This window comes from Empidonax traillii, unplaced genomic scaffold (genome assembly GCF_003031625.1).
Source record: "Empidonax traillii isolate 1590-97213 ecotype Southwest subspecies unplaced genomic scaffold, ASM303162v1 scaffold38:size1800464, whole genome shotgun sequence".
In the NCBI taxonomy this organism is placed as follows: Eukaryota; Metazoa; Chordata; class Aves; order Passeriformes; family Tyrannidae; genus Empidonax; species Empidonax traillii.
This window is the reverse complement of record NW_020955231.1, coordinates 1412637-1556815: the sequence shown is the minus strand read 5'-3', so window position 1 is coordinate 1556815 and position 144179 is coordinate 1412637. Positions and strand designations below refer to the sequence as shown.

General features: G+C 39.2%; 4 protein-coding genes across 4 annotated transcripts; 3 read left to right on the top strand and 1 right to left on the bottom strand.

The window, feature by feature from the left end:
* Window positions 1-70561: 70561 nt before the first annotated feature.
* GDF10 (growth differentiation factor 10) lies at window positions 70562-83286 on the top strand. The gene is made up of 3 exons (XM_027878129.1): window positions 70562-70940; window positions 76407-77314; window positions 82271-83286. Exons 1-3 carry the CDS (start codon window positions 70643-70645, stop codon window positions 82460-82462), a joined length of 1398 nt encoding a protein of 465 aa, XP_027733930.1. The 5' UTR covers window positions 70562-70642; the 3' UTR covers window positions 82463-83286.
* Window positions 83287-87136: 3850 nt separating this feature from the next.
* GDF2 (growth differentiation factor 2) lies at window positions 87137-90753 on the top strand. Its single transcript, XM_027878128.1, has 2 exons — window positions 87137-87852; window positions 89488-90753. The coding sequence occupies exons 1-2, from the start codon at window positions 87507-87509 to the stop codon at window positions 90426-90428; spliced, it is 1287 nt and encodes a 428-aa protein (XP_027733929.1). The 5' UTR covers window positions 87137-87506; the 3' UTR covers window positions 90429-90753.
* A 9389-nt stretch (window positions 90754-100142) lies between these two features.
* On the top strand, window positions 100143-116844 carry RBP3 (retinol binding protein 3). Its single transcript, XM_027878148.1, has 4 exons — window positions 100143-103187; window positions 110942-111132; window positions 113922-114064; window positions 115903-116844. Exons 1-4 carry the CDS (start codon window positions 100143-100145, stop codon window positions 116229-116231), a joined length of 3708 nt encoding a protein of 1235 aa, XP_027733949.1. The 3' UTR covers window positions 116232-116844.
* Window positions 116845-122346: 5502 nt separating this feature from the next.
* ZNF488 (zinc finger protein 488) lies at window positions 122347-142291 on the bottom strand. The gene is made up of 4 exons (XM_027878147.1): window positions 142183-142291; window positions 129742-129964; window positions 125935-126163; window positions 122347-123975 (listed from the first exon to the last, which is right to left on the bottom strand). Exons 2-4 carry the CDS (start codon window positions 129955-129957, stop codon window positions 122804-122806), a joined length of 1617 nt encoding a protein of 538 aa, XP_027733948.1. The 5' UTR covers window positions 129958-129964; window positions 142183-142291; the 3' UTR covers window positions 122347-122803.
* Window positions 142292-144179: the final 1888 nt, after the last annotated feature.

Below are 144179 nucleotides of genomic sequence, written 5' to 3'. Positions count from 1 at the left end.
GTCTCCAGCACATTTCTGTTGTTCAGACTCCCCTATGCTGGGGCTGAGTCTTCTCGCTGTTGCTACATCCTCTGCAGTGGAGACCATAGAAATGAGCTTCAGGAGTGTTTGCACTGGGCCTATGCGTGATAAGGACTCCCCATACAATTTGAAAACAGTAAGAAGGTCTTTTTTCCTGCTGTATTGCATAACCAGAATATAAAGAGGAAAGAATTATATGGATGCTAATCTGGTTTTGAAATTAATTTAAGCCCTTCTTTATTCCATCCTTTATTCCTTTATTCAAGCTCTTGTGTTTTCACATGATGTCAGAAGAATAAAAACACAAAAAACCCTTTGCTAATAGATAATGAAATGGAAGTTATGCTCAGTTCAAACCAAAGGCATCTTTTGGACTTAATAAAAAAGCAAGGTACCCCCACATGAGTTTTACCAACATCTAGCTATCGACTTGTCTGTTAACATGATGGCATATGCCTGTGGAGCTGAAAGCCAGATGTGCTGTGCTGCTGCAGCACATGATTTCTGAATTCTTCTTCATCAAGGTACTGTGTTACAGAATGGGGCAAACCCGATATTATTATACTAAGGGTTACTATCGGTGTGACAGAGTTAGCAGCTTTATTGAAAGCACCTCTTCTGGTTGCACATTTAAGCATTAATTTACACGCACACACTCTGGTATCTGTACATGGAAGGCCTCATGCAAATCATCAGGGCTCTAAAGAGTTAATCTGGCCTTCACTAGGATGAGGTATGTTTTACTGAGTTTTACAGTGCAGTCCAAAACTTTCAGGTTTTGAAAATGTCTGTGAGACAGACCAAGAGACACTCTCTCTGATTGACTTGACCTGGAACTCTGATACAAATGAATTTGATTGTGCACATAGAAAGCTATGAATGTCTGCATTAAAATATAAATATTAAATGACTATATATATATTATTAACCTTAAGTTTAAAGTACTTTTACTCACAGTGAAGCCAATAAAGAAGGGAAAAATATTTTTTTATATTTTTAGATGGCTAAAGTTTTTTAATTAGTATAAAGAGCCTTTTCATGAAAAAGTTACTCCTGATAAAAAATATGTTGCTTTTCTGTATCAAAAGCTATACAATTACTTCTGTGTGTCATACTTTGTGGGAGAGATATATCAGGGAAAATAAAAAAACCTACTCATCCCTTTTTCTCCAAGCAGACATGGTGTGTTGCTCCTTGCCATATGAATGAAAAGAAGTTGTATCAGTGTGCAGCCCACTCACTTCATCATGAATACAGCTGCAGCTGGCCAGGGATTGCACAATACTTCATAAGAGAGTGATAATTCCTAGCTGGAATTCTATGGTTGCTTTATGCAGGAAGCTGGGCAAGATAAATATAATGATGGCTTCTAAATTAGAAAAAAATTAAAAACACCACCCTGGGATTTAGTATTTCTCAGCTTCTAAATTAGAGATGGCAGCACAAAGAAGGAAAGTGATTGCTTAGAATCATGCAACAGGTCTGCAGAAGATGGCTAAGTGCAGATGAGTGAAATCTCATTGTCGTGATTCCTGTCTGCTAAATCTTGCTCCTTGTTTCTTACAAAGCAAAACATGGTAAAATGAATACTTTTCCATATAGGAAACAACTGCCTTTACAACAGCTCATGCTAAGTCCCATGCTTGACTTCATTCGTCTAGCAAGTCTCAAAGGCTGCCATCATCACTGCTGATTCAGCATACTTCTGTATTATTCCAGTCCAAATTTTTATATTAGTTACAAACAGAAAGATTGTATCTTCATAGGAATTAACTGTAATTAAAAAGGTGCAATGTCTTTGACTGTAACCTCCGCCTTTGGTCTCATTGTGGCAACTCCTCTATCATTATACAGTCAAAAGGACAATTAACTATGCTGGCTTTCCATAGGAATTGCATGCAAAGATCTATATCCATTTTAGAGAAAGACAAATTCTGTTAGGAATACTGTTATGGAATACAGTGATGCTCAGTTAAGTGACAGAATCATGACTTTAGCTGAGTTCCTCCATACATTACATGGAGCATGGTCTTGATCTAAAACCCACTGAATATAGTTCCTGTGTTTGAAATAATTTAGGTAGATGAAAAGGACTCAGGGCCAGCAGAAATCTTGTGCATCATTTGGGTCCCACGGGATCTCTGATAAACCTTTTAGTATTGTTCTGCAAATGGTTCAATATCACTCTGAATCTCAGTTTAGAGTTAATAAAGTAATTTATCTCTTGCAAGGGGGATATTAGGGGAGGAGAGGACAAGGTGCCTGGTAGAGGCTGACTCCTAGCCTAAGCACCGGCAGAAAAAAAATTGCCCTAATGTTTTTGACAGTCTCTTGTTGAACCAAACATCTTGCAAAGCATAAGATGCTTTGCATCTACATGTAGACAATACTTATGTGATCTCAGCTGAAAAGTAGATTATTAAATAATATGTAGTACCCTTACCCAGCCAGAGATAACATCATTTTTCTTACCATAAATGCCACTAGAGCTGAAAAACAATTTGAGTCTCCACAGCACATTCTAGCATTGCCGCTTTTTCATAAAGAACTTTCTTCTTCTGCTACAACTTCAGCTTGGTACCTATATAACATAGGCATTGTGCCCTGAAAATATAAAACAAAACAAACTTTGAAGTTCCTTTAGACTAACATAACTATTTCATCCTTCTAGCACATGCCTGTGCATAGATTCCCATTCTACAACTGATATTTATTGATCTAGATGCATATGATCCAAGAAAAGCTTGACTGCATTGCCTTGTGGTAAAATTATAAGGGGAAAAATTGGAATGTGGGGGAGAAGGAAGGAGGAAAGCCAAGCTTTTATAACTCTTTGTAAACCTGGTTTATGTGAGCCTAGCCAACCCAGGGTCTAAATGATCTGTTACACTTAAGAACTGGATGTGAAAGGCAGCACTGTTGCTGAGCTGCTGGTGCCCCACAGAATGAAAATATTTCTGCTGAGCTACAATTTAAACAGTCATACTCCAAATATGGGAAGCAGCCCCTGTGAGGAAGTATGTTTTCCTTCTCAAAGCACTTTACCTTCAGTGAGTAAACATTCCTAAGTGTAATAATAAAAGCACTAAAGTTTAGATGTGTTTTTATTTTGTGCTAATAGAGCAATTAAAGGAATACATTGTCTCAACTTCACATTTTTATTCTAAAGAGATTTCAGTGTTTTCCTGTAGATTCTGGTCTGATCTGCACATCTCTATCTGCCAGGAGAATACAGACCTCTCCTACCTTTTTGCTTTCATTAGCATTATAATTATTATGGTTTCTCAGTCACAACCAGTTTCTGCTTAAATTATCAGATTGCAATTGCCTGATACTATGCGTTGCTCTGGCACAAAACTCCAAGGAACCATCTAACAGCTGAACACCTTCTACCTGTCACTTGTTCCTCTGCCTGCCTATAACATAGAGGCTGTATTTTTACTTAGCCTCACAGACTGCAAAATCAATCTGAGTAAAATAAGATTCTCCAAAACGTGAAACCATATTTAGATTCAGATTTCCCATCTTCTTCCTTCTCCACCCCCACATAATAAGAGCATCTGTGAATTTGGCAGATAATAAAACCACCCTGATAGAAAACTGTAGACTTTCTGACAGTGGTGAATAGACCCCAGGAGAGTAAAGAGACTTGTGCCAGCACTCAGGTAAAGTGTCCAAAGAAATGCACATGAAAATCGTGAGAAACCATGGTGGTGGGTGAAAAGGGGAAACATTTACTCCTTTCCAGTGAGTCGGTACAAATAGTTGCCAAGCATCACATGAATCAGAACAGAGCTGGAGTACCCAAAAGATAGATCTACACAAAGTGAGAAGATTTTTCAAGCTCTTCAGCTCCTATTTATCAACCTTTATGCACACCCAGATTCTTGAAATCTTACTGATTTTACATATATACCTACAGAGTTGCCTCACCCTTGAAAATCTGGCATCTTTTCTGGATTTATAAGTCTTAAAATTCTGAGAGGAGTTCTTTCAGTAATGTACTCAAGGGCTGAAAATGAATTTGAAATGGCATATGGCTCTCACACAGCTTCTCTGCAAAGAATTTATCCATTATGGGAAAGAAAACGGAAAGAACATCTGGAGGTCTGTTGAAAAAATGTTAGCAAGAATTAATTCAAGCGCTTTTTTTCCCCAAAAAACTTCATGTAGGTTAGACTCTGAAACAATCTCAGCTGAGGCTCAAAACTGAGGTGATCCTCTCTCGAATGTATCTTCAACTGTGTTCAAACAAGTAACGTAGGATACCGTAGGGGAAGAAGCCAAGACACACTGCGAGGATGATTAACAACTGGAGTAAACCTCTGAGACGACTGATTAATTTTTCATGTCTCAAAGTCTTCACCTGAAGACTTGCAGACATGCAGACTGGAAGATATGCTTTAGTCAAACAAAAAGGTTCTTGGACTAATTGCTTAAGCAACCAGCTGAGGTTCTCTGGCCTTTTATATCAATAGGCAGGCTAGATGACCTAATGGTCCCGCCTGGCCTTAAATCTGTGAATCTAGAATTACACACCGCTATAAAACCTATGTAAGGGATGGCAGAGTAGGGGCCAAAGAATTACAAAGAGTATTTATAAGCCTGCTACAATCATCACTAATGTACATATAATTGGGAAAGCATTTACATCAGAGGCCAGTTGTAACACATACGTTTGAAGGCTTGCACATTTCATTATAACTGAATTACTGAACATATCTAAGCCATTTATAGGAAACTATGGCAAACTCTAAAATAAAGTAAACACATGTGCAAGGATTATTGATGTGGTATGGCTGTTCTGATGTTTAAAGGCATTATAAACGATTTGCAAGGCATTTAATAAAAGTGACCTACATTTGTATAGCGTCTTTTATCCTGAGGTATCCCAAAAATTCAGTACAAACTGCAACTGGATTACTCCAGGTTGACACCAGTGTGGTTCTTCTGAGGCCAGTTGCATTGCAGAGCCAACTACTGGAGTTAGAATGCAGCTAGTCTAATCTTGCTTATAGAAATGGTGAAGTGGAGGGGAAGCAGCAGTTGTTTCACAGGTTTCACTGGACCTCAGTCCTTATGAAGCCATTTCATCATCTAATCTGGCATTTCATATTACTTAGGGCATCTCTGACAAACAGGCAGAGGAAATGGCATTTTCCTTACATGCCCGAGCATTGCAATCTCAAATCTCACATCTAAAATTGACTCCAAATAATATCTTTCTTACATATTCCTCTCGGAAATAGGGGCACTGATCTCATCAATTCCATGTACAGAAGCAAAATGACTTGTCCTTGTCTATTCGATATTTCCTTTTCATGGACTTTCTACTCACAAGATCACATTGTCCCTCAGCAGTGCACTAAGAGCGCTTGCAGGGATAGTTATTTATAATGTCTCACTCCTCTACAATACCAAGACAGGGTCTCACAGCATGTGGGAATACCTTGCCTTCTTAGTCAGTAGTCTTAAAACTCCATTTCTTGGAAGTCAACAAGCCCAGCTGATTCCAGTCACTCCATGACAGAATCTTGCCTTCTCTGTTATTTACTATTTCATTAATCTTTATTACAAAACTGTCATTCAAAACTCTATTTTATTATTTACTTTGTTAAAGAAAATATTAAATGGTATTGGAGAAAAAGCAGTGTCTGGGGACCCCTCCTAGCATATCTTAACAAATAAATGAGATTTGTTGGTGATACAACTTCTAATACAGCCTTTTAATTCAAACAATACTGATCTGTACAAAAGGACCCTTCAGCACTGGTCTTCATCTGTGTCTTGTGGAAGAAAAGATAAATGAACAGAGAGGGAACATCCATGCACTCCACTAGGTGCTCTGATTTGATTATCAAAGGATTAGGACTGGATTGGGTCAGGTGATAGGGGGGAAACACCTGCCTTGGAATACAGCCAAAGCCTATCAGTACCAAGTCAAAAGCTTTGGAGAAAGCGAAGTATGCTGTATGAGAACACTCCTTATATCAAATAAATCAACAATCCCATCAGAAAGAGATAATAGGTTGACTTTTGGAGATGGGAAAAGGAATTATTCTTTTGAGCAAAGCTACAGTGTGGTAAGCCACCACGAAACTGAAAGCAAAATCCCAGCACTAACATTCCTGAAAATTACATTATGACATCTTTAATTGACAACAAATGGTCAGGATGTAATTCTAGTTCTTCTCCAAAAATGTTACCTGTAGCAGCCCAAAGCCTGTAAAGCTCTGACCTCTAGCACATCAATGTTTTTCCTGGCACAGGAAGGATCTTTCTAACAGGATCTCACTCAAGTGCTTTTACACTTACTTTGTGAGACTGTTGTGTAATAGTGTAGCATAATGGCTGTTATACAGAGACTTGATAATGAAAATGGAATGCCGAACTTGTCCATTTTTTCAACTCTCTGAAACTAATAAAAGACATTACTTCTCCCTGCAAACTATGCCTACTGTATTTTTGTGCCTTCATCACTACATACACATTAATAATGTAGTATGAATTCTGCTGTAGTATTCAAATTGCATACTGAATTTTGCCGATAATTAATGGATGTACTTACTATAACCTGCAATTTAAAAAAAGTCAGCATTGTGGGCAAAATTATGTGCTTGACCTATTCACCCTCATCTAAAGGTAGCTGTTTAGAATACTCCTTAATTCACTGTAAGGATCTCAAAACTGGTTTTACAGGGTGAAATACCTGTGGGCAAAGCATATGAGAGTGAAGGACCTTCTACTTGCATATTGTGATGGTCCTGTATTAAGTAACATTCATGAAGTATTTTCCCCTCTTATTCTCTCAAGGGAAAAATGTAGCAAAGCCAACATAGCTGGAGTGATATGAGGTTCTTTTATCCCATTTTTGCGGAGAAAGATTGTAGATTTTCCATTTTTTGCTCTTTTTCTACAAGTTATTTCTTATATTTTTTTAGATCACAGTTACACAATTTTACTGGTATGACCAAAGGGCTGTGATGTCTAGCAGGTGGCAAAAATAAGCAGCTGACGGATGTAGGCAGCCTTGGCAGGGACAGGAACAGAAACCCCTTACACTCAGCTGTGAAAGGATTTGTAAAATGGAACTGCAACCTCAGGAACTTGAACTTGCTAAACGCTAATGACAAATCAATGAGAGACTCAGGATATTCTTAGATAAACGCTCTCTCTGGTGCCAAAGCTGACCTAAGAAGTTCCTGCTCTCCCCTGCACCTGCTAACTCTTTTTCTCTCCCTCCAGCATCGCCAAATGCATCACAGAAATGTGTCAGATGAAAATGAAAACTTTTAACCCTATTTTAGATCTGGTCTACAGAGTGGCTCCACAAATTGTTCTGATGTAGGTGAAGAGTGGGGAAGTGCGGGTACCTGGACAACGTAATTATAACAATGGCAAATACACATCTGAATTTTGATATATTGTTTGATACCACACTTCATCTGATTAAACATTTCCTGGGAGTTCATGGATAAATTCTCTCTGAGTTCAATGCCCTTTGAATGAGACACCAAAAGCAGGTACAATGTGATAACAGTTTTATCCCCTTCTGGCTAAAGATTCTGTTAAAGAAAAAACACTATTTAGAAAACATTCAAACACCCCAGGATGCAGATCTGTCTAATCATTGCTATTTTCATCATTCCATATCATTCTATTGCTTCCTTCAAATTTCAATTTTTATCTTTGTATTGCTGTTACCATTTTATACTGCTATTCTATCTATTACATAGATTTGTGTGGTTTTACTGCCTCACACAGTCTATGAAATCTCAAACACACTTGTTTAGACTACGAGCTTGTTTATCCTGGACTACCATAACTGAATACACTCTCTGAAGCTAATGTGATTAGCTTGGCCAAGCTGATTAGTAAAGAAGAATGTCAGGAATTCCTCTTCCAGATGTAGCCTGCATTGCTCAGAACTTTCTCCAACAGAAGCACATTTCCCAAGCTCCAGCACTTCACACAGATGGAGAAAATCCCAAGATATAAAATTAAGGAGGCAGAAGGAGGGGTGAGAGAAAGCAACGATTGCCTTAGACGTGTTAACACTTAATGGAATTAATGTTTGCTGATACAATAGAACCTAAAAAGGCAGGCACATCGTTTAATGTGTTAGACTTGCAGACCTTTGACTCTTTTATGGTTAATTAGCCTTTAACTTAAGAAAGCCCCCAGGTCATAGAACTTCCATCAGCTCTGAATTCAAGGCTTTGCCCTCTCTCACCCTGGCAGTTTACAGTGTAATGATGATTGATAGCCAGATGAAAGCTTTAGCTGGGGCCTGTCTTTTTGTATTGTGCTGGAAGAGAAGTGTAATGATATATAGCTGCAATGGTTTCAGGAACCATTTTGGTTGATTGTGACCTTAATTACCCACTTAAGCAGGTTTTGGCCAAATTGATTTTATACTGCTTTATTCTACAGCAGGTTAAAAATTAGCCCTGCAATCTTAGATGCATTTTACAAAGTTTCAATTCCCTTGTTACCTAAGAAGCCCCTAGTGAATATGACTTCAAGCTGCTATTCATGAACTCAAGTAAAAATAAGGAATGATCCATTTTGATATTGACAGATTTATACTCTGAGAAGATAACACTCAACTGCTATCAACGTTATATTCTAATGACCAAAAACCTTTTTATATTTGGTTAGTGAGCAGTACGTGAGACAAACTCCCACCTAAACTAAACCTTTTTTGTTTAGACTCAGGAATCACAGACAGCTTTAAAATGCTGTTGCAGTGGGAAAATGCACATATATAGGATCAAAGTGGCTGACTTTATTGGCCCAAGTAGCATAGACATGAGTATCTGGAGCAGGAAGCACCATACTGCCCCTCAGGAAGTCTAGCTTTCTCTACATCACATAAGGAACATTTTGTATGAAATCTTTCTAGACAGACAAAAAGGGAAAAAGGATCATAAAGACACACTATCCTTTCCGACCTAAAGTGAACCCTTCAAAACAAGTCAAGGCACAGGGAAGAGAAAGACTGGACATTCTCACTCCATGCTCTTTGTGGATACAGGATAACACCCAGGATATTGTTAAGGTGGTTACAGCAGGACACGGGCTTTAGTCAAGTCCAAACCTTTCTCACATCCTCAGTGAGAACAAAAGGTTCCTGACTGAGAGAACTGGGGTTTATACTGCCTCACCGTGCAAGCTCCCATGTGCAGTGGGGAGGAGGCATGGTAAGCCCCTTCTAGATCTATCCTTCTTGTTCAGACCATGTGAGCAGATAGTGTGTCACAGTACTCTTCCTCAAGGTCTTAAAACTATCTTTCACAAAAGATGAATGTCTACACACAGTCTTGCCTCCCACTGGAACACTGGCAAATCCACACAGCTATAGGCACTCCACATGTAGCTGCTGTGGACTGGTGAGACTGTTGAGATCTGACCTGTACCACAGTCTGGCTGATTGAAATGTACTGTAGACACAACTTTGGTTCTATGCAGCAGATAACCAAAATCTTATATATCATATAAATCCACAGTATTTCTAATTTCTTCACTTTAACATAATCCCTGCTTCTTAAACTTTAGCAATAAACCAATTCAAAACCTTCTCTTTTATGCTGACAACATTTTCTAATTGGCATAGATGGCTCCCCTGGGTTACAGGCTAGGGAGCATACAGCATGTTTACTCTTAGTTGTAGCAATCTCACACAAAACTATCTGAAGGCCCCAAGCAGAAAGAATCATATACATATTCAGCTTACTCATACACAAATAGTGTAAGACTTTGCCCAGAAATTTGTTAGCACACCAGGGAGTGTGGGAGCAAAACAGTAAGGATGGAAAAAAGAAACAATTTTGTAGGTACAGCTTGCAAAATAGCTGTTGCTCACTGCCAGAGACACAGCAGGGCTGCTAACCATGCAAACTAACTACACAGCAAGGACATACTCCAGTTGGTGTAAACATCTGTACATGCATTTTCAACACAGCCTTGGTAAGCTGAAATATCTGTTCCATACAACAAAATAGTCTCTTGGCTTGTGCGTGGCAAGGTCTAAATGATGCTTTTGCCACCTGTGTTCTAGAGAAAGCCCTTTCTGTTCTGCTTTATTCTACCTGACACTTATCTCCACGTAGTCCTGTTCTTTGAGAGAGAGAACAGTTGTTAGATGTCAGGAAGAGGCCTACCTTACTTGGGTGCAGCTGCATGCCAGCACTTGCAGCTGATACTAATTTTAACTCTCATAATAACATTCCAACTATTAATTTTATTCCCAAAGTATTCTACTGTATTTTCTGCTTTTATCTTAGCATTAGGAATCTTCCTATTTAAGGTCCTGGAACAAAAGTTGTGATTTTGCCTCTCAACAGAAAACTATTCTAGCTATATCCTTTGCAATCCTGATGACAAGTTTTGAGAAGATAGACACGTCTAAGGCTGCTCTTAACTGGGGATTCTTAATTCTTCAGTGTGCAGTTCCTTTAAAGACTAATGTTTTTGTTGATCTAGCTTTTAATACTTAAATTTGCTAAAATTTTTATCAGTTGTGTGTAGTTCCTTTCGGCCAAGTATTACCAAAAATTAACAGGTAGTCTGAGGTGCTTGCACCTTAAAGATACAATATTCTGCATCATGGCTGTCATAAGCAATGACAGATATTTGTAAAGCTCATCTAAACAATCCACCCAAAGCAAGAAAGCTTTTGTTAAAACCACTGAGATAGACGCAGGACTTATTTTGCTGTTGTTCCCTTGGGCTGTCAGTCTCCTCAATAAAGTGGTCCATTCTGAAAAACAACCAGATTCCACTAAAAGTTCCTTGCATCCTGTTGGCAGAACCCCATTAAAATGATGCAAATTTTTGGCTCTCTCCAGTGATCAGTCCACATGGAACAGCTCTTGAATGTCATTTTTTCAAAGGAATAGAAGTAGCCCTCACCTAAAGGAACAGATGTACACATACTTGGATACTCAAGTCCTCACTTATTTTTCTTGAAAGAAGCATGGACTTCATTTTGAATCTGCCAGAAGACACTGATACCATCTTGCTCTTCTGTTTCTACGTTAAAAATGACCCACTTAGCACATTTATTTCCTGGAGTCAGTAAGAGACCGCACAGCAGACACATACAGATTAAACTGCCTTTATATTGGAAATGTTTCTATTTAAAATGCAGTTTTTGGTTAGAGTGTTCTCACATGTGCCGTTGCTTCCTCCACATAAAAGAGGGAGCTTTGATATTCTCGTTCGTGAAACACATCACCATGCATTTTAATAACCCCAGCACAAAACTGCTAAAGTTAAACCAGCCTCCTGGTCTCTATATTGTTTGATTATTGACACATGCAGTGATTCTGAAATCTGCTTGTGACTTTATCTGGATGGGATGAAGAACAGATTTGCTTAAATTCTTGGTGATAGAATATAAGGAGGATAAGGATATTTTCCATCGCAACTGTTACTTGCTTAAAAAAAAACCTTCCCCAAAGCAAAGTTATAATGTGATATCTTGAAAGAACACTACTCCACTCTTTGTTCAAACACGCTTTAACTCAACATAGGCAAGATAGAATCACATTAGCTAGCTAAGGATTGCAAAGAAACCGATCACCTTGTTTGAAATTTCACTGAGGCTAGAGCTGGGAAAGATTAAGATGCACTTCCCTGCAAGAAAAGCAGAATAACTTTGCTGCCAGGGCAGATGAAAAAGCTACCTATAATGTCGATAATGACTTACTGATTCCAACAGCTACTTCGACGAAGCCACTTTTTTTATTCCTGCAATCCTTCTGCTGTGGGCTGGAAAAGGTAATGCCAAAGGAACACAGTTGGAAAAATATTCCATGAACATAGGAACGTTCAGCAGAGACAGAGAAGTGAGTGATTGGAACCAGATGAAGCCAGCTCTTGATCACAGCTTCCACTGCTGAATAACTAAGTCCATGTAAAACTGCCAGGCATTCCCTTTGCCACGTGAGAAACCCCAGGGAAAGCCAAGCCTTTGTCTTCTTTTGACACATCAAGCAGCGAGCATATTATTGACTGATAGAAGATCCACAACATCCATCACTCCCTTTGGCTCTGGGGAATATTAGTATGTCTTGCCACTTCCAGATATGGGCCAATTATTAGGAAATCATTATACCACATGCCTGTTGATTGCAGATCAACAACTTCCCCAGTGCTAATTGTGTCTACCTATGGGGATTTTTCTGCTCATCAGATGGCACATAGGGAAAATACCCCTGTCAAAAGTTATAGTAGAAATCAAATGCAGTTGGGCTTATGTGTTTATCACTGAAGCATTTGGACCCTAGTAGAATTAGCAAACAGTATGTATGCAGCCTGCTATAGAGAAACTCAAAGGTTTGGGGTTTTTTCCTATACTCTAGGGCTTTAAAAAATCTTAGAGATGTCACTTCCATTCCTTATGCTTCAGCTACTGCATTAAGAGCTATAGAGATAATAAACTATCTAGCTGAAAGCCGACTTACCTGTATACATGCAAGTTGCAGTCACACTCTTGACTACAGACAGGCATACTCATAGGTTTTAAGCTCTTGGAGCTGAAATATTTTTGTTCTGTAGAGCACTGCACACTGGTTCATGATGAATCACTTTGCTATTACAGCACAAATGGTAATGATAACAGTGGTCATCTGTCAACAATAACTTAGAGAAAACCAAGAAGCTAATGCCCCTCATCAAGACACCTGTGGCCAATAACATGGTCTAGGGTCAGATTCAGACAATTTCAAAATTCTTCCTACAGTTGAATAGCTTGGTGGAAGCTGGAAAATGAGTCATCCAGCTGATCCAGAAGAATATAGGATCATACCCACAAAAATCAATAATAATAATAATAATAAACCCTATTCAAAAATGGCATGAATATCTGGGAGAGAAGAAGGAGGTTCTCCCCACACTGCCTCTTAAAATGGCTTTAAAAAGAACTTGAAAAGGAAGAGACAAAATGTGATACTTGTCAGAGATGTCCAGAAGATCATACTTATGACATTATGAACAGAACTCCAGAAAGATTTTTTGCACTTTGAAAAAGAAAAGTAATAATGTCTGGAAAGTTCCTCTGTATGTTCTCCTGTAGGAAAGTCAGCCAAGACATTTCCAAACCTTGTTGACTTCCCACTGCAGCTTTAAGGGAGATGAGAGGGTATCCTCACGATTGTCATGCTGATAATTTGGTGATTAACTTGTGAGTAGTTCAGATTCTAAATGGAATTGGACTAATCACTAAAAAAGAAACATTTTACCTCAGTTTTAACCTCAAATGATAGAGTTGTGGAAATTATATCATTTTGTTTTGCAATGGTGATTAAGAGGTGTCACGTAACCCAACCCACAAGTTACGAGTAATCAAGACAGCAATTCACCTGTGAAACACGGAGACATCCTTCATTCCTGCTGCTTCTGCTCAGCAAGTTTTCAGCTAAAGACAACTTCAACATTCAATATTTCAAAGTCAAACTGCTGGTTTAGCTTGTATCAAGGTGCTTCAAAATACCAGCTAAATTACATTCAGAGAAGCCAATCAGCCTGAGTGAATAAATGCAATGCATAATGAAGACCACTCGAGGGAGTGCATGAGTGGCAGATGAAAAGGTCAAGATGATTACATATTTGTGACCTACAAATAACAATTTCCTTAATAAAATAAAATAATAGTACAATTACCAAAGTGCTATACTCTGAGAAGGTCAGACAGGACATCAGGTTTTATAAAATGATCTCACAAGAGTTGATTCTAATAATTAAATACTGTTTGAAAAATAGTTTTGCAGGTAGAGGCGCTGGGCTGATGTCCAGCCTGAAATCATGATGCCCTCAGTTCAGTGACTGCCCACAAGGGGAATGTGCTATAAAGACTAGTTGAGACATTTGGCTTCAATGTTTTTACTGAAGGAACATTACTTCAATGAAATGTGTATGTTTTCTATAGAACTTCAGTTGTGGTCGTGATTCTTCATTTAATATTTTCTGATTTTCTCATATTTCTAGGAAAAAGAGAAATCATTTCCCTCTAACACATTTTTACTTAGTTGTTTGGTTTGTTTTTTTTTTTTTAAGAATAAAAATGTCAGCTATTTGAAAGTAAAACAGAAGCAATTTTTGCACCTTCAGGTTCTCACACAAAATAATCTTGCCTTTTTCAGCTTACTGCCAGCAACAGAAGTTACAATTGAGACATATCTTGAAAGCTGAAGACTTACGCTGCAGGTGCACCTGAAAATACCTGCAGCTGAGAAGGGCTTGAAAGATGAAGAAGGCAAGAGCAAGAGGAAAACAAGAGAGGTAAGGGGATATATCCTATTCCTTCATCTCCTATTCTAGGGCAAGGACAGTCCCTGGAACGGACTGAGCTTGGTGGCAATTTTACCTGTGCACACTTGGAGATTCTCATCCTTCTAAAGAAGGGGATTAAGTCCCTCTGTTCCTACATTCTGCTACAAGAGGGGAAAAAGTAGTGCTATTCAAGGAAGCAATATCTTACAGTCTCCTTTTGCCAACTGCCACCACCAACAGCATGTGCTCTTGCAGATGGTGGTCCCGCCAGGCCAGCTAATACAAAAGCATATGAAGAAAAGGAACAAGCTGAGGAAGTGTTCAGGGGAATGCTGCTGGAAATCACAAGACTGAAAACTCCTGGTCTTTCTGCACTCTGATGTTCTGGTTGTGGTTTTGTCCTTACTAACCGCTGTGGTGAACGATAGAAACTAGTCCTAAAACTCCACTAAAAATCCCCTCTTTCATCTCAAAAAAAAATCTGGTTTGAATGCTGCCAGATAATATTTATTTTTTTTTTTTTAATGGGCAGGATATTGAATCAGCACGAATGGGGAAAAAAAGATGCAACCAAGAACTTCAAGCTAAATCTCATGAGACAAAACCACAGAATTACTGCAATCAGGACAAAGTCCATACTGACTTAGCTTTTACCTCTTCAGTTTCCAACAGGAAGGACAGAGGATTGTAAACCAATGTTGGGAGGCATTAAAGAGAAATATATAGAGAAAATCAGGGGTTTTTTTGCAAACTGATACTGCAACTTTTGTATTGACAGTACTTTACCATTTTAAATTAGGCATAGGTATGTCACAAGAAAAATAGAAATACAAAGACAGTTTCTCTTTCTTAGTGATTCTTTCTGAAACCCAAGGATGTGACACAGAATTTGCCTTGGACTCAAAGAGGGACACCTTCAAGCACTGCTACAGAATTTTTGGGAACAAAAAAATAGAAACTGGAGATGGGAAAGCTTACTGAGTTATCTAACTTGGCTCCATACTAATACAGAACTACACAAACTTCTAATACAATCTCCAAGATGTGAACTTCCTTGGCTGGGATGTCTATGGTATTTCTCTATATTTTTTTATTACCATACAATAATCTGCCACAGTGTGAACAAAAGGTGATAAAATCCATGTTAAGAGTTCTGAGAACATTTTCTATTTGGGTTGGAAAGAATCTGCAATCTCCTAAACATCACCAAAAACAAGACACAGGAATCCCAATCTACTTGAAGACAAACCATCACATCAAAGACCTCTTCCAAAAGCTCCCATCTTAGTTTCTCTGAAGCAACCTGGATGAGTTGTTTGTCATGTTAACAAACTTTCAGCAGTACTGGCATATTTGGTATGTGAGCCCCATTCCCATGACTCAGGGCGCTGCCATTAGGTCAGATCAGGTCACAGGTGCCACCCCCTACATTCATTGTTCTCCTGTGACAACAAATATTTGCACCTGAGGTGCAGTGATGATGGATTCTGCCTTGTTCTATGTCATAGCTAAAACAGGAAAGAGGAAATCCCTGCCCCATCCTTTTTTTCCCCCTCTTACCTAATTTTCCTCTCTTTACCCTGTTTGGAAAACAGTCTAGCTTGAAAAGATCTACAAAAACAAACTCTTTCCTGCTGGCAACAAGCAATGGAATAATTTCTGCTAGTAGAACGAATGCAGCAAACAGATAGTGTGGACAACAAACTTACTCATTTGCAATCAGGTATCACTGACATTCATGGCAATACTCTCCTTGAATTTCTGTGGCAGTAGTGTGGATCTCAGTGGTGAAGATCAATATCTTCTTTACTTCACTCCATAGTAAGCTCCACAGGAAGGATAAGCAGCATCTTGCAGTAGTGGGAAGATTAGTGAAGAAGGTACAAGGAGAGATATTTCCAGAAGTGACAGATGTTCCAGCAAGAAAGTGATGGGTTTCAAGTCAACAGAAGTATTGTAGAGTAGAACTGACCAGAAGTACTCCGACAAAACATTTTTCCTCAGAACTTGGTGATTTAGTCAGATTAAAATATTCTGTATAAACAGTTTTATTCCTAATCTCTGAAAGTTTCCTGTTATTTTGGGACAATAGTTTCTGAGGACCTAAAAGTATCTACCAGAACTAAAATTAATTTTCAGAGCCAGCTTTATTGTTGTCAGATCAAACATGCTAAAATCATGAGTTAGGAACTTGTAGCCCTAAAACTGTATTCTGGGAGTATTAAAAACTGAGATTAAATGCAAAAACCATTCTTAATTAATTTGGTTTTGAGCTCTGAGCTATCAGAGTTCAATTGTGTCAAGCTGTGCTACACGTATTTTTCCACCGAGAAAAGCAGGATGTTATTTAAAATAACTAGAGATGAAATTTCATATGACTGTGGGACCTAAAGAAAGACACCTTGACAAACATGAAAAATATAATGAAGCTATTCAATTCCACAGAAATAAGATGCATCCAGAGAGCTGTGCAAAATCAGCCTGCATAAGCTTTGTTTTATACTAGTTAAACAAAAATGATATAAATACAAAAACAGTGCCTCAGAAAAATAGCAGGGCATCCTTTACTTTAAATAGGTGCACATCCACCATTTTTACTAGGGGATGTAAGAAGATTTGAGCCATCTGGATGCCTGTCCCTTAAAAATTGTGGTAGCTAAAATATGTAGCTATGCCAGCACATGGAAAGAGAATTTCATTCATGTAAGATTTGGCCTCATCCTGATTCATTAATGTTTTCCTGGAATGACTGCTTAGTCGAGATTATGAAATAACATTTAAAATATGGTCTTGTTATAGAGATGTGCCCTCCTTTAACACAGTGATTAATTTAGGTGACCTCAGACTTTTAAGTACACAGTTGCAATAAGCTGGTAAACCAGTACACACATCTGGAGTAATCCTACCAAATACAAGGCGGGTTTTAAAAAATACTGATGCTAGGCAGTGGCATGGGAACCATGTCCACTATGTGAAAAAGTTCATTCAGTTTGAACCAACAGATTCTCACACTTTATAGGGGTCAGGAAGGGGCACATCTTGGTGGCAGGCCTAGTAAAAGGGAAAAGCAGCTGCCTGGAACTGGTCATAACATGTAGGTGCTACATGGAACTCCTAATGTTGTAGTTTCAATTAAATGGGAGAGATTTTTAGGGAATTTTTTTCATACCATCACAAGGTTTGGAGTATGGGGGACCACCACCACTGCCTGCCCTGTCTGAGCTGAGCCAGGGAGGGACTGTTCCCAGCATCTCAGGGCCTGCTGGAAGGGGGGGGTCCCTGAGGTGAAACATCGCGAGAACTCAGGAGACGAGAAAAACCCTCAGCGCTTCCGGAACTCACTCTCTTGTTCCTGGGAGTGGCTGCAGAGGGCTGAAAAAGAGGGCTGGAGGAACCATAGGGGTCAAAGTATTCCCTGACTTGAAATAGCAGGATAACCATTGTGTTTGATTCCCTGCCCTGAGCTAGACTTTACAAATGATCACGGATTGCTGCTTAGGGCCCACAGCCATTCGGATCCAGAGACCTCGACTTCCCGCTGTGGGTCTGGGCCTAACCTGCCATATGCTGTGGTGGTGACCCTCACCCAAAGGACATCCCTGCTAGTGCCCAGGCCTCATAGCCAGCTGGCCAGTCTGGGCAGAGATTGTTGATCTGACACCTTCCTGCCACCGGTGTGGAATGTTCTCTGCAAGGCCAGAACTAGGATTATTTTGGAGACAGAGTTACCCTGGAAAGGACAGAACAAGTACTGTGCATTTCACAAACTATTGCCAAAATCTTCTTAAACTTATTCATCGAAAGCTGGTTAGGGTTTTGGTTTTGTTGTTTTTTTTTTTTTTTTTCAGCTGAAATCATCTGAACCTCCTTACCATGAGTAGGGAGTGAGTAAGTAAGAGGGAGGGAAAAGCCCTCATTACCTTGAATCTCAGCTCAAGCATAAACCACAAAAAATAATCAACCATTGGGCTTAAAGGCAGCCTATCCCAATGTAAATATTGATATTTTGCAGTACAAGTAGCTATTGAGAGATGAATAGCAAGGGGAACAAATTCAGAGGCCAAGCACCTTAGTAGACATGAAGGGGTCTGATTTAACCCTCCCTTATATTGTTACAAGCTCCCTTAATTTCATGGGACTAATTCTTAACAGACATAGCAGGATCAGAACAGTGCTCTAAGCCTGAACTAATATTCTAGATGTCTCAGTCTGTCTCCTCAGCAGGTATACACTAGTACAGCCCCACCAGAGTAATGGGTAGCATTCCCAGCTGTGCCAATCAGCATGGCAGCACTGACATCGCTGCTGATTTACACCAAAATGGAGGACCTGTATGTACATATTTCAATTGTTTGATGCTTTTCTTTTGCTAAAATGCAATCTGTTCAGTTACAGGATCATAGAGGACAGAGGTGGAGAAAAGCATTTTAAGCTGTACCTTTGGTTCTGATGCATTGTACAGAAGTGTCTCTACTTGTTTTATTCCTCTCTAAGGACTTCTCTTTTTTCTTTTTTTTTTCCAGAACAGCACACAAATGTTAGAAGGGATATGCAATTAAAATAAAACATTAAAATGTCACGTAGCAATTAAAAAATAAAGAGCCGCTGTGCTGTTTGACTATGCTTTTCCACATATGCAAGCCAGGCAATCGTTGGCATATCCAAGCTTGACCTTTGGAAAAACAGAATCCCCCTCATCTTCAGTGCTGCCCATAGCCCTGCTAAAAAAACCCACAAAAAACCCAAAACAAAATAAAACAAAGAACATGTGACCACCTGCGTACATAAGCAGAGATCATTCTGAATGCAAAGACATGCATCTTTTTGTGATGCATGTTGTGAAAGATTTTGACGTTAAGGAAGAAAAATATTTTATTAACTTAGTAATGAGGAATTTCCACAGCTAAGGTAATACATGATAATATGGACTGAACAGCAGTCCATTGTTTGAGAGCAGAATGGAGCCCTGTATGGGATCACTGCTGGATTCTGTACAGCACAGATGGAAGGGAGGAATTACACCCTGGATTTGGAGGGTGAAGGGGGATATGCATTTCTTTTACAGTTTTATTGGCCTTGCATACAGGTCAGTAAGTCACACAGTCAAACACACGCACACAAACATATGCTCATGCATACACACACTGCAGCACAGACAATCTGTCAGAGCTGGGAGGAAGCCTGTGTAAGTTGAAAGTTTAATGAGTGCCCGACACTAAGCTAACAAGTTTTTCAAACAGTGGCTAACAAAAAACAGGGATCTAGGAGACTGCATTTGGTGCCAAGATATTTGTTTTAATATTAACAAGGACTGAACTCAGGCAATAAAAGAGAAGGAGGAAAATAATATCTTCTGAAAGTGATGAAAGCCAAGTGGTTTAATATATTTGAAACAACATACGTGTTTAAACAAGAGAGATTTTTTTAGGATAAGAAAGAAAATCCATGAATATGAAGCAGAAGTAAGTGGTTAGCAACACAAAATTCTCAGCAAACACACACATAGCTAAATTTGTTTTCTATCCTACATCTTTAAAAGACATAAAACATAGTATCAGCTGTGGAGTCTTTTTTAGTACAACAAACCAGATCCCTCAAGAGAGTCACACTACATTCCCACAAAGGTCATGATAAGATATTCTAATAAGAATGCCCATTTTAATACTACTGGGGATCTGGATCTCTGATACTATTCCACTTCCTAGTTGAGTAAAAAAATGTTAAGTCCTTCACTACACTTCCTGGACTCTTTTTGAGGAATTTAGGATCCAGGTTAGAGCTTTGAGGTACACCAGTGTTGGATGACCTACTAAGGGATTACAGGAGAGTACACCAATGACAGGCACAGAGAAGATGACAAAGATGTTGAGAGGTTTCTCATCACTTCCACAGAAGAGAATAAATAGATTAGGACTCTTCAGGTTGGAAAAGTTATGACTGAGGAGAGATATTCTAGAAGTCTGTATAATTACAAATAATGTGGAGAAGTCAAACAGGGTATTAATATTCTTCTATAACATAAAAAATAGAGCCCTTTGAGGACTTGTCTATATCTAAGGACATACCTAGTACCTATAAGTATTACATAGCAAAGATTTCCATAGTGAAACACACATGTGGAGGTCAGGAGTACTACTATGCCCATGTTACTGGAAGACAGATCATATATCAGGCAATAAACACTTCAGCCTGAGTACACTCTTTCACTCAGGAGATCCTGAAACTCCTGATGACTGGAAACTGGGACAATTGAAAAAGGTCATGTTTATTTCATGCTTGCTTTGCTTTTTTTATATTCATGAAAGCAAAACTACTGCCCCTACACATCACTGGTGCAATGACTCGGAAGAGCAGAAGCAGCTATCCCTTCCTTTACACTCCTGACTTACCCCTATAAGAAAATCAGACACCACCATGCAACTCCAATGAGTTAATTTTGGTTAACATTAAAATAGGAAGAGCAATTTCAAGCTTTGCATTTTGCTTTCTCAAGCAGAAGGTAAATTCTCCAGAGTTCTATTTTTCAAAGCTGAAACCTTCAAGTATTTTTCATTTAAAGAATTATCAAGCAAAGCATAAAGAATGGCTCTCATCTCACCCACAAATGATATGAACTTTCAAAAGTACTGTCATCAAAATCCAGATGAAAATCCAAGAAATATTCAGACAGGCAAAGGCAGAAGCACAGAGTAAGCTTCTCATTCTGAGGCTTTTCTGTTATTGATGTGCATATTGTAATATCACAAACTATGGAAAACTGGCAAAAAACTTGAAAGTCACAAATTCAGTGCACAATTTTATATTTTAATTTAGCCAGCTTTTCCAACAGGCTTAAGAGCATTTCATACTGAAATTTGAACCAACATGACCTGTAACCCTGATGTCATCTGAAGTTTTGTATTCTGCGTACTCACCTAATTCCACTTCACTCTCTAATCTGCAATATACAGTTTCAGATTCACAAATCATTCAAATATTCATAGCAACATTACATACAGTAGTTAGAGATCTGTTCATCATATAATCAGAGCATTATCTTTATTACTTCATCCCTTTCCAGCTCCCCAGCTCAGAGGTGGATAAACAAATAAATGTACAGAGTCTTGGAAAAGCACTGCCAGTCTTCCTACTGTTTTAGTGCTTTGCAAAATGTTTTTCGGAAGATACAATCCCTCATCCCTTATAAGAATTCTTTTCAGGTTGCCTAGGTTTGCCCACTTAAAGACATAACTGATCAGTATCAGCCCCACAAATATTCTAAGAAAGAGAGATTGAGCACAAGCCACAGACCACTAATATAATACTCTCTCGTGAGCCCCCATCTGGAGCAAGGCATCTGACTCTGGGACCCTCAGCACAGAAAGGACATCAACCTGTTGCAACAAGTCCAGAGAAGGGTCTCCTGTGATGAAAGGCTGAGAAAATTAGGATTGTTCAGCCTGGAGAAGAGAAGGCTCCACCACGATCTTATTATGTCTTTCCAGTACCTGAAGGGAACCTACAAGAGAGATGGAGAGAGACCTATTGCACAGATACATTGTGACAGGACATGGGGTAATGGCCTCAAACTGAAAGAGAGCAGGTTTAGATTAGATATTAAGAAAAAATTCTTTACTGTGAGGGTGGTGAGACACTGGAACAGGTTGTCCAGAGAAGTTGTGAATGCCCCATATGACTGGAAGTGTTCAAGGGAAGCTTGGATGAGTCTTAGATGAGACACCTGGTCTAGTCAAAGGTCTCCCTGTCCACAGCAGGGGGTTTGGAACTAGATGATTTTTAAGGTCCCTTCCAATCCAAGTCATTCATGCCTCTATGATTCTGTGATAATACAATGACTGTAAAAGTTGGTGAAAAAAAGCTCCCTCATACATCTGGCCTGTTTGCTCAAAGATACGTAGAGTGTGCCCAAACCAAAGTACAGTTGTCTTACAGTCTTCTGAGAATCCTCTTTGGAGGAAAAGGGGTGTGTGTAGGTTCCTAGTAACTTTTTCTCTGAAGTTCAAACATAATAATGAACCTGTCACAAGTTAGTGTCTGCTCCCATTATAATCACTGGCAGGTTCAGCCTTGGAAAATGCTTGCAAAAGACTGTACCAGTGAAAAAGTATTCACATGTTGATCCTATGTTAGGACTTGCAATTATTATCAAAGTCTCACCTCTCCAAACTTATATTGAAAATGAGGCTATACCTAATTTCAGAAGCTAAATGGAATTGAGATTCTTTATAGTTGAAAAGGAGACCTCAAAGTGCACTTGGGATTCAAACCATGACTTTCCCCCTCTGATTCTACATAGTAGTATCACTCTATTTTTAAAAACATTGTACAGCAGAGGAAATAGGAAATTGTAAACTGTGGCCAGAAGTTACCAATACACTTCTTAGACAAGAGTCAAATTACTAATACAATGTTCAATTAAATTTTCAAACATTTTCATATACCTGACATGATTAGAAAACCATAAAAGTTTGCTCCAAGCCTAGACAATTTAATCAGCTAATGTGATTAAAATATATATGTTTTCATGTCCAATGGTGCATAAGCAATTATATAGCTGAGAGTACTGTTTCTTTGAATCATTAGCCTGATTGACCAGATAGCAGTTTGCAGTTGGGTCATCTGAGGATGTTTGTAAGAATCCCTACAAAAGCTACTGGCCTATTGGGTTACCAAGACCATAGTCTAAATTACTGAGCAATATTGTCTCATTGATTCCCTGTGATTCCCTACATTTCTGTACAATGCAGCAAGTCCTCATAATTTTTGGCAATTGCCTTTAACATCTTTTCTTCAGCTTTCCTTAAACCAATTAATGTGAGGAATACATACTAACTCTTGTGACTGTGTCAGGAATCAGGGATCTTTTCATAATTTTTGACAAATACCCTTTTGGAAATAGGTTGAGGTTTTTGTAGACACAGACATTTCAAATGATTCTTGGAGACAACACTGGGCTCTTTAGTGAGGGAAAGAGGGAATGCAGCAGAGAGAAAAAAAGAGATGAGAGTTAGAAACACTAGTAGTAACACACAAGTCACAAAATACCTCTAAAAAATTAAATTCAAATTTGCAAGGCAGCAACTTCATCCATACATTAAAAAAAACTTGATTATCCCAAATCTGTAATCCAATTACAACACTATGTAATTTCTACCTTTTTTAAACTATGTAATTTCTACCTTTTTGTATGGATCTTATAAGGATCTAACATCTGGAAATTACCAAAAGTACCAACATATGTCTAAATGCCTTTCAAAATAAATGTCCTAGGAAAGTACTAGGGATTAAATGGAATGAATTTAAATCAAATTCTTAGATCAGCCTGAGTTCAGCAACCTTTTATTTATAATGTTATTCTACAAAGAAAATGGAAATATCTAAGATGTCTTGTAAGTGAAGCCAGAGCATTTTCAACAGCTGTCATTCCATTAGGCAACTGAAAAAAAATATGTAAAAGGAGAAGACTGGAAGAATTATTCCACTGGACAAGTGGAGAAGAAGAAAACTTTTGTGATCTATTTGTGATCTACTAATGTGAGTAGCAAGACAGAGAAAAAGAAAATATTTGGGACTTTTTCACAACCATCTGATAACATAGTAAGAATCAAATATATATGAATGATCTATTTGTACTCAGGAAAAGGAATTCAACATGGAAATTTTTCTGCAGCAGCTAGTGAACTTCAAATTTACATCTTATTCAGTAATTATTTTTATTCATTATTATTTCAAAATTTAAACCATACATTTTAAGAAAGAGATAGTATCTTTTTTTTGTCATTTTACTGCTCTTTACACAAGGTCTATGACAAACACATATAGATACACATATAATCATTTTCATGCTACTCTTTTTTTCCTTTAGATTAAAAGAAAAAGTAAGATAAAAATCAGTCTCTAAGAAGACAATATGTCACCTTTGAAGATTACTGTGTTGGTTCTATGAACAAAGCATCAGTCTTATAAACTTAAATACGTAGTACCTAAGAAAAAAGTAGCAAGAGTTCTACAGCTTAATGGAAAAAGCTTTGTTAGAGCCTAGGGGCATCTTGCTTTATTATCAAATATTGCTTTATTATCAAATAACACAAAGAAGATGTTCTATATCTTCAGCAACACTGAGAATCAATAGTTGCACTCTTCTAAATATTAGTGGTTTGCCTTTTGAAAACAATTGCTTCCCGGCAGACTGATCCTCCCTTTTAATACCAGACACAAAGACAGTTCTTGACACTACAAGGCAGGAAATTTTAAAAGCAAGAAATGGAAAGATTTCTGAACTGCATAAAACTGACCTGGCAAAACTCACGGCCCCAGAAGGTCACAGAGTGAGAATAACTAGTGCTGGGTATTAATAAAAGGCTTGGATCATTTTATGGCCATTCACATCTTTAGCCATGTTAGGCAGAGATAATGATTGCACTAATCAGACTAAGCCTCAGGGCATAAACTGTCTGTCCGTGGGCTGTATCTGCCACAGATTACTCGCCAAAATAGGATTTTTTCTCTTTGTCCCTCTCCCACCTCACAAAGTTTTGAACAATTAGCCTTCTACATTAATTGTCAGCCAGTTCTTTCTCCAGTGGTGGGCAACAGCTGGTGCCAGAGAAAGTGGACCCAGTTTCTTCAGAATGTGTGGTTTCTGCAGTTGAGACTTTCGAGAGTAACACTAACCAAGAGAATGCACCAGCAGAACCTGTGGAGGTTGGGAAAGGGCTCAGTTCAGAACACACTTGAATCCTGAATGCTGTTTGCTGCAAATGTAACCTTTGAAGCAAATTTATCGCGTTCTTGTAAAAGGTTTCATTATATTTTCCAGTGTAATAGGTGCCAAAATTTTTGTCATTGTCAACTCTCATAATTTCTCTCTGCCCCACCCTTTTCATCAGAGTTTTCATTGGAAAGACAACAAAGGTGATGCAGTTAGAGAAACCAGCTACAGACCCATTTATCATGTTTTATGGACCACCACTGGTCCATAAACCACAGTTTAGGAATTGCTGGCCTAAAGCATCACAGAAAAGCTAGGAAATAGCAACTAAACTATCTGTGGATTTAAACTATGAGAATAATAGTTTTGGCAAATCTCTTTGGCAAGTCTTCTTTTTTTGACCATAAATGTTCTACCAACAAATTGTGACTTAGTTTATTTATTATTCACAATTGCTGGGCAAATAGAATCCACATGTCCCTAGACTTTGCTAGCACAAAAGATCTTGATCCCAATTTCTCTGCTAACATGAATTGGAACAGTCACTGTGTCATTTCAAGTAGGTAAAGACCGTATTTAAATCAGAGCTCTGGGCTGCTGGTCATTTTCTGACAGTTTTACAAGAAAATCCTTGTCAGTAGCTATTTCCTGTCTTTTATTATAGGGAAACAGGGCAAAATGGTTTGATTAGATGACTGTTTGCATACTACACTGATGAATAATTCGTCTATTAGGTGACTTGCCTACTGGAAATCAATGTCAGACTACTGTATATGAGAAACTCTCCTTTTTCAAGTCCATACTTGCACATCTAAGACAATTATTTCACAATTGCCCATTTTTAAAATTGACATTTACGGCCCTAGTTCATTGTTCTACTGGTAGCTAGCTAGATGTCACACCTGTTCAAAAGGATTGTTTTCTGTTTAAAATAATTGTTAAAATGAAGCTGAAACATTCTGTGATTATTTGGATGGTGCCAAATTACAAGCTGCCAATTTTTGCCTAATTTTGCTTTAGCAGTCACAATACTCTTTATATTATGCCTACTTTCATCACAGCTTCTCAGCATATTCTGGGAATATCTTTATTATTTGCCTGTATTTTCATAGTAATGAAAATATCAATCTTTCCATATGTCATACTTCTGCTCATCTCCATAGGAGTGTTATGGTGACACAATTATCACCTTGCATGTGTGCCATAATTCAGTGCCTTCTGTAGGGCTAGCACTTAATCCTAAGCAAGGAATTGGGAAAAGGAGAAAAAATATTCTAGAAAAAAGAAGATATATTTGTGACATAGGTCCTCATCCTGCTCCACTGTTTCTTTCTGTGTGTATAGTGGGATGCTGCAGTTTTGGTTTGTGTTGCTTTACATTTCAATAGTCCCTTCCTCTCCCAGTTCAGTTTGAGTAAACAGCCCAGCAAATGGAAAATAACAGACTACTTAGCCATAAAAGATATTTCAAACATCCCATAATATGTGACCACATAAAAACTGTTGACCATAGCAGATTATGGTCCTGTAAATTTTCCACAAATTTTCCACAGCTCTAGATAAAAGAAAAAAAAGAGAGAAAGTTTTGGTATCATTTTAGTGGTTTTTTTGTTGTTTGAGTTTTTTTGTTTGGTTGAGCATTTTTTGTTGTTGTTGTTCTTAATAGAATTGTGTGGTTTCCTTTCTGGCAAAGAGCTGGAATCTGTGAGCCCAGAAGGTTTTTGGTACTTTTTAAAATCTCATAATTATTATTATTATTTTAAGCTCTGGTGATATGTGATAGCAAAAAGGTTGTTTTGATACTTGAATTTTGATTAGAGGATAAACATTTTAATGAAATCTTGTAAGTTGTTCTTGGAGCTACATCATCACTCTTTGGTTAAATTTATTCTCTAATTTCTTAGCAGCAAGTTACTTCAACAAAAAAGAAGGGTATTGGTCCAAGAAGAGCCAATGTCAGGTTGAAATAAGAATGTGTTAGTTTATGGTAATGCCAAATTATATGGGAGCCCAGTAATACTAAGAATTGCACAGACAATAACAAGAATCCTTCTAAAGACATTTGCGTGAGGTCTGGGAATAGAAGTCTTATCTCCTGACATCCAGTCCAGTACCCTTCCCCAGAACTATCTCAAATTATGCCTTTCTCTCATCTTCAAATGTCTGTCTCTGTTTTTTTCAAGTGAGCACTGGCACTGACACACTGGAGCAGCTTGGGGTGAAATCAAACAGGCTCTGTTTGACAGTAGTCAATGCCACACGTTTCCAAGAGACATTTTGATCCTAAATACCTTATAATAAAGATCATTAAAATGTATGGACTAGACTGTTTTCTGCCAGGTTTCCTCATGTGCCTTTTTACTGCCCCATTATTGTTCTCTTCTTTCTCATTTCAGCTGCAAGGTAAGCTGCAGGAATGTGAGCTGCTCTGTTTGATGACTGACGCAAGAGGGCAAAGGAACACTAGAGTACAATATCCTCTCAACATTTCCTTATGGGTTCATCTCTACTTTCTACCTGCATGCAGTGGGTTCCTGCTACAGATGGTGGCTAGCACGCAGGCTGAGTGCTCCCAGTTGTGTGCCTGCTGCCATGCACAGAATCACAGAATTATTAAGGTTGGAAAAACCCTCCAAGATCATGAAGTCCAACATTTCACCAAACACCACCATGCTCACTAAACCATATTCCATACAAAGGGTCAGTTTTGTGAAGATTTTGTACAAATCCAAGTTTCTGCTTTCTGAGCTATTTCCCAGCTTCTTTTTGTACCCAAGAGGTTAGAAGAAGTGAGGACCGAAAAGGAAAAATCTTCCTGTGAGATTCATGATAATCACAAGAAATTGCAATTTGTTTCATTTTCCTCATTGCACTGAATCATATTTAAAAAAAGAAAAGACAGAAAAAATGGACAAAGATAAACAATCAGCTGACTATGCCATCTTTCAGGTAATTCTAACTTTGAATTGGATTGGTATTGTAACTTAGTTTAAATATAGGTTCACTTCAAATGAATGAAAATGGGCTGTAAGTTGATCTCTGCAGTCTCCCTGAGTCTTCCTGAGTTAGACAGTTGCTTGTTCACACAGCTTGTATTCATTGTGGTCATATAGCAAATCATTCTGCTTTAAATTTTCCCTCTCGCCTTGGTATAGGCATTCTGGTATCATTACACATGCATTTAAAAGTCATGAAGCATTCACGCCACTAGAAACAACAATGGGCAGTCAAGTGTTGGGAAATGCCTTGCTTTCCTGCATTCACATACATGCCTAAGTTTACTTTGTGCCTCAGCTTGCCTAGTAATGAAACTGAGATAATAGTACTGTTCTGTCCTTCAGAGCTGCTGGGGATGAAAACACAAGAGATTCTATATTGATCAGATAGTGCACCTACTAAAACCAGTTAGTTCAGAAGAATTTCTTGTTTTAAAAGGGTAACTGAGGCAAAATCATAAAGCCCTGTATTTGGGATTGGCGAGCAGTCTAAATCTCATCACAGTTCCAATGTTAGGGCTGAGCCTGCAGCAGCAGCTGGGACAGGACTCTGCATTCCAAGCCCACTACAGAGGTTATGCCTCTTTAGAGGTTTTGTTCTGGGTGCATCTCTACTTCACCCAAACCAATAATAGAAAGTGATGAAAGATACACAGTTGGCCACTGAAGCACAGACCCTGTGGCTGAAGGAACAGAAGATGAAACTCGACTGCTCCAGCTCAAAAATAAGAAAGTCTCCTTCAGTTTATACTGTCTAAAGGGCCTGGAATTGGTATATGGCTAATCTGTGCAAGGAGAAGAGTAATGAGATGCTCATGCAACCATCCATTCCCTGCTGTGCTATGTCTAGCAGTAGACTCCCAGTCAGGGCATGTATGTTTTCTCCTCTTACCCTGTCATTCTACTCCTGAACGATGCCACTCTTCTCCACCAGTACTACTCAATCAATACACAGTACAATGTGCACAATGGAGACTTCTCTGTGGTTTTACCTTCCACCCAGGAATTTTGCAAACCCATCCCTGGCTTGTCCGGATGCAACTAAAGCTCTTCCCTTTATAAACAAATAACAACACAAAAGCTGCAGTCACAGAACTTTGTTGATTCTTCCTGTGCCATGTTAGGCTGCACATGGTTCCTGGCAGCCTTTGAAAATCTGATGCATGGATTAGCTACATCAGCACACGAAGCCCTTCACACACACTGAAAAAAGGAATGATGTTTTTTTATTGTAAAAGACCTGCACTGTCACTGTCTAGACTCACCAGGCACCCATTCCATTTCAGTGCATCAAAACAAATTTAACTTAATGCATCTTAACAAATGAAAGCTCCCTAAACAATATACCATCAACAGAGCTTCATAATTTCAGGCTCACTGCTTCTGGGAGAATGTGATGTTCCTGTCAAGCTCATATCCCTAGGCATAGCACTGTGAGGGACCACCCATTGCAGTCAAATCAAAGGTAGAAGGACCATGCTCCAAGTTTTAATATATTTTGTTAGCTTAACAGAAAATCTCACTTCTTTTATTTTTTTCTTTGCCTTCTGGGAGTTTTTTTGGGGGAACAAATAATAAAAAAAAAAAAAAAGTGGTAGGACCCTCCCTCAAAATGTTTATTAAAAAAAATAACAAAAGGCTACAGATTCTAAATTAAATATAAACAGCAATATGAACTTCTTCCCATTTTTGGCGAAAATATGCACAATTGTTTATAGTTAAAATTTCCCAGATGGCATTTCAGAACTTGCTATTCTTCTGGCACTTATTGCCACAGAGGCAGGAAAAAGAAAATGGATTTTTACAGGCCTTCAAAAAGTAAATGGTATGACACAAATAGCACCCATGCATGCCTATATTTAATCACTTAATTCTCTGATATATAGCTAAGCAAAACCAAATCACTTCAGTAAAATGGACTCTGAAATCAGTGGAAATATTTATATTAATTAAGCACCCCGTTGTTGGTTAGAGTTACTTCACACATTTTATCACAGACTAGGACCTCTTTCACTGGCTATTTCACAAGCAAGAAGTTTTGAAATATTTTTCAAAAGGTAGGCACTAATTTCTTGTCTTGACTGAGGAATCAGCCTTTACTGTAAACAGAGATCATTTACCTGGGGACTTGTGAATGTATGACATGAGATATTTTTTCTAAGACCCACAGAAGCAGCCATATCATTAGGGACTCTATTGAGAGATTGTACTCAGCAAACCATGATTTTTAAAATTTGTATTTCACAATATATTTGGATTATAGAAACAGAAAGCCCAAATATAAAGGACCTCTTCTTGTACAGCTCAGGTTCAGTGATGACCTTTTACAATGCCCAAAAGTATGCTCAACTGGTACATGAAGTTGTACAGCAACTCTGTATAACTTCCACAGTATAAATTCTCCAATTCCATTAAACTTCATGTGGTCAGTTAAGGAATCTAGATTTTACATAATCCTATTCCAGGAGCTGGTAACACAAGTGTCTTTTCCACTTTTGATACTAACACCATGGTTTTGACAACTCTTTTCTGTTGGAATTTGAAGTCACCCATTATAGTAAGTTTATACCCAAATTTAAAGCCAAAGTTCTTGCTCCTGTGCACATGGGCTTGAAAAATAATGCTTTGCTGTTCTTTAGGACCTTCTAATCTGGGTGCAAAGGCATACTGTTAGAGTTTTGAGACTTCAAATGGGTAGGAATTATTATCCTGTACTACAAAACATCAAAAAGGGCAAGTTCAGTCTGGGATCCTGTGAAGCACACTTGTTGACTACTGCTGCAAATTCCATGTGACCTTGAGAAATCACTTAGGCCTACATTTCCACCAATCCTTCAGTTCTGTAAGAAAGTTATCTCGAAGCACTTAAAACACACTTTTCACAAGGCAACTAGAGTTGATCCTTAAGAAATCAGTCGCAGAACAAACATCTCTAATCAGAACTACCCAGGAAGGCAGTCAAAATCCCAGTTACTTAAGAAAAGTTATTTCTCTCTGTTTCTGCTTCCCAACAACATCTGTAAAATTAAGAAAGATCTAAATCATAGTATGTTTTATTGAAAACACATAAATCAGATGCAGGCAACTGGAGTCACGTAAGTATTTGAATAGACAACTAAGCCACAAGAACATTCAGTTCTACACCCAAGTTACGCAAAGCTGAGCAGAAATCCAAAGTGGCTATCTATGGTTTGTTTGAGCTCTAATTTTCAGTTTTCATTGTTGAGTTATGGTCCCTTTGCAACCTTATGGTAGAAAGAATTGTGTTTTCTCCTTTCCTTCCAGCTGTGTTGAGTGTTGAGTAGGGATGAGGGTGGTTTTGGCTTCCCTTTACTGAATTCTATGATAAAAACTGGTGCTAATTAATAATCATCAGCTATCTGCTCTAAAAGCACCATGAAAAAAACAAGAGCATTAGCTCCTTCAGAGAAAACTCTGACTTTCACGAACACCTTGTACTAAAACCAGAAGGGGCTTGCCAGCATTGTGTTTTCTACTTGGAAGAGCTAGTGCAATGTAAGAAGCACAGCTTTTTAATGCACTTACTAACACTGTAAAGTGTGAAGCAGTGAAATCCCTTTCAGTTTTGGGGCAACCTTGCAAAGATTTTTTCCCAAAACAAATAAGAAAAATATGAAATGAATTTGCGTTTCTTTGTGTCCCGTGATTTTAATTTGGCAATTCTATTTTTATTGTTATTCCAAGAAACATAAAATAATCACAGTTACATTGACTAACATACTGTGGCTACTAGTAGTATAATCTATAGAACTGACCACTATAAAGGGCACAGGCCTGTGGGTAGTAACACCTAGATCAAAAACCTAGCAAGGAAAGCCTTTGGGTTAAGAATCTAGACTGCCTTAACTGGAATTCAATTACTCTTCCCTACTCAGTGAATATATGGTGTACCCAGACAGTCATCCGTGTTTTTATGGGAGTCCCTTTGGCTGAATTATTCTGTCCTGCTAATCCTGAGATGGATCCTCATGGTATGTTGGAGTTCCTTATTCTACTTAAGACTGCAATTGTGGAATGCTTTAGCATTGTGGATATACCTGCCTATGAAAGCATTGGCCTTTCATGAATAGAGATGGGTTTTGGGGTAGCTGTACACTGTACCTCTGGCAACTGACAAGATTGAGATTAGGCTGAGGTAGCATGTTCCACATGATAACAGATTTTCTCTTGTGGCATAGTATTTCCCTATGGTTTCATTTTAAAATGACCTTATCTTTCACAGTTGGATATATACTCTGAAAAGATACCCTGAAATGAGGTGTCTATCTGAGAATTCATAAAAAAACCAGCTCAGACAGAAATGTGTGAAATTGCCCCCTTCATAGTGGAGAGTTAAGTATTCCAGAAAATTCTTCAGCTGCTTCACTGTTCAGTCATGATACACTGAATTCATAGAGTATCCCTCACTGACTTTAATGGAAACATAATTTTGCCTCTAATGGTTGGATAGAATGACAGACCAGCTTATTCTGAAACACATCCAAAATGACAGAGATGAAAACTACAGCATGTCTGCACCATTAGTGGTGTCTGGAAGTTCAAAGGAACAGCAGTCACAGCATCTAATATAGCACCTTTCCACAAATATTATGTACTATCTGTTCAAATCCATATTCTTAATTCCTTCAGCATGTTTCCTACATACTAGTACAGAAGTTCCTAACTATAACTAATTTTAGCACTAGCATCCAAATAATTCAGTTTCAGTAAAGCATGCTACTCGATCTGACCATCTTACTCTGAAAATGAGAATTGAAAAATAATAATAATACTCTCTTCTATACAACATTTGGGCACTTTCTTTTGCTATTGCAGTATCTAATTTCTCTCTCTCTTTTTCTCTTTTTGAATACTGGCAATTCTCTGTCTTGTGGTTACTTTAATTTCTGCTTTGAATGCTTTCCTCCAAGCTAAAGTGGCTGGCTTTTGACTTTGCTTTGTTTTGTTCTTGTTTAAATGGTGGATTGGAAACTTCCAGATGTCAATATCTAGTAAAATTTTGTCTTGGAACAGCCCTTCCAAACATTTACTTCAAAACCTCAGCATTCTTCCAATACTGATTTACACTGCAGTCCTCTGGCTGGCAAGTGTGCCACCACAATAGGACAGCCACACATCGGGCTGACAGCTTGCCCAGTGCCACTACTGCCACTTTCCTTTATAAACAGCATTTGGCTCCAGTGAGGGAGGTCACTGGGTCATGTGGCCCCACACTGCACATTCGGCTGTGGCCTGTGCCAAATGCTTCAGAAGAAGTCAGGAAAGTCTTGGTCACAGCCAGTTTTACAAGGCTGTATACAACTGGGAATGAGGGGAGTTAAAATCCATCTTCCTCTGAGCATCAGCATGATACTGTGAGAAGGAGATAAGATATTCCTTGAAACAATTTTGATTTGCCTCAGCTAATACCTTCAAATGTTACTGTCCAAATGAATATTGAACCTTTCTACCAAGTCTTGCTCAGGTCCAGAGAGCAATTGCTGTGCCAAAATGTTGTTCCCACTGAGCTGCAATTATGAGTCCTGATGAGCAGTGATGGGCTCTGAGTTTGTGCTTCAGAGCAGGAATAACAGGAGACAGTTTCTAGTCCTGTTTCTGATGTCCTGCTTTTCTCAGCTCTGTATCCTACCACCTATGGTCTTTTTTAGACAAGCAATGATTATTCATTGGCACAGATGCTAAATTTAGCAGGAATGGAGATTAAAGCTCTTAACAATGAGCTAAGAGTGTTTACAATGAGCTAAACCATTTTTAAAATAAACTTGTCACTAAACATCAAAGAGCTTATCACCATTGGTCTAAGATTGGGTTAGAACTAGACTTAGGATTTCAGACCATGGCAAGAAATAAACTTCTTTTGCTCAGATTGCTGAGGAAAAAAAATGTTGACATGCTGGCAGCTGTGAAGCAAATTATTTATTTTTATTCTTGAAGGGACTATAAGCTTTTGGGCTATTCTGAAAGACAGGATTAGGGATGAGGGGAAGTTAGGGTTAAGGCCAACAAGGGTTTAAGAACTAGTCAATGAATCTGAAAGGCTAAAAAGCTAAGATGAATACTACTGTTACCAGGGGGAATGGGGTTTTATATTTTAGGTATCAGGTTTCAGTCATTTGATAGTCTAGTTTGGATTAAAAATGAGGACTTGGATCAGCAGTAATAGACATGAATCAGCAGATGGATTATCCAGTGTCTAAATAGCTCAAAACAGAGCTCCAATGGTCAGAGGCTCCTAGTCTGTACCTACTTATGTTGCACTTTGGGCTACTGGTTTGTGATAATTAGGAATAGAGAAGCTTCCTTACCAGTGAGTCCCATGTGGAAAAGGACTAGTATTGGCAGAGATGAAAGACTCAAGACTAAGAAGAAAGAGCAAAACACAGAGTTTCTGGCATCTGATCTTTCCTTCTTGCTATCAGGCCTCCAAAAAGAATTCTTTCTCAGAGAAATACCCTCGCAGAAGTGAAGGTGGGCTGAAAAGGTACAAACTGTATATGTTGGGAGAATTTACTCACTGCCATGCTGTACAACTTCTGTGGACAAACAAAGCTGTCAAGTCTCTACAAAATTCACTTAAAGACAAAAAAAACAGACAGAAACATGAGTTTCTCTCTGTATGCAGTCCAAATTCGTGGGGTACTCCCACAGTATCACATATTCTACAGATTCCACACCGGAAGACCTTGGTCTGTGTTTAAGTACACCACAAGCTTGATTATGATCACAAAGCAGCTTCACATCAGTGAAAGAGAAAAAAAAAATCCATCAAGTCAGATGGTGAAAAACAGTATAACACTGTTTTCAGTGAATTTCCACAGATCAGGAATATATTTCACCGAGTTCATTATCAAGATCACTGATAAAGTCAGTGTATTCTGTCTACCACCCCTAATTAAAAGCCACACCAGATTGGACTCAGACCATGCTGCAAATCCTCTTAGGTGATAGTAGATAGATTACATATTCTGAAAGAGTGGTGGAGGAGCTCCACAGCATGGGAGAGAACATGCCAGCAAAAATGAGTTTCAGAATTTAAGAGGATGCTGGAGAGTTTGGAATACTGCTTTCAACAAAAGTCTAACCACAGTAAAGATGGTAAAAAATTATAATTTTTAAAAATAACATAATATTTTATAATATTAGAACTGAATCCAAGTTTAAAAATATGTTATAAAGGAATTCTGATAAAACTACTGAAATAATAAAGATGGAACTGACCACTGGGAAAATGACTACCAGCTGTTATCCCGAGCCACAACATAAATTATTTTGAAACATAATTACAAATAAAATAAGAAACCAGCTTTCAGTTTCAGGCAGAAATCACAAATTTGTAAGTAATCAATTATAGTGATGAGGAAAAAAATTAATGTAATGAACTCTGTAAAGGCCAGTGCCATGCACTAGATGACACGGAACATTCAGTCAATAAGATACATAAACATTCTGTGATTGCTTATGTAATAAAAGTAATATATTTGTCCATTCTCCAGAAAAAAATCCAACCAACTAAGAAATAATAAAAGAAAAATATGGAAAAAAAAAAAAGTAGGGTCTGAACTTGAAAATGTGGAAAAGAGAGACTGAATGTTTTTTAATTCATGCAAGTTTTATAGTTATTATTTGAGTTTGCTCCCAGTTTCCTGTTTTGTCACTTTGAAGAGTAACCTTTACTTTTTTGTTGTAATAATGCAGATAATATCTAATACCTGTTGTGATAGTGAGCCAGACCTGTGGAAAGGATGTACCAAACCCTCCAGAACAGTCCAAAATAAACAGTTAGCAGTAAACAGGGCCATGAAAACTTTTGCTCAGTAATCAGTTATTTGTGTTTTCCTCAAATATACAACTGATGACAAGGTCACTCTGTCTCATTATCTAGAAACCCTGCAAAAGTTGGAATTTCTTAGAGGGAAAAACTGTTCTTTGGGTTCCCCATTATGCAAAGCAGATTTGTAGCAGAGCAGCTTTACCTATATTAAAGACATGAGTCTATCTGTGTTTCTATGGTCCCAGTACCTCCATGCCGTGTGATCAGAAAGCTGTGTTAGCCAGAGCACTGTACAGATACCAAGAAGTTTCTGCTCCCATGGTGTTACTATCTATGTGGCAGTCAAAGGAGATCAAAGACAAATATACTCCAATTCAAACTGAACAGAAGTCATTCAATTACAATTGTGCACTAACTGTACCAAACCCCCAGGAATATAAATTTAATCAGCAGCCAGGCCCCAGCCATCCAGAGCAAGACTTAAACAACAAAGCCAGAGTGGTCTTTCAAGAACAGTGATGCAGACCTGGGAGGCTTTCTATATAAGGTCATATTGATCATCAGTATCCTAATTTTAGCCGTTTAAAATTTACGTTTTCACAGAAAGCCAAAGTTTTTTGATAAAGTATTGTCTGTATGCACCTGCTGCATATAAATCCAAAGGGACTGAGCACACAGTGGCATCAAGTTTCATTAACAGTACTGCAGCCAAACCTTCATTCCTAAGACATCCTGAAAGTGGAGCATTTTGAAGAGTGTATGTATGGTGGTCTGGTTCTGTGGTTTTTACTCCCACTGAACTTTTGAAATGCCAGCTATTCCACAGTATCTTACTCAGATTAGCTCTTATTGCCCTTCCCTTGCATCAGAAATGGACTGATTTTGTGCCTAAGAAGAGTGGATCTGAAAATACAAATTATTCTAGATTCTCTGTAATCTAATAGTTGACATTGTCAATGAAATAGTATTTTCTTCTCAAATATGAGATACCAGCAGGTTTTACAGAGTCATCATCCAAGACATGGCATTTCATTAGATCCCCATCCTGGAGAGTCAGACTATTGGGAAGTGATTTTTGTCTGCAAAGTTAATGCACATGCCTTTTTTCATTGCCTGCTTACTGAAAAGTATGTATTATATCCCTGGGTATATTTTTTTATTGCAGCCTTTTATTCAGTTTTTGCATAATTTAAAGGACTTGATGGAGGGAACAAATCATTGCCATGCAAATGACTGTGAGATGAAAACCTCATCATTGTGCTATGCCAACACAACTGAGCCTTCAAAAGTAGTCAGTTCCCATTGCAATCAAAGGAAGTTATGTGGTGAAAAGTCCTCTGCAATCCATTGAAATTGTGTCCCTTAATGTTTTACAAATGCCTGCAGCCGCAATGACTCTTTCTCAGTACTGTTTGTATCTTTATCCAGCAGCCAGCTCTTCCTTTTGCAACTCAAATCAGTGATTACAGAGGCAAAGGACGTTTGCCTCTGTCTCTGCAAACATTCACAGCAGCTAACATTGGTTAGCACTTTACAGGCTTCTCACTGGTAAAATTTAAAATGGTTTGAAAATATCATCAGCTCTGTCAGTAGAGAAGTGAAGTGACTTGTCCTTGGTTACCTTGTGAACTAAGCACAGAAATCAGTCTCTGGTTGGACTGGGAGCTTACCCCACTATTAGAATATAACTATATATTTGAATCATTGCATTCGTAAACATTCATTTTGCCATTTCTTGCAAATCAAAGTTAATATCTGAACACTAGCAAAATAGTACACTCTCCCAATGCCTTCTGCTGTGTTCCTGAAAAAGCTTTAAAATATTTATTATTTTAATCTATCACCTTCATGTACCTATCTAAGCCATTTGCTTCACATTTATAGCCAGCTAGACTACACACAGTTTTAGAGAGGAGTAAAAATGAAGACGGATGTTTTGGTCACCCTCACCATACTGTTAGAACACATGTAATTGATTAACACATGGACATAAAAGCTCTGTGCTAGTAAACTAATCACGGTTTAGTGCATAGGCTCAAGTATACGCTGGCATACAACCATTCTACTGTTGAACGCTTCCTGACATAATTTTGGCTCATCTCAGCTGACACTCTCTCAGGCAATGCCTGCGCATGATATGAAAATTCTTCAAGTTAGGGACAGTTTCCAGCTGACGCTTTAAAGAAGGACACTTTGCTTTGGATGGAAGACAGCAAAGCAGTATGAGCATGATCTGTGCCATGCCTTTTGATACAAGGCCCAGAGAATGGGCCTTTGCCATTTTGTTTACGGGAAACAGTCTGAGAGACCATCATTAGAAAAGGCAAAAGGGGAGACAGATTTTAGCAGTGTGGTCCCCATATTCTAAATGTGAGTGTACCTATATGGCTTTCTAGTGAGGCTTATTCCTGCTGCTACCTGCTCAGTGACTGTACGTGTGTGGTTTTTTTGCTGATGGTGTACATTTCAACTCTTATTACACATATTATCTTAAAGTTATTAATGATGTAATTTTCAACAGTGGTAATGACTGCTTTGACCTTTCACTGATTTCAGTGGGGCTGATGGTATTCAGCTCATCTGTAAAGATCTGCTTCAGTAAATAGTTGGCTTCGTATTCAGTGTCTGGCTGCAAAACTCAGTGCAATGCAGAGATGTTTCAGATGGATTTTAAACTAGCTATAACTCCTGGACAGCATGCTTTCTTGTACTAAGACCTGTAATTTGCAGTTGTTTTAGCTTTGCTCACATTTTGACAGGCACCATTTTAGCAAAAGCCACAAAACCATTATCACTTTAGCTAAGTATGGAGTCTCATGCTAGTGGGTTACAAAGGCTCCCAACACAATATTCTTCTTACCTAGAACAACAGTGCTCTTAGGAAGCAGTGAAAGATTGCTAAGTATTTAATAAACACCAGGTGAAAACAAAACAGATGATGTTAATTATTACCTTAGAGACAAACTGGATTGAATTATTAAAAATGAATAGAATTCACCACAGTAAACCTCCTCTTCAATGGAAGATATAAGGCCAGGTCATATTTTAATGGTAATTCATTTACATGGTAATGCAGATTTACTAAAGTTGCAAACAGGGTGATTAGAGTTATTAGATACAGATGTTATGTTTGTTGGCCAGATGCAGGGAAATAGATTAAATTCTGTCCTGAGTACACACCACATGCAGATCATTTCTATTTTCACTGTACCCTATTGTGGCTGAATGCATAGAATACTTGTGAGTATTCTCACTGTCTTCTGTCTAGTTTATTAAGGTGGATGTGTTAAGATGGACATATATACATAACTTCCATATATTAAGATACAGCCTATATTTTCCATTAACAGCAAGAATGCCTTGTTGGTGGGTATGGCCCCAGGCCTCTACCAGCTGACAGCTTACTAACTGAAACGTGTGGGCTGTTAATGGCCACCTCAGTTGGCTGTTTTTTAAGTTTTTGGAGGCAATTGTCTTGTATCTGTTTGACTGTAATAAGTAATTATTGGCAGCACCTATGCTCCCTTTGGAAATCTGTTTTGTTTCAGCAGCACCCCTGCTAGCCATTTATGATGGTTTTCTTTTCTTCAGTAAAAATTTGTTCATGAGGGTCTCATTTTCCCATTAGATTGTTGACTGTTGGCTGGAGGTTTGGGAGCCAACCTCTTTTGTTTACATCATGGATAATAAAACCTCCTCTATTCTCCATTCTGTACCAGTTTCACATCAAGAGAAGCGTAGCTTTTCTTTTTTTGATCTCTTAACTATAACAGATGATGAAGAGAAATCATAGTGTTTTTTTCAGATAGTGCGGATTTTAGAATTCAGCAGGTTTAGTACTCCTGTACTTTCTACCTAACATAAAAGTATTAATTACTGTGTCTATATTTTTTTATTTGATTTTTTTTTTAGAAGTCTAGGATTTTTACTCAGGGTAGTATAATTCCCAAAGCAGCTGCTTTATGGGAAAAAAAAATAAAATAGCACTTTTGTGGGAAGAAAAATCCCAAATAAAAATATTTAGGTCAAAATACCATTTATTTGTTTTGGACATGTAGGGCGATGCAGATACTTTGGTGTAGTTGCCTCATTTTGGAGAGCTGACTATTTTCTGCTCTAGTTCAAGTCCCTAAGTAAGTATTACCCATCATAACTACTTTGTCGCACCCTGAGGGGCTACCTTGATACACCCTGGAAGCTCTAACACAGCCTCTGAAAAGCACTCTACAGGGCAGTGCAAAAGAAGGGCAGCTATTATTCAGCTCTTCACCAAAAAAATGAATGCATGCCTCTCATGACCCCCAGATATGCTGACAAAGAGTGAGGAGCATTTGGAGTCAGAGCATTTGGTGGACTTAAAAATTCACAAAATTATGCAAGACAACCTGATGCTTACAAAGGATTTAAACTAATTGCAATTCTTTATCATGTTAGCTGAAACTGCTGAGTTTATACCACAACACTGTGGAATCTACAAAGAAAATAAAATGTCAGAAACACGCAGAGAAACATTCTAAAATAACTTCTTCAGAGTTAGTGACTTTGGGTATGCTTTGAGGGGAACTATTTGGAAGCAAGTTCCATAAGAGGTATTTCCATTCTCTCAGAAACAACTCTGGTAATTTTATAGAGATTAAATCACGTTTCTTATGCAAATATAATTAGGTTGGAAAATTTGCTAAGTTCCTTTCTAACTCACAAAGTTTCATTTCTCTGATCATATAAATCATGTTATTGTAACACCCAGAGAAAAGTAATGTATTTGATAACCATGTTAAATAAACATTGAAAGAGTCATACCCTACTTGTTAACTTTTGAGTATCTTGTTTAAACACTACATTTTTCAGAAGAGACTACCTATTCTGTACATCTGTACAGTGCCAATCACACAAAAATTGTACACTAGGTTCTTAGAAGCACACAGGATCACTTGTTTAACTCATCTGACCCTCTGCATAACACAGTCCATAGATTCATACCACTGACTGCTCCCTGATGACTGTCATTTCTGGATGAACCACACTGTACCTTTCAGAATGGCATCTAGTAGTCACTTACATTCTTCACCCTAGAAGACTGAAACTCTTCCAAAACTCAAATGAAGTATTTATATTTATGAACTATCTCCACATTTAAAAAATGTGGGCCTTAGCACTCTGTACCCTGCTTTGGTTTCCATTGTCTGCTAACTTACAAAGTCCACTACAATCATAAAAATCCTACTGTCCATGAGCACAGCATCTGGATTTGCTCTTTGCTAGGTAATTATTTAGGGTATTTTAGACTCTCATTGTAAGAAATAAAAGAATCATAGAACAGAGACTGTTTCTTTCTAAAATATGATGTTAAATGGGAAACTCAACTGCAGGCTAATTTTTTTTTTCCTAAGGATTGAGGAAAAGATAAAAATGACAGATGTTTGCCCACCTGGCCAAGTTGCAATCAAATTTATTCCCTTTAAATATATGATTGGACAAAGACAAGACATATATATAGATATATATATACACACCCATATATATAAATACATATGATATTCTCCTGGCAATGTACTGTCCATGGAACGTGAAGCCCCATACAGTCTGCATCAAGGCTTAACTAACTGAAAGAAACAGAAAAAAGACTAACAACAAGAGCATTAGATGCAACAGAAATAAATAAACAAATGAATGAGTCAGCAGAGACCTTGGGAGCTTACTGCTCAAACAAGACAAGAAAACTTATTTATTTAAGGTTACTTAGTGTGTCTTCAGCAGAACAAGTGAGAAAACCTTCCCGGGAGCCTTTGTTTGGCAACCTGGGCATTCTGTCACATTGCTCTATATTTACATAAGGGCTCTACTGTAAGTCATAACGAGGAAAGGGTTTTAAAGCTAAACTAGGAAACCAGAACCTGAATCATGCTCAGGTATGTGTGGTAATGCCACATATTGTTCAAATAAGTTATAACGGGATTTTATGACTTACTATTAAATCAGGATAGTCAGAAAATAAAAAGGTAATTTCTGTACCACAACCAATAAAACATACTATAAATCTTGAACTGTCATTTCAGCTGCAGATCGATTTGTACCAATACATTTTATAATTAGACCTAAGATCCACATAGCATGTTTCATGAAGCATGACTAATACAGCAGGCATGCTAATACATGGTAAACCTCTCAAAGCACCTATGCCTTAGGTAACCATATCTATCATTATCCTTACAGAAGTATGGCATGCAGGCAAGCTAGGAATGTGCTCCTTTGCACCTAGAACAGGTGCAAGGGATGTAACAATTTCAAATCACTTTCAAAAATGCTTTTCTAGCCTGAAGCACATCTAAAACTGCTAAATGACAGCATGGCTGGAAATTGTCCATATATGTCGCTGGTCTTAACTCTTAATTCCTCAGTCCCCATCTCTATTATTGCAGCTCTTCAATTGTGAAGTAAGGCCTTTAATTTATCACTCCTGCACCAACTTGTCCAATAAAGGCTCAGATTCTTTTAAATGCCCCCATGTTCACATGCTACTAATTTTAAGCAAAAGAAATATTCTGAGAACCCACATGTCTCTGACCATTAGGTATCACCACATATCAAGTGATTTTTAATCAGGATGAGTCTAAAACTCTATTCAGACCAGTAATTTATCTAAGTGCATACAAAAGAAATAAAAGGAAAAAAACTCAACAAAATCCATTTCACAAGAGAAAATCTGAATCTCTAGCTAATAATAATTTGTTAGGCTTTGTTCCTTTGACTAGTGGCAGTTGGATTCCTTTGCTCACAAAAGTATTTTTATTATTTGCCCTCACAGGCATTCATTTCAGAGAAAGAGAAAAATAATAAATTTCACTTCAGTTTCAAGCTATCTGTGACAAATACACTGTGACATTTGATTCTTCTTGTCTTTTTGATGCCACTTCTGAATAAATATTGGTGGCCTGTCATTGCATGGCTATAGCCAGAAATGTTTTCATCCAAAAATTCAGATTTTTAAACAAAATATGACAGGCAATCGAAAAGACATATTTTCCCAGTGGCTTTTAGTCTTCACAAATGCTTACATCTTTTGGTTGTACAATTGTTAGAGCTGAGACAAGCTGGAACTAAGGACAGAAAGGGGTCATGCTTTTATTTTCTATTAAAAAAGTAATTGGAAATTCTAGAGGAAAACATGTACAGAAGTTGACTGTGTTTTTACGCTTCAGTAGAAACAAGATTAGATCAGACCTTCTTACAGCCTGAACACATGCTCAAACTCTGGGGAAGTTCTAATCCCTCAACCAAGTCTAAACTTCATGGCTTTCTGTTAAAGCCTGAACCTTTCTAGTAGCCAAAGCTTGAATCCTGCTGATATAGTACAAACCAGCTGAACTAAATTCATTGGCCTCAAAATTTCTGATGCAATGAAAAGTCTTGAACTCTGTATTGATTCCAGAGAATAAAAATTTGAAAAAAAATATTGATTTAAATTTAAATCTTACATTTTGCGTCCACCTTTTGCAGCCTATGCTTGTTATTTTCCTCTCTTTAAAATGTAGAGTATGAACAGAAAAGAATCTTAGCTATGGAAGATAAGCAAATGTATAGAGAGAAACAGGAAACATTTATCAAGGGAAGTGGTGCATTTCAGTTGAGAATATTATGTGTTTTGGAGGATCATTTCTTCTACAGCAAATCTCAATAGTAAAACATTTTCATTTGTATTATTTTTCTGTAACAATTTGCACCCAGAGTGTATGTTACTGTAACTGATCCACAGACTGTTAAGACATTATCTGTCTAACAATTTATTATTAATTCCATATATATGATGCATTCGCTTTTGCCCAAAACATGATTTTGATTTTAACACACCAAATAACATGGCACCATCTGACTGATACATACGAAGCATATGATGGAAAAAGAACCCAACTTGACATTAGTAGGATCTTGTTGTATGAAAATTACCTGGGGGAAATTGTTTTTAATGCATGTCGACACCAAAGCAAGAGGTATATTTCATTCATATCTGCATAGTAAGTCTACCTAATGCAGCCTCATCAAGCCTTGTAGAGCTAAATTGGGGTTGATGAAGCAACCATTCCTATAGCTAATACTTTTCTCCAGCCCTAGTATTAAAAATATTGATAATGTTATCAACGTGGACCTTTGCAGTTTTTCACTGCAATGTAAACCATTTACAATTCAATGGAGAGGAGGGATCTCTCATAGAATATTTATCACTCACAAGTCAAAACACTCTTTAGTGAGGAAGTACCTAGGTATGAAGTTTTCTCTAATTTCTCTAACTTAGTCTAAGTGTTCAACCTCTGTTCAACTCTGAATAGAAACTGCATGTTCTGCTGTTAAAGGGTTTAAATGCAAGCTGAAATACCAATCTCTAGACATTTTGAGATTGTTATTTTGAGTGAATTTACATTCCCCCTGGAGTTCAGTCTTATGAAGATCCAAACGTAGAAACTTCAGCCTAAGGGAAGATGTTCCTGATAGGTCTCTAGAGAGATGTGTTCAAAATACCTCTGATCAAAAAGCCTTTTTCTTCTCTTACATTCTGGAATGACAGTGATGTTTAAGTTCAGCAGGATGTGATAACATAGCCATCAGAGGTTCACTGTTTATTTATCCATGGTCACTTGCTCAGTGCATAAAGTCCATTACAGGTACCTAGGCTGGATCAATCTCCAGAGAAGAAGGCTGAGCAAAGATGAGAAACTCTTCACTGGTACAGGTGAACAGACACACAAGCTTAACACAGAACAAGAAATAACATCTTCCAGAAATACAAATCTAAAGAAATGCTAGCTTGAAAAATGCTATTCCTAATGTTCACCAACCACTTAAACTGTGGTGAAACGAGCAAATTAAGTTGATTTAAATGTGGGCTACCACTGAGAGGGATGCTTGTGTGGTTGCACAGTAATTTGGGTCAACTGAAAAATCAACCTGCTCCTTCTGGAAAAGGAAGTTTTCATCCAGTTCCCTGATTAGGTTCCCTTTGCAGCTACATAAGCAAAAGAATCAGGACAAAGGCAAGTACAGCAATTTGAGTGCCAACTGCTTGGTGTTTTAAAATCCTTTCCCTCTAATGAATTGTTCCTATTATTAAACAAGCTGTTTTACAGAGGCTGCTTTGCCAGTTTCTCCACTAATACAGCTCCTGACAAAAGACTGACAGGTATTGAAGTATAGAGATCAAACTCTGCACAATGTGCTGGCTGGTATTCAGTGTGAAGTAGTTTATGTGCAAGAAGGAAAAATCCCTAAAAGATTCAATTTGGAAAGGGATAAACTCATGAACTAACTGTTGAGAGATGCACTCAAAAACACAAATGGGGACAACAGGGCAGGCAGCTGCCTTACCTTTAGAAAGGCCTATTAGTATTCACCATAAGAAATCAGTATTGATGATATTAAAATATTAGAAAACTGATGCTTCTTTATTCAAAATTCAGGAGATTAATGACACATTTCATAAAATATCTTTTAAAATCAAAATATTTGAAGCTGTATGGTTTGGTGGGAAAATAAATTAACTTTTCAGAAAGATATATGCGAAAAATTGTTTCTTTCAACAGACCATATCACCATTTTCTCAGCAGTTATAATCATGCACATCAGTTAGGACAAGCTGTATAGAAGAGCAGCCCAGCAACAAGAGGGTTTGGAACATATTGTTGGTACCTTAAGCCTCTGCTCTCCTAAAATATATTTATTCAGAATTGGTCATAGGAGTTACCCATTGTTAGGAATTTTTCAGAAAAGCATGTGACTTTGTTAGTACAGCACTGAACAGGGAGGCAGAAGATCCAGATAATTCTTACCACTTTATCATCAGATGAAAAAATTCCATTGAATTCAGCAAGATCCACACACTGCCCTGGATTATGATTTTCAGCTCTGCAATCATCTCCCTTATGACAGTGGGTAAATTCTTTTTTTTTTTAGTGCCTCTAAGCCTCATGGTTTGCTTGTTTAGCCTGTTGGTATTGTGAACTCAAGAGGGCTAAGGCTGTTTCTTGTGATGAATTTAGCAGTTTATGTCATACAGGGTACTGATTTAAGATGATTTCTCTAAAATATGCTGCAATATAAATAGAACTGACTATACATCATTCCTTGAAACAAATTTTTCTAAACTTTTCCAGTTTCTTGTGTAACTGGAGCTTGCTTACGTGCCCTTTATGTTTTCACCACACACCATACTTCTTACATATGTTTCAATGTCTTGTTTTTTTCATGGAAAAAAAAAGTATTGCTGGTGTGGACACGTTATTGCTGCTGTGGTGAATTGGCAGCAATGGACATCACTTCCTAAAAGAGTTTCCATTAGAGGAAAACTTTCAGAAGCTTAATCCTCCTAATGTGCTGTCAATTTGCTGTGGCACACACAGTCTCTAGCATGGTACTGGAGTGAGCACTTCCAGGTCCATGCAAAAAAGAAATTTCCCAAAAGAGTAATGATTCAAAATCAAATTCTTAATCACAGACCTTGAAATCTGACATTTCAAAGCAGCTTTCACGTTCTGTGTTTCATACTCTCTCTATGCTCCTGGAAAACACATATTTCTAATTGAAGGCTATTGTGAAACCTGATGAACATCACAGAATTCTTCAATTGAAATACAAAAGAAAAAGTACATGCTAGTGTGTACAGGAGAAGACAGGAGGTGAGAACAAAGGTGGCAATAATGTTTTGGTGGTAGTGGTATTTCTAAAACATCAAGAACAGATTAGTCTCAGGTTAATCACAAACCAACATTTTCAGTTGTAAAGTTGAAAGGCAGCACCACTTCAATCCAAACAGCAACATCTTAAATCCAAACCAAACTGTTGTAGTCAAATTTGACAAATGATAATTGTTTTTTTCCATTTTGAAGTAAAAATAAGTGATATTTCAAAGTTTAAATGAATTGTATTCTGAAAAATGGAAACTCCGTTTTAAGGAAACAAAACAGAATTTTTCTTTTTTTAAGCAGGAGTGCAGCTTCACAGATGAGTACAGAGATGAATCTGAAGCAGGCTTTTTTTCAACACAAATCTGCTTATTATTCAGTTGAAATATTTTGTCAAATCCTGAAGCCACTTAAACATGGGTAGTCACTAAAAGAGCTGACAATATTAACCTGTGAGGTTCAATCATAGTTAAAAAACTGACATACAAGTTTTCAGTAGGGAGAATCATACTTTGGGCTTTCTCTCACTTGTGGGTGGCCTTCACACATTTTCTGTCATTAGGAACTCCCATTTGATGACATTCTGTGCTGTGCCAGAGGTTAAGGGGAGCAGGGACAGCTGTAGTGCTTTTCTGTGCAATTAGTTTGTTATCTTTTAAAGACACTGAGTGCTAAATATAAAGCAGTATGTGAAAAGAGGGCACCTCTCTACTATACCTTTCATAAGTTACATTTTGTCACAGCTGAGAGAGCATTTATATCATCTGTGCCCTCATTAAGTAATTTAGAAACATTTTCTCTACTTTCATTGTTTATTTACTTTAGTTATTTACTTTGCTTATTTGTGCCATCTCATTTACATACCTGATGTTACAACCTGGAGTAGGATAAGCTTAATATTTGTGAGAAGCTTTGAGATCCTTAGATAACAATACTTTCATATATTTTTGGTAATATTTGCCCCCCAAAATTACAGTTTATGTCACTTACCAACAGCAAAAAGCATCTATTCCATGTCTACGTGTACTCTGTATCCATGTCTACTCTGTCTACTCTTTGAGTCTGAAAATGGCAGCCACTGTCATGTAGGCATGGAAATTAGGACATCATAAATTTATTTGTTTCTTAAGTTGCTTTTAGAATCAGAATGAAGTCTTCCCATGAAATAGTCTTACTTGGACAGATTAAATTCTGGACCAATGAATCAGAGTAAACGCTTTGACACAGGAACAATCAAAAGTTCCTATGGTGTTCCTATGACTACTTCATGTTAATGCCAAAGAATGTAGGTTTTCCAGTTCTGAGCAATTAAAAGTTGTCTAGAAAGTATCAAATCTAGACTATGGATATAACTGACATTATCATAAATCTTGGCTGGGATTGCAGTGTGTCCACTGGAAATGGTGGAAAGCTGTCTGGAGTCTTGTCCAGCAGGTTTCATCCACAAACTGAACCACCGGCAAATACATTTTCTTCTCTGAGGGAAGCCTTGCAATGCCACCCCTTTCACAGCCCATAAAGTCTTTTGAACTGGACACAGCAAGCTGTACAAGAAATGTCCAAGCAAAAGGGAAACAGGACCCTCATGTTAAGTCAAAGTTAAGAGCCACACAGCTAAACAGTGTCACTGAGTGTCCAACTTGATATTCCTTTGCCTGTAACATCCAATCCTGATCCAGTAGCAAGGGGCTACACAACTCGATTCCATTGGTCACCTCCACTCTTCTTGAAGCAAACAAAACAGAATGACCTACTGAGACATGTTCTGTGGCTCTTGGTCACAGAAAATCTTTTTCTTTTATACACCTTAAAACACTGAATAAGAAAATACAAGGATGCCCAGTCTTATTGGTGCCAACTTGGTTTGCCATCATATGGTCTCCCTATACCATCTTTTAAAATGTTCACCAAAAATCCATTTTTAATAAACTTTTACCATAGGAATTAAACATATCCATACACGAGTCAGCAATGCCAATTAGAAAACACTTGATACGGAGTTGAACCACTTTAACTTTCTTTTATTTCTGGCTTAACTAACACTAATAAGTCCAGTTCCTACTAGCTTTATGTTAAGAATGTTTCATGTCCACACACAGTGTGGCTAAAATGGATCTATCTGTCAACATGGACAAATATAGATCTGTCTTCATGCAACCTGTGTTTTCCTGGGCTTGCACAAATCTGTGTTCTGGTAGGTGGGTCATTATTGCTTTGCTGTCAAGATAGGTTTTTTTAATTATTCTTCTATTTGCCCGCATCACAGAATTATATTTGACAGACACCCTAAAGCATTAGAGATACTATTCACACTTTTTTGTTGTGCTATCCTCTGCTGAGGTCCAGCATCTGGAGGATAAAGGACGTAGCTAAAGTTATACCATACACTAGCTGCAGAACTGAGACTAACATCCATGCCAACTCCCTGAATCCCCATACCAGTGCACAAAGCATGGACAATACCACTTCCAAACTCATTAATGAGAACATAGTTGTGTTGCAGACACATAGCAAATGTGGAAAGGGTTTTTGTTCCATTATGATCTGGGGTCCAGCTGTGGGGGCAGAGATTTAAAATGGTACAATAGCTGTAGGGTTTGCAGCCTGTTTCCAAGATCTTTATAACATCCCACATTCTGAGTATTGGCATGTGACAAACAGTACAGTAAACTAAAGACTATGTGTCACGTTTCTGGTGGAGACTGCCGTATAGTTTCCTTTGCCCTTCTTGGATCCTCTTTAAAAGAAAAGGCATAAAGCAGAGAAGTGTCCCTTTTCTTTATGAAGCTGTCTGCCTTGATGCCTTTGTTAGATGCTTAAAGGACTAAGCTCATTTAAAAAAAAAAAAAAAAAAAAAAAAAAAAAAAAAGCACCCCACATGAATTTCATCAGTAACAAGAACCAAAGTTATGCAAGTTACATCATAGAGATATTTTTCTTAGCTGAGACAAACTGGAGGGATAATGTAGCCTATCGCCTGGATACCTAATATTCTTTATGCTTTTGCTAGAGATGTGTGGTTTTGACAGCTGCAGAAGTTAAAAAGGCTATTACTATTAATTATCAGGTATTTAACAAGATTATGCTTGTAAAATAATACCAGTGAAGTTGAGGATGAACAAAGAAGTTATAGTTTGTCTGTTTGTTTTAAAGGACCCAGAGTAAGTGGGTGGTCCAGTGTTGGAAAGACTTTATAGCAAGATTCAATTCAATCATTCACCTTGAAAATTCAAGCAGAGGCGGGTGGTCATTGATAAGAGAAATGAGCATATGAGCAAAAATGAGCATAGGTGGAGAGGCAAGTCTTTGCAACACTGAGTAGAATACAGAGTACAACTGACTTCTCAGAATTCATAAGAACTACAGGAGGCATGGACAAAGCCAAACTTCAGACTAAATTAGTTGACTCATATTCTCAGGCTCTCTATAGCCAATAGAAGAATAAAGCTCCCTGCAGAGGGAAAGTGATTACTTAAGTTAAAGCATCAAATGAAACAATATCGTCCATCTACAAGCTGTTCAGAAGAACAGATTACAATTTTATTACTCTGACACCCAAAAAACTTTTGTTGTATTTGGTAAATAGAAACTATTGCTCCTCTCCAGAGTTTGTAATGTCAGTAAGCAAAGAAAAGATTCAATGTCTGGAGAACAGAAGGATGAAGAGGTTAAATTAGTTCCATAAAGTTACACAGGGAGTACATGGCAGAACTTAAACAATACAGTCTTGTCTAACATTCTTATCGGGAGCTGGATGCAGCATACCATGAATAAGGGAGGGACTGACCAGGCCTTCCCCTAAAACTGCATTCACTCATATTTTGTTTGTCTGGCATATTTTTCTGAGGTGTGAAGAAGAGGCATCTGCTCTGAATTAAATCAGACCTTTTAGATTTTCCAGTTCATTCAAGAAATAGAAATAATCACTTTAGTTTTAATTTGTTCACCAACCTGCACAGATTCAGTGCCTCAGACTATGTAACAAATACTGAACTTCACAGATGGAGGCAATCATAAGGCTCAGTATCTCCCATTCACTTGCAGGAAAGGACCCAGAGCTTAGATTTGTGGGTAAAATGGCCTGAAATATGAACCTCAGGGTAATCTTTCTTCCTGGGTTTGGCATTTTATTTGCTGCCTCTCCAGACTTTATCATCCAAGCTTCCATTGCTCATGTCTTAGAGCCGCTATCAACAGCAAAGTGAAGAAGTTATCTGCATTCTAACAACAGCATGGCATAAACGTGCTCAGTTGAAACGTACCTTTGCAGGGACCAATGATACCCCTAAAAAAAAAAAAAAAAAAAAGGAACAATTGTAAGAAATACACTAATCTCAATGTTTTTTCAACATGAACACTCTTGGAGTCAGTATTCAGTTCAGTGCCTACGAAAGAGCTTTTGGTACACGGGAGTGGCTCTTTATTTCATCCTAAACTGGTGGCTCTCCACCATAACCATCACCAAGTAGTTACCTGAGTCTACAAACAGGAAAAGCCATAATCCTGGAAAATCCTAGAATTTATTATTCAAGCCCATTACTTCCCAAAGCACTGTGAAGCTTCAAGCAGGATGCTCAGCCCTTTCTGCCTTTCAAATTCACAACCATCATGGTTACAGCAGCATGAAAGTGGTATATCTGGAACTGAGTGAACTGGAACCGATCTGAATTCTTTTAGAGAAGAAAGTCTTTCAGCCTTCTGTCACCATGTGGAACCAGATCAGTGTTCTGCCTTTAGCATAATCATTCCAAGAAGCAGGAAGGATGTTCAAGGTGAACTGTCAATAACTTGCTTAAAATTCCCCCATATATACTACTGAATTAACTGTGTTGGTATTAAGACAGCTGCTATTGGTACTGAAGCAGTGTACCAGGGCCCCAGGGCTAGGTACTGTATTTCTGTTTCCACCTTGTCTTGCCGAAAAACTCCCCATGCCTATTCTGAAAGAAGATATGAGGCATTGAACTAGCCTTTTAAAATGTTGTGGTGTACACTCGGGGCAAGGTGATTGATGAGGGATGTCTCCAGCTGGGAAGGAGTCATGTTGGAAAGTCAGAAGCAGAACGGAGCCCAAGACATTTACTTCCAAAGCGAAACTGGCAACTCTCCTGCTGTCTGCCAATTCCACTCAGCATTCCACAAGTATTTCTGGCATTTTCTACAGGAAGCAGTTTTGATGACTGATTGGAACTGCCTTTACCACCTGGCAGGGCAGCTTCAGGGATCTGGAGCCTTTGGGAAATATGGTGCAAGACTTATCTTTAGCTCCTCGGTAGCATAGTTTTGTATGGCAATGTACTACAGCCTCCCCTAGTCACTAGTGGCACAGCCTTGCTCCTATATACTGTATTTCTGGGACTGTCTTCCTTTCACTTGAACAAATGCTAGGTTCTTAAACTTCAGAAATACAGTGTTATATTCAAAGGGAGTATGAAATCTCGTCCTGCAAAATGTTTTGACCGTGGGCTCAGCACAACAGAGTAAAAATCTTTCTGTTCAGGAGGATCATAAGGTTTCTAGATCATCCTACCTGGCTTGTTTGGAAAACTGATGAATGTACTGAGAAGTTTCTAACCTAAAACCAAAAGCAAATCCTTGATAAAGCATACCTGGATCTCAGCCTTAACCAGTATAATTTCTTCCAGGCTCAAACACCTTAAAAGTCATGCAGGTACTCTTGACTTAAAGCAATTTACAATGTTAAGTTCAGTCCAGCTTAACACATTCTCACTCAATAGACCCAAATACTATAAACTGATTAAAAGAAAAAAATTTTAAGTTCATAGTAATCTGCAGCTGCTCCAAGCATTTTCTGTCTAATATAATTATTTTAGTCATCAGTTTTGACCAGCAACAGTCTAGAGGATTTTCTTTTCCTTTGAGCATTTTATTCAATTTGCTGAAAATCCAATCAGAAAAAATATGTATACTTTTATATACATAAACATCTATAAAACTATATTGGACATCCAGGCTTTTCCAAAAAAGAGAAATTTCTCCGGAACTATTTGGGCATTTGTTACAATTTTTTGTTTATGACTCTTCACTTAAATTCTTTTCTAATCAATGCAGCATTTTTACCATGAATATTCTCAACTAGATGTAAAGTCAGTTTTTAATATAAGAATTTAATGAAGGAACCGTGAGCAGCTGTACAGTTTTTATTTCTTTTCACAGGGTTTTAGGTACATTAATAACAGGCATGAGATGAACACCATAGCAATGAAGATAATGTGTAAATGCAGGATGTAATCTGCTAATACACAAGTCAGAAGTGAATTTGAAAAATGATGATGCAAGTTTATGAAGAAGGGAATTACAACTTGTTTCTCTAACCAGATGTTGAGTATATCCAGATGAATAGGTGCAGACAGTTAGGATTTTTCCTCTACCATACTTCACACAAGCCAGGCAGCAGCCAGGTCTATCCACAAGCCATGTAACCATATGAACATGGCATCAAGCCTGAGCTAATATATCTTGCTTTTCAGCACCAGCACATGGCTTCTGTATTGGACTTCTTTTTGGTGGGCTCAAAAAATAGGCAAAACAGATGCACAACTGCCTTCATTCACCCAGTAAAGCACCTCCTCAGAAGAATCATTACCATGTAGTTTCCAAAGGAGTTGTGATACACTATGATGAAATATCATTTGACAGCAAAAAATTCAAGACAAAGCACATTTCACTGCAAAATCCAGTTATGCCAAACAACATTCCATCCCACTAATGTGCTTCATCCTCTTTTTTTAATTAAACTCATATTTTCAAAATCAACAACAACCTGCATATATTAGTTTTCTGGAATGTCACTGATTGATGACAAAACACCTCATGGAGAAATTCTGAGCAGCTCTACATTTAGTCCATGATGTGAAACCCCATGGTAAAAAACTGGCATACTACTGGTCTGTAACTTTTCGATGAAATGGGTTTTTATTAAAAATATATGAAAGTCTTGGAAACAAAATTTATTGTGCTCACCATTTCAACAGAAATTTATCTGTGCTCTTAGTTCTTGGACTGAATTTCTGGCCAAAACCACACTTGTCTGAGTGGATGTCTGGATGGATAAGTGACTTGACCAACTTAAAGCTGGCTCTCATGAAGCAGGAGAAGCCAAGACATCCAGCCTGGCATGGCTAAAAGGATTCCCACCAGGGTGGTTTGTAACAGTTCCTTTTGAGCTGAGGGTAAAGGCAACACAGCATTAACACAAAAAAATTATACTATCTTAAATAAGAATATATTATTAAATGAGCTCCCTGTTTATAGTTTAACTCCTAAGGATTATTTTTCTTCAGGATTTAAGCTTCTAAAGAAGAGTGTTCAGAATACAATAGATAAGAACAATAGGGCAAAAATGGCTACAAGCTGTTCAGAGCAAATATAAAAATACTGAAATTAGGAAGATCAATTTTGGCTTTTTCAAAGCAAAGTTTAGGTGTGGAGATGCCATAGAGTAATAGCATACCATTGAGGAAAAAATAATTTTATTGTACTGAAAAAAATCCTAACAAATTACAAGAGATATGGATCCAGCATGAAAATGGAATTTTACTGCTGTGAAATGCTGGTTTCACTCAAATTTGCCTTGCAACATTGTGTCTGACTCACAGACAAATTTTAGGAATTTTATTTGCTACTCTGCTTTCTTCTACTTTTTGAACCTTAAGGAATTTTACGTCCATTCTTTTGATCTTCCTGCACCCTTAAGATGTAAATAGGCGTTATTATTCTTATTTTAAGCAGACTTAGACATAAAAAACATGAATGAGTCATCTAAGTTCATACAGCACTTCAGAGCAAGGGACCACAACAAAAACCGGGAGACCTGACTGAGCATTCTCTTCTCACCACTTGACCAAATTTCTTCTTATTGTAGTAGCTGAAAGGATGGAAGCCAATTAGACACCTGTTTCATTGTTTGGCATTTTCAAAACATCTGATGTGTGCTAAGTGAAGCAATGTGCTTCACACACACAGGACCTCCTGCTACTCAAGAAGGTTGAAGTTTCACACATGACCAGGGCCTTTCACTGTGTAAAACCTAAACTGTACATGTTCCAGGCTTCTGTTTCTATTAAACAAATGTTTTGATCGGGAGCAGTGATTCCATTTTACCTCTGTTGTTCCTGATTTCCTATTGCTGTTTCCTTTCTTTCCACTCCTCTTCCTCTTCCAGCACTGGTGCCAACACACTGGCCACACACACACACACACATCATGGTTGCTGGTAGCCAGCTGGCAGGTGGTGGATATTTTTCTTGCAGCATATGTATGTGTGGATGACTGCTCTTGCTGTGCGACTAACTTAGTTGCTGGCAGTGCTTTTGGCTGGGTTATACTCTGGCATTATTTTAGTTCCAGACATTTGATGGGTTGACTCTCTTGTTTTGTTCTCCCAGACAGCATTTTTCAGTACTCCTTTTTTTTCCAGCCTGAGACAGTCATGGCTGTGTGGGTATCTTTTAATGATGTTTTCACAGCTCCAGCCTTTCTGTCATTTTATACAGCTGTGAAGGGAACTGTGGTGTGCAGGTATCTATGTGTGTATTCATGCGATGCTGTTCGTGGTCACGTGCCTCCATTTCTTGGATGTGAACTTGCTTCTCATGTGCACATATGTATACATGGTCCCATGCCCTCCTGATTTTCGGAGTAGGTCTGTGCCTATGTGCATATCCTGCCTGTGTTGTGTCCATTTGTACAGTCTGTGTATACCTGAATATGCATATTTTGCAACATGAATGAATATGTGTCCTTAGCATATGCAGAAAAAATAATTTCAAAAGTATTACTGCAGCTGCATATCAGGCAGTAGATATGTGAAAATACTATAATTCAGTTTGCTTGCTCATCCTGAATTCTGGCCCTGTATATTTATATCTGCTTAGATAATCTAAAATCACATAGATTTCCAATTAATTTGATGCTCAAGGCAGACATGCTCTGGGAAGGTTGTATGGCAAATTTATGCAAAATTTGTTGCAATAACTGCCTCATTTACTGCAAAAAGAGAATGAGGCAGATAATTACAAAATGAAGGTCCTCTGGATCCTTGAGCCAGCATGTCATATTCCTCCAGACTTCCCTTTGCAGTCTCTATATCCTAGACTCAGTCACAAAATTCTTTATTTTGGTTTCAAACTAATTTTCCAGCCATTTTCAGCTTTCCTTAGCTTTCCATCTCTTCTCTTTCCAAACTAGCCACAGTGTTAGGGCCAGAATTGTAAACACAAATTCCTTATGCCTTTGGCATCCGTCATTTATATCTATATGCACACATTACCTATTCCTTTCTTTTTCCCAAAATATCTAAACGATTTTCAATTCACATCACTTCTACCTTCCCTCTTAATGTGCAAAACACATTCAAAATGTGCAATGTTTGACAGCTAAAACAACACATAACTGCCAAGAACATAACCGTAAAGGCAGATTTCTCCTATTCGGATCATAAGCAGTTCAAGATTCCTGTAATACCTGAAGGACAGACAAAATTTTTGGTTTTAGATGCTCAGAAGAAATAAAAATTACTCAAAGGAGTATGTGAAAAGCAATAGCCTAACTATATGATGGTATAATCAAACAATAATGCATGTTTATGAAGTGATATAGCATACACAACTGGAAGATATATTCCTGAAACATTTTATTAAAAAATGAAGTATTATTTTCCAAGCCTTAAATTCAGTTATTCTTGCTGGCAACATATTTTCCTTGAGTGATGTCCTATATGTGCTGCTAGTAAAATGGTGACATCAGTCAATAAGTAATGATTATGGATGCACACTATGAACCATCTGACAAGAAGAGGAGAAAAGAAGAAAGGAATCCTCAGTTCTATAATCACAGCCAGAACAGTCAGGAAAACATCCTGCAGAGACTACTGGAGTTTCACCTCACCAACAATGAAAAGACAGAAAACCAGTATAGGTAAGAGCAAAGCAGCCCATGAATCTTATCTACAGAAGAAAAATCAAAGACCAAAGTAAGAACACATGAATACAGTTCCCAGCTCATCATATACACGTAGCTGAGTGATGACCTCCAAGCGCTGTGAGGGACTGTGAGCACATAGTCCAACCCAGTATTTGTTGAGAATTAACTAAAATAGTCCTAAAGAATCTTAAAGTATTGTGTAAGTGCTGTAACATTTCTTTAACGAATACACTTCCATGGGCTAGTCTGAGACTTCAGTATCATTTGAAACAGGAACCTTACAAAATCAGTGCCAGTTTTGAGTATGCCAGATCTAGACTACACACTCGTAGTCACCTGATAACAAGTCTTTTCCAGATTCTTCCACTTGTCAGTCTCAGAGAAGAAATGTAGACGTATGCAATGCCTTATAACACAAGACAATTTATAGCCAGACAGTACAGTTAAACTGGAAAGAAACTTCCACAGTGCTAAGTATGTGGTTCAATGGAGAGAGTGTTACTGGCTAAGCTTCACCCAGTAACATTTAAAGAAACATTCAGGCTATTTTACTAGGGTTTCTCAAAAGGGAAATTACTTATGTTTACTCTGGAACATTTTTTAGAAACTTTTCCTGCTCATATACTACTATTAAACCATACAAGTTTTTCTACTACTACATAGCAATTTTTCTTTAGCCTTGAAAGTGTACTGGAAATAGAATTGTTCAGAATACAATATAATTTTTTTTCATTACTATTAACAATAGATTTCACTTTCTATTGAAGTTATTACAATTCATGCTGCATTAATTATGTCCCAGTTGTGTAAAAACATAAATTTGGAGAATCAGAAATTGACTGACCGCAGTCAGAAATGCTATCCCCTTAAAATTAAATGCTGGATGCATGTAAGGTAACTATTTTCAGCTGACTTCTTGATCTATCAATATTCTTTTCAATAGATCAATTGATAAAAATCCTAAAAAAAACCAAAAATACATGGACTATGCCTTAATTAGGTCTTAATTTCAATACCTAAAAATTATTTCTGGAATTTCCACCCTTACCTGTTAGCTGCAATAGTGATGCTTATGTGCATTAGAAGGGTAAGGTAACTTATATCTCTGAAGTGATTTATGATCTTTATATTTAAATATTTTTACATAATTTTCTTCATACAGAGAAAGCCCTTCTCTTCAGTTTGGTACAGCACTAAAAATGCAGATTATCTCCAAATTAAAATGCAGAGTGCAGGGAAATTTTAACATAGACCTGTATAACTTTTCCCAATTATTTTACTTCAACCAGTTGGCTGAATATGAACTCATAGCAAAATTCATAACTGTTCTATTTGTTTCATGTATGTTTAAAATTTCAATGGAATTTCTTAGAAAATCTATTTTAGATGGATAGACCCACAATTTTAAGTTCACAGAACACACCTAACCACATAAATTGCCCTCATTTATATCTTCCCAGCATATCACCTGCTGTTTTACAGGCATATCCCCAAATGCCAAGTGCTGAGCATTCAGTATAAATGTGCAAATGCATAAACCATTTACAAGATTTTAAAAGTCAAACAGAAAGCCATTGAAATTATTCCAAAGTAATAGTTTATAAATAAAATTAATTATAACTTGAAATTGGAAACCTGGCTGTGCACTGCTCTCTATTTGAGTAGCTCTATAAAAACAGCAGGACACTAAACAAAAATTAAGTAATATGCCTTGTGATCTAAGCTAACTGAAATCATCCACAAACAATGCAAATTATGTTGAAATGAATCTTCTTGCAAAGCAAAATTTAGGTAGAGAACAGAAGGACATATGTAGTTTATTACAGACTACATACATATGCTGAAGATAGAAAAAATAATTTAAAAAATCTATAAAACTTATTGCACAGGCTACAATATTTCAGATGGAATATTTTTAAAAGAATGGTGAAAAGTTGAAACAACACACTGGATAAAAATATACTTTGTCCCAAGGGTAAGTACTGTAGTGATCAATTATATCTTGAATTGCAGAAAGAAAATTAACTAACTTGATGGAAAGCACCACATTGCAATAAAATATATTATACACAGATGAACAGGAATTGAGAATGCTATTTATTTGAAACAGAAGGTATAGTATACTGTACCTCTATATCTTCTGATGGAATATTTCTAAATAGGCTACCCCTATTTTGCAACATGACTGCACGTTGATTTATGGAGCCAAAATAAATTATATGCTTCGCCAATAAAAATTCCTTGCAAAGGCAGCTTTTTCCATTTCATTTTAAAGTGAATATGAAAAGAAACATGTAAAGAGACAATGTCTTAATAAACATTGCTATGTAAAATGTACGCTACAGGTACTAAAGTCTGTTTGTGTATGTGTACAAGAGTATTTTCTGTACTGAAACAGTTTTTAATACAGAAAAGATGAGAAATCACTTTGCATACATGCAGATAGCACAAACAGTACTTCCTGCATGAAACTTAGAAATAGTCAACGAAAATAATTCATTGGTTTGCTTTAGGAGTGAATGAAATCCTGTCAGTAAGTTTTTGTCATTTTGTATTTACACAGCAGTTCTGTGTTGGTGTGTTAAGCCATCAGATGTATGGATGTGCTACCTGCCTGGCAAGGGACAGGGGACCACAAGCAGCTGATGGATGTAATGTACATCCATCATGTTATGCACTTACTTGTCATGGGAAGATTACAATATACCTGACACACTGATGGTTATACACATTGTTAGCATATGAGTTTCATGATGTTTAGCTTCAATTTCACTTTCAGTGCTGCCATTTAGCCAGTTAATAGAGAGGTGGAATGGTCACTAACACATTAAGTTATAATGCATTCAGCTATAGTTCCCCATCCTTAGGAATATTTGCAGGATCCAGTTTCAGTCACCTAACAGTGAATCCATCTCAATTAATGCTGGATATTTAAAAGCCAGTTGCTTCATCTTTTCCAGTTAACTGTAGCTTTAATCTGTGGGGGTCACCAGCAGTCATACCCCGATTCTGCAGAAAACAATCTTCCTGAAATAATTCCTTGATATGCACGGTGTAACAATAATAGTAAGAGGAATTAATGCTTACTCATATTAGTCCTTCGTTGTTAGGTACACGAAGCAAACCCTACCAATTTAACTGGCATAAATGGAAATTCTATTGAATGGAAAATTGTACACCAGTTATAGGAAAGGAAATGGCATTTGCTGGGTCACTTCTTCCTATCTCTCCTTATCTCAGCTCCTATTCCTCTTTGCTGTGAAATAAAAGGATACTTTCACCTCTTTCTCATTAAGCAGGGACACTTTCTTTTGAGAAACCAGCTGCATAATTGGTCCTTCTCCTTCCTTCCTAACCTGGAAGCTTTTAAAATCTTCCAGCTGGCATCCTTGTCACCTGAGATTAGTCACCTTCCCATGCAAGGTCAGCTACCGTTCTAGAACCTTAAGACAGCTGTATGACCTGTCACGAGAAGGATTTTCTTCTACGCTTATAATTGTACTGTTGAATCACTTTTCACTCAGTTAAGTCAGGGATTATTTAAAAGTGATCTGCAATATGTTTTCAGTGACATTTATAACTCTTTTCTTCTGTAAAAGTTCATGAAGCAGAATCCCTAAACTTATCAGTTCCCTTCAGAACAGTTTGCTAGAATCCCTCTGTCTTATCTGGGACTAAGCAGAAAAGAATGAGTGAAGTTTCTAACCCCATGATGAACTTGAGTTCCCTGAGTCATGAGTGTAACAGATATTAAATGCAGACTGTTAGCTGGAAGATGAATGTTGTAACGAACTGTCTTCGGGGATGAGAGACCACTGACAAGCACTGGAATGCCTTGTGGTAAATTCATCCCTTTTGAATGCATCATCATCAGTGGATTTATTCCAGGTCTGGATCATGTTGCCATAACCCTGCAGTGGCTTTCAAGAACTTATAAAACATATGAGCAAATTAAGTGAAGGCAGTAAATAATAATAAAATCATTTACATTTCCAAAGCACTTTGATCCTAAGGCTCACAAGGAATCCAATTATAATCATATTTAGGCATGGAACAATTTTGATGAATGCCTCGTAAGATCTTCCAAAATTCCTAACATAAATACCAGCTTTCTTGTGGAAATGCCACTAGGTATAGATATATCTGCATCTTAAGACACCTAAATACCTTTTTAAAAACAACGCAAGTACACAGATGCTCCCCTACGTTTAAGCTGCTATATAGGTTTCAGTTTAATAGAAATAAAAGGCATTTAAAAGTCCAGAAAGAGATTTTAATTGAATTATCATACTTTCTAACCTTTCTCCGTAAGTGCAGAAAGAGATGTAAAGAAAGATCCTCACAGAGCACTCTATCTTACATCCACAAGGACAAAAAAGTCAGTGCTGCCCCTTGTCTACCCTAAGGAACTGCTTTTCATAATCTGCACCATATTTTCTATTACCCTTGATGAAGTTGTTCCCCTGTCTCGTTTCAGAGTCGGAGTCCCTGACAACTTTGAATACCTCAGTGTCCTACCATGTTTTCTGCAACACTGCTATCCTTGGGCATAGTGTCCATCTCAAATGAATACTATTTAGCGATTTAGTGATTTATAGACCTCATGACCTGTACCTAAAGTGAATTCTGCTGCTACAGTAAACTTCCCTCGGACTGCAGCCTGGATCTACCTTCATGTTCTTGTAACTGAATATGCCAGCACTGCTATTTAAAACTAATATATCATTCTGCATTTGTCAAACTTTCAGTGTTGGCAACTAGTCACAGTTACTTACTTTACTGTATTCTTTTCTTTACTGCTTCTTTACTGAAACTCCTTACTCTACCCCTTAATCTAGTTCTTCTTAGTTTCTATAATACATTTTCTAACGATCCCTCATCTGTAGTGTTTATACAAACTACCATCTTCTTTTCCTGGAGAAGTCAGCCCATAGGTGTGAATTCCAGACCAGCCACTGTGCTGAGAGCTTTTAAGATGAATAAAGCATGTCTCAAATCAAGACTGTTAAACAGAAATAGGCCAAGATGATTAAAGCGGATAAGGAAGATGTATTAAGATAGTCTTTGTTATTTAATATTTCCTAGGGGCCCACACTGCGGATAGTAAGGACTTTCTACTGAGTGCGGAAATGAACCACGGCAAATTTTTAACGTGCTTTGTTATACTTTAATAGTGAAACCCATTAAACTATAAAAATGTAACAATGCTCATAAAAACTTGACACTCCTCACTAAAGACAAGGCCTCTGGAAGTTGCCTCTGCTCCAGAGCAACCCTGCTGAGCCACTTTACTAGGTCTCTGACTCCCAGTTCTGGGACATTGTGGCACCATAGCTGCTTTCAGCTCCTATGGAAGGAGCCTAACCCACCAAAAACATAAAGTAGAGGCTTAGAGTTTTGTTTGACTACAAACTTTTACTGCCTGCTGCAGCCCTTTCCAATTTCAGAACACACTGCTTCATTGCTTTACAGCTGTCTCACTGAGCAGAACCACAGAGGTTAGACTTTGGTGAAGCCAGAAGTCAACTATGCAGTCTTTGCCCATCTCACTACTTAATCAGCTCGTGCCTGTTTATCTAGTGGGGCTCTGGGAGACATTAAGATGCTTTTAATAAAAGTCTAGAATATCTGTTCTAACCTACACAGGTTGTGCTATATCACTTTAGAATCAGATGGCCATTCAATGGTATACTGAGCAAAAGAGTTCAGATTTGTGTTCTGTTTGTCTTTAAAACATTTTACAATATTAATAAAGAAATTAAATTATTTTTCTGGGTACTGAAGTTTCTTATTTGTTAGATGTTTATGTATATAAACAAACAAAAAACCAACAAGCCAATAAATCTTTTATTTATATAAAAGATCTTTTATTTGCATAAAAGAAAGTGCACTAGGCCTTGAAAATGCATTTAGCAAAAGCTGGGAAGGGTTTCAGTAGCCCTTAGTTATGCAGAGAGTTCTTTCTACTGTTTTAAACAGCTCTGAAGAAATATCCATCTCCTAAAATCCCAGGAAGGTTATGTGCTGCCAAAGAACAGCTTTAGCTTTATTGAACTAATTTTGAACTAACTAGACAAATCAGGTACCCATCTGATGGGAAGGTATGAGGGAAAGTGTACATAAGACTATCGCTCACAATCAGAAATTACTTATCCAGTGTTTAAAACAAGATATTTAATTTACCTTGGAACTGCTAACAAATTTAGCAGTTTTTAGATCCCTTCTTTTCATGCAAGCAACTTTTCCTGCACCTCAAAATCCTTCTAGAGAAAGATCAAGCCAGATGAAGAATTGAAATCATAATTAATATTTTATTTGATTTACACAGCTGCTGAGATCTTTATTAAAATCTGCAGCAGGTGATACAGAATCTAGAGTTTGCAAAGCATTTAATGTAGTTCTGCTGGGCACAACCACACCACACAGTGTCTATATTTGCTACTGCTACCATCTTATTATAGTAATAAATGCTGAAATGGAAATTTGCTTTGCAGATTCACTTCCTTCCAAACAGTTTTGTCAAGTTCACTATCCAATCACCCTTTCACTTTAAAAATATAAGGCTAGATAAGATCCTTTTTCTCCATTTGCAAATGATACAGAAGAAATAGGTCTGGGCAGAAAACCAGAAGGTCATCCTTTCCATGATTCTGTCCCACAGCAGGCTAAATTTCACCTCACCTTCAGCACAGAAGTTTGTCCTTCATATCCTTAAAATGCTCCAGCTTCTAAAAGTACATGTCTCTTCTGGCACTTCAGGGTCTTTCAGGAAAAAAGTTCTGTAAACATTGTCAGTGATAGGAAATCAAGCAGATTTGACACAGCTATTCCATGCTACTGTACAACCATTGTATTTTTGATATTGCACAGGCATTCTTATGAACAAACAAAACTTGGAATATGGGACCAAAAAGCCACAATATAGCAAAGCTGAACATTTTTAATGCATACAGGTAGTTTCAATTCAACTTTCCCCTCTAAAAAGTAGTGATTTCAAGTAAAAAAACCTTGCTCTCTGCATTTCTTGGTTTTGGACTTTAGGAATAAAAAACCACAAAAACATTTTCTGATTTTATTCCTATATTTGTTAGGAATGTAGAGTTTATGCTTATCTGAAAATCAGTATTATAGTTTGCTGTATCCTAATCACAAGCTGATTGCCCATATTTCTGAACTTTCCTGTCCCACCCATCCCCACCAGAAATGCAGCACAGCTGGCCCAGGAATTCATGCTAGCTTACAGAAACTTAACTGTGCTGGTGTACAAAGTGGAAATAGCTATTTGATGTGCATGTAAAAAAGCATCAACATACAATACCATTATGGATGCCTAAAGGGATTGTCATGCCATCAGTGTCCTTTTAATCCAATACTGACTCCCCCATCAATTACGGATGGCAGATTTTTTAGTATTTGTTTGTTCCTTTTGTTCCAATTATGTGTTGATAATCTAAAAAGTTACATTAGAAGAACCACTGTTCAGAGTAGAAATTTACTGAAGTCATATTCAATTATACTTCTAAGTATTGAAGAAAAGATAATTTAGTGTTAGTGTCATGATTCTTTTGCTCCAATATTTATCTACAAGTTTTTTTCATTAACTTCCTATAAGGCAATTCCAAGCGAATCTTATGGAATTTCTGGTATTTCTTCTTTCTGTGGAAAAAAATCCCTCTGCATAGAGTTTGGGAGAAAGGGTTGGGAAGGTGTTATTGTGTCATTCATACAAATAAGATCGTTAAAGTCCTTTCCAACCCAAAACTTTCTATGATCCTATGATGGGTGGTTTTGAATTTATATAACAAATATGCCAAGAATAGGCCTTACTTTATTTACATCTAGGATAAATGGGGGCAAAGGGCAATGAAACAACTGAGAATATCAGAAATGAGATGCCTCAAGATGCCAAGAACTAGTACAAGAACTTATTTTTCTCCACTCAAATACTTCAAACCATTCTGTTTTAATTGGCATCTTCCTAATAGTTTGAGACTTATATAACGTTAATGAAAAGTTAGTGTGAGATTGAAGAACAAAGCATCTTATTTCAAAGCTTAATTTTTCAATTTACAGGGAATGAGAATTTTGGTGGAGTTTCAACTGATGATTTCTGTGGTTGCTAGTCTGGCATGATCCCTTTCTGAGCAAGCTGAGATCAATCATAGCAAGAATTTAACAACTGACAGGGCCAAATTCATCTTGGGTGCAACTCCAAAGTTAATGTAGTGACATTAAATTTTGGCCCACAACTTAATATAACAGAAAAACAGAAAACATCCCCTTAGTATTCTTTTACAACAAACAAATACCCACATGGACCCAAACTACACAGCAGTGATCTGCAGATTCAGTTTATACACAATGTGTGAATTCTGTTTACTATCAGAGATTCTGTCGATGGAAATCAGAATAAAACTCCACTTCAAGCTCTGGTCACGTTCTGTGTTGGGTTTTTATGCACATTTAATATAATATGGGATGATAACCTGAATAACTTTCAAATGAGACATTTCATCTTCACATTCTGAACACCTGCTAAAGGAAAGAATGCATCTAAAATTACATGTTTTTCAGTATTTAGAGGGTTGAGGGAAGAATATCAGCATGGATCTAGACAATTAAATAGTAAGAGCACACATTCTCATGTCTCTGATGGCAGAACAAAGAGATGGTGCTTCAGAAAAATGACAAATAGACCTAGGCAAGAAAATGTTCCTGCATATCATCCAGGCTAGGAAAAACTTAAAATGCAATATAAATTTAGTGTATTTGGATCAAACACAGATGCTTGATAAGTTTTTATAGATTGGAAATGTCACAGCATATCGGTCATATTTAGTACTAAATTTACTTTTATTAGTATAAATTATCATCCTTTCCATTAACAGAACTAAATAATTTTTAGGAACTAAAGCTCTCCAAGAGATCATTTAATTCTTCACACTACCTCTGGGTAGGATCAGCTTTGCATAAATATCTGCAGCATCTTCTGTCCCAGAGTACTTTACAGACTCTAAACCTATATCAATATCCAGTTACATCTGTGGAAGAGACACCGCTGATCCAAGTCAGGCTTTAGAACACTCATAGTTGCCTTTATTCATTACTGCATAATTTACGGCCCCTTCTGGTAACAGCAAAAGAATCCCTTATTCTTGCGAAGAAACCATACTGCAGTTCAGTGAAAAAAAGGAGCTGCATTCAAATATGCAGGGAAACCAAAACCCAACAAATTGGATAGAAAAATAACATGTAAACCTTAAATATTAACGAAAATATAATTCTTGTTGTGAGCTCTCTATCACTTTCAATTAAGAAGGCATGGATCCTTAATACCTTTGTTACAGCTCAGGGGAGACATGAGAGCACCAAGCACAGCTCCCTGGGCCAGGTTGTCCCGCAAGTGCTACGCAGTGGTTCCGCCAAAGCTATCATAAGGTTCATCTGTGAATATTCAAGCTGGAAACACAAGAGGCTCCCTGGCAGAGCTGCTGCCTGGGAAAACTCTCCATGCTCATGTGATCCCAGCTGTGCCCCCAAGGACAGCCCCATGTTCCACACACGGACCCAGGGCTGGCCCGGCCCTTCGGGCACGCCCGCCCCTGCCGGACACAGTCCCAGCTCCGCTGGACCCCGTGTGCGGGTCCCTGCCCGTGCTCAACGCATCCTGCTCTCCTCTGCAGCGCTGCCCTGGAAACATCCCAACTCAATTTGCAAGAAGATCTTTGCAAAAACCAGATGTGGTCATGGATGGTTCCCAGCTGCTGCTGCCTCTCTCCATCGTCCCACCACCCACCCTCCCCCGCCTCTTTCCACAGCCTTCAAATTCCACTTGTAAACAGGAGTCTGAAGGTGCATACTACAGCTGGCCATGCCAGCATTGATGGAGGGTGTACAAGGGTACGCTGTAGTTTCACTAAGTCTATCTATCCCATCGCCCATTCCAACTTGTTCTCTTGACAAGCTCTAGTTTTACAGTTGCCCATCAGATATGGATCCTGCCTGAGTGCATCAGGCTGAGCTCTGTACTTGTATTGAACACAGATCTCAGTAAGTCTCTACTGGAAGACAAAATAGATAACAAAATGGCTAAAAGGACTGGGAATTCAAAGCCCTATAGGCTGCTGGCAGGAACGTAAGACTGTGCCAAGGACTGCTTGAAATATTTCCTTAAAATTGCTTTTGAAGAAGAAATTTGATTTAAACCCCCCCACCACTCTAGCGGTCACATCACAGAATTACTTGTTCTGCTAAATCAGCTGCCACCTCCACAATTAGTAACCTATTCATGGAGAAAATTCTCCCACAGAGGCTGGCAACTTCAGGATAGCAACAGAATGGGAGATATTTGTCTGATAATTGTCTATGCCATCCTCTTTACAAACATAAATGGTGAACCTTAAGGTAGAAACACAAGTCTCTGGCTCCAAATAGACAGACCTGTCAAAAATGCATGCTCTGAAACTCTTCCAATATGGAAGGATAAAACCTGAACTCTCAGTGAGATAAAACTGGAAAAGCAATAGATATTCATGATATTTTCACTACTGAAGGTCATAAGGGATTAATATGCTAATGCCTTTTACATGTCAATTGTTTAAGGAGAAAGTGTTAAAGAGAAACTGAAGTTAAATCCAGTCTAGCAAAACACTAATACCAAGGCCTATAGTGCTACCTTATGACAGTGAAACTACTGATGCTCTCTACTTCACACAATCACCCTCTGAGAGTAAAATTCACCTTCTGCACATCTCAGCCAACCGATAAAGACTTCCTATATAGTCAAGGAAAAGTCACAGGCACGGCTAGAACATAGACCATATGAGCAGTTTTGGACACCTACAGTAGGGTGGGACAAATTACACTACACTGAACTGAGTCTGTGCATCTTGGTTACTAATTCCTTAGTTTCTGTAATGATGCACCATTAATAGTGTGGTAGGATGTGAATAGAGGTAATTAGTGCTTTTTATCAAGATAGACAAAATAAACTTTTGTCACTAAAGATAAAGGACAGGAATCCCGTCAGGGAGGAAGTTTATTCTTGTGACAGACTGGAATATGAGAGAGCATGGATCCAGAATGGAAATCCATAGAGAGAGTTTTTTCTTGAGCTGATGGGATGGGCTGAGACAGGGAATGCTGCTTCTTAAAAGGCAAAACTTTCCCTGCCAACAGTAGACAGTGCCTGATTGCCTAAACTCTTCTCTCAACATTAAGATTAGCCTTCCACAGCGCTGGATCAGCTCTGAGCATTCTGCTTTCTGTAACACCTAAACACTATTATGTCTCTTTGTTCTTTTTTGAGTATTAAAATTATTTCCCTATTGTTCAGGAAAACTGAACAAAACAAAAGCTTTTTACTGTCCATATATCATTGACCATATATCTATCATTCTTGTCACGCCATGTGATTTCAGATGGAATGCAAAAAGAGTTTTTAGAGTTCTGCCATCAGTTTCTGTGAGAACCTGCAGACCACTGTATTTCATTCAGTTAATTTCTAATTCTTAAGCTATCTACTTAAGGAATGGCCTTGTATGGTCTTAGCTAATAGTGTAGCATTATATATAGCAAGGTATTTTTCTGAATGAAAAATGAATGAGCTGTCCTACACTAAATAGTAACCAGAAATTTGGATTGAAGCCCAAATCTAGTAATAATTTATGTTTCATTAACTTCCCTGGAGTTTTAAGCTTCATTATCCCTGCTACTGGCTTTATTATTAAAAATAAAGAGTCAGGCAAAATTATTTTAATATAGATAGATCTAATCCTAAAGGGATTTCATAATTTATTTTACCATAGAACAAAAAAATAGATAGTACTCCCAGTGCTCTACATCCCCTTTTATATATTTCCTATATATTTCCTACAACAAAACACAAGCCCAGATCACAATAGTTCCTTTGTATAGATGTCACTAACTCCATAAGAAAACATTATTTTGATTCTTTTTTATATATAAGCTGTTATTGAGGGTATGTAACACTATTTCTATCACAATGATTTTAGTAGGAAACTTAGATCTGCAGTTTAAAATCTTGAATGCATTTCTCTATCTATAAGGAGACTTTCTCCAAGTCCTGGCTTGCAAAGCTTTGGCTTGAGCTATTTAAGAAAAAGAAGGAAAAAAAAAAAAAAAAAAGACTCTACTTGGCAAGAGCTTTAATTAGCAGAAATTTCCACGCTAGGAATATTATTCTGCATGAGCAGAAATTGCATAGCTCTTGCCTCTAGATGCCTTAGAGATGCCATTGATTGGCCATATTCAGAACAGGGGAATTATGTGACCCAGTGCTAATTTGAATTCCTTTACCAAACACATTTTTATTTCATCATCTCAGCTGCATAAAAGAGTCAAAGTACCAGAGCTTTAAAGACTTTGAATTCCTGCTGTTCTGCAATAAAATAAGGCAAGAAATATTAGCCATCCCTGGTTGATTCTTTAATTCTTTCCCAACAATGTCAAAGTATCAGTGTCCTACAGGTTTTAGTGCAGGTTAAAGACTGATACAAAGTGTATGCCTGAAAAGAAGTTTGGAGTGAGTTAAGGAGAGAGAGAACATTTTAATGGGACATTGGTCCAAAATAGCCCAGCTTGTTCCTACCTCCTGCTGCCTCTTCCTCCTTTTCACAGGACCTTGATTGTATAGAAACAGTACAGACAAAAACCACAAACAACAAAAGGTTCGCTCACACCCCCAGTGGAGGTCATGAGCATGCTACCATGGAGAAAAAAAAAAAAAGCATCAAAGGATAGTTTGCCTTACTTATAAGCAAAGATTAATTAATAGGAGGTTTGATACTTTAGCAATATACATTTGGGCAAATTTGTATTTGCAAATTGTTTGTTTTATACATTCAAGAGGCACAGGGCACTGAGGCCTAGTGCTAATTTTAAAAATTAATCAAACCTTTCTTTGCTATGATCCAAAAATTACAAACTTATGGTTCAGAGGCTTTCAATAGTATCTGCTCAGATCTGACACTCCAAGGTTAGGAGAAGAAAAAAACAAACAAACAAACAAACACAAAAAAACCACCAATCACAAAAGAGTTGTGTTATACACAGCAACGGTAGCTTTTCCCAACAATTCTTCATTTATTGCATTTTATACTCTCCAAGGTAAGTAACTGTCTTGGTTTCTAGAGAACAAGCTTTAAAAACGGAGGCAGAATGAACAAATTCCCTACAAATACACCCCTCTTCTTATACATTGTCTTTACAACTGCTATTCGTTATAGCAGCATTTATATCCACTGGGTGACTATGATTCAAAACTACCTGTGTCACATGATGAATAAGTGCAACATGCACCATTCACTTTTAAATCAACCCCCTCCGACCTAAGCCATGTAAATCTTTCAGAAATTCACACTAGTATTCTCTTCCTTCAAATCACACATAGAAATAGCCCAGTGATGAAAGTTTACCCATGCACAGCCCCTTTAACCCCTACTATTTAAGTATCTGCTTGGAATTATCAGTGACCCTTGTTGCACTCTTGGCTAGTTCACACTGGGTCTTCTAGAGTATGGACCCACCGGGGACTTCTCTTTTCTCCAGGATCCTTGAAACAAACACTATTCACAGGGTTCCCTTTACAAGACATCACTGTCAGCTCTGCCGATCGAAACAGCAAAGACTCTTCCACTTTAGGCACGTATGTGCGCACCCTTTCCTTGTCATGCTGTCGCCGCCATCCACCCACCCTCCCGTCCTTTCCTAGTCCTGCCTGCCCGCTTGGTACCTATTTGCTCCTATCTTTTAGAAATTATTTCCAAGCCCCCCCACGCCCCTGCTGGCGCAGGCAGCCAAGGTGCCGTCCTGCCGCAGGGCTCGATGCCACAGCGGCGGCGGTGACATGTGTCTCCCAGCGGCGGCTGGGCGCTAATTAATTTAGATCCTTCTCCCCCTAAGCTTTAAGCAGCGGGAAAGCCCAAAGTTAGAGGAATGCAGCGTCCCCTCCCGCGAGTCCCCCCGCACCCGGACCCCCGGAGCTGCCCCGGCTCCGCCGCCCCCGGCCCTCAGCTCCTCGCCCCCGGGCCCGGGGATTGGCCCGGTGGAGGCGGCATCAGCGGCGGGGGGGGCCGCCCCCACCCTCCCTCCTCCCTCCCTGGCCCCGCCGCCCCCTCGCCCCGGTGCGGCAGGGCCAACCGGGAGACCCAGACGCAGGCAGCGACCGAGCCGCCGCCGCTCCGCGCCCGGCCGCCCGCAGCATCCCCCGATGGCCGCCCGCCTGACCTGCTGCCTCCTGCTGTGGGCCCTGGGCCATGGGGGCTGCAGCTCGCCCGCGGGGGAGGGCGCCGGCAGCCCGCCCGCCTGCCCCGTCCAGCCGCCGGCCGCCCGCCACTCGTCCGCCCCCGGGCGCGACCCCCGCGGCGGCTCTTCGCCGCCCCCTGCGCTGGGCAGCATCGCTCAGGACATGGTAGCTGTCCACATGCTTAAGCTCTACGAGAAGTACAACCGGGAAGGGAGCCGGCCCGGCGACGGCAACACGGTCCGCAGCTTCAAAGCCAGGCCGGGTAAGACGGGCCGGGCGCAGGGGGCACCGCTGGAGCCCCCTCGCTCCTCTTTCTCTTTAAAGTGATGGGTTTGCAGCGAGGTTGTCATGGACAGCGCGGGGTGTCACGCTGCGTAAATGCTGGGGAGACCCTTGCTAATTACACGGACAGGGTGTCTCCCCTCCGCTCTGCGTACGGCTTCCCACCTCCCCTGGCTCCCTTTCCTTCCCCGAGAGTATCTCCTTTGGGAAAGCCGCCGTTGCTGTGGATGCAAACCATCGGCAAAAGAAGCGCCATTCCCAGCGGGTTGAAAGATTCTTTCAGAAATACTTGGAGCATGAAACTAGTAGAGAGTGCTCCAGCCGCTGGTCCTCTCCTCCGGCTCTGCTCGCAGGCTCACAAGTTCCTGCTGGGAAGAGTGCCGCCTACGGGACCGCCTAAAACTGCTCGGCATCTTAAATACTTTGCACTGCCTAATCCTGAGAAGACAGATATTTGACCTCCCTCTTCCCAGTTTTATGTGGCTTGATTATGAGGGTGGAGAAACATCTATATTATATCAAAACTGCACTTTCATTATCTCAATCTTACATCAAATAATAAAAAGGAGATTTTTATAGCTAATAGTCCTTAAATTTGTTATTCTTAGCCAAGGACACTCAAACTATCTTTTCTGGAAAACATCTTCCTTCTTTGGTTAACTCTTACAGTCTACACTTAACTATAACTAGCTCTTAAAATAAGAACTGTATCAGTTTCTTAATCTAATTGTTGTTACCTTGTCAGAAATATTCATTATTCTTTTTAGACAAATCTGATGGATTTTGAAGCAAATTTTGAATTAATCTATTTCTTCTACATTTAAGTCTCGTGTATAGAATACAATGCAGCATACAGTGTTTTAGGGAATCATTACTATGATACTGTGCAATAATTCATATTCTCTTGTGCACCCCAACTTAACTTCTATGTCAACTGTAATATTATAAAGTAATCATACTCAAGGAGGAGGAGACTCCATGGAAGGATAAGTGGCTAATGAAAATGTCTATGAATCTAGGAGTTAGGATGTAAAGCAACTGCAGACATTTGGGAGAGAAATAAATTGTCATGTTCTAGATCATTAGCTACCAGCTGCTATAATAGTGGTTAGGAAGGAACTTCCACTGTGGATGGTTATTCCATGACCTCCCGCTAACAGTTACTTTTCTGTGATCTGAGCAGCTGATACTGGCTGCTACTCAGATAAGGCCCTGGGCCACAAGACAGATTTGGGAACAAGGCAAGAATTGCACTACATCCTTTTTCTTAATTTTTCAGTTAATCTGATGAACAAGTTACTTGCATGTAAGTATTCTAAGCTGTAATTCTAATTCTAATTTAAAACACTAAAATAGCAGCATTTTCTACCTTCAGGTAGACCATGTTGGCCAGTTACAAATTAATATTATTTTGCTCATTTGTCCGATCATGAAACCAAGGCAGAAAGGTGTAGAAGTAGCTTGTCTTTCCATGCAATGGAAATAAGTCACACCCATGCCCAAAACTCCTGTCTCCTGTGTCCCATCTGTATACCTTCTTTACTGAATCCCATCTCTCTCAAGTAATATGTCGTGAAAGCAGAAGCTGCTCTGCAATGTTCCTTTGTTGTGACAACAAATTGTATTTCTTTGTAATTCCTCAAGCAAGTGATGAACACTCTAACCATAGAATGATGCAAGATGAGGGAGTGGAGAAGAACCATATGGTAGCATGTTTATCTTCTCTGAGAAATTCTAGTGTTTTTTTCTGAAAGAAGAAAATGGCATATTTTGCTAATAAGATGGGGAACATCCATTCTTTTTAAAATATGGATAATAATTCTCATCCTATTGAGATAAGAAAAACAGACTACAGATACAATAATTTTCTCTTCATTATCCCAAGCAATGGACTTACGTTTTTTTTTCTTTTTTATCACATACCTTTCAGAAAGTTTGCACCTGCCTGTTCCTATCTTACTGTTTCAAGCTGTTTGTTAGAGCACACTCAAGCATCTGTGTTACTCATGGTTGTCAAGCCTCCAGAGGTACAAAACATAATTCCAGACATTTATCCATTGTCAAATGCATTTCTGAGGTCTTCTAAACTACTCAGTTGTGTTGCCATCCTACATATCCCTTACAGGATATCCATGGTGTTGACTGAGTTACTGAGTGTGTAATATTTCTCTATACTCAATGTGAGGCACTTGAAATGTATATGCATTTGCTATTTGCATATGTTCCAAATACAACTTCTTTTTTTTTAGCTCCTGTAGCAGTACTTGCCACTTCAGAAAGAGTACTTCACAAACATCTGATCACCTCATCTCAGATCGCCTCTGTGTGTGCTCCCAAGAGTTCATTATTTCTCTGATAAGCAGCTGAGTTTAAGAACTAATTTCTCAAGTTTTTTATTTAGGTGCTTTACAGTTTTTAGGGAATTTTGTAGCTTTAGAAAACAGTGGCAATTAGCTGACATTAGTTACTCTGTCAAGTCGTTTATGGTTTATTACCAAATGTGAAATATTAAGTTATTGTGCAACTTCACCTAAATTGCTCAGATTGGGGAGAATTGATCTTCATGGCACCAATTTGCTGCTTAATCCATGAAACTTTCCCATAAATTGACTCTTGCAGCTCAGGCTCACTCCCTGAACACGATCAATCCTCTGTGCTAAACGAAGCAAAGACCTTTGTGAATAGTAGAAATTAGCAGCCATTTAATTAAGACTATATCATAATGCATGTGGGCAAGAAACCCAAATCAAGATTAATCAGGGAACTGTAATTCTGTTTTCTAGAGCCTTGCTTTAACATAATTTCACCACTTAATTTCAATGTGGTTCTCTGCATATTTCTTTCTCACAGATGTATTATCAGAAGTACTATGTAAATCTGTTTTGCTAGTCTTCATTTACTGCAATGCAACATTCTTCCATGTGGGTTACATACTAGAAGCTAGTATTTCCTTTCTTTGGCCACTTGCCCTTTTTTTCCCTTCCAATCTCTTGCTTGTATCCTCCACACAACTTACCTGTATTCCTGACTTGAAGATGTCTGCAGTGATCAGAGGCAGATACAATCAGTAAATTATTAGCAACCGTAATGTATACAGCTAGTACAGTTCAACTGAGAGTAGACCTGGAAAATGTAACAATGCATGGTTGGCAGCTTGGTAAAAGCCTGAGTGAGTTTATGCAAGATGAAAATATGACTATGCTCTATACAAAACTCAAATCTTCTCAATTTCTAAAAAGTCTCTACTTCCAGGATTCTGGCTTTTCAGTAGCTGCAGATGCACAGAATCACAGATTATTATTCTGTTCTATGAAGAATTTTGACTTTCAAAGGTTTTGTTTCACTCTAGAATGCAGACTTGAGATTAATTCAACCTCTCATCCTCTGAGTTATCATTACAAGTCACCTTTCCATCTGAAAACCTGAGACAATGCAGTTTGAAACATCTTTGTCCCAACAATGCATATGCTTCATAGCCATATCGATAGAGCTTATGGTGCTAAGAGCATTCTACTACTAAAAGAAATATTATAAAATAAACTGTACATAGCTCAGATGAAGAAAAGCAGTGGATAGACTTCTTTTTAAAAACATATGCCTTCTGAAATTAACACATATTAATAAAGCCTGGTGTTCTAAAGGAAGTACTACAATTACTCTATTGCTCACCCTGAGAAATAGTCCCCTAGCCTGGTGAAATTTCTGTGCTTCAAAGACTTGAATAGAATCTAAACTCTTATGTTATTTCATAGTATGAACACCTGTGCATATGATTAGTGTTAATTAAAAGCTTACTAATAGGAATCCATTGATGGAAACAAACAGTTTTTATCACAGAATACTGTTTCTGTTAGCCTCTCTGCCACTGAAACCATTATGAGGGCATCAGTGTAAGCTGTTCCACTTCACTGTATCAGAAACAAAATACAGCTGGTGTAGATGGGAATTGCATATTTGAACATTTTTACTCTCAGACTGTCTGTGTGGGCAGGGGATTAATGAACATGCTAACCTGCTGTTCTGTAGTGCAAATGATCGTTCTATCCAACATTAACTGGGAGACACCAAGCACCAATTTAGTAAGATGTAGCGCCAATAGTTTTCCTAATTCAAATGAAGCTGTGCTTGAAAGGAAGAAGGTTCTGACAGGTGGCAGTTAACAGTACTGCCTTTCTATTGTTCCCAAAATTTCTGTGGGGCATCCTCCATAGTGCACTGAAAATGAAACCTAAGTGTTTCTGGGAAGCCTGGCTGTGAGGTTTGTTGATTTTTGTTTGTTGTGGGGTGGGTTTTTCTCTTCCTTCTGCCAGAGATGTTTCAGGTATATCGAAAAGGGCTGCCAGAGGGTTGGTTCACTTGGGTTAATTAAAGATGCAGACTTACTCACTGCAACCCTTTGATGCATTCCGCACAGCACTCTGAGCTTGGGAGGATAGGAATCAATTCTGCCACCACTTGCCCATATACTGTTAAACAACTAAAAATTTTTTAAATAGCAACTTTTCACAATGATAGATTGTGAGCTCATTGTCTTTTGAATTTGGACTTACATTTTAACACTCTAAGAGATGTTTCTAATGTTTAAATAAACATGGTGTAAACAGTTATTAGTGTAAAATTGCTCCTCTTCCTTGAGCGGACAGTGAAGATGTATGCTGAGCATAAATTGTTCAACTAGCTAAAAAGAAGCTGTTTAAAATGGAGTTTAAATTTTAAGTCAGCTCCTATTCAACAGTAGTTGTCACTAACTTCAAGCAGATCAAAACAGAAGCCCTAGAAACCAAATTTTTTTTTTTACAGTGCTTTAAACAAAGCCCCTACATGATGTATACTGGAAAGGAGGCTCGCTCATAAGAGTAGCAACCCCCAAAATGTGCCATACTGCTTATTTATCCAGCCCCCTTGTGAAATGTCTCTTGTGCACCGTATAGACAATGAGCTTCATACGCTGTTCCCCGCAGAGTTAGCACCCAGAGACCTTTGAGGAATCCACAGTCAGCTTTAGATTAGACCATCTTGAATACTAACTGTAAACCTGGTTTCTGCTATTATACTCAGCAAGGTACTGCTCTGAGCTCTGCCACAGGCAAATTTGACAGCTTCTCTGAGCTTGACTTTGTTATAATGAAGTAGAAGCAAAGACTGCTTTTCTTGCCTGCCTAGAATGGAAGGCACTCTGAAACTAAAAATCTCTGGGAAGAGTTTTATCCCTCATATGGACAAAAGATGCCCAGTATGGTGACCAGTCCAGATATTGTTGTAATATTGCTCTTAAATATTTGAGAGCTTTTTTCCTCTTATTCAACATAGTTTTAAGTTGAAGTGACAAGCACACTATACTAAATGATTTAAGTGAAAAGTAAAATTTGTTAAGTCACTTAAATGGAAATAAGGGTTTGACTGCTATTTTTGGTCTCAGAAATATGTTTTCCTTGCTCTCTTGCAGAATTCTTGGCACAGAAGCCCTTGTACTGCTTCAATCTGACATCCATGCAGGATTCAGAGATGATCCTTGCTGCCACTTTTCACTTCTATGCTGATAAACGCCCTCGGCACCGGGAAGTGTTTTGTAAGCGGTCCAAAAACTCATCCTGCCGCCTCCTTCACCTGCCTCCAGCCCTACGGCTCAACCTCATTTTCCAAAGCATCCACCAGAATTCTGCCTATGGACTAGTTAAAGGGAACATCACTGTGCTTCTTCAAAGGCGAGGGGCTTGGCATGTAAAGGACATTTCCCACATCGTAAAAGAATCAAAAAGGGCTGGAGAGCTCATTCTCTGTGCCGAGCTTGATTCTGGGGAGAAACATCAGGGCTTCCCTGAACAGGTCACCAGTCATTTACCTTATATACTAGTTTATGCCAATGATCTTGCAATCTCTGAACCTAACAGTGTGGCAGGCACCCTACAGCGTTATGATCCATTTCCTTCCAATGATGGGGACCCAAATCTATCCCCTAATGCTTCTACTGATACTCGAGTTAGGAGGGATACGTACCTCAGCAGCTCAATTCAGAACAATGAGTTGCCAGAAGTACATTATAACAACAATAAATACAACAAGCATGACATATGGGAGAATGCCTACAGATCCTTGAAACCAAAAGCCTCACGCAAAGATAGAAGGAGAAAAGGACAAGAAAATACAGAAACACTTACAAAGTCACAGGTGTTAAATTTTGATGAGAAAACAATGAAGAAAGCAAGGCGAAAACAATGGAATGAGCCAAGGATTTGTTCAAGAAGATACATGAAAGTTGACTTTGCTGATATTGGCTGGAATGAATGGATCATATCTCCCAAATCGTTTGATGCCTACTACTGTGCAGGGGCATGTGAATTTCCAATGCCCAAGGTAGTATGTATTTTTATTCTTGTCAGTTTGCAAACAGTAGGCCTACTGTTCTTCCTATCCAACTATTTCTTGAGTTAGATCTTCCTTTAAATTTTTACATTTTTCATTGTGGTTTTTTTGCATTATTCAACCTAGATAGTTTAAGCAATATTCCATCCACTTATTCATCAGAGTGCAAAAGATTCTAAGTTTTCTTTAAAGTTAATCTGAAGGATAAGAAAAATATCTCAGGTTTATCTTCCAATTTCTCATCTTATGTCTTGGAACCATGACATAAAGACTTATGCAGCTTGTGAAAATATGGTCACATACACTAAATCATCAAAGTGCTCTATTATACTTGGAGATGTATGAAGTATTATATGCTGATAATAAAACAAGCTGCTGTTTCAGAGTATTTCTCAATTTCACTTTAGAAGAAAAATGCAGAGTAGTGACACTGTATTGTAAATACAGTAGTATTTTTAACTTTAAGAAACTGGTTGTCACTTTTGAAAACAATAATGCTGATTAAAATGATATTTGTGTACCAAAATTCTGAATACTTAAATTAATCCCGCTGGAACAAAAAAGTTGATTTACATTATGTGGCTGGAAATGCCACAAAGCTGTCTCTAACACTCCAAGCATACTGAATTCCTCCTATAGAAGCAGTATGAAATTTGATAATAAAGAGGCAAACATTTGGCTCGCTCCCACTCTGTGTGCTAGGGAAAGAAGTAGAAATTTTGGTAATGCTGTGTAGGACAAGAATTACCAATATTTTATAGGGCTTTAAAGTCATGGCAGAGGGAAGGATTGGAAGCATTGCATAACGTGCGTATTTAGACACTGTCATTATTTTGCAATTCTACCTACAAATGGCCTGATTATTTATTCTACTGACATTTTTGCTCGTGGTCATTCAGCACATAAATAATGGATAGTGTTTTACAGCAGAGAATTTCAAGGCTCTGAGACAGGAATCTGCCCTACTTTATATACAGGGAGATTGATGTATGTTTGTGTTGAAAGGAGTAATATGATTTCAGGAAGAGTAGATATGCTGGCTATTTTTGAGTCCAGGAACAGTGGAAATCCAGACTTCACCGTAGGGTGTACAAATTTGGCAACATGTTCTTGTGTAGCTGGCCAATGCTGAACCATGTGTACATAAACCATGTGTACATGGTCTGGCAAAAATTAAAGCTTGCACAGACTCACATACAACTTCACTTCTTTGTTGTTGTTGTTGCTGTTGTTGTAATATAAAGAGGTCATGCAACATAGTCACCATTTAACTTATCCAAAACAAAACACAGCCTGGCAATACGGCTCCTTGGCCATAGACCCACAGTCTCATGCACCATTCACACTCAACACCACAAACCTAAAACAAAAAAAAAAACCCAAGCAACAATTCCACCCTTAAAAAAAAGATTCATTTGATGCATTTGGTTTCTTGTGACCAAAACAACATAACACAAATGCTGACAGGACCATAAAAGAATGGATCCGTTTCTAGCTGGAATGATTGAATAAGCTTATATTGCTCACTCATTTAATATCTTATCTAGAAATATTACTTGCTATATAATAAAGACTCCCTTGTAAATTAAACCCACTTAATTTAGCTGTCATTTTGAGACTTCTTTTCTAGATAAATTAATGTGGCTGCACTTGTATCTTGGTGCCCTAAAGCCAAAACAAGCAAAAAAAACCCAACAACAAGAACAGCAACAAAAAAACCAAGCAAACAAAAGCAAAAAAAACCCAACAGAGTAACTAAGTCACAGATCCATAGATGTGGGAATTTTGGGTTTGATACATGCGTTGATTGGGTTTGCTTTGGAAGAGGTCTACCCTTTGTTAGCTTTGTATTTTTAAGAGAGAAAAAAAGGAGAAAGAGTCAAGAGTGTAGGTTTTTTTAATGAGTGTTTCCAAAAGAAGAGAGATAGCCAGGACTCCATCACGACTGAAGATTCAGTTCAGAGCATAAGAATTGCTAAATATTATGGAAAGAGAAATACCTTTTGTTCTTGCATATATGCTCCAAGTCAGGAAAGTGTACATATGATCTTGGCACTCCTAAGGCAAAGATCACATTGAAGCTATTCATGAAGACTTGGTGTACACAGTCAACCCATAAGGGACAACAGATACCTTATTTCCAACTGTGGAGACAGAATCATATACTTGACATGTTGAGAATCATTACATTGGTTATTTTTTTTTAAGTATCAGTACCTCATTCTGCACATTTACTTTACTGACTGCAATTCATGATTTAGGTACACAACAGCTTGGGTACAGATTTTATCATAGCGAGTTTACCTACCTGATTGCTGAATTTCCTATTCCCTGAACTGTGAGGAGGAAGAATAGGTTATATAGCTGGCTGCAGTGCTACATTTACCAAATAAATTCAAGTCCTACATGTGGTAGAACCTGGTCTATTGTATATAACATGATAGTCAAGCATTCAAAACATTAACATTTCCTCAGTGCTATCACTTCTGGGCATTCAACTCATTATTTCAGACTTTCTGCTTTAGCACGTTGGTACGAAGGCTAATGCGAAGCATAGCCCATGATCACTGAACACTGATGCCAGGTTTCCAGAAGGGCTGGAAAAATTCAGATCCTGGCTGAATGTGGGATGAGTGTGCTGTCTGGCTCTGCTGTGAATATAGGGCTCAGGCAGCCAGATTTTGTACAGAGTGCTGGTCCATCATAAGCATTTTTCTCTCTAAGCATTTTTGTGTATAGTATTCCACTTGCAGGCATTAGAAACGTAATTAGTGCTGTCACCTTGGGAGACAGCGGCTCACGCTAGTCTGCTCACATCTGCTTGTTCCTTGCAGATATTAGAGACTCACAGCTGGAGAAGATCCTAGTAGGATCTTCTGCAAGTTCATAGCCAGGAATCATTAAGTCAGTAACTGGCACTGAGGGCAATGATGGTTATCCACTGTATGGGGTGAATAAATGCTGTTTCAGTAGCACATTGTGATCTGTGATGCTTCAGATAACAATATGAAACAGCATAGGTGCTAGGAACACTTCAGGAGGTTTTTCATAAAGCCTAAATTAAGAACTTGATTCTAGAAGCCCAAATTCTTTGAGTTTCTGAACTCTGCAGTTGCTTAAACGCAGAAAAAAAATAGCTCTTTCCGTCTCTCTCTTGCTGTCCAGATTTACTGGCATGACCAGTGTGGGTAGAAGGTGATTTCTACTTCACACAGGCGCTATGAGACTACCTCACCGCTGCTTGTCTGTGCACAGCTTTGAAGCTTAAAGATGAAAGGGGACAAGAGAGACCAAGCTGTTGTTAATTATGCTAACATATGCTAATTAGAAAAAGGCACTTTGCAGGATTGGTCACTTGTTGGGACTTGGCTCTGAGGATGTTGTCTTGGGGCCCCAAAGGGTCAAGGACGGATTTCACAGTTCCTCCTTGTAATGACTTAGTTAAGGAAGATCTGAAAGCCTCAATGGCAATTAAGGTTTGGATCTGATTTGCTGATATGTTACACTTACTGTGAATGTATCAAAACTGAATTATACTGAACAATAGTTCCTTTGTTCTATCCATGGACTATATAACCTTTCATATTGAAATGGAAAATCATGTTTTGCGTATACTTATATATTTGAAAAAAAGAGAATATATAGGAGACAATAATTCTTCTCCCTTGAAGTATCTAATTCCATGTGGAGGTGTGCAAAGCCCCTATCTGTTGTCCCACAGATGTCATTTTCCACCTGATATACCACTGTGTACCAGTAGTGATGAGAGATTCCATGTGCTACATACACCAGATACGTGCAGATATGAGAAAAGTCATGAAATTGTAGCAAAAAACCTGATATGACCAACACAGTTTTCTTACTGTTATTGTAGTTTTTTGCTGGAATACTATTCAAGCATGATAACTGAACGGGAGTCACTGAAGCTTCAGCCCCAGTGTGGACTGCTTGCCATGCTATTGCCTCATGAAGTACATGCATTCCTTGTCATGCTGAGGCAGTGACAGGGATCTGTCACCAGTAAACCTGTGCTTGACTGTATGTAGTGTAGCTCATGGGGAAAAAAAAAAAAAGAGTTACATTAAACTACTAAGCAGTTAAGGAGTATACTATTTACATATCTTCACTTTTTTGTTTCCTTACTCTTACTGCTGTTATGCCTAATGGCTGCCTCCTCTTTTCAAATGTTTTCCCTTGTGTTGTTAACTGCATCCAAGAATCAGTAGTAGAACTAAAATTCTGGCTCGGTACCCTGAACAGTGTATAGATATAAAGCTGCAATGGTTTTTTTAAAATCTTCTCCCAGTTTTAGGCTTGATTGGGACAGGGAGGGTGGAAAGAAAAATATAGCCTGGTGAGGAAGGTAGAGGGAAGCAAAGTTCACAGGTTGTTTGACTATTCTAGACTAACTCCCTCCTGTGGATGCTACTTCTGGGGTACTCTGCTCTTTTAAAAGAGAGTAATTACTCTAGGAAAAACTAACTAATTCCAGGTTAGCATACATGAGGAGAAATTCTATTGGAACACAGGGATAGTTATTTTGGAAATACTTACAGTAACCCATTTTCCAAGTCAGTCAAGAGGTTAAGGAAAAAAAAAATAACATCTTGCAACTGAGAAGTATGCCCCACCTTAGTCTTCTGCATGTCTACCTCCAGCATCTAGCAGGTACATTCAGGGGCATTCTTTCTTCAGGCTGCTGACTGCTGGCTGTGCCACCAGTGCCCTCCTCTGGTATTTATGAAGGCAGCATAAGGGACACAAAATATCTGTTGGATACAGCCAGCACAGGAAAGCTGGAAGTGTGAAGGACTGACTGTGCTGCATCAATCACATATATTTGCTTTACCATGAAACAAAAAGCCATAATTGTTGTAATTTTCCAAGTGCACTTGGGAAATCCACTGCTCATAAATGAAGCTGTAACTATTTCCTTCTCTGTTGCAGATTGTCCGGCCGTCAAATCATGCTACGATTCAGAGCATCGTAAAAGCAGTAGGAATCATTCCTGGCATCCCAGAACCCTGCTGCGTTCCTGACAAAATGAGCTCACTCAGTGTCCTGTTCTTAGATGAGAACAAAAATGTTGTTTTAAAGGTATACCCCAATATGTCAGTTGAAACTTGTGCTTGCCGATAAAGTCCATACAAACACGCCTTTAGCAAGACCCTCACATCCTGCCTGCCTGCACTGGGAAGTTAGAAATGAGAAATTAATCCACTTGTGTTGATGAACAAATGCAAGTCTACAATTCCTCCACAGAAAGCGTGCAGAGAGACTAAAGCAATACACATGCACACCTGGAAGTTTATGTCATACTGTCGTAACTTGTCCTTCATATTCATCTCCCAGGAACTCAGTACATTTACAGTTATCTTCCTAACCCACCTAGCCAAGATACCTGGTGTTTAGTGAGAAATTTAAGTGTAAAGTTTTTCATAATTAAAGGACTAAAATATGTTTCTATATGCTATTTTCTGACTATTTTATCTCTTCAGTTAACCAAGAAGATGGGAAGTGAACTTGGAAAGGCAGGCTTATTTTAGAATATCACTTTTGTACAAAAATCAAAACTTTTTGCCTAAAACACTCATACTCTATCTCCATATTTATACTGAAAAACGCTGTAATAAAGGGCTTAAAATGTATATTTTCTTCAGAATGCAAGTATAGTTCACAAGTTTTTATATAAACCATATGTTAACATAGCCATTTTTGGTTACCCTTCCCTAATATATAATTTGTTCTACAAAAGACATGTAATATCCCACATTTCTGGTTTGCTGGATGATTTCAGATTGTTAAACACATTATCTGAGTAACACATACAATATAGTAGTATGTTGAAATACTAAAAATGAAATAACCAAGATTTATATTTTTGTAAATTATACTTTATATCCTCTAGATTGTTACATGCTTTTAACAAAAGCTAATAAATTAAAGGTACAGTAGTATCTAAAGATATTTGAATTGTCTTTCTATAAATGTACTCTCTTGCATTCTGTTAATTAGGTGGAAACATGTATATACATGTTAAGCTTGTCATAATGCACTTCAATAGATTAAAGACAGAAGAAAATACTATGATCATCTAGATTGACCTCCTGCGTAGCAGAGATCAAAGAAACTGCTCAGCAGTTTCTGCACCAGGCATTATAGAACTTCTGTTTTGAGCTTGGGAATATCTTTGAAAAACATGCATAAATTTGGCTTTAAAGATTTCGTGTGATAGAATATCTCTACTGGACTACAAGTAGTTGTTCCAAAAGTTAGTGGTCTTTGTTCATATGTAGTGGCTTAATCGTAGACTGAATTTGATGAGCTTTAGCTTCAGTTCAATGGATCTTACTGTAACCTATTATATTAGATCTTTTTTATCTCTTGTACAAAATACTTTCCCTGTGTATTTTCAGTATAGCGAGTAGGGTCAAATTACATTTTGGCTGAGATTTAAATAGATTGATTTCCTATTCTAAACCTCAAAACAATTTCTCACAGCTCTCTTCTGAACTCTTTCCAGAACTTTCATTTCAAACAATGAACATCAAAATGGAAAACATTTGGCAGTGGTTCCATTAGAAGTCTTTATAGAAATAAAGTCTCTGTGTCCTCTAACTCCTGCACAGTCCCTGTTGATACATTTATGGTAGCCCTTAAGTGCAGCACTCCTTTAAGAGCTAATGTGCCATCTTAGTGTCTGTCAGTCCTCTCTCTCTCAGTGTCCCTGCGTGGTAGGTTACACTTACCACATAATTCATTTTCACCCACCAGCTGTACAGTAGCATAAGCAGCACAAGAGTGGAACAAACTTGTGAAGTCTGTGAGGTAGCACAGAGTGCAAGATATGGAGTGTTTCCTCCTCAAGACACAGTCTAACCTTACACACAATCTTATCCTTTTAAGACTTGCATTGTTTAGGGGAAGAATACGACATGCACTACCTTCTGATGAATGACTAATTGAAAGGCTCCTATCCTGGTAAGGTGCTACGGAATTTCTGCCGCCAATATTCCATACTAAGGTGATGCAGATTCCCAGATGACAGAGGCCTGTAAACCTGCTAACCTGTATAAAAGCAAAATCAGCATGCATGGGAGTCTTTCTAAGGTTACTCTCACAGCAATTCTTGCCCATTCCTCCTATACAGCTCTGACTAAGAAGTCAGCAAAACTATACCTGTGTCATTGCTCTCACAGTTGCTATACAAGCAATACACATTTCTTATTAGTAAAGCTTATTTCATTTGGAGTTTAGCTGTACTGGTCAATTCTCTAACGCAAGCAAGGCCTCCAACCACTCTTTGTTTAGTGGTTTAAGCTACTCCTTTCTGGACCTTTGGTATTTGGAGGTCTCATCTTCGTCTAGAAAGAGAAACTTTGCAAAATGGTACAAATGCAGTCAGCTGGTGCCAGAGGGCACTGATACCCTTACTCTCTTGGTTCCAACAGATCTTTTATTTCTATGAACATCCTATAAACCATTCTGCTCAATGTTTAAGTTTCTAGAGGAAGTTACTATTGACAAACAGAGGTCAAGATAATTCCACTAATTAATCCTAAAAGAACTGAGAATATACTAATATGGGATGATTAAAGACAGATAAAATATGAAAACAGCTGATGCTAGCCAGCAAAGCATTACATTCTTTTTTTCCCCAAATCCAATTTCATTCTTTGAGGTGGCAGTTTAATTGCTAGAGATAACAGCAACAGCTAGAGTGTACCTAGGTTTTTGTGGAGTATTTCAATTCACTTGCACAAGGCTGCACAATTAAAATAAACTAGTGAACAATGTTAATATATTTGAGCATCACATGAATTAACAACTTTCTCCCTGCCAAACCTCAAATAACAGCTTTTAAAAGGAATTGCCTCTGAGTTAAACTATTCATTGTAAAGTTTCTGCAAAGCTGACACTTGGCCTGACACTATGTCACATCTTTATGTATGAACTAGAAGTCTGTACATAGCAACACCCACAGCATTTTCAGAAGGAGAGAGGTATTAATATAGATTGCTTGATCTAGCTGCACTTTTTGTAGCTAAAGTTCATTTTAAAGTAGACAGATTCAGAACTTCAGATACCTCGGCATGAGGAATGGAGGCTGCTTCTACTGAGTAAAAGGCTGCACCCTTGAAAACCATAACTCTTAAAAAAATTTTGTGGATATCATGGATTTATGGTGCAGTATGAGCATTCAAGGTGATGCTATGTAATGAGAGCTAGTGAAAGCTTTGAAAAGATACACACTGAAATAGTGAACCAAATAAGGAAAGATTTGATTTCTTCATGTGGCACTGGTGGACTGACACCAGAAAACTATGTATAGCCCTGGGGTTCACCTTTTCAAAAAGACATTAAAATTCTGAAGGAGACACAAAAAAGAAATGAAAGCAGTTAGAGAAAATGTCCTATGTAACTACAAAGAACAATCTGTTTATTTTATCAGAAAGTAAACTGAGAAGTAACTTGATTACACTCTGCAAGCACTTCAACAGGGAGAAAATGTCAGCGCTATGGGACTCCTTAAACTAGCCAGAAAGTTACAAAAATTTCTGTCTAGAAGGTAAAGTCAGGCAGAATGAAATAATAAATGAAGCACCATGGGTTTTTTAACTGTAGATGGTAATCTTTTAGAGTAAGTGCTATGAAACTGAACAAATCTTTGATTCTTTGACATGTTCAGGTAAAGTCCAGAGACACTTAAAAACTTATATTTAGCCAAACACAAGTAATTGGACTATGCATGTAGTAGAAACACAAAGGCCTTGAGTAAAACATAACAGTCTTGCTATGCAGGACACCAAGGTCAATACCAAATAATCTTTCTTAAGTTTAAGACATAGGAGCATAATTAACCAGGATCTTGGATCCAGTTATCACTTGAACAGACACATAAGTGAGCATTTCAGAAGTTTGGGATCAATTTAAATGCTGTGTATGCACTGCTGGAAAACTGGAGAAGAATGGCCAGAAAGAGCAAAATCTTGACTATATCTTTGCAATGTGATTTTTTTTAATGTGAAAAGCTCATAATAGAACCCAGACTTTATGGCTCATGTACAGTATGAATTGACTTGTGCTTAGAAAAAATTATGCATTAATAGTACAGACAAAGCAATTATGTATCATTAGATTAACTCATAATACATTCATTAAGATAAACAGAAAGTGATGTTTTTGTCTATAAAGAACCTGATTTTTTCTTCTATATCCTGAGAAATTCATTTGCCTTGGCCCCTTCTTCTCATGGATACAGTATCTTCACAGATAATCTTCTGTATCTTCAAAAAGACTTTTTACTTTCCATGTGGCCTTAGAATGCCTAGTTCTGTCTTCATTTTGAGGTCAGTGAAAAAATGACTGGTTGTTCTTGGACTGGACTGAGATGATGAATCTATGAAATATATTACATAAGACACTATAAAAACAAGGCTAAATTCCCATACACCAAAGGAATCAAACTGAAAATGGACAAGCCTGAAAACCACATGAAGCAAATTTGACACAAAACAGATATTTCAATGTGTACAAACAATAGCTCTTGGCTGATAAACGGACACAAGTTTTAAGGGTGTTTGTATTGTCATGAGATCATGTTTTGCAGAATCACAGGTCTCCATCAAATGAGCAGGGATTTTCTGGCTGCAGGTGAAAAGACTGTAAAAAAGATTTGTTAGATGTTATTTGCTAATAGAGTGATTTTGTTCTAGACCTCTATTTTTTAGTCTTGATAAAAACAGTGCAATCTTCTACGTCCCTAAGAAAGCTTCTCTCTGTGTTGGCAAGGAAATGATAGAAGAATGTAATTAAGCAAAGATGACCCTAAAGTGAAATGTGGATTCTTTACAATATACAATGTCCTTCCCACCAGCCACATGTGTTTGTCAGATGTTTACAGAGTCTTCATTAACTAAGAGCTTTCCTAGATAACAGAAGCTGAAGCATGGCATCAATGACTCTGATAAGGGCAAGTGTACGACCAATCTGCTTGACAACTGACAAGAGGCTGGGGTTTGAAGCAGACTGCAAAAAGAGAACAAGAAAGTGATTTGCAAAGGGCATTCCAGTTGTTTGCCTTACATCTTCTTTCCTCTCTCTGTAAAGAAACAAGACTGTTAATATCAGCTAAAATACCCTGGTCCTCTTGTCTCTCCACCATAAAGTAAATATAGAAGAAATGCATTGTTTTGGAGTATTAACTGCACTGTCTGTTTTCAACATCATTGCTTGTTTGACAAGAGGCAAGCCTTTGGAAGACTGGGAAAAGTTATCAGCTATGGGAAAGTCTGATGCACACTTTCATGATCCTGGGGAAATAGAAGATGAGACCCATTTTGACTTTAAATCTTTCCTGGAGAATATGAAGACGGATTTACAAAGGAGTTTGAATTTGTCAAGAGTCCCCTCACAAGTGAAGACCAAAGAAGAACCACCACAGTTCATGATTGATTTATACAACAGATATGCTGCAGACAAGTCCTCCATCCCTGCGTCCAATATTGTAAGGAGCTTCAGTACTGAAGGTAGGAGAAGTCCTAAATATGTGGACTAGAATTCTTATAAAAGTATGTGAACAGTAGATACTCAGATTCTTTTGAAATTCAGAAGAAACTGAGTGCCTGACTTCCACAGATTCTTTAGAAATGAAACATTAAAATTTTGGATTGTATTCTTGCTCTGTAGTTTCTTTCAATCTTTAAAAAATACAATTACCTTTAGCTTCCTTCTTTTATATTTTCACTGTACAATATTCTCAAACACTTCAAGGGAGATGATGCACTGTATAACAGTTTACATGTATCGTGTTTCTCAACCCTAGATATTTGGAACTGAGTTTTTATGTTAGAATGCAAAGACATCAATGCTAGAGAGCTCTTCTTTCAGGTGGGCTCTCTGCGCATTTAAAAACTATTGAGAAATATGTCTCTGGATCCAAGCAAGGAACAGCAGTGCTCCTCCAAAATTCTGGATTAGACAGAAAGATTTATATGAAAATGGGTAGTCACGCTTGTCTCAAAATGTTCAAGATCCCTGTCTGTGTAACATTAAATAAACTCGTAAAAGCTCCACCAAGAGAAGCAGTAAAAAAGTTGTAAGCAAATGCAGTCCTTGTGATAAAAATGATACAGGGAGAACTGAAGTTTCTGTTTATATGAAAAATAGGCATACACAGGTAACAGCACTACGGAGAACTCCTAATTCCCAAATTAGTGGCCCTAGTCCTGAAATGGAAAGAAACCTTAACAGTATGACCTAGATTATAGTTTCCATATCTCACTCTCCTCTCCGACTGCTTTAGTGGGTAAATGCTCTGAGGAAGTGGCAGCAATAGCCGAATAAAATTGCTCTAACATCCAATCATGATTAAGCAGCTGGTTTACACTATACATTAAATAGACATCAGTGATGACTTCTAAACACTGCCAATCTGATCTTCCTGACAAATATCTGCCCCTCCCCAGACAGAATTGCTGGTACTGCACATAGATTTGCAGACAACAAACATATGAACAAACCCATACAAGTTCAGTGAGTCCAGTGTGGAACAGACTGGGACCTGGGCTTGACAGGCTGCTTATCACCAAGTCTCAATTCAGATAGACCCCAAAGCTTCAGTTCAGGATTTCCAAAAACTTTTCTATTACCTTAAATGCCCAGTAATCCAAGCTGCTTTCAAAGTTACCTATAGACAACAACAAAAGCCTCAGCACAGGTAGTTCTTAAAGACACTTAAATGTGAATATAAGAGCAGTTCGTCCAACTGCATGATAATAAGAGTAGGAAATTCGTAGGGGTTTTGAGGAGTTCTTTGTGTAAAAATATGTTTAGCAAATTGCTAAATCTGAAAACTGTGCACATGCCTTATTTATATACTTAATACTGAGCAGCATCATCCAGTTTGTTTCAGGCAGCCTCTTTATGCTTCACACGCTCACCTGGCTATGCAGTCTTGGTGAAATGCTACCAACACCAGGGACCTCCATTTCCCCTTTCACTCTTTGCCCTTGAAACTTGGTCAGAAGACAGTATTTTTTTTTTTTTAATGCTGTGTAGCCATGCTCTTATTTTACCCCCAGAATATATCCTGAGTCTTTTAAAATCAAGTTACTTGGACAGTCAGAAGCACTGTAACCACATGTTTTAATTTCCTATTGCAGATGTTGTTTCTTTAGATTCACCAGAAGAAAATTCATTTCAGAAACACATTTTATTCTTCAACGTCTCTATTCCACAATATGAGGAAATCACCAGAGCTGAACTGAGAATTTATATCTCCTGTCACAGAGAAGTTGAGTCTCTCTCTAGGCTGGAAGGCATCATGGTCATTTATGATGTTCTAGATGATGGACACTGGGAAAACCCAGAAAGTACCAAATCTTTCCTTGTCTCCCACAATATCCAGAAGTGTGGTTGGGAGATGTTTGAAGTGTCCAGCGCTGTGAAAAGATGGGTCAGAGCAGATAAACTGAAGACTAAAAACAAGCTAGAGGTTGTTATAGAGAGCAAAGCTCTGGGTGGTTTCACTTGTGGGAAGCTGGATATCAGTGTTGCCCCTGATGCTAAAAATCTGCCCCTGTTAATGGTGTTCTCCAATGACCGCAGCAATGGGACAAAAGAGACCAAAGTGGAGCTCCGGGAGATGATTGTTCACGAACAAGAAAGTGTGCTAAAGAAGCTAGGAAAGAACAACACTTCATCTGAAGAGGAAGAACAGGGAGAGGAAAAGGCCATCACTGGGCCCCACCAGCATTCCTCCAGAAGCAAGAGAAGCATTGGGGCCAACCACTGCCGGAGAACTTCCCTCCATGTTAACTTTGAAGAGATTGGCTGGGATTCCTGGATCATCGCGCCAAAAGATTATGAGGCTTTTGAGTGTAAAGGAGGTTGCTTCTTCCCTCTGACAGATAACGTTACCCCAACAAAACATGCTATTGTCCAAACTCTGGTGCATCTCCAAAACCCAAAGAAAGCCTCCAAGGCCTGTTGTGTTCCAACCAAACTGGATTCAATCTCCATTCTTTATAAGGATGATGCTGGTGTGCCTACTTTGATATATAACTATGAAGGGATGAAAGTGGCAGAATGTGGCTGCAGGTAGCATACAAGGCAGAATCTCAAATAATAAGAATACTCCCTTTTTCTGCTCTGTGTAAATCTGTACAATAGTGATGCCAATGAAAACCCTTGCAAACAAGATTTGAAGCAGGGTGTGGGGCTGGTTGTTGGTTTTGCTGCTTGTTTTAAAGGAAAACCGTCATTTAAAGAATGACAATCATTGTAAATAGCCAGCATTATATATCATGGCAAAGTGAATATTGGATTAAAATATTGAGAGATTGAATGAACTATGCATTATTTGCCAACAGTGATACAATTTAAATACCTTATTTCAACCTTTCTGTTTAATCAATTCTGTTTAGGTTACCAAAAAAAGAAAAAAAAGAAAAAAAAAGAAAAAGGGGGAAAAAAAAAAAAAAGGTTTTCAATGGAGATTTAGGATATCCAGCAAATGTTTAACAGCTATTGAAATCTAATTCTCTCAGCCAACTCTGACATTTTCAACTTCTGTGAAACTCTGTAAATGGAATGTAGTCCGCATGATAAAGTCAGGAGTCTAAATCCAGGAAGCCTTTTCTCATATCAATAATCTCAGAGGCTTTTACAGGCAAATTATTTGCTCCTGCAAGTGAAGATTTCAAGTATTCAGAACAGAAGAGACTCTCAGTCTTACTTCATTCCCAAGTTTCCTTCTCTGGGTAGCAGGTGCCTTAGTTTCAGCTTTCTTATCCTCAATGTCCCTATTTTTACCCCTTTATGGCACATACTTGAATGATAAGAAGTGCAGCCTTCCGCTTCTAAGACACTGTTTCCTAGGAGGAACAGCAGCCCTTATCTCTGCACAAAGATAAGGAACCACTTTGACCTACTGCATATTCTTAGTATTTCTTTGCAAGAACATGCAGTCAAATGACGTTCATCCTTAGAAGCTGTATCCTAAGAGCAGTGGGGGTTGGCAGAGTTTAGCACTTTTGAAAAGCCCAGGCTACTTATTTGGAGGTCTAAATACATGGTTTGGAGTCTGACATAAGGTTCTGGGGTTTTTTTTAATTTCTTCTTGGGAGAAACTCCATTTTATATACAAAATTTTTTCACTCCTTAGAAGACAGGGAAAATCAGAAAACTTTCATCTGTTTTCTATGAGGTTTATAGTGCTGTATGAGAAATATACTATTATACAATATTTCTCCTGACCAGTTGCATTTTCACTAGACAAGGGCCCCATCTTTCCTGCAATAATGTAAACTTCCTTTGATGCTAATGAAGGTTTTGCCTGTAAAAGAACAAAGTGTCTACTGTTGGTTGCAGGTGACAGGTTTAAGTGCTGTACAATGCCACCATGGTCCAGCTCACTTCTACTCCTTCACATACACACACACACACACACAAAGAGTTCTCTCTCTATCACAGAACACTTTTGAACCAAACCCACAACAAGCTACACATCCATTCAAAATGGTGAAGAATATTGATGAGGCAAAAATCTAAACAGTACTTTAATGTATGGAAGCAACAGGATATAAATCAATACATATGTTTTAAATTAGGACAGCATGTGGGCAAGACGAATTCATTTGGCATGAACAGGTCAGCTTGAAACCTAATACACAGTTTATTTACTATTGTTAACTTAATACAGAGCAAACAGCAGGTGAGTGTGAGCAGGGCAGTTGTAATTCCATCAAGAACTGCTGGCTACATCACAAACCATGAGCACAAAGCACGATTCACCAGAATTCTTTAACTGATTTATAGGGTTTTTCTTTGGAACTGGTCTGCAACTGGATCACAGCTGAGATCCGGGTCCATGCAAATTCCATCCATCCATAGCTGCAGGTCATTAACCTCTTAAACTTCCCATGGAAGTAATCATTTTACCACTCCCCACTGGTTTCTGCCATCTTACAGTCATAGTTATGTCCTCCTCCAGTCAGGACCCCCTATATTCTCTCCCTGTTTTGTTCATGTCTCTTAAGCTCCTGACATTTTGCTCCTGACAACTTCTCTTAATCAAGAAACCACCAAATAAGCACTTGATGTAATCACATTAGAAACATTGATCACATTAGAAACATTAGATCACATCGACCTGTGTGTCAAGGTAATTGTAGCTGTGTGCCCTTCAGTCATCTAAACACAAAGTCCTAGTTATATTCTGACTTCACTGAATATAGGACTTTGTTCATAATTTCAGGAAAAAATGGGGAAAGGGAAAGACCAGTTCCCACACCCTCATAGAGAGACGTTCTCAATAATCGTTTTTTTTTCCACATTCTGAAGTCAAACATTGATTTTTATTTCCCAAGCTCATTTGGAGTGGGGGGAAAAAAAGGACCCAAAGACAATTTTGGCTCAAAACCTCAGATCATAGCTATGCTGTCAGAATTCCAGAGAGGCTCTACAGATCTCATCCCAAAACAGGACTACAAATTGGTTTTGTATTTCAGTTTAAAAAATCCATTGAGCTTCCAGCCAGCTTTAACAATCACAGTCCCATTGGCTTAACATTTTGGTTTGTATGGCAGTAAAATGAAATATGAATCTTAGCATGGGGTGATGAACAAGGTCAAGAAGAAATGAGAACCCAGTAGTGAGTACAGCTGCTACTACCTTCAGCATGGCTGAAGTGCATGTCAAATTGATGTTTGGTTTTATATTTAGCAGCTTGATTTATGTAGCTTTGCACATCCAATTTTAAATAATTGTTTGAGCTCCCTCATGTTTCAGTTGCTTTGGGATGCAACAAATCAGCCAGGTGGCCAAGACAGTACTAGAGACTAGACAGGTTGCAAAGAACAGGTAAGAAACTTGTTCTGTGCTTCAAGCTGTGCCCCATTGGACACTGAGAAAACCTCCTCTCATCACTGGATTTTGAATCTTGACCAGAAGCTTGCTGCTACTGAGGAGCCAGTTGAGGCTTGTGCATTGTTCAGCAGATGCACAGTTAAAATTGAAACTTATTTGTTTAACATAAACACAAGGCTGATGCATGCCCTGCTTCTCAGGCCCACTAACTATCTGTGTAACAGTCCTGTAATATCAGAATCACCTGCTGACTCCACAGCCAGTTTTAAGGCTAACCTATAGCACTTCAGTCTGTATAGATAAACATGGTAAGCTGGTGGAAGCTGGTCAGGAGATATAGCTGGGGCTATTTTTAACTAATTTCCCACCTTGTCTGTGTACACAGCAGAAACAGTGTTCTCTGATCTCATCCACTCCTCTATGCCATGTTTCAACGCAGAAGAACATCTGATGCAACTTATCAACACAGCACCAGCAATCACTGAAAATAAAAAGATCTCCATTTTCGCTACTCTTTTTGTACAGGTGAAGAGGCAATAGCCTTATGGGAATCTGGAGGTGTTTGGCTGGTATCTGCCCAGACACCTTTATGCTGTAAAGATCCTGACAGTGTAGATATAGTAATCTAGAGTTAACAATTCCTGATATTAGGAATAAAAGGTTTCAGACTGCCTCTCAAGGAGACTCATCATTTCAGGCACAACTGTGCCCTTACAAAGTTAAGACTGCTCCCAGACCACAGCTGATTCTTCTTTTCAGCCTCCTCAAAGCCTGGCCATTACCACATAGGTCATGCACATAGGTGCATGACCATGCAGGTCCACATATTCACATAGTGTGAGCTGCAGAAATATCAGTACCTTGCTGTAGCTCCTTATAGGCAGCACTGAATCATTTTTTTACTGCAAAGAATTGCAAGATACAGGTGGGAACACAGAACAAGCTGGCAAAGCCAACAAGTAATAAATGAACAATGTCTGAGAGGCAAGACCCTATCCTCAGACTGGATAACTGCTCCACATCCCCTCTGACTGCTCTGAACAGCTAACATGTGACTACTAAACACATCCCTTCTCCCTTGTTAACTCCCTGATGTAACATTTGTTGTGTATTTAGCAGAACTGAGAACAGAGCGGGTCTCTCCTCAGTCTCCAGAGTGTGCAGGGCCCAGAGCTCTGCCCTCTGTCTGCCAGGTGGGAGGCTCTGCCTGCCTGGGGTACAAACCACCTCCGTGCCATCCCGGCTTTGACTGGGGCCCACAAACCACCTCAGAGCCATATTTTGGCCTCTCTGCAGCCTTCAGTGCTTTCTTCAAGCCCTGCCTCGGTGCCACCTCCAGGCTGTGGCGGGCTGCTGCACTAGCTTGGTTCCATACACCAGAGCCATCTCCACAGATTTTCCTACTCTCCCTACCATAATACCTGAAAACCTCTCAGCATAAAGGTGTCTCCTCTGTGGGTTGCCCACAGCCTCTTTTGCCCTCTCCATGTCTTCAAACTGCCTCACTGCCTTGTCTGTGCTGGCTCCTACTTCCAGGCTGCCTCAGGAACATGTCATTCCTCTGGGCTGCACCTGTTCCTTTTTTGCCAGCTCCCTTAAAACTTCTGCTGGACCATCAGTCATAATTCATCTAAAAGCCACACAGGAGGATGGCTTCAGCATAGCCCTAGCAAACAGGTTGCCCCGAGTCAGTTCCCTCACTGAAGCGTTTGGTTTGTCTGGAGCCTGGCATAACCGCCATTAAGGAAAGGGAATATTAACAGAAAATCAAAAATCCATCACACTTTTAATATAAGTTTTTCTTATTACAAACTTAATCATTAAAGAACTCAGATTGCTATTTCCTTTTTCATGAAATGGAAAGATTTCAATATTAAAAAAAAATGTGAAAGAAAACTTCTGACAGCTTTAAATCTGTACAGGTTTGTACAGCATAAGAACTGAAAAACCTTGGGACAAAAATCTAGTATTACTTCTTTTGGCATGGGAATTATAAAGAAATCTAAGGGTGATATTCATTATTTTTATTTCTACAGGGCCTAGAAAGCCTACTCAAGAACAAGGCTTTCTTTGTACCAAAGAGTACAAGAACAGAACAGAAAAGACAGTCTTAGACCATACCTATTCAGTCCAATCATGCCTGTCACAGACAGCCATGAAGTACTACTGACCCAGACTTGTACATCTATAAAAGGCATTGAAGGTTTGTCTAGAAATACTTCCGAAGTCCTGGAAGCATTAAATATTTCATTAGCATAGTCCTATGCTTGAGCTAATAAACCCTACCTTTCAGTATTTAGGAGCCAGATATCACCTTTACATTAATTCTAATTCATACATATAATTTAAAATATGGCTGTATTAAAAGGCTCTACTAAATCCAAAAGTAGTTTATTTCCAAATTTTACCTTTATCCTGTTGGCATCTCTACCAGTGAAAAAGATGCTCTTGCTGCCACCTTCAGATAAACCTCCTGCTACTGTGGTTTGTCAGTGGCCAAATGTATACATGAGTCTGATGAGAGAATGGTGAAATCAGCTGCAGATGAGAACTAGGCAGTATTGGAGTAAAATATGTAAAGCAAAACATTTAATCTTGCTTTCATGGTGTATTTTTAGCATCTGATCTGATTGACGCAGACTGTGCATGCAGGCTAGACTGGGACAGATAAAAAAAATACCTCTTTTCAGAATATGTGGGAAGTTCTTGCTCACAGGAAGTCAGAAAATGAAATACCTCTGGACAGATTTTAAAGGATCATAAAGTTTTACGAGCTATAAAAGCTAAATCTGGGCCTGAGCTATTTAGTTCTGCTCAAAAATAAAATCAAAATAAGAATTTGGCTCGGGTTATATTAGAAATTAGAACTGATAGTAGAGTTACATTTTGGATCTGGGTACTCAGAATTCAATGAACAGACTTGCATTAAACAGCGTGTTTGATAAAAATTTAAGCTATGTGTGTCTCCAAATAATTAAGTAAATAGTCATTCTCCAAAGCTTAAAAAATTCACACCACACAAGAAAATTACCTTCTAACACCATCTAAGAAGAATTACCAACATAGCAATGAATGTTACATGTCATATTGAATTCAAACCAAGAGAAACAGATCACTGAATAAATCCAGTGTGAAAAAATACATTTTTCCATTGTCCTAGCATTGTAAGTTGTGCACATGGGAAAATAATTTCTTTTACATTTACATTGTAAGGCTGGTTTTTTTCTATGTGGTAGTGATAAAGCACATGAGGACAAATTATGTACCTGAACTTGAGGAATAAACTGAGCTATGTAGTGCTGTCATATCTAATCACAATCCTGCATATATTTCTCAAAATCTTTGCTTCATAAGTATTTCAGCTATAGTTTCCAGCCCTTCTGATATGAAAATCTTTAGACTGTGATAAAGGGCACAATAAATGTCAGAAAAACAGAGAAAAGTTTCTTTTTTCTTATGACTTTACTACAAACACAGGCAGGAAAGTGCTGTTTTGTGCTTTTAACCTCCAGATAAGTCCTCACTGGAGAAGAATATTGTGAATCTGTGGAAATGCTTCCCTAAATGCTAGGAAAAAAGTCGTCACATAAAGAGTTTAGCAGTGGATTTATAGGTGCCATTTAAATATGGAAGGTAATTATCTGGCACATACCCTGATTCAAAATGCTCAGTTGCTGTCTGTTCCTGTCTCCTTTCTGATTATGAATTTCATGGCAATTCGTCTATGTCTGTTACATTCAAAATAAGATGAGGTGACTGTTAACACCTTATATTTAACATCTATAACACCCTATTCGCACCCTATTCACACCCTATTCACCTCTTTGCACAGCGAGTTAAAAGTGAGGTAATTTGAGTAATGCTTTGTTATTTCAAGTTACATTAAATTCTATTCTAAAAGCAAGAAATGGCAGAGAATAGTGAGAAAGAAAGCACTTTAAAAAATAAGGATTTTTTCAGATTTGCTGTGATTTAAACAGCAAAATGAAATTGCTTCCAAGAAATCTAGAAAATATTAATTTTTCAAAATTTTATGGTAAATAATTGAACCTTATTTCCACCATTATTCTGTATTTCCTAAATAGTTCCATGTAAATGTCGGTCCATTATGTGCAGTGTACTGAAGGATTAAAAAGGAAAGTGCTATGGTCCATGAACATGCAATGTCATTCTTTTTTCTGGGACAGAAAGCTGCATGCTTAAAGCTACTGTACAGACAGACATAAATAGAGATCCATCCTGACATGCTCTTAGGGATATGGATTATTGTACTTTTTTTCCCAATTCCTGTCACAATAGGTCCACTTTGTAATCCTGTTTCTTGGCTTCTGGGCATGCCCTCCTTCAGCACCCAGCAGGAGTAAAAGGAAGAGAGAAATAAGAAACAAAAAACGAGGACCCATCAAACAACCCAAGACCCCAGCCCGGCAGGCAAAATATCTAACTGCTCCATGCATACACATTTTTATTTCATTGGTTTAGATAATACATATGGTTTCCTTATTGTTATTCTTTGTTTCCATCATAACAAAATTAGTTAATCTATATCTTCACTTTCAAATTAATTGAAAGGGGTTGGAACACACAAAAAATTGCAAGTAATATTAAAATGTTAAGCACTGCAAAGTGGGAAATGACAGAATTAAGATTATGTGTGTACTATCCCCCTCTTGGTGATATTTATTAGTCGCACAACCACAGCTCATAATGATTTACTTCAAAATGTTTTTACTTTCTCCTGCTTTGATCAGTGTGCGAAGCACCAGGTACTTAAGAATTCAGTTGTGCATTTATGAAATATAACATCTTTTTAATTGAATTGATTGTCTTAATGTACACTACAGTGCGTGCCATTATTCCTGTGGTAATAGCATTTAGAGACATTATCAGAGGTTGGAAGTAAAGGTAGGGTATGTGATAGACATTAATATAGCAAAAGAGACCCCTTGCCCCAAAAACTTTCCAAGCTAGACAAACACAAGAGCCATGGGTTAGCAAAGCAGTAGAAATCAATTTGCCTGGGGTCCTGTTCACTTATTGGCCACACACAGGAGTTAATGCAGCTCTGGCAATAAATCTGTAGCTCAAAAGGCAGTTTTTGGACACAGTATGGTTACGCTGGAGAGTTTTTGTCCAGCTACGTCTACCCTGTAGTGCTGGATTATTCTTTGCCTGAAGAAAGCAAGAACAATTCAAACTGGTGATAATGCCCTGGAATTCAGTCTGTAATGGATGTGTCACATTGTACAGTATAGACACCTTCTGAAATTAAGAAGATACAACAGACATGAATCTCACTGCTTCTTTACCAGTGAGGCACAGGGAATGTTGCTGTGGCGTACTTGGAGCTTAATGACTTATTTATACATTATCAGCAACAATTTAAACTATATCCTAGGTCTTTCCTTTGACAAAAGAAGTGGCAATATTTTTTAAACTATGGATTTTTACAGATGATAGCACAGATTGGTTGACAGAGATAATGGTGATTGCAACATCAACTTTTATATCTTTTGCCATAGAGCAGTCCTTCCTCTAATGGACTCGTAGAACAATTTAATTGATCTCTTTGATGGATTTACATTTGTACATATACATATACACAGATTCAAATCAACCTTGGGATGAGATAGTACCTGCATATAAACATGAGACTACTGCTATGTAGACACATTAAACAAGGAAACTTCACAGAACTCCCTTATTATTACAACTGAAAGACCCAGAAAGAGGACTGTGCTAAACTTTGTTCATATGAGTGGCAGGCTTCATTCAAGACACATGTGACAGCAACAGAGTGCACCCAGCCAAGGTTACACCACCTTTAGACTCTTCCCTCCACATGTATTCACATGTAGCAACGTTTTGACAGCAGTACAAAAATGTGCTCTTCCAAGATTCCCAGGTCTATTCTTGTCACTACCTCCAGCAAACAGTATGGCTGGGGTAGCAACTCTTTTCAGACTTAAAGCCAGGAATCTGTTTTTATATGTCTTTGGCATGTCATACTGGAGCTCAGAATGAGTACAGCCTGCAGCCGCATCCTCCGTACTCTGATCCTCTTTCAAACTCTTAATACAATAGGGTCTCAAATACATTGTGAGCAGAAGAAAACAACCCCCCCCACGTTCTATTTTGGTATGTTGAGCCTACAGTCTATTGGCTGGGAGCTGTCATCAGACATGACCATATGTTACCCAACAGTATTACAAGTAAATCCTAATTGAGTGCAAATTGTGAAGATTAAAGTCACCTCAGATTTAGCTGTATTATGTTGAGGCAAATGTGTTTCAAAGTCCTGTTTAAAATGTTGGCAATTCTCAGCACGGAAATTAACAGGCTGTCATTACCTTGGATTTTATGAGCTGTGCTAAATGTCTGGAGTTCCTTGTTTGGAGCCCTTAGTTAGAGAATGTAAGAAAAGGCTTTTGCATCTCAGGCTGCAAACACCAAGGACAGTATATTATGGATAACTTTTGAAAAAGATATTAAATATTGATACAACTAAGTCACTGAAAAATCTCTTGGTATAAGGTCTTCATAAATAAAGGTAAAAGGCAGAATGATTTCTGTTGTAACTGTGGTAAAAATCAGTTTTGTATTTAAGCAATTCACTTGCAGGATAAGCCAGGACCACTTTATAACACGCAATGCATTACCTTTTGGAAACAATTAACTGCTAGAAGAATCTGCCTTGATGATGGAAGTTTATTACTGTTTCATAAGAGGTCTGTGAAGTAGTAAGGAGCTGAACTTCGTCTATTGGTGCACTTTGGATGATGCACTCCATTTTAATGAGATTAAAGGTTTAATGCAGATAAAAGATCTGTTCAGTGCACCTGGATTCAACACAAGGGTTTCAGTGTGATTCACAGAGAGTCATTGGAGAGCTTTGTTCATCTTGATCATCTTGAGCTTCTGACTTTTTTCTATTCAGTACAAAGGCAAAATGATCAGGACCTATTTCTTGCTGTTTTCAGCACTGATCATGTGCAGCACACCTGCTGAGGAGATCTTTCAGCCAACTCTGGTGCTGGACATGGCTAAAGTCCTTCTGGATAATTACTGCTATCCTGAAAACCTAGTGGGAATGCAAGAAGCCATTGAACAAGCAATCAAAAGCGGGGAGATCCTGGACATCTCAGATCCAAAATTGCTGGCCAGTGTCTTGACAGCTGGAGTGCAGGGTGCTCTGAATGACCCAAGACTGGTGATTTCCTATGAGCCATTACCACATGCAGCTCCCAAACAAGAAGCTGAGGTTTCCCCTACTCGTGAACAACTTCTGAATCTTATTGAGCATGTAGTCATGTATGACAAGCTGGAAGGCAATGTTGGCTACCTGAGGATTGATTATATCATAGGAGAGGAAGTTGTGCAGAAAGTTGGACCTTACCTGGTGGACAAGGTGTGGAAGACGCTGATAGACACCTCTGCCCTGGTGATAGATCTTCGCCACAGCACTGGGGGAAAGATTTCTGGCCTCCCCTTCATCATCTCATACTTGCATGAAGACAAGGTGCTGCATGTCGAGACCGTATACAATCGGCCCTCCAACACCACCACAGAGATATGGACACTGCCAAAGGTGTTGGGAGAGAGGTACGGCAAAGACAAGGATGTCATTGTTTTGATCAGCCGCCACACCACAGGAGTGGCTGAAGATGTGGCTTACATCCTCAAGCACATGAACAGGGCTATCACTGTTGGAGAGAAGACAGCTGGGGGCTCACTGGACATCCAGAAGCTGCGTATTGGCCCCTCCAATTTCTATATGATGGTTCCCGTGTCACGATCTGTGAGCCCTTTGAGTGGGGGTGGACAGAGCTGGGAGGTGAGTGGGGTGATGCCATGTGTGGCTACTCAGGCAGAGCAAGCCTTGCAGAAATCCTTGGACATCCTGGCAGTGCGCAGAGCAGTGCCTGGCACCCTAAGCCGCCTCACAAACATATTAAAGGACTACTACAGCTTAGTGGAACGAGTGCCACCGCTGGTGCGGCACCTCATCGCCTCTGACTTCTCTTCTGTGCAGTCATCAGAGGACCTGGCCACCAAACTCAACACTGAGTTGCAGAGATCATCTGAAGACCCCCGCCTGTTAGTCCGAGTCATGATGCCAGGTGAAACTGCCGCTCCCCCAGCTGAGCAGCCAATTGCAAAGGCAGCCGACTTACCTGACAATGAACAACTGCTGCATGCCTTGGTGGATACTGTCTTCAAGGTATCGGTGTTGCCAGGCAATGTTGGCTACATGCGCTTTGATGAGTTTGCAGATGCCTCTGTGCTTGCTAAGCTGGGACCTTACATTGTCCAAAAAGTGTGGAAGCCCCTTCAAAATACAGAGAACTTGATCATAGACTTACGTTACAACCCTGGAGGCCCGTCCTCCTCTGCTGTGCCTGTGCTACTCTCCTATTTTCAAGACCCTGCTGCTGGTCCTGTCCATCTCTTCACAACCTATCACAGGGGCACCAACCACACACAGGAGCACAACAGCCAGGCAGAACTGCTGGGTCAATCCTATGGAGCTCAGCGTGGCATCTACCTGCTCACCAGCCACCACACTGCGACAGCTGCTGAGGAGTTTGCTTACCTGATGCAGTCCCTGGGCCGTGCCACACTGATTGGTGAGATCACAGCAGGAAGCCTCTTGCACACCCGTACCTTCCCTCTGCTGCAGCCTGAGCTGGGAATAACCCGTGGCCTAACTATCACAGTTCCTGTTATCACCTTCATTGACAACCATGGGGAAAGCTGGATGGGTGGAGGAGTTGTTCCTGATGCCATAGTGTTGGCTGAGGATGCACTGGAGAAGGCTGGAGAAGTGCTAGCCTTCCACAAGAACATGGGAGTACTTTTGGAGGGTACGGGGCAGCTCCTAGAGGCTCACTACGCCATCCCAGAAGTGGCTGGGAAGGCCAGTGCTATGCTCAGCGCCAAACGAGCCCAAGGAGGTTATCGATCAGCGATAGACCCTGAGACTTTGGCTTCCCAGCTTACCAGTGACTTGCAGGAGGCCTCTGGGGACCATCGGCTTCACGTCTTCCACAGCCATGTGGAACCAACACCAGAAGAACAGCTTCCCAATGTGATTCCCAGCCCTGAAGAGCTGAGCTACATCATTGAGGCACTCTTCAAAATTGAGGTATTGCCAGGAAACCTGGGTTACCTTCGCTTTGATATGATGGCTGAGGCAGAAACAGTGAAGGCCATTGGACCCCAACTGTTGCAGATGGTATGGAATAAGTTAGTGGACACAGATGCCATGATTATTGACATGAGGTACAACACAGGTGGCTACTCCACTGCTATCCCAATACTTTGTTCCTACTTCTTTGAACCTGAGCCTCGGCAACACCTCTACACTATCTTTGATCGCAGCACCTCCCGCAGCACAGAGGTGTGGACTCTCCCCCAGCTCACTGGCAAGAGATATGGCTCCCTCAAGGACATCTACATCCTAACAAGCCATATGAGTGGCTCAGCAGCGGAAGCTTTCACTCGCTCTATGAAGGACCTACACCGTGCCACAGTTATTGGTGAGCCCACAGTTGGTGGATCCCTCTCAGTGGGCATTTATCGTGTTGGTAACAGTTCCCTGTATGCCTCTATCCCCAGCCAAGTGGTGCTCAGCCCAGTCACTGGTAAAGTATGGAGTGTCTCTGGAGTGGAGCCACACATCACCATCCAGGCCAGTGAAGCCATGGCTGTAGCTCAGCACATTGCCAACCTCCGTGCCCAGGTGCCACAGACACTGCAAACTGTAGGCAAGCTTGTGGCAGATAATTATGCCTTTGTGGACATTGGGACTGTTATAGCATCCAACCTCACCAAGAACATCAACAAACACAGTTACAAAAGGATTAATACAGAAGAAGAGCTGGCCAGGAAGGTGACTGCCATCTTACAAGCTCTTTCTGATGATGAACACCTGAAATTACTCTACATCCCTGAACATGCCAAGTACAGCATCCCCGGAATCATGCCAAAACAGGTACAGTTTTCTTGTACTCAGGTATAGTGATGGCAGCTAGAATGGGAGAACTGAGACAGATGCGCTGTCTTGTTTGTATCCCATATCTTAAACCCACTACGATTTACCTGTACCCAGAGGAGAAGCCAATGGTTTTGTATGCTGAGCTGTCTCTGACAGTAAGGCAAGTCAGGCTCGTAGCTTGTGGTAGTGGATGATAGTTCTGGATGCATGCATTTTTGGGAAAAACCTTCAGGCTGTGAATCTCTCTCAATTGCCATCTGCCATAAGCAAACGGTAAGAGGGAAGATATCTCATTGTCTCTGTGATCCCCTCTCTTTCAGTGCTACCACTTTTCAAGCTGTAATAAATGAATGCAGAAACCCACCAGTTACAAACCCAGGTTGTAATTTAAGGAGAATTGTAGTAAATGCATACACAGACTAAACATGTAGCCACATACTATCTGATGGATTTTTCTATATAAAATTGTAGTAGCTGACATCTATCTACACCAGAATAATTAGCAACTCCTTTGGTAGTAAAAGTGGAAAGTTGTTCTGATTGTACCCCATGCTCAGCATCAGACAGTTTTCCAGTGACCTAGAAATACTATGGAAGAAGTATCTGGGTGGAAGTTAGGTGACCCCAGGGAAATACTGATTTTTAATAATCTACTTTTGCCCTTGCTGTGTGGCTTGCGTAACAGTCCATGCTTTGTTCTGAGCCTGAGTGTTTATACATTGGTCTGCCTTGGCAATCTTTCTTGTTCATTGTTGTGCTGAAGGGAGCTCCCAGGAGCACTTGTTAAAATTCCATCTTCACATTAAATAGACGGTTAGGATAACCTGATCCCCTTCTTGGATGGAGTTAGCTCCTTTCTGGCTACTGTGCTAGAATTGCTACCAGAGATGTATGTTCTCCAGGGACTCATAAAATTACTTTTTGAAGAGAATGCATTTGCCTTTGCAATGAACCAGGGTAGACTAAGTGTCAGGTAACTATTAAATGTTTCCTGGGGGAGAAAATCCCTGGATGTCCACCCTCTGAATTTTTTGGCATGTGTGATTTAAAGTGGGCATGAATTTGTGGTATTATCACAAACACTAAGGTCAAGGACAAAGTCTAAGCATTGAGAGGGGAGGGCACTCCTTTCAGGTTTGTTACTCAAGAGATGCTGGCCCCATTCTTGCCTCTAAGCTTAAATGGAAATAATTAATTAAAGGATTTTTCCATTCCATCTCTCTCTTTCCCTCATAACTTGGTTGTGTGTAGAAAACTTCACTCCAGAGCTGTTTCAGAGTTTTTGACAGAGCTCTCTGCTAGGTTATTATCGATGCATCAGTAGTGATACATCATAATTTCTTCCCGTTCTACAACATGGACTCATTTTTCCAGTTAGTCACTGTTTTCACAGTGAAGGCTTTTAATGAATATTGTTGTCTGTTTTCACTTGTTCAGACCTTACTTACTTTATTCAGACCTTGAACGTTGAGAACAGGATGTAGAGGACAAATATATTATTTATCACATGACGTGAAATTGTCATCCTGATAGAGCTAGTGAAGAAATGCCATTATGCTATTTAATGCCTTTCTTTACCATAGTTCTTTGTCAAGAAAAATTATTGGAAGAGGGATACATCCATAAAAAGGAAATCATAGAATCATATAATAAACTGGGTTGAAAGAGACCTCCGAGATCATCAAGTCCAACCCTTGATCCAACCCCACTGTGATTCCTAGATCATGGCACTCAGTGCCACATCCAGCCTTATCTTAAAAACCTCCAGGGACAGTGAATCCACCACCTCTCTGGGCAGGCTATTCCAATGCCTGATCACTCCCTCTGGAAAGAACTTCTTTCTAATATCCAACCTAAACCTTCCCTGGCAGAGCTTAAGCCCATGCCCTCTTGTTCCCTTGTTCAGGAAATCACATTAGTGTGGATGAAAGTCAGGACAAATGTGAGATTTCTTCAAGCCAAAATAATGTATGAAGAGCCAAAATAATGTATAAAATCATATGTCTCTCTAAGTTTCCAGAGGCATAAGTATTCCCTCATAGTGCTGGAGGAAATGGAGAGGCAGAGAGACAAGAGAGCAGTGTTAAGATGTGTACAAAGACACTGAAGTCATTGAAGTAAAGGATTTTCCTTGAGATGGAGGTAAAAGAAAGAGCCTTGTAGAGCAGGAGTACCGAAATCTCCTGTTTTGCATTGTAGAGCTAAGATGGACGCTTTCTGTGAAACATTTCAGGGATACCCCAAAGAGCAACTGTCTTTAGATTACAGTGAAGTTTATATGATACTACTAATTAACTTTTTGAATTAAAAAAAAAAAAATTGGTAGCCCTATGCCAATCCACATAGTGGTTTTCCTAATCTGTATCACACTGATTCCTCAAAAAGCTAAGAGTCCGTTTCTCTCTTGTGCTACCTATCTTCCAAGCCACCCTCTCCCTTTACAGTGGGATGTTACTGTTAATGACCTTGACAGTGAAGCAGATCCAACACAATTAATTGAAAGTGATGATGAATAAATGCAGGAAGGATGGGTTGGGACATAGGAGACAGCCAAGTGAAATGCGTGTAGACCTTTGCATCTGCGGCACTAGAATAGCTGCTGAAGCATAATACAGAGTAGTGAATATGTCTCCTCTATGCAGCAGCAAGGTCAATGTTAGCCAGAGTTGTCAGCTGCATAAATGCCAATTTCCAAAGTCAGGCTTCCTAGAAGCAAATTTTGCATATAGTGTTCATGATTAAGAAAATAACATTTTGCTTTTCAAGCAGAGCTCTGTAACTTGCTGACATACAGTTCAGTAATCCCTACTTCTTATTCTCCTGTTTGTCTCTCTCTCCCCCCTCCAGTCATGCCTTCCTTTCCATACTGAAACATCTGTGTTCGTGACTGTCTACCTGTGGATGGTAGCTGCCTGATTTTGGCAAATGTGTTATGTCAGCTTTAAGTGACAAGAGTCTCCCTGAGTGACTCTTTAGGCTCCTTCATAATGCCCAAATACTTTTAGTGCAGTGTTTACACCTAATAGAATTTTCATGTTGATATTTTAGATAAGCAGTTGAAAATGATGATCAGAGTAAAGGCAAAAAGGAATTCTTTATAAAGAGAGATCATTTCTGCATTTGAAGTCCTCTTTTTCCCAGAAAATAGTATGTATCTATAGCAGAGTATTGTAATTGCTGAATAATTACAGATGTTTCACCAGAAAGGAATGCAATTTGCTTATGTCTTTTCATTAATGAGTGAAATCAAAATCCTCAGCCTCAAAGTGTCAATATAGATAATTGTTTTGCTACATCTATTGCTGACAGGTAGGAAAAGAAATTGTTGTAGGCCCATATGATGCTGATATATATAAACATAACCACAGTAAAATCAGTGGAACCATGCAAGTTTATGCAAGCCAGAAAATGTCTCATGTTAATTTTCATTCTTCATCTTTTGCAATTCTTGCTTGCATTTTTTATTCGGTGCAGAAAAGAATATGACACTTTGTCATTCACTTTGTTCTTTTCCTGGTACCTTCCATCCTCTGATCCTGACACTCAGTGTCAAAGCAACTACGGTCGCAGTTACAATCCCACCAGAGAGATCCATTTGTGCTCACTTTTCTCCACTGCCATTAATGACACAGTAGATCTGGCCATTCACTTTAAGGATTTTCAGTGGATTTTACATGAAAATCAAAATGTAACTGTGAATTGTGTTTTAAAATTTTGCTTTCAATTGTAATCTTCCAGGTCATTGTCAGGAAAATAACTACTCACTCGCTTGCAATGAGTGTGTTACAAGCCGTGTATTGTCAGAACAGGTTTACACACAGCTGTGCAGTGCCACCCTTTGTGGGCTGAAAGTGCTGCTTCTCACTCTGCCCTGCACTCCCTCAGTGGGGACTGATAGCCTTAAATAACTCCTTTTAATCCTTTTCCAGAGCACCATTCCAGAGGGTGTCAGTTTTTGCTTGCAGTAACCCAATCATCCTGGCTGTCTTGGTGCAATGGAGGGCAGGATTAGAATTCAGTTCCAGGGAAAAAATGGAGAAATTATCTCTGAAAAGTAGAATGAGGTTAAACACAAACACTTACAGGGTTATTACACAGTTTCTAGGGTTATAGTAATTGACAGCACAATTCTGGGAGGAAAAACATGTTGTTTAGGGGGAGTCCTGTAAAAATGTATATGGATCTTCAAAGTTCATAAGCTGAGCACAAGTCAAGAGAGTCAAGTTGTTGTAGTAAATAATAATCATCATCAAACTGGTATGAAAAAGGAAGAATATAATCAGTAAGAAACGAAGTCCTCTGCTACATTTAGCTCTGGAGAAAATTCATCTAGAGTATAATAAGCACAGTCTTGGGCAATGGTTTTCTGGAAAGATGTGGCTCAAGCAGGGAGAGAGCAGAAAAGAGGAACAGGGATAAAGAGAAGACTGAATAAAAGCAATCTTGAAAAGGTTTTAAATATTTGAGCTGTTTATTCCAGAGAGAAGAAAACTGAGAGAAGACATGAAAACAGTCTTCAGACATGTAAGAGGCTGTTTTAAATATGAAGCAAATAATCTGTTCCCTTGTCCATAGTAAATAGGCCAAGAAGAATTGAATTTAAACTGTACAAAGTAGTGAACTTAGACTGTTTACACTAGATCGTAAAAACATCTTTGTAATAGTAAGGCTAGTGACGTACTTGACTTGCCTGGAAATCACCCAGTAATAGGGGTGTTTTTAAGAGCAATTGAGAACCAGCTATCAGGGATATAGCTCATCTTGCTCAGTCCATGAGCTGGGGACACTACTAGGACGGATGGTTCCATTCCAGCCTGTGAGGGTATGAAAGGAACCCAAATGTTATTACAAGAAAAGCACAAACCTGCCACTCAGTCCCCACGATCTCATGGTTCTTAAACTAATCTCAGTATTAGCAATGGCACAAGGGTGTTCGCTGATAATATTTTAACATCTAGCTGCTGACAGCACTAGCAACCCTAATGGAAATCAGAGATACCTTACAATTGTCAGCCCAAAAATAGCTATGAAAATACAGTTTTCATTTAAATAAAAAAAAGCAACTTAGGGGAGAGATGAAGAGAGAAAAGAAGAAAGATTAAAGAGAGGCACAGTTGGGAAAGTAGTTTGCCAATTGTTGGGATGTGTGTCAGTCACAGAACTAGGGATGAAACTCCAGGCACAAGTCCAAGGGCAGCATTCTGGATCCTGTTTTTTGTCGCATCATGTATTCCAGTAAGGTCTCTCACCTGTGGAAGGGAGTCTGCAGAACAGGACTGGACACCCTATATAGTTAATGAAAAAACGTTTTTCCTTGGGTTAAAGTGGACTTAGCTTGGATGTCCTTTAGTTTAGCTGCATTGCTTACAGTGTGCACCTGAGGGTTTATATTTAACATCAAGTCATTTGTATGTAAACACTGTCTGACTGAGCAGCAGGATCTTACTTTCAGCTGCATCCTGTCCCAGCTTGTCCTTGTTAATCAAGGACAAACAGAGCCCTGCCTTCCAAAGCAGAGCATGTGGTTGCTCCTGTGGTAAGCTAGCCTTACCTCTTTAGGTACCAGGAGCACATGGGCCATGTACCAGTGCCATGAACCTGCAGTTTTCCATGACAATTATTCTCGAATGGCAATTCCAGACTCCTCACCTCTTTTGCTAAAAAATTAGGAGGCTTTCCCTGGCACCCCAAAATTACATTGTAAGTGCTTTTCATCTGATTTCCAGTCTTATAGCCTTTAGAACAGAATTATTTTCATACATTTTCCTGCAGCCATGAAGATGAAGACCTTTCATTTAGATCCTTGCACATTCATTTAACCCCATGAGACCTGAGGCTTTCGGAGTAAGCTGCCCACTTCGAAGTATGTAATGAATTTTCAAGAGTTAGCAGTGCTGAAGCCCTCAGTGAACAAAGATGTGACACATCAAAATAAAAGAACAAGTAGAGAAAAATTTTGCCAGACAGAGAGGTTATTCTTAATCAACACGTTTATGGGTATGCATCTAGCAATTACTGGAGACAGAGATAAGAAAACTGTGGGTTCAGTTAAAATATCATTAGGAAGTGGCTGAGAGTAACACATCAATTTTATTTGTAGATGTTACCAATGAGTGATGATTTTTTTCCTCCTGGGGGCACCAGTATCTCTGAACTAGACAGAAGCTCTGTCAGAACAATCAATGCATGCTGGATATATTTTTCAAAACTGTGATTTGTTAATCAAAGTACAGTGGGCAGATCACGTAGCATTGCTGTCACTGGGAAGTGGATTGGAAATGACAAACTCAGTAGTGCTGGACTAATATGTTTACAGTCCAGATACAATGGTCATTTTTCACAAAGTATAGTGAGAAAGAAGAGTACAGAAAAGAATTTGCTCTTACCATCAGATCAACAACTACTAGCCAACGGGGCTTTTAAATTAATGATTGATATTTTGGAAATTCTGGCGTACAGAAGGGATTGAGTGACGAAGTGTAATATGGTGGGTAATTTTCTCCTAGGTTAAGTCTTGCACTGTGTCAAATACAGCTGCATTCACACGCCTTGGAAAACCTCCTTCTGCTGTGGCAGACCTACTTTTGGCAGGAGCACAACTCTAGGCCAGAGCACTTTATGGAGGGCAGGAGATTACATGACTTCTCTACAGTCGTGGAAAGCCCAAATGCCTTCCACATTCTGTGGCATACCACAGGCTGGAAAAGCACCTTTTAGCACGTGGCTCACTTCTGACTCCTTGTTCTTTTGAATGTAAAAGTATGGGTTGTCTGGGGCTGAGCTATAGGAAAGGGCAATGGATTTAAAAGAAGGTATAAAATAATTTTAATGGCAACTCTGAGGAGAAAAGGCTAAATGGTTGAAGGTCACATAAGTCATATGTGTCCTAAAGTCCTATCTCCTTAAGCTGAGGGAGACTATTCCATTTTGAGATACTGCATGCAAAACAGAAGTTTTGCAATAAGAATTGCTATGTCTCAATGAGTGTAGGGGTTACTAGGATAACTATTATTTGACTACACATTGCTACTAAAAAGATGTCTGCTGTTTAAAGCAGACATTTTGTTTAGCTTGTGCTAACAATAACTTTGTTTAGCTTGTGCTAAACAAAATGAAATCAATCACAGCCTAACACGTGAGACTCCAGGCACATGGCCACCATATAAGAGATTTAGCACATCTACTTCACGAGTATCTTAGCACATGCCCAACACATCAGGTTCCTCACTGTCACAGGAACCAGGTCATTATGAGGGGCTGGGGCCAACCTCACCTGCAGCCAGCAGCTGTTTATTAGATTTGGTTAATCAAGATTATAAAAGTCCCAGGTGCCAAGTTTAGAAAGAATTCATAAAGGCAAGAGGGCTTGGGTGGCAGGCCTGGTACAGTTGCTTAAGCTGCAGGTTGTTTGATTTGAATCTTTTGAATCTTAGCAAGATTGTTCTTGTAGCCTTCTCAGCCTATCCAGTCCAAGAAAATTCCTGTAATTTTGAAAAGTACACTGAGCCTGGCATCTAGGTGCCTGATCCAGATTCTAGGCATGTTATTGATGCACAAAAATGCACCAGCCAATGCTAACCTATGTTTATTATGACAAAATATTGTATAATTTGTTATATTTTTCAAACTTGGTCACATACCTCACACATGTCCCCCCTGGATTAAACTTGACCCCCATAATTCTTTTTATATTTTGTGCCAAGTTATGAGTGCCAGCAAATGATTTGTTTTGTTTTTCCAAACTCTTTCAGATCCCTTCTCCAGAAGTATTTGAAGATCTGATTAAGGTTTCATTCCACACAAATGTATTTGAAAACAACATCGGCTATGTGAGATTTGATATGTTTGGAGACAGTGAACTTCTAACCCAGGTGTCCGACCTACTGATAGAGCATGTTTGGAAGAAAATTGTTCACACAGATGCATTAATCATGGACATGAGGTAACTTTGAATGGCAAATAACCAAAGCTCTTTCAAAACAGCATTTTATTTGTAAAAGTGAATTAGCTTTATATGGCTTACTGTCCTGTTCACAGACTAACATTACTGGGATTAAATAAGAAAAGGAAAACAATAACAGTCTGGAAGTATAGATGAAGATAAATTGTACCATCATTTGAGATGTTTGGGACTAAATAGGCAAACTCAGAGAATAGGCTGCAGAATGCAATCCTGGATGTCACATGTTTGTGACACGTTTCTCTAATTTCTTTCTAATCTGTGTATGTGCCTTGTATTTATATATATATATATGTATTTATATATGTATATGTATATATGCGTGTATATATACACACATATATATATATATGGCTTTAATAAATCTTCATGCAGTGGTCAAGTGATTCAACAGTTAAAAAGGCAGGCCACGTGTAAGGCTGTGTTACAGCATCTAGTTTGCCTTATCTGCAGTGCTAAGTAATCCTAGGCAATCAGCTCTGTACAAAATGACCTGTGTACACAGAGCACAAAGGTGGCTTAGAGGTGCTGTAGCACTCCTAGACCCTGCTGCACCAAGCTGCAGCATCGTAGGCCTACTCTTAGCTTAGGATTCTGTTGGACACTCCAGTGTTATCAGCAATGCTCCAAATCTTACAAGCCAGAAGATGGCATCCATTTGTTGCCAGCAATCAAAGGAAATTAATATAAAAAATATCTGTTTCCCATACAATATTTAGGTAAGTAATGCCTTTGTTTTGGTCCAGAGATTATGTCTGTGAGCCCAGAATATTAAAAACGTCAACAAAAGAAAAGAAGGCCTTGGTAAGAACTTGGTTTTAATGGCAGAACCATTTGTATCCATTGTCATCATGGGGCTCTTAATATGTGGTAATCTCAATATTCTTGTGGGATTTGCAGAATAGGTAGGAAAAGATGAGCACCGCAATTAGAGCAGAGAGATCTTACTATGTAAGCACAAAGGAGGCAAGGCAGCAACAAATATAACACACCCATAACTGAATTTTAATTCAGCAAAGGCACCCCCATCTTCCAACAGACTTGAGACACGACTCAGAATTTCCTGTTTCTTTCCTCAGTTTTCTCCCATACTAAAAATTTCAGGGCTGGGGACAATAAAATAGCAAAGATGAAATCTTCTCAAGTACCAGAAAATTTCATTATAGCTCTTTTCTTGGGTTGCTTTGGTTTGTTTGGGTTTTTTTTTATATTTAATGTATTTCCAGTCCTTTGAGTGCACACAAAAGATCCAGTCTCTGAAGGCATATAAAAGAGAACCCCAAACAATTATACCTTTTGAAAATCTCCCTAAACCAATCTTATAATTTTAAGGCAAGGCTGACGATTTAAATTTTGCATGGGATTAACTGGAATGAATAATGTTTCTCATTTTACAAGTTTTCCTCCCTGGAACAGCTGGGCCAATCATGAACTTCATATTTTGAGAATTTTGATTTATCATGGGATTAACCATAATGCATAATGTCTCTCACCTCAATAGTTCCTCTGAACAGCTGTGCCACTCATGAACTTCCTATTTTTAACCCTCACAGCACTGACAAGGGACACTGATAAACTGAACAGCTTCCCTGTTGTCACACAACAAGTCTGTAAGAAGGAGTACTTGCCCGCAAAAGTTACGCTAAAATTCTACCAACTGCTCAGGCATTATTACTAACTAAAGCTACTGCAGACTCACTGTGTGCAAGGGAGTCCCAGAGCATTCCAGCATTGCTCTGCCTGCCAGTAACTCCAGCAGCTGTGGGAAACTGGACTCTGCTGGGCTGAGCTGTCTCGTGGGCTGTGCAGCAGCAGCAGGACCTCCTGGCAGGACAGCACTATACAGCTCCCGAATGCTGCAAAATAAAGATGTAGCTTCACTCTTTGGAACACAGGCCTTCTGCATTGTCTGTTCCTTCCCTGGAGGTGAAAAATCTTAGATATGCACTGGACTGAATAAACTCATTTTCTAGCAGTTTTTTTGCTGGAATGTCTGTGCTAGGCACTCCTAACATCACCTACAGGAAAGCACTGTATCCATTTTCTACTAGTGGGAAAAGTTCAAACATTTCTAGTGCTGTATGAGCTCTAGTATTAGTGAAAAATAACGGCAAAAAAAAATTTGATAGTCCGCTGTGTGTATTCGTAGCAGGAGTTCTCCAAGGACAGACTCTTCAATGAATTTAATCTCCAGATATTGGGATAGAATTAAACTGCAACCAAAATTTTCAAATACAATCGTGCTAAATGAAGCAGCTAACACAACCTTTGGCACAAAAAAAAAATTGCCTGATCTAAACTACTACGTTTTCTCATTGTGTGTAGCAACAAAATAAGAATACAACAGTTTTATAAACATATCTTGCTTTAATTGGGATCTTCTTTTATATATTAGATTTTAGATATTTACTTATTGCTGCCTATGTCAGGAACAGCACAAGTTATTCAGAGTAGAATAACAAGAATCTGATGTTTCTCTGCAGATTAAGAGTCTTTGCTTACTTCCTGATTTTTTTTCTAGGTTAAATTTAGAAAAAAAAAAAAAAAGACCTTTAAGTTTTGTGTTTGTTTTTGAAGTCCAAGTCTCTTGGACAGGATTTTGTTTATCTGATAAATGTGCAAATGCTGATAGGGGAGAATGAATATAAATGTATCAAAATGTAGACATAAACTCTTTCAGTACTGATGTTAAGGATCAATACCTGGAAGGGAGATTTCCTGCATGGCAAAAATTTTCAATTTCTTCCTTAATATTTTTAATTTTTGAAAAGGTACAATATTGGAGGCTCCACTACACCCATAGCAATCCTATGCTCATATTTCTTTGATGAAGGACACCCAGTTCTCTTGGACAAAGTTTATGACAGACCCAGTGACTCAGTAAAGGAAATATGGACCCAGCCACAGCTCAAAGGTAAAATGACGATTTCTCTTTTTAGAGTAGCTTTTCATTTCAGATGTCTCTCCTTGTGTATTTTAAAGTGAGCCATTAGACACCATAACTCATTTGGTGAAAGCACCTGCCACAATTAGCTCAAGCTGTGCAGAGAATGTAAAAACCAAAAAAAATGTGCATTTCAGCCATGTCCCTCAATGCCATCTGCAAATAACAGTTCATCGCTCTTAGGAGAGGTGTATGTTAGGCACAGAGGTTTGTAAACTGGTCCACAGAAGTTTAGCCAAATACTGTGTACAGCAGTCGTGACTTGTTGCTTTTAAAAGTTGCAAAAATTAAAAATAAATCCTGTGTTGCCTAGACCTCTAGTAATGCCTCTTCCCATACTCACATGAAGTTTTGTATGTAGCTCCTCACTACTTACCTGTGTAATCCACTATTTCAGTAGATGAAAACATCATAATATCCCAGTTTGTCCAGAGGATGCAAGAAAGAAAAATACTAAATTTTGCACACATGAGTGAGTTTGAAGCATTTGGCAATGCGTCACACAGCCCCTACACACCCTGCCTCACTGTTTATAGAAGCTGAAAGATGTTGCAACATGCAGAAACAGAGCTCTGCAAGTCCACAAACTGCACTTAGAGTGCTAAGTAGCCTTAAACATGAGTTTTAATTCTTTTCCCCTTTTAAGATAAGACAGTAGCAAAAAAGTCATGATAGTGTCTGCAGTTACTGGCTTGGAGCATGCTGAAATGGTTAAACTGTCACACTCTGCAAGGTCCATCTATTTTCCCAGGCAGTCAGAGGTGGGCTGTGCTAAGGGTATGATTTCTATGGCCGCATTCCAATTCCCATCAAAGACAAGAGGCAGACTTACATTAACTTCAAAGGAGCTGGATCTGGTCTTGTATTATATGTATCTACTGTGAAAAGGGTCTTCTAATGGTTGTTATGTCTCTAGTGAAATGAAAAGAGCAAAGATGGTGTGAAAATTAATTACCATGCTATTGGCCCCTCTCTTAGAGTTTAGTATGAGAACTACATCTCATACTGTAACCTACAGAATATTTTTAGACCAGTTTAGAGTAGTTTTCAAGTTATCGGGTCCCAGTTACAACACACCGGCCACTTTTTCAAAGAAACCAAACTCTCAGAAAGTATCTACCATGTTCAGATATATTGAAAATAAGGTGCAAAAACCTTCCTGTTCCTGTCAGCTCATTTATGTAAGAAAATGAGATAACTTGGCTTAGATCCTAATAATAAAGAGGTATTTGTTGAAGGGTTTGGGACAAAGGCCATGCAACAGCTTCTACTTACAGACTATAAAACAACTGTGGGAAACCACTATAATTATAATTTCATAAAATAATGGATACATAGTTGCAGGCTGAGCTCTATGACAGCCATGTTCCTAGAGCAGGGCTGAGAGTCGAACTGAAGATGCTTTTGGATGAGCTTTGATTATTCCTGCCATTAGAGTGGAAAATATCTTTTTCCTCACTGGTCTATTCTACTATTCTGATGGGACCTAGAGCTCCTGTAAAAGCCAAAGCCACAGAAGAGCTATCAGTAGTAACTATGAGCTGGCCTCCCAGCTGCTGGAGCTCATAGCCAGAAACTGATGGCAGAAGGGCACCAAATAGGGAGACAGCCTTTTTTACAGTATAGAGGCTGAGCTACCGTTAGAAGTGTTTTAATAGTATCAGATCTACAAAGAAAACTTCCAAAATTCTTGAGTTGTTAATAGCAGGTAGGGAATGAGGCCTCTACCTTGGCTTCTCTTTGCTCTGTTATATAAAAAAATCTCTGAAAATGGATGCGTTTCTGATGTTTTTTGTCCTGTCTGACAGGGGAGAGGTACGGCTCTCAGAAGGGGCTAATAATCCTCACTAGTGCTGTGACGGCCGGGGCTGCTGAAGAGTTTGTGTACATAATGAAGAGACTGGGCAGAGCTCTCATCATTGGGGAACAAACCAGTGGTGACTGCCATTCCCCACAGACGTATCAAGTAGATAATACCAACTTCTACATCTTCATCCCCACCTCCAGATCAGTCATCTCTCCAGACAGCACTTCTTGGGAAGGGAAAGGAGTGCCTCCTCACATAGAAACACCAGCTGAAACAGCACTCATCAAAGCAAAGGAGATGCTCAATGCTCACCTACACAGCTCTAGATAGTCCAGTGGAGGAACATGCCCCTGGTTCTTAGGAAAAGAGAGCTATCTTCCCAAATGTAAACCCTAGAAAGAAGTGGGAACTTCATTTCAATCCCTATGGTCAGTGATTGGGTCCCCATATGTAGCTCAAAGTGACTCCTTTTCAACATGCTGACATTTTTTCCCATTCTGTGGAGGCCAACTCATTCTGTGCATGGTTGAGATACTTCGATAATTCACTGGGGTTTCTGGATTCCTCTCTTGTAGCCAAACATAAATGTTCAGTGTGTCTGGTTTTGAAGATTTAGCTACAAATCACAGATTTTCTTTGGTCCCTTAGAAAAATCCCAGCTGTCAGTATTGAAGGCATGTGAACAACCTCAAAGGCAGAAAAGGCACTTCTCCTTAGGAAATTGTGTACATTCCTATTTATGTGTCTTTAAGAATTAACAGTAGTTAGAAGACAGTTTTCCAAACTGCAAGAGGTAAATCAAGTCTCTTCTCCATTTTGTCATTTAGATGTACCAAAATAAGCATTCCCAGTCTGTCAGGGTTGCCCAGATTCCTGGTATTTCAAAGGTACATGTCTGCTTCTCTCCTAGTATCTGTCAAAGGGAGGGGAGAATGAGCAAGAGAAAGGCAGTACATTGAGTCTGTCACTCAGTGCTCGGATCAACTGTCTCAAGGAAAAGAATCATATGTTTTTACTTAAGACTAACGATAGATTGCTATGTGTCCTGCCCTAAAGACAGAGGGGGAAAGAAATCGAAAAAGCTGAGAAATATCCTTTGCACCCTGCTAACAATATACATTTTAAGTAATAGCGTATTCCAGGGCAACTAAGATAGTGACATGAGCTTAAGCAATGCACGACATTCCTTGTCTTTCCTACAATTCTTGGTTGAACATCTTCTTTGTAATTATTTCGAAATACATGTAAGTCTAATCTAGATCTTAAAATTTCTCATCTCCACAGAATACTAGCTCTAAGGTAATTAAGTCGGGGAAATGGTCCCTCAAAATTCAGTTACAGTCTGTAGTAGTTACACATTGGTGTTCGCTTGCTCATTTGTAAGTTCCTGCCCTTTTTTTTTTTATAAATTGTGTTAAACATCTGACTTTCAGTTTTTACAGGAAAATAATTTTAAGAATCGAGAAGACTTTCCATCTTTTTTACTACTTATTTGTCTTATCAGCTACACTCAATGTGATCACTAACCTGGACTCTTTTGACTCATTTTCATGTTCTGATTTTTACGCACTAGCTTGTTGTTGAACTTCTCAGTGTTGTGGAAAATATTTTAATGAATTAAGATTCATACAGAATTTGGTGTAAAGTGATACATGTATGAACAATATTAAATATTCTTAATACGGAAAAAACTGGAGTAGTCGATGAATGAGTAAAAAACACTAATGTATTTCTTCTAAAGTCTTTTAAGCCTCTTTAATATCTAAATGATCCAGATATGCTGCTTTGTTTTCCTAAAAACAATCAGTTGTGCTGTCACGTACAAACAATATTAACTGTTAAACCCAATACTTAAAGACTTTAGCCATCCATTCAAGGACAAAAAGCTATACCATGTGGGCACAAATAGCAAATAATTTCTTCCCATAGTAATATGATAAGTATGAATAATAAATATGCCTAGAAATTGGAATCCAGTTGGAAAAACAAGCAATGAAGATGCATTTGCTGGTGAGTTCATTTTAAATCCACAGTGCTGGTAGCTTATTGAAGTGATTGATTTCACTGGAAAATTAATGTGCAACCTTGAGAAATTTCATTACTTGACAAAATATTATTTATTATTTCATAGGTCATATACTGGCTAATTAATATTGAAACTGCTAGGCTTAACAAAGTCCAGTGTGTAAAAAAAAAACATTTTTCCCTGTCTTCACAAAGTGCTATGTCATAGTTATTCCTGTCTCAATGAGCTTAGACCTCACAAAACTACAGACAGTAATTGTGTAGAAAATTACACTCCATTGGGAAAGTGCAAATATCACAAAACTACAAGTGAAAATTAGTTATGGAAAATGAATGGTTTGTGGCTTAAATGAGAAAGTCAGACAGAAGGTTTTAAGGTAGGGACAAGCAATTTGGTAAGTGCCCTTCCAGGCACAGGAAAAATGCTGAACCTGCCACCTTTCTCTCATCTGGTTCCAGAGCTGACATGGGCATTCAACAGTTTATAGCACCATTTCCTTACCATCCCACCTGGAATAACTTCCTGAATTTTAATCCTAATCACGTTCCTTTTAAAGTCAGGAAGAAAGAAGCTGGTGTATCAGACCACCTAGCAGTATTATCTTTCTCCTTTTAGCATTCATAGAACTTTAACCAAGGAATGATGGTCAGCTCTTTTTTTTTTTTTTTTTTTTTTTTTTTTTTTTTTTTTTTTTTTTTTTTTTTTTTTTTTTTTTTTTTTTTTTGTGTGTTACCTTAGTCCAGTAATTTCCGAACTGTGGTCTGTAGACTAAAGGGAGCCCACAGACTGCACTGATTAGTGAAAAATTACCCCATAAAAAGCAAGTAAATCTGTATTTTTCAAAAGTGTATCTGAACGCAATTTCGATGGAGAAACACATCTTCCCTGGAAAAAGTTCAGGAAGCAATGGTTGATAAGTGAACAAATATCCTAATCCGGCATTTCCTATTGGTAAACTCACTACCCACTGCAGAAAAACACCCTGCACAGCTAAGCTTGACAACACTGTGTTGTGTCCTTTTTCACTGATCCAGAAACAGATGTCATGAGAAACAGTGGTTTGATCAAAATGAACAGGCAGTTGCTAGCAAAGACAGGAAAAGAACCAGTCAGCTTGTCTCCTCCTGTTTTAAAAACAAAATACTTTTTTTTACCCCCTAGCATTCCTATTTGTAGAAAAGACAGAGATATCTGCTGTAAAATCACAGTATTTCACTGGGATAGAATGCAGTCCTTCATGAATTCCTTAAGTCCCTTCATTTCTTCACAAACCCTCTGCTCTAATGGAGTACTTTCCTTCCAGCAGGATTTCATCTGCACCAATTTAAATTTTCAGACTTCTAGACATAAGGGGAAATAAGCTTCCAGCGTGCCTCAATTATAGGAAGTTTGTTTTTCTTTGTCTCGTTAGGCTTCCCTCTGCCCGTGCAATACTTGGTTCACTCAGCTTTAATACGAATATTTTCATTTAAAGACATAAAATCTGCAGAAATTTTGGACAAGGCCCCTAGTTTATGTAACCCAGCTTAGATGAGACACTCAGTTAAACTCGATACACATAAAAGACATTCACCATGCCTGCACAAGGAGCTTTACACGTGAGTTCATTTTACGCATACCAAGTTCTGCTTCTGATGGCATCTATGTGGGTTTGCCCTGATGTCAGCACAGATGCAGAAGGCAACAAGACGTCATATTGGTTGGTTGTGTGTGTAAATAAGTCTCAGTCCACAAAACACTTCTGCCCAGAATAAAGCAATCTATTCACTCAATTTTTATGCCAATGGCCACCTCCAAAGGAACAAGGGTAATACTGCACACAGATGCCTGCAGTGTGATTCCCATGTTACATGAGGAAAATCCTCAGTCTTTACATGCCAGGACCAAACTGCACTGCCACTGTTGCTAGAAGAGGTGAGCAAAGTACCAGAAATAAAGCTGATTAAAAACCTTCATTTTCGCCTTTTGAATCAGCTCTGCCAGTTTTCATAACTGCTTCTCTTGCCTTTCTGTGCACAGAAGGCATTCATAGATTGTTTGTCATCACAGTATGTAAGTTGCTGTGGCTGAGATATGCCCACAAGGAAACTGGAAAGAGTTCTCACACTTTTTTTTTTTTTTTTTTTCCCCAGAGAAAACAACTCCATGTCATAAAGGAAAGCTATGTCTCTCCCCATAACCTTGCTGCTTGCTTAAGCCTCGTACTATAAGCAGAGTGAAGAAGTTTGATTAGTGGTGAGCACTCTGAGGAGGCCAGTCTAACACACCATCTGAAGGTTTTGAGATTTAGCAGCTGTTTATCAGTGGTTGATTTTTGACACTTTTTCCAGATCAGTTGTACCAACACAAAATCAGTGAAACTATGTAACCAGTTATATTTGGTAGTGCTTCATTCTGATGTAAATAATACACCAGGTGCAATGCACTGGAAAAACAGGCCCTTGGAGCGGGGTTATGTTGAAGTGATGCACTAAAATAAAACTGGGGAGCACTATACCACTGGTCCCGTCTTTTTCCAGAAGAAATCTGAAGCTAGGTTTCTAACCATTAAACTGTTAAGAAAACATGGCATCTTTCAGTAAGTACAGAACAGAACATTTTGCAGCAATGGTACCAAAAAATCTTTAGTCTTATTTATACTGTGCCAGACTGATCTTAAAGTAATTCATGTAAATCAGAAGTAGCAACATGGACTTGTTCTGGATTTACACTGGAATAAATGAGATCACAATCTGGCCTAAACTACTAATGGGAAATATAACCCTGACCACAGATGAATGCAGTTACACCATGAAGTCCTTCATTACACTTTATGGACACTGACTTCACAGTAAAGTGGCTGGCACTCAGGTAAAACCAGATGGAGGGAAATTTGGCCCACTAAACCTTGTCATAAATATATTCCTTACATAGTAAATGTTATTGGACACAAAGTAGAGATGGAAAGACTGGGAGGAAACCACATCATCTCCTCCCTACTCAATGCAAGGTTGTTCCCAGTGCTCCATGTTTCAAAGTCTTTGTTCATTTTGGTTTTTAATGACTCCAGTGAAAGAGCTTCCACCACTGACCTTGGAAAGCTGTGTTACAATCCAACCAGAACTCAGGTCTTAATTTACGTCTTCTAAACTCAAAGGCATAATGTAACAGTTTTATCTCTTTATGTTGCAAAAATGTCCTGCAATAAGTCAAATGTTTACATTAACAGGAAACAGCCATGTATTCATGTTCAACAGCAATGTATTGGGAAGAATACGATCTCATGACTTACAGAAATCTCCCAAGAGATGACAATGAGTGTAATATGTTGGTTCCATCTGAAAACCTAAGACTCTCAGGCTCTCTTTTATTGCACAGATGTGTTTATGTGCTGATACTTGCATTAGCAGACTAGGCATTGTCACGGGAACTCAAAATCTGTCCAGTGTGCCGTAGACAAACACTGGAGTATATCATCAGTATGGTGGAACGTAAAGAGAATATTGCAATGTCCTTTAGTCTTAGATGGAAAATGAGTGGTTTCTGATCATTCTCTGTAATAAGTCCTTGATGAACCAGATGAGGCTCAGACACAGGCCACAAAAACACCAGACAACCTGAAAAAATGCTATGCAAGAGAGAGAGAAATGATTGCTTCAGGAACACATTGTCATAAGCTATGAAGAGCAAGCCCCTAAATGGATTTTAAAAGTAATGAAAGGCTAATTAGCTGGGCTGCAGTAACAATAGACAATGCTTCTCCCCACCCAGAGCAGTATAATCTCATCTGCCTCTGAGACTCAGCAAAGCTCAAATCTCATGGAGAGGCAATAGAAAAATTTGGCACTTTCTTTCTAAAAAAGGAATTGGCCCATGTAGAAACCAGAGGATAGACAAGCTGGTCTAATGCAATAAAATTCATGTATGTCTGTGTCATTTTGTGAAGGTCATTCATATCCTAACTGTTAGCAAAACAGAGCCTATCGTCCACAATTACTGTGCAGATTCCATCCATCAGTAGCTAATTGTAACTCAAATACCCTAGTTGCTTCCTTTGGTGTATCTAAAACCTGAAAACCACAGGCTAAACTCTACGCCCATCAGATCTGTATGCCTGCTAAAGTCACACAGACCTTGCAAGCACACTGCTCAGAATTTTTGCTTCCTGTCTACACACCAATGTTGACAACAGGTCACATTTTGATACAGATCCAGGCTGATCTGACTTTGTAAAAGATATTTCAAAAGCAGCAGAGCCAAGAACAGAACTCAGATATGCTGCTTTACAAGTCACATCCTCTTTGGCAGTCTGCTGGTCAGTTGTTGACAATCACAGATTTCAGACAGTTTTAACTTAAGTTTCCTTACAAAGCCAAGGAGATGGTGAGATATAAGGTTTTAGCTCACAAATCTGGTAAACAAGTAAGAGTCTACCAACACTGCTAGAAATAGTAATTTCTTTTCTCTTAGCATATAAGTTCTGATTTTTTTTAGTGCTCAAAGGTTCCTCATCCAATGAGGTGGTTGTTACTTCTGTATTTACACTGTACTGCACGGACACCAGCAAATCAAATGTAAGCAAAGAAAACTCCGTTTGCAAAACTATAATTTTGTTCCCTACTCTGCAAATTAACACTGCATGTGCATTCATTTCACTATTTTACTTCCTCAAAAATAGGTTGACAAGGGCTAGGCTGAGTTTTCAAAACTTACAAGCCACTCATATTCTTGTAAACATTTTATAATTTTTTTGCAAAGTATCTATTATAAATTATTGTAAACAGTGATTTCCTGTAAGAAATTAATGTAAACTCAAAAAGAAATGTATATAAGTGAACTACCATTCCTTTCTTTATCCAACCTGCCCAGTCCCTTGGTGATATCTGTCTGCACAGCTCTAATTATGAGAAGTCATGTGCCGGGATAAATGATGGCGTTCTCGGAAGTACTCATGACAAATGGGACACGTTAGTTTCTCCTCTCGTCTCCTCTTGCACTGGGATTCAGTTGAGGAGTATTCTTTTTTGTGATGTGACCGCATGTGGAAGACTAAATCAGATGTCATGCGAAAGGACAGGTTGCATTTGGCACACCAGTTCTGGGCAGCCACTCCAAAGGATGTGAAGGTGGGGGGAAGAAGAGTCAAGGAAGAAGAGGAAGAGGAGGAAGAAGTAGTGGTGGTTGTGTTTTGTAACTGTCCTCCTGCTTGTTTGGGCCACGGTTCTGAGGTATATGGGAAAACATTGCTCCGAGTGATGCCTGTCTGCAGCATCTGAGCATTACACAAATCACTGACCAAAAACTTGGAATTAAGAAGAGTGCTGCAGCACATGATGTCTGTGGTGGCAATGAAGCCAGACAGCTCCCCCAGGCTCTTTGCTGACTCACTCATGGGATGAGAAGAATTTATTGCAGCTCTTTCTGTTAGGCGCTTACTGGGTTTGCTGAAAGCACTCTTCTGTTCTCCTCGAGCTCTGGTGGGCCAAACAAAGGAGAATGCACTACCAGAGGAGTTCAGCAACACTTCCTTTGATACCTGCTCTTTACCAACTGGGACTGTGCCATCCTCCTGCTCTGGCTCCTTCAGTCTCTCATTCCTCAGCTTCTCCTTCATCCTCCTGACCTCAGTGAAAGCACTCTGCTTCTGCTCTAAAACATCCTTCCTAGCTGACTGCCTCCCTGAACTAAGCTTCCAGAAAGAACCAGCCAATGCATGCTCTCCCCCAACCTCTTCCTTGCCCCCACAGTTACGTTCCTCAGTCAAATTATTGGTTTTCTCCAACAACACTGTTTTCCTGCTCCTGTTGTTCTCAGCCTCTTCAGATTTTGCTCTCCTTTCTCCAACAAGACCAGGTGCATCATCTTTACAAGCTGCTATTTTGACTTCTAGATCCCTCGCCAGACTGTGGAAATTTGTGGTCTGCTCATCTAAGTTGCTCTTTTCAGTCTTAGAGTTCTGGAAGTTTCTCCATAGCAGGGCACTCTTCTCTGGGACACAGAGGAAGCGGACATGGGACAGGTAGGAATGCTCACATTTAAAGACTAGGTCGCATTCTTGGCATCTCAACTCTGCAGAAACAGACAACAAATGATGAGTTTTGCAAAGGTGGAATCATGGATGGATGCAGATACTGACCCTATTCCTGACACAAACAAAAATATCAGAAACACCTCTTGCGTCATAAAAGATTACACATGGTAAAGCTAATGCTAGTGCAGAATCAGGTCCCCTCCTGCTATACAAAATGGTTCCCTCTTATTTGCCTCCATGTGCTACTTGCAGAAATGCTTTCTTTTAGACTCTCAAGCCAAGATTGTATTATAAATATAAAATGTAATTATATTACATAAAATTAAATAAAATGGCCAGTACACAATGACCTAGATAAAACCATATAGACTTCATGATGATTTGAAGTCTGAACCCAGATTTGGGTCTACATTTCTCAACTAAATCATTGGCTTTAATACAGGATGAACATTAAACTCTATATATCCAAGCAATAATGTGTTTTAGACCTGGATTCAAAGATTTTGATATGAGCCTCTATTTTTAGGATACCCTGGAAGTTTAATACCATTCACAAATCATCCGACCTTAGCCTGAAGCCCTTACTCATGATCTTTTGCCAAGCTGTTATATGCCTTAAGGCACAGATGTCTGTGGCACAGAAAATCATGTTCAAAGTGAAACAATCCCAGTGATCTGCAGGAGGAATGGGGAACACCGTTTCCTTCTGGTCTTCAAAACTACCTGCATCTAGGGTTCCCTGGGAGGATTGACTGCCATGAACAGATGATACATAATTCAGCAACCAAGACACATATGATACACCTTAACCTTTGCAAACTATTTCCATGCTAAGTTATTTCACAACACACAGTAATTTTTAAATGCAAATGATGCCAGACAGCACCTGGGGCCTCGGATACAAAGGAAAGAACATACATTGGTTAGGTAGTACTACAAATTCCTAATTTGGGGCTCAGCACAGCTTAGATCACTTCCCACACTATAGAAACTGAACTTTCTGTAAGAAAATAAGGCTGCTGAATTGGGGGGGAACATTACAGCTGCTAGTTTAGAGTCCTGAGTCAAGATACTGTGTTTCTTGTGCAGATAACACTTTCCCCTGGTGAATCCAAAGAGCTGACAGTGTGTGTCTATGCAGAAACTAACAGAATACACTGAAATCAGCTAGAATTATTTAGTGAGTTCCTGCTATGAATGTGTCTGCATTAATTTAATATTAATTTACAGAAAATCACATTACCATATAAGTTTGGCAACTCATACCTTTACAAGCCTACACCTTTACTAACCAATCTCTGTAAATCAACTAAAGGGAATGTAGAAAGGGTTTTGTTCCAGTTTAACTAGATAAAGTTTGGAGCAAATGACTGCTGTAGTCAGACCTGGCATGGACCTGACTGATTTTCTTGGTGTCTACGTAATGTAGATGTTTATTTTTTCAAAAACTGCCACGTCAATTTCTTTTGGAGCAATGAATTTTCACCAACATCTCAGAAATAAACTCAAGCCCTTTTCCTTCTTCCCACTGTGTCCCACACCAAATAGGCAGACGGCTGTATGCATTCCTGTTAGGTTTGTTATGTATTTGTATAGCTCTGGTTATTTACAAGATTAAAGCTGAACACTGACCTATACCTGATTCCTCAGTGAGCTAAAAAAGGTCTATTTTGAAGCGGTAATTTAGACTTTTAGGATTCCAAGTTAGTCAGGTGCACAGATTTCCATTACGTAGCTCAAAAATTTCAGCATGAATCCCTAGTGCACCATCCTCTGCTAGAAAGTAACAATGAAAATGGCATTGAGAACTGCAAATTTCTTCTCACTCTATGCCTTCAGCTCAATCTCCAGAGCAGAAGGTCTCTTCTCTAAGCTGACCAGCTAAGGATTTAGACAAGTTTTATTTCCCTTATTACAAAACAACCACATACTAAAGAGAAGTTGTAGATTCACTTTCTGTCCTCAGTGACCCCTGCAGTTAGCAATTTGGTACTTACCATTCTGGGGACTCTGAGGTTTTATCTCATTGAAACCCAAGAGGCTGGAAAGCTCCTCATCATACCAGACAAGCAACTCCTCATTTTTATTGATTTTCCTGGTGGAGCGATAATATAACTGGCTGTTTTCTAAGTAAGCTTCCAAGTTCTGCTCCTTGCTATTGGTAGCTGCTTGTACAAGTCTCATCCAAGGCAGTCCTGTGGGACTGTGCACAGACGTAACATCTACCTGTAAGACAGGACACATAAAAGGGAAGTTACAGGTCTTGAGAGCCAGAGTAAGATTTCCATCACGTTCAAGAACAAAGCCTGTTTTCTGCCTCATGCTGAGCGCATATGACAAAGCTGTGAGCCCAATACATACACCAACATCACCAAATCCAAAGTCATCATAGGAAAAAGGCTTCCCCTGTGTGAGTGCTAAGAACTCTGGGAATGCAGCTGCATAGGAAGGAGAAGGAGACACCAATGTCCACGTGTAACATTGAATGGCAATGCCAGGCCTGGTATGTTGGTCAGTCCCTGGCCCGCTCATGTTCTCCGTCCTATGCAGGTTATCCCATGAGACAGTGCCAGGTGTGGATCACAGAGGTACAGAAGGTGTGATCCTCTGTAAGAAGGGGTCTCAGTCCCCATGGGAAAAACAGAATTAGGTATTCCTATTCTTACCTTCAATAAATAATTAAATTTATTTCAAGGTATCTAAACAGATAAAACTTCATCAGATCAGTATTCCTCAATAAATAATTTCTGAGAGTTGCAGGGGGTTGATTTACTTTCAGTTTGTGAAAGAAAATACCAAATAAATTAGGCCAAAAAACATGGCTCAGGTTGTAAGGTCAGGCACTAAAAAGTTAAAAAAATAATATTAAGTCTACTACTCAAATTAAAATTCCATTCTGTGTGGATATTGAAGTATAGTCCTCAGCCACACATAAACTTTTATCCACAGGACTCCTGAGTCATTTAGTCACAGGTTGACTATGCTCTGAACATAAAATAACTACAAAACATTTGGCTTGGTCTTCCTCTTTCAGTGTGACTCCCATCTTAGTTACTTTATTACACCGAATAGGGAATTATTTATTTCTTTATAGGATTTTCCTTGGTGTTTACCACAGCAGATCTATGCCCTCTGCAGTATTTGAAAGATGGGGAAGATTTTCACAGCTTGAAGGCTGAAACATAGGGCAATCAAGGGCAGCATTTACATGCATAAAAAGCCTCAACTAATTTTTGAAGCATTAAGTCATTGTTTAGAAAGGAAAAAGTTTGAAAATGAAAAATGCCTAATGACAAGTATGATCTAGATTTCACCCCAAGCAATGTATAGCTCTTTGTTTTCCACTAATTGCAGGGCAGCCATTCACTGGTGTTTGGTATCAAAAACAGTATTTTGGCTAATTATTTCTCTGGTTTTAACTGACCGTTCCCTATCATGAAAAGTACAATCAATTAGTAGCTTGGACACAAGAATGAAACATTAAGGGACCATTAGGATGAGAGTTAATTAGTATAAGGAAGAAAATAGAGTGGCCTGTAACTGGTTCTCTCTAAATGCCACGGTAATTAACAATGATTGAGAAATACAAGTGTCTGACAGCGACACAAGAACACCCACCCACACACAGTGGTCATAACTAATAGCTATGACAGAGGCTGTCATATTTTAGTTGCTAAGTTTCAGAAATGCTGAGAAGCCACCCAGTGCTCCAAGCAAAGTCAAAGGAGCACAGCTCCTTCAGGAACCAGGACTCCAGGGAAAGAGCTCAGTGAGCCTAACGAAGCTGCGGAGGAATACCAGACATAAGATCCGGGTGCTGCCAAATAGAAGCACAGACCAGCTTTAGTTTTTCTGTGTGTTTAGAGTCACCATGGACCTGGCAAGTCCACCCTCCTCAGGAGATGGCAATCCCTCAGATGAATCCTTTGCACTCATATACGAGGAAAGGGCTTCACAGCCCAGCAGGCTCAATCATAGCTGGACTATGGAAGCAACGTGGCTTCCTTGGGAGAGGTTGGAGGAGAAGGGAGAGAATATGACTCTTCCTTGAAACCCACAAGAAGCTGTAAGGGGTAGAGGAACTCAGCTGGAAAGAACTACCTGTGCCAAGGGTTGCCAAGGCAAGCGTATAAACTGGGCCAAGGAGCTCAAATTAAGGTCTCCAAGTGGATGAGAGAAAAACTATGGAGCTCCCTTTTGGTCTAAACAAAAAAGCCCAAGATGAGGAAACATTGTTAGAAATAATATTCCCCAAATTCTTGCCAAATTATTCCTGTGCGTATTCTGTTTGTACTATAGCCAGCAGAGCAAAATCCATTTCTTGTTCTGCATTTCAGTGCCATGACAACAAAGTATCATGATTGAATTGTTAATTAATTGATTACACACAGAGTTAGGAGCTTAACAGTAATTCCTGATTTCTGGAAGGTTTACTTTTAATTATGAGTAGTTAACAGGATATGGGACTACCGATTGCATCTGAAACAGCTACTTGCAGAGAATTCCATGTATTTACTGCCAAAAGACAGAGATCTGAGCCAACTCAGGCATCCCATTTCATTGCTGCATAGCAATTACTTAGCTCAAGTGTAGAAAAACACTAAAGCCATCCCTCCAGAGGGCTCTTCCAAAGTAGAAACCCTTTGAGGCTCTTTCTTGAGTCTACAGTAATTCAAAACTCCCAGGAGAAATACCGATGTATTCCATAAATAAAGCCTCATTTCAGGACAGGTTTCTCTCCAAAGAGTTTGTCGATCTCCTGGAGTGCTAATAACACTGTCCAAGAAAGTAAACTTGTGCCAGACTCAAAACAGTCAGATAAACCCTGAAACCTTTTACTCTCTTTCTTACTTTGTTTAAAGCAGAAGTGTAAAACAGGTATCTCCCAACAACTGTATCTTCCATTTTACACACCCCCCCCCTGGGATTTCTCTCCTCCAGAGCACAGAAATCTTAGGTGAACCTGGATCTATCCCAGATCCACCCATGCCATGGAATGTGGGAAATTGGCTTTCCTCACACCATAAAACACTACCTCTCCATCTTCATCTAGACCAATGGTGACTGAAAGGCACTCCAAGACTCAGAAAGCCAGAGTAACAGGCCAGCATGAAATATGCATTGCTCAAATCAAAATGTTACGATAAACAGCAGCCATGGATCAAAAAAATTTGGGGAATTAAAGTTAGAAAGTTAATACTCCATCACAATCCTGGGGTTTCTGCCTTCTCTACAGTGATTGAAAAGTGTAGCTCTAAAACAGACACACACTTCCAAGGTAACTTTAGGAGGTCCGTGTACTAACAGCAGTGAGTTGTGGCTGCCTGAAGATTGTGTGGACTAGTTGCTCAACTGCCATGGTGATTTCACTTTTATGGGTGACTGAGCAAACTGTGTTAGCACTTGCTTGGATCTGTCAATAAATGCTGTGAATCCACCACCTGCAGGAATCAGGCTGTCACACCTGATAAATACCCTTAGTCCTTTGTAAGGATGAAACATGAGCATGAGGTCTCTAAACTGTTTGTCCCTCTCCCCTTCTAGTCCACATCAGTGCTGAAGCAGATCATCAGTCGTCAGCACAGAAGTGGAACTTCGTATTCTTCCTGCAAAGGAAAGGGTTTTCGCTGAGGTCCCTCTAATCTACAGCTCATAAATCAGAAATGCATTGATTACTTCTCCCCTTTGAAGAAGCTGTTGCTCACACTGAACAAAACAAAAAACCTATCCCCTGCAAAGTTACCTTCTCAGGGGTGGTGTAGCTCTTTTTGATATGACTGACATTAAACACTGTTTTCTCATACCTTAAATACATAGTGGATGTTCCGTCTTTCAGAACACTTGAGAGCAATAAAAGCTACAGTGTCCAGCAAGGTGTTCTGGAGCATGCATGGTCCAAAAACAACTTCTTCAGGGATGTCTTTTGTGGTATGAACAGTAGCCAATATGTCCGGAAAATGGTGATGCAGAAGCTTGTTGTCACTTGTCCAAAGGAATTTAGGCAAAGATGTAAGTTCCATTATAAACCTATAAAATACACAAGAAATCACATCTGGAACAGAGATGGAAGTGGAAGGGGGCATCACTACTTACAATACAGAGACTTCCAGGACTATAGGTGAATCGTAAGAGCATGCCAGGACATTGTTGGTTACCGAGTTTACAGCATTACAACATCCAGTTTAGAAAGATTACTCTGCACTAAACCAAAATCTTAGGTTTGTAAACAAGTGAGTTACTCTTCCTGGAATAGGCAGACACTCCAAGAATTCAACTGCTACTCTCTACAGCCAGAAATGAGACGCTTTGGGAACAGTTAGGAGAAATTTCAGAGTAGAACTCAGCATATTCTTTTTCAGCATATTCTCAGATATCCTTCTTAATTATTAATAGTTTGTAGAGGTGTGAAGAAAGGTAGAGAAGGAGAAAAGCAACAAAAAAAGCAAGCACTTTTTGAAATACATTTTTTAAAAGTTGAGCTTTTTTATATGTTTCAGTCTAGTTTCTGGTTAAGATGACACAAAACTAGAAATAATTCCCAAGTCTATCCAACCTGAATGCAGAAAATCTGCAGAGATCACTGAAAAATGTCTCAAAATATATGTTAGCAGCTGTTGTTGAGAAAATCAAATCAGATTACGACTCTTTGCATAGTGATACTCTTAGCACAATGTTAGTAGAGGATGAATTTTCCTGCCTGAATATAGAATAATATATTTTTCAGTGCAGAGGCGAGTTCTGCAATACGAGCCACAATCTGTGAACTCAATATGCAGTGAGGAGGCAGGTTTGAGTTATCTGTCATTCTAAGCTTCTTTAGGTTTTTAATAAAGATATTGCTATCTCCCGCTCCCAGCTGGAGGTCATGGAAAACCCCTCATTTATGCCATCAAGAGCTGGATCAGGTCCATTAAGCAGAGAAAATTAAAGAGAACAGCAACAAGCCCTGAAGATGCCTTAGCCTAATAAATACTGAGATAGAAGGGCTGAAGATCTAGTCTAATCTTTCTCACTCTCTGACATCAGAATTGATTTGTTACTCATTGACTCCCTACTGAAATGAAGTGGTATAAAGTGCTCAGGAGAGTTCCACTGATTTAACTAAATCAATTTCTAATTCAGTATAGTTAATTCAGTATATTTTTTTTCCTCATAGGCAAGGTTTAAGATCTTACTCTAAAAATATTAAATACATGGTCACATATTCAGTATGTAGTAAACATCTGAAGGATGAAAAAATCAGATGACCAAGGCAAAGAGTGGGATCTAACGGGTGAAAAAAAAAAAAAAAAAAAAAAAGATTGGATGGTTTGCCAGGGATTAGTCCCTAAGAGAAGGATAGACTGGGTTTCTGCTTTCTTTTAATGGTAAGTTTCACTTCCTGGTTTCCCAATCATTTCTCACACCACAAAGTTACTATTGGTGTGAGAACAGAACAATGTGATATATGTGTACATTTGTAGAATATACGGAATCTGCCTAAATCAGTACAATTTATTCATATGTATGTGGTTGTTTTCATTTAAAATATATCAATGAATAAATGGTCAAGGCATGTTTGTTTAAAATAATACCAAAAATAAAAGTTTCAAACCAATCTGAAATTTAATGTGATCTCTAAAATGCTTTAAAGTCTCTCTAAATAAGAAACAATTTGTAACCTGAGCCAGTTCATTTTCTAAAGAATTCACATTCAGGAAACTCCTAATCTCTTCTGACAGTATTTTACTTATCCACTTATGACCCTAGAAGGCAACACATCTAACTAAGATTTCTCTTTCCGTGAAATTCATCTGAATTTTTTCATGTAAACTAACATAGTGCTGTACCTTGGCACACTATTGTCAGTCCAGGGGAAACAGAAATCCAGGGCCCTCAAAATGAAGCTCTCAATGAGGAAGGACATTGGATTCAAGCACACACACTCCTCCTAGGAAGAGGATGCATGCTACCTGTGTGCAGTCTTTTCCCCCAGAAATCTCAGCCCAAGCACAGTTATGAGGGTTTAAAGAAGCTACACTCCCTCCCAGCCAGCTACTGCTGCCTCCTCCCTTCCTCTATTTCAGCAGCTTTTCAGAGAGTTACCGTAAACCCAACCGTGACAAGAACCATGTCTCCAAAGACTGAAAATGTGTGGATACCAAGGGAAGCTGTGAGATTGATGTGTACCAGCACCACCTAGTGATCCCTAACACAATTCGCATCCCAAAGAAAGATTCTCCAAGGGGTGGGACACGCTCTAGCACTGTTACTTGCCAGACAGGTCTCCAACCATCAGCTCGAAAAGTACACCCATAGCCCACACCTCCAACCCTGGCAGCTCTTCTGAGCTCCTTGGCGAAGGTGCCAACAGTTCCCAACAATGTGTGTGCTGCTTGCTGTGCTGCCCACTGCCCTGCCCCAAATCCTGAATACAGATGGGTTTCCACACATCCAAAGGGATGGGCATGCACTAATCCCCTGGACACGGGAGTCTCTGCCTGTACACACCGTCTCATAGGGGAGGGAAAAGAAAGCTTGATTAGAAGCACTGCCCCATGGCAAAGGTAAATGGCCACGGAGCAATAAATCGATATTTATTCTCCAGCAAATAAACCAATATGTGCATGTCTTCAGTTCCATTTAATTACTTCGACTGAAGGATATGGGAAATGCATGTTAATATGGAACATCAGATACCTTCTAACATACCTCCTCTATGCACCCCTCCAACTCAGTATGACATTAAAGTTTGCTTTTTTCTTAGTGACTCGTTAATCTAATCTGTGATCAGAAAAAAAAAAATATCCCCCAAATCTACAGGCATAAATGCCAAACACCTTGGCATCTGGGGAAGCACGGAACTCAGCTATTGCACAGAAGGGTCAACTTTGTGAAAAGTTACGAAAAGGATTACACAGCAAATGGAATTGTTAAGGTCAGCCTTGGGCCAAAAGCTTTCCGTATGGGAAAATCAATCTTTTCCAATCATTTGTCGAATGCACCATCTAGTGACAGCTCTCAGTATAACACAGTGTCCCAAGACAAAGCGACATAGGACACCCCATAGTCCCTGGTACTGTTGGTGTGTGGTAGTGCCGCAGCTGCTGAGCATTCTGTCAGGCATGACTCGTTTCTCTCGTGAGTGGGTCATTCTCTCTGCCACTCTCTGCTCAAACAGAAGGTTAGGTGACTTCACGGGTACTGGGTTTTATAGGGTCTGGTCAGGGTTATGTCAGTTAGGGAGAGTAATTTAAATTTACAGTGCTGACTTTTTGAAAAAGAGAAGGGAGGCTGAAGATGTGCTGCTCATACTCAGAGAGTGTGGATACTCTGAAATATTATTAAGAAAAAGCGTGAATTTTTTTTTTTCTACAGTTTTCAAAGAGCATAAGCAAGCTATTTCCTCTGTACTAACTAGATTTCAGCTTCTGCTACAGTGGTAAATCCATTAGCTGAGAGACAAGAGCAAGCAAACATGACTGTACTACTTTCAAAAATGAGCTGCTACCTCTGCAAAAGGTTGTGCTGCATCCTGTGGGCTTTCCAAACTCTCCTGGCTCAGAGGTCTCTATTTCAAAGTGGAGATTCATCCACAGGACAATACTGGAACAAGTCCTGCCTCCTGTAAAGGTGAGCAGTGGTAAGGGGTTATCAGGTAGCTGCAGCCCTTATCATGGAGAACTGAAATACTGACTTCCTCAGAAGTAAAGACTGAGTTTTGAAACATGCCTTCGGAGGAGAGAAACAAACGTAATTGATTTACTTTCTGAACTCTGATGGAGCAAAGGAAACCAGAACAGCTAAGCTGAAGGGAAGTAAAAGGACCATGGACAACAGGAGTAAGAGGTATAAAACTATAAAACTGGTATCACAGTAATACTGAGGCTGGACTGTGGAACTCAGCAACTTCAGCATAAAAGAGGGTACCCACAGACAACCTAGGTAAAGCATTTCTACCTGCAGACTTTTTAAAATTACATTTCAAGATGACTTTTTAATGGCTGTTGCTGTAAGGAAACTTATCAGGCTGTATGACACTTTTAAAGAAAGTTTACTAACACAGATTTTACCTTTGTCCCATGAGTTTAAGGATGGTGGTGTCTGGAAAATGCGCACCAAGGTGCCTTTTCACAGCACAGCTCAGGAAACTTCTGCAGTATCCCAAGTCTAAATCCACATAATGCTCTTCCTCCAGTAAGTCCAGTCAAATACCCATTGACAGTTTGCAAAAGAAAATCTCAACAGCAGATGGGCATGAGGTTGCCCAGGGCCCTAATCAGCTCTGCTCTTTTCAGTCCTGCCACCATTCACTGCAAACCCAGAGACAGCTGCCAGAGAGCATCTGCTGGATTCTCAGAGAGGGTCAGGAGGTGTGTGACTACACTATGGCACTTGCCAGTGCAGAAGGCAGCTGCATAACAGTCAATGGAACTTCATACCTTGAAAGTACCAAGAGATATCTTAGAAGAGCAGCAAAGCATGCAGCGCTCAAAATAGATGGCAGAAATGAGCTAGAACAAAGAAAGATCATGTGTAAGTAGTCCAGAATATAAATCTCAAATACTTCTCAATTTGGATGGAAGTACATGCTTTTCATTTGGTTTTAATCTAAATCAAAAACTTCAGCCACAGCCAAGAATCTTGGGAGGTTATTTCACAACTTTCCTTAGTTTTCAGGAACCTCATACTTGAATCTCAGTGAGCATTCTACACCAAACCATGAACCCAGTACTTGAGCTCTTGTTTCATTTCAAATGTGGTCTCAATACAAATCTCACATCTTTGACAACAGTCTTCATAGTCTAAGGAAAGTCATTAGGAAGCTACAAACGAAGTCATAATGAGAAATGGAGAAGGTATACTAGAATGCCTGACATTTTTCTTTGACAGGCTGAAGTAGGGGAATTGCTCATATTCTTTCCAGGAAATGAAGCACAGAGAAATTACCATAACAGAGAATCTCCAAGACTTCAGCAGTTCCTGTCCCTCTGGGCTCACCCAACATGTCTCTGAGAGGGTGAAATAAAATTAATATTTATAGTGCTTTACTAGCACATGAGACTCCGATCACCTGTTAGATGATGGGGACTCTCCATATTCTATCTGTCACAGATGTGAATCCTTCATATGGATGAGTTTAGGGACCTGCTGTTTAATGGACTCTTCATCCCCCAGAGTATTTGATACATATATACCATGTCCCTGAGTGATGGATTTTGCATCTTGATTTCTGAGAAGGGTGACAGATCTGTCAAAGAACAAGTACTTATAGGCAGGCAGCTCCCTATGGATTATGCAATTGTGGATGCTCCATCAAAAAGCACATGAAATAGATGGTGCTCACAGCAAATGCTCCCAGCCTGCTTGCTTCCAGAGTAGTACACAAATTGTTAGTCATCTCTTGGTTTCCTAAGTGTCCTTCCAAGCTGGAGCTCTGCAGATAGCCTTCTCCTCCTCTCTCCCTATTTCCTAGCACTTGCATATTATCCCATTAACTAAATAAGATTACCACTCCTGCCTTCCTGAAAAAATGCTTATGTAGCTCCCACACCTCATGAGAAAAACATATTTCTAGAGAGGAAAAGAGAGAAAGGAATTTTCAGATCCCTGACTTTCTACTGTATGGCCTTCAGAGGTCACTGCAAGCTCTTCTGAAAAATGTCTGGAAATTGCCAAATTTAGAAAGACCAATTTAGCAAGGACTCACCTACATCCTATTTTCAGAGGATCTGACCAGATTCTCCTTGCCACAGCGATAATGTTGAACTGTGGCATCATTTGGAGCTTCTTGGTAACCATAAAGACACTGGTAGACTTGCTGAATAATATGATCAACTATGCAAGTGTGAAAGAAACAAGCTAGTTCAGCTCTTCACAATCATACATGGAAGAAGATAATAAAAACTATTCCTCTTAAATTTGATTTTTAAAAATGTCAATAGCTTTTTCTATTTTGGCAGTACATTCCATTTTAACTATAGGTTAATTTTCATATAGTTATATCACTTTCAAAGCAATTACTGTAGCTGGAAAAGAAAATGGCATAGAAGTTACTAAAAAAAAAATGATTGAAGTATTTGATCCTGGAAAGCATCATTCCAGAGTCTCAGACTTTTTCCAGAGCAGAGATTAATGTAAACAGTATAGCTCAGCACTTGCCATGTCAACAAAACAGAAAGAAAAAAGGTGAAATATTAAATACTGGAACCATCATTTCCTTCACCTTTTAACTTACTCCTTTCTGCTCAAAAGTGTGACGGCATTTTCCCTCAAGTGCATAACCTGTGACTTTGTGCCAATGCACTCCTGTGGCCGCTGCCAAAACTGCCTTTGATTTCAATAGGTCTGTCGGTCTGAGGAATCCATGATCAGACATGCAGTGTCATGCACAATAAACTATAGATAATAAAGGAATTGAGCTGATGCAGACAGAGTGGTTCTGTCTGCAGCATTTATTATTCTTTGCTGTTATAAGGAACTGAGGATTCTTAACACATGAAGGAAATTTCAAGGGAATCAGAGACAGAAAAGTGAGAAAATCCATCTGTGGCTTTTATAAAATTGCTTTTCTTCTGAAGGTTTTCTTCACTTTTTATTTAAACTGTGATCTGCAAAGGAGAAGAATCAAAACTAAAACTGAAGGAAACTGGTGGGAGATCAAAGACTGGAGAACTCTTGTTTTAAAAGGTAAAATAAGTAGTTTCAGAACCCACACAATAAATCCTGAAACTACAACCTGTTTCCTAAATTAAATTATAAGCTGAGAAGTCCTTTAAAAGCAAGAAAAGTCCAAACAAGTAATTTCTTTTAGCTCACTGCCATGGCAAGACAGAGCTTCAACTTGGGTGCAGCACTGGGAGCTGTTTTCCTTTTAAGCATGAAGTGGTTTTTTGTACCTTTACTGCTGAAAATCCTGCACACATTAAGAAAATTTTACAAACATTCATGGAGAGGACAGGTTACATGCTGCCATTCCCAGGCAGTTTGGCATGAACAAAGCCATCTGAGGGTTTGCTATCCCTGAGACAGACATTATATCCCAAGCAGAGTATGTAAAGATCTTGGATTATGACAGAAAGGAAAGAATTGCTCTTGATTTTAAGAAAGAAAAGTAGTCATATGTCACTCATTTCTGAGTCTCAAGTTTAGCAACCTATCTTTGAGAAAGAGACTGTAAGACAATATATCTTGAATTTCTAAGTATTGAGTATGCTTTTTCATCCTCACCTTTTTATTGGTCACAAATTTGGATGCGAGCAGTGATTCTGAATAGAAGAAAGAGGGTAGCTGATCCAAAGAGGATCCTTGCCTGCCAGTCAGCCATGTCCCATCTATGCCTTCAGAACACCAAACAGCCCAATTAGCACTGATTAAGTAAATGAGATAATGGTAATAAAACCTGTAGAAACCAGAATTTATTTTTTTTTCTGTCCAAGGTTGCAACTGGGGCATATTTTGATTAACTCTCTTCTCAGTTCCTCGCAGCTCTTATGTACTGCTCATTTGAACATATTCCTTGTACTCCTGATATGATTCAGTCATACTTGCCTGACTAGCTTTCCTGAGCTAGGCATCTGGGAAGAAAATACAACTAAGCATCAAGAAGGACTTTGTAGACTACAGAGATGAACTGATTCTAAACACAGAGGAAATTGGGATTGAACTAGTTTGATGCATGAAAATTATTTTTCCTTGGCATTCCAGGCTTCCCCAGCTTTCTTTCATCATATTTTTCTGTACAGCAGCTGCACAACTCTAATCTGGCAAGCCTCTAAAAACAGTGAGTAGAAACAGGGAAACCCGCTGTCTGGAGTCCTCTGAAAAGATCATGAGGCAGGTGGGGGTGAAAAGCTTGGTGCATTCTTTGAGCTTCCTGAAACTGGACCCTTTCTGAAGTTTTATTGTGAATCAGAGACCTCCAGTCTTGTGGGAGCTCACCATTTTATTGTTGTATCATCATGATATCTTCAGGGAGCAGTTCTCCAATTCTTACTATTTTAAGGCTCTATGGTCTTCAGAATGTCTTCTATCATCTGAAATCCCCAGTACATGCAATGTAAGCTGACAGCTCTCGATGAACCATCATTACTTCTTGGCTGGATACTCAGCCTAGTGAATCATGAAAGTGCCAAAGGTTTTTATCATGAACAATCTCTCAAACTTCAGTGGGAATAATCAAGAAGACAGAGCCAAACTCTCTGCTTGGAAATGAATAAACACCTCAAACTCCACATGTGCTTTAAGCAAGTCTTATGACATACAGAACCCATTAGGAAATGCAGATTAAAAGAAAAACCTCCAAGTTTCTTCTTATTTTCTCTGAGGATAGCAAAAGTTGAAGTGGGCTCTCTCCTGATGGATGGTAGCTGCCCTACAGACAGGTAGAGCTGCCTCTCCAAGGTGGATGTGCTTTAAGTGCAAGACTATCACAAGGATGCAATTTCCAGTCCCTCCCTAAAGTTCGGGAACAAAATCCCTGAGACTGAGCATCACATCTAGCCTGAAGAAAAAATAGATGAGATTTGATCAAGTCCCAGGAGAATCCCCTACCCTAGCCCCACTGACTTTCAAATGGCAGCTCAGCACCAAACTTCCTTATGTTTTTAGGAATTTCCACATTGAACCCCTCTTTCTACCGCCACTGTCTTCCATGACAGGAAATGTGGTAGGCAGGAAAGGAATGGAATATCCCACATAGCTGGAAGGCCTGGTTAATACTGATTTGTTGGGATGTGTGATGCAACAATATCTGCATAGTTCTGTGTGAAGCTTCCTTTGATTTAGTTGGAGGTTTTCAGTCTGGTGGAACACGAACAACAGGTTCATTGAGGTCTCAGTTCCACCTCTCACAGAGTTTGAACACAAGGAATGCAGTGCAGGCACAGGGAGAGCTTTTGATGTTTCAAACCGGACAATGAGCAACAGTAACACTGAGCTGCGTCAACTAGAAAGAATGAAATATATTTATTTTCTGCAATCCCAGTGGTTCAGACAGACTGGGTACATGTTTCAAAAAATGTCAGTATTCCTTTCCAGTTGGGTTGGTCCCAGGGGCAGAATTAGTGCTTCTGCCTGGCGCTGTAACTGATCTAATGAACCCTGTTGGATGGTACTGGGTTGTACAGATCATTCATAAATCAGGCAATCCACCTGTGGATAAAAAGGAGATGACTACAGCTCTGTAGTCTGCTGGCTTTCAATGCCTTTATTTTTGTGTGAAGGGCTGACTCTTCACTGGACTACAGCTGTCTAATGGAAGAACAGTACCTTTATCCACCACTTTGTCCCTGTGGCTTCAAGGTCCAAGACCTAAGAAACAGGGTTTCTGTAGCATAAAGAGAGCATGTTTTAATTCTTCACCCAGTATTAAGGATTATCAGACTGTAAATGTTATGAATTAACATAATTTCAGCTCCTTGTACACCTGTAAATGCAGTACGCTGTATGGATATATTTCAGTTCAGAGCAGAAGACATTTCATATTCCAGGCCTGAACTGTGCTGGTGGTCAACTCAGAAACACCTGGTCTGGTTTCTGCTCCTGCTGCTCTGGCACTGTTCACCATTCAGCAATGGACATAATGCCCCAAAACATCACAGGAAGTTTGAATTTTACAGGGAAAACCAGGAAAGAACAGAAAGCAAATGTACAAATGCCCCTATTTTCCTCACACACACACAAATAAGCTTACAAACCCCACATATTTTAAAGTAACAAAGTTATTCCATGAGGGGGGAACAAAGAAGGCAATTATTCATCTGTCACATAGAGTAAGAAAGTTACTCGTCTCACAGATGGGTGTACCTACCCACTTGCAGCAAAATCCTTGTTTGATTCACATAAATAACAGCTCTGACCATAGCAGTTTGTGCTAACACATTTGTTCTCACACACATCTGAGCATTTGCTCCTTTATCCAGGCATCCGTGCAGACAAAACCACCATTCCCAATGTGTAGCCACAGAAAATGGAGGAACAACCAACCAACATGATCTAAACACAGACTGAGACAAAACCAAACAAAACCAAACAAATAAAATGTGTAACTTGTGAAAACAGTCATAAATATTTGTCTTCTCTCTTCATACAATTCCCATTCATGTCTCCTTTCACAAATTTAAAGAAATTACATTATCTGGTTGATATAAAAGACATATTAAGGTATATCCCTGTTTCTGTTTTTGGCAGCTCTAGATTTATGAAGAATGTTCAAATGTTTCTTTCGGACAGGAAAGCATATACCTATGGTGTGTAAGCACATACATATATATATATGTGAACACATATATACACAAACATGCATTCACGACTACACATACAGCTACAGCTGTTTATTTTTTTATGATTTTGTATTTAAAGAGAAGTGTTTTAAAACAAAGAGCAGTTACTTTCACATGGTTAATATTGGAAATTTCTTCAACAGAAATGAGTAACATTAACTTATTTACATTAACGCTAAACTTAATACACAATGTTAACTCCAATAACAGAAAGTGATGGAGCTGAAGAACACCATGTAAGCTGAAATTGTGGGAAACAACACAAATAACTTATTTTACAATGAAGCCAAGAAACTTTTTAATTGAAAGTGATTTTGTAAACTAAAATAGGTCTGACCTAAAATAATTTGTTCTCCAACAAAATACTCTGTTCTTTGACTTAGTGTCTATTATTAGCAATTGCATGTAATGTAAGACTGTGCTGCTGGAATATTACACTAAATGAAGCATAGCACTACAGACATGGAAATAACCATCTATATACTAGGATTTAGGAAAGTAATTTCTCATGCAAAATCTTTGGTACAATCTGTAATTCTTATACATAATTTATTTTTGTACTTTGTCATCTGGTTATATTATGTTCAGATAACAGAATCTAAACTAGTATTTTGATGTTACATTACTATTTCTATGGCTACAAAGCTATTTTTTTCTATAAGATGATATCTCTACAGAGTTTGATAAGGTGCTTCTACTTAGCTTTGGAAGACTGGAAAATGCTTAAAATACAAAGAACAGCGTATGCTTTGGTGTAGTTTTACACATTAAAAGACATAAATTTAATCACTCCACTGCCTAAAGAAATCCCGCATTCTAATACCAATTATATTTAATAAATGGTAACCAAAGCTGTCAAGTGCTATATTTTGTATTTTTAAAAGCCAAATATAAGGGATAACTCCTGAGTCATAATTTATTATTAAATTCTAAATTTCATGCGTAAGTGCAACTGCTTTTTATTTAAAAGCAACTATACAGAAAATATAAAACTATTTAGAAATCATATCTTCCATCAAGTTTCTATTGACATTTCTTTCAACTAGTAGCTGTCAGATCACAAAATAAAGTCTTTAAAATGCTTCAAACAGTTCCAGCGGACTGAATTCCTTCAGAAACCTTTTCATGTAAGGATTTACAAATTAAAAGATCAATCAATGCGACATTTTAAAGTGACAGCAATAACAGCTCCTAACTTACTTAACCAGTAAGAAATTTCTATTACATGGATATCCATGATATAAGGCTGTCCACGGGACATGGACAGCCTTATATTAGGTACAATGGACATGTCCATGGGACATGGACAGCCTTATATTAGGTACAAAGAGACAATAACAATGTAAATTATTCCAAAAATGTTCATCAATTTCTTAAAAGCAATTAGATCCTAAGCAAGTACCTAAAACAGCCACGATGCTCTGATCACCTGTCGAAGTTGGAAGGATGAGGAGAGCTGTAACTAATAAAAAGAGCAACTGATGCTCCAGAAGTCTCGGTGAGGGAAGAGGAGCCGGGAGGGAGAAAAAGAACTACTGCCGGAGGGTTTGCCAAGGGGGATCCGCCTTATCCCCCCCCGCCTCCGCATCGCCCCCCGGCAGCCCGGGGACGGTACTCGCCGCTCGGGGGACTCTCCCCGGGGCCCCTCGCTGCCGCACTGAAGCGGGCGGTGACAAGCTCGAGGTTAGGCACAAGTCACCAAGGGACACCGCCGCGCCCTCGCCTGCTCCTCGGAACCCCCCCCCCCCCAGGGCAACCCCCCCCCGAGGCAGCCCGGCCCCGGGCACGGCAGGTCCCGGCGGTGCGGCAGCGCCCGGGCTGCCGGGGGACCCCCGGAGCGCTCCGGCCCCGACCCGCCGCCCGCCCCCGCTCCGGGAGCGCAGCGCTCCGGCCCCGGGGCTCCGCCGAGCTCTGCCCGCGCTCCGCCGACGGCAGGGGCCGCCCCGAGCCCCCCGTCCGGACCCTCTGTCCCGGCCCGCTCACCTGGGGGTCCCGCTGCAGGCTCCCCGCGGATAGGGGCTCTGCGACGCCGGGGTCCCCGCCGTGCCCCTTCCCCTCTCCCAGGATCCTGCTACGGCCAAGTCCCCGCGGAGCCCTCACCTCACCCCACCGCCGGGGCCTCCCGGCCCCCCAAGAGCTGCGCCGGCAGCCCCCAGCCACCGCACCGCCCAGCACGGCGGCACCCTCCTCCCCCGCCACGGCTCCCCGCCCAGAGCAGACCCCGGGAAACGCCTACCGCAGCGCCTGCCCCCGACCCCCGCCGGCAGCCAGGCGTCCCCCTCCCCCGGGACCCGCTGCCACCCCCGCCCGGGGGGGCCCGCAGCCTTGCGGAAGCAGAAGCTATCCCGGAGCGGCTGCGAACCGCAGCGAGGGAGAGTCTGAAGGGGGACAGGATTTCCCCTTGTAACGCTACCATAAAACGAGGAGTTTCTCTTAAAGTTGGGGGAAAAAAGCACACACACCCCCCTCAAATAAAACAAAACCAGCTTCAAAGCCTTCTTCCCCGTTATCCTTTAGAGCATCTTCCAACACTTATCAACATAAGGCTCTCTTGGGAGCTGCAGGTATTGACAAGAACGGCTTAAAATGAAAATTACTGTTTCATAGAAAGTACTCGCAGGATAAAAATTAGGACTTTGAGGTATGAAACGATTTGTGGCACAGCTGGTATGTAAAATAAAACCATCAAACGTCTTGTCATAATCAAATATTCCCTATATCTGGACTAGCCACATTGCTTTTGAAAGATGTCGTTCCATATAAATGCCTTTAACGCCTGGTAGAAAATTTTTATGAACATGTTGACAAATGAAATAACCCGGGTTATTTGATTAGTGTCCATGTAATCTGAATATGGGATTGTATCGGGAAAAGAAACGTCAACCCTTTAATGCTTTTGAAAGGATGGATTTTCGCTGCAATTAAAGAGTAATCTTATACCAATAAAAAAAGCTAACTACTCTCGCCGTGAGCTGTGATACAGGGATTAAAAAGGATGGAGTCAAGAGTTTGTGTTATCTCTTACATTTTTTTAAAATTGAACGCTGGCCGAACGAACAACACTGTTAAGGACAGCAGGGGTTTGGTAGCTGCCCCATCGCCCTGGGAGGTTCCGCATCCTACCACCTGCCCACGAACAAGGCTGGAGATGCAGGTGGCATCTCCTAATGATTCAAGGGAAACACTTGCTGATTTGGGGTGCAGGTGTCAGGAAACCGGGATGGACAATTCCCACTGAACTTCATATCGCAATAGTTTATATTTTTGCAGACTTTATGCAAATAGCGACAGAAGGCGTAAGAAGGGACAATTAGACATTGTCACCTGCCTTATGGAGCTTGAACCACTGTGAAACAGTGCACTGAGGTAACCTGTGCCCCAGGCTGGGTAAGATCCGCACCTTACGGTCAGCTCCACAGTCGCTTGGTCTGATTTTCCGTCGAGTAAGACCCCAGTAGACGAGCTCGGGTGACCGGCAGTCCCAGAGCTATTCCCCCGCCCCGGCCTGCCCTGCCTCCTCGCTCCCCTCCTTTGGGCAGAAGCGCTGACCCCACACAAACCTCGCTTCGGTTTCGGACCTGGCAGGCTTGCCCGGCGTGAGTGACAGCCACCGGAGGGGCTCACGCAGATCGGAAAACCAATTTTATCTAAAACAGGAGGCTGCGGTGGCGGGAGGCGGCTCTGCAGAGGCAGCCCACAAGCTCCCGCCGCGCCCGGCCCTCCTCGCAGACGCTGGAGGAGCAGGGAAGAGGCGCTAGCAGAGCCACAGACCCCCATTTCCCAGGGTGTTTCTGCCCAACGCTAACCGTGGCAGGACCCAGCCGTATCCTTGTTTTGTATATGCACACCTAGCCTTAAAACATGTCCCCCTCGCCGGGCCCTTTGGAGAAGGCAGCTGAGCCAGCCGTCTCTCTTTGCAGAATCAGAGGATACATTAGAGATCAGAAAAGAGCAGTGCACATTACCGGAATATAGTTACA

What these genes read in the sequence shown, in the direction of transcription:
- ZNF488 (XM_027878147.1), bottom strand. Translation starts at nt 129,957, where the DNA reads ATGGAACTTACATCTTTGCCTAAATTCCTTTGGACAAGTGACAACAAG. An exon ending in ACATCCACTATGTATTTAAG is followed by an intron (nt 126,164 to 129,741) that starts GTATGAGAAAAC and finishes CCTGTCTTACAG; the next exon opens with GTAGATGTTACGTCTGTGCA. An exon ending in ACCTCAGAGTCCCCAGAATG is followed by an intron (nt 123,976 to 125,934) that starts GTAAGTACCAAA and finishes CTGTTTCTGCAG; the next exon opens with AGTTGAGATGCCAAGAATGC.
- RBP3 (XM_027878148.1), top strand. Translation starts at nt 100,143, where the DNA reads ATGATCAGGACCTATTTCTTGCTGTTTTCAGCACTGATCATGTGCAGC. An exon ending in GCATTAATCATGGACATGAG is followed by an intron (nt 111,133 to 113,921) that starts GTAACTTTGAAT and finishes ATTTTTGAAAAG; the next exon opens with GTACAATATTGGAGGCTCCA. An exon ending in GACCCAGCCACAGCTCAAAG is followed by an intron (nt 114,065 to 115,902) that starts GTAAAATGACGA and finishes CCTGTCTGACAG; the next exon opens with GGGAGAGGTACGGCTCTCAG.
- GDF10 (XM_027878129.1), top strand. Translation starts at nt 70,643, where the DNA reads ATGGCCGCCCGCCTGACCTGCTGCCTCCTGCTGTGGGCCCTGGGCCAT. An exon ending in CAGCTTCAAAGCCAGGCCGG is followed by an intron (nt 70,941 to 76,406) that starts GTAAGACGGGCC and finishes GCTCTCTTGCAG; the next exon opens with AATTCTTGGCACAGAAGCCC. An exon ending in GTGAATTTCCAATGCCCAAG is followed by an intron (nt 77,315 to 82,270) that starts GTAGTATGTATT and finishes TCTCTGTTGCAG; the next exon opens with ATTGTCCGGCCGTCAAATCA.
- GDF2 (XM_027878128.1), top strand. Translation starts at nt 87,507, where the DNA reads ATGCATTGTTTTGGAGTATTAACTGCACTGTCTGTTTTCAACATCATT. An exon ending in AAGGAGCTTCAGTACTGAAG is followed by an intron (nt 87,853 to 89,487) that starts GTAGGAGAAGTC and finishes TTCCTATTGCAG; the next exon opens with ATGTTGTTTCTTTAGATTCA.